Source organism: Bufo gargarizans, chromosome 5, assembly GCF_014858855.1.
Source record: "Bufo gargarizans isolate SCDJY-AF-19 chromosome 5, ASM1485885v1, whole genome shotgun sequence".
Taxonomy (NCBI): domain Eukaryota; kingdom Metazoa; phylum Chordata; class Amphibia; order Anura; family Bufonidae; genus Bufo; species Bufo gargarizans.
In genome coordinates, this window is record NC_058084.1 from 315547303 (window position 1) to 315691481 (window position 144179).

Below are 144179 nucleotides of genomic sequence, written 5' to 3' on the forward strand. Positions count from 1 at the left end.
CTAGCATCTATCCTATAATGGGAGATGAAGATTGACTCAGAGCTCCAGGAGGTCGCCTTACAGATCAACTCTAAGGGGAGGAGTCTTCTCTCCGCAACCGAGGTGGAGACCGCCCTAGTAGAATGGGCCCTCACAAACTCGGGAGGATCTAAGGATTGGGAGACGAAAGCTTCCATAATGGCCTCCTTGATCCAGCGACTAATGGTGGCTTTAGACGCTTTACGGCCTTTAGACTTACCGGCAAACAGGATAAGAAGATTCTCATCTATCCTGAACTCACTAGATCTATCCACATAGATCTGGAGGCATCTTGAAACATCCAGCGGGTCTCTAGCTGGAGTATCAGAGGAGGAGGCTGTAAACAAAACTGGTAAAGATATTACCTGATTGATGTTCTGGAAAGTAGGCACCTTAGGCCTGAAGTAAGGTAAAAACTTCAGGAGTACTCTATCCTGTAGAAAAATAATGTACGGGTGATTTGCGGAGAAAGCCTGCAATTCAGAAACTCTTTTGGCTGAAGCTATAGCCAGAAGAAAGACCATCTTTAAAGTCAAAAATTTAAAATTTACCTCCTCCAAGGGCTCGAAGGGGGGAGATGCTAGCCCCCTGAGCACTACTGAAAGATCCCACTGGGGGATAGGTTTCAGTATAGTAGGCTTTAGTCTTTCAGCTCCCTTCAGGAAGCGTTTGATGAGTGGGTCCCGAGAATGTGGCCTGTTGAGACAGGCCGAGATGGCATAAACCTGTACCTTCAAGGTAGCTGGAGATAGGCCTCTATCTAATCCATCCTGAAGAAATTGAAGTAAGAAATGGAAGGGGCGGATCTGCAGACGCCACCTGTCTGGAATCACACCATGCCTCGAAGATTCTCATGATCCTGGAGTAGGCCTTCTTTGTAGACTCTGCTCGGGAATGCGACAAAGTCCTCAGGACCGACTCGGAAAGCCCTTCTATATTGGGAAGGGACTGATCAACCTCCAGGCTGTCAGGTTGAACCTGTGCAGATCTGGGCAGAGGTGAGTGTCCCACGACACCAGGGTCTGCTCCGGGGGGAGTCTCCAGTATTGTCCCCGACTCATCTGAATGAGCTGGGTAAACCAGGATCTTCTGGGCCAAAACTGTATGATGGCTATTACCGAGGCCTGATCCTGACGGATTTTCATCAATACCCTTGGTATCATGGAAAAGGGAGGGAAGATGTAAGCCAGCCTGAACCTCCACGGTATTGACAGAGCATCTATCGCCAGGGGGTTGTCTTCCCTGTAGAGGGAACAGAACCTCATCACCTTGGCGTTGAACCTGGTTGCCATGAGATCCACTTCTGGCATACCCCATCTGTGAACTAGCTGCCTGAAGATCTCCGGATGCAAAGACCACTCCATTGTCGGTAATCCTCGACTTAAGCGGTCCGCTATCATATTGAGGGAGCCTCGAATATGAACGGCAGATAGATGGGAAAGGTTCAGCTCTGCCCACCGAAGAATTACCCCGATCTCTGACAGAAGGGGCAATGATCTTGTGCCTCCCTGTTTGTTTATATAGAGGACTGCAGTCATATTGTCTGACTGGACTTTCACTGCTTTGCCCCGGATCTGAGGCGCAAAGTGAAGGAAGGCTAGCCGGATAGCTCGCATCTCGCGAAGATTGGAGGAAAGATGCCGCTCCAGAGGATACCAAGATCCCTGAATTGGGGATCCGTCCAGGTGAGCGCCCCAGCCTACAAGGGACGCGTCTGTAGTCAATATGACCCAAGCTGGTTGGGTCATAGACTTCCCTGCTGGTAGCTGAAACCACCATCTGAGGGAATTTCGGGTTTGACCGGACAGGGAGCACAGGGAATCTAGCCCCGCAGGGCTGCCGTTCCATAGGTGTAAGACCTCCGACTGAAGAGGATGGAGGTGCCATAACGCCCAAGGGACCGTATCCGCAGCCGCTGACATGAGCCCCAGCATCTTCATGAGAGTCCGGATAGAGACTCGACGAGGGACATAAAGGACCTTTGCCAGGTCCTGAATCCGCGTTCTCCTTTCTGAAATCAACCGGAGGGACATCTCCACAGAGTCGACCACGAATCCTAAGTAATGGATTGAAGTCGATGGGCTCACATTCGACTTCTGCCAGTTGATAATCCAGCCTAGGTGGAAGAGAAAGGAGACTGCGACCTGAAGATGGTGGGTAAGGATCGGAACTGAAGAGGCTATGAAAAGCCAATCGTCCAGATAAGGAATAATAGTCAGACCTTGGAGTCTCAAAGCTGCCACCACCGAAACCACCACCTTGGTGAAGATGAGGGGGGCAGAAGAGATTCCGAAGGGAAGCACGGCGAACTGAAAGTGCCTGCAAACCCCTGAGATCTGGACCGCGATCCTGAGGAGTTTCCGGGAAGCGGAATGGATCGGAATGTGAAGGTACGCATCCTTGAGGTCCAGAGTAGCCATGACGTCCCCAAGATTGAGGATATGGCTGACTGACCTTATGGTTTCCATGCGAAACCTTGTTTTCCTTATAAATCGATTGAGGAATCTCAAATCGATGATCATCCGGAGATCTCCTGTCTTCTTGGGAACCAGGAACACTGGTGAATAAATCCCTAGGCCCCTCTCCCCTGCCGATACCTCCTCCAGGGCTCCCTTGGAAATATAGTCCTGAATGTAAGATTCTAGGACCACCTGTTTGGCAGACCCGAAGCTTCGTGTGGCGATGAATCTCTCTGGGGGGAGAGAGATAAGATCTACCCGGTACCCGGCGGAAACTATGTCCTGGACCCAGGGGTCTGCAATCAACCGGCTCCAAGAGTCTTTGAAGTGGGTAAGACGGCCCCCCACGGGAATCTGGGGGAGGGGTACGGGAAAATCTAGAGGAGACACTGCAGGGGCAGCAGGGCTTATCCAAGAGCCTCGAGGAGGCCCATAGTCAGGAGGGTTTTGCCTCCCTGGTGGGTTTGCGGGGGCGTCTCGGATATTTACGAGATTGCCCCCCCCCAATCTCTGCGCCTAGACTGCTGCCCAGAACGACCTCCGCCCTTCTTTTCCTGTCTGGGGCGTCCCCGAAAGGGCTGCTGGGGGAGGCTCTTCCCTTTTTTATCGGAGAGCCCCTCCATTATTTTGTCCAATTCGGACCCGAATAACCTATCTGGTTCGAAGGGGAGCCCACAAAGGTTAAACTTGGATGCGTTATCCGCGATCCACGGTTTCAGCCAGAGTGGTCTGCGGGCAGCTGAAACTAGGGCCATAGTTTTGGCGGCCAGCTTTAGCTGCATCTGGGAGGAATCAACTAAAAAGTCCATAGCCAGGTTGGCTGACTTGAAGGCTGCCAGGATGTCGTCTCTTGATATGCTCTGGTCCACATCCGTCCGGATTTGATTAAGCCTAGAGCGTAGATAGGTGGCTACCTCAGTGGCCGCAATGGAAGTAGATGCGGAGGCAGCGGCCGCCGCGTAACCCCTCCTAAGGGTGCACTCTGCCCTCCGGTCTAGAGGGTCCTGCAGGCTAGACCCATCGTCTGCAGGGACTAGAGTGCGCCGGGACAACTTGGCTATAGCCATGTCCACCTTGGGAACGGAACCCCACGATTCCACCAAGGGTTTAGCCATCGGGTACATGAGTCTGAATTTTCTGGTAAGCACTGGACCCTTCTCAGGCTTTTTCCACTCTGTGCGCATCACAGAGAGGAGGGTCTCATCCGCTCTAAAGACACGCTGTGTCCGACCGGCAGGATCGGAGGACTCCCCCATGTCAACATCCTGGTCCCCTGACCTGATGGACTTGAGTAACTTCTGCGTCTTTTCTGGAGGAAAAAAGCAAGAAGTAGATTCTTCTTCTTCAGAAGAAGAAGACCCCACTGAACAGGGGGTAGGTCTTTCGACCGGTGCGACCACCTCCATGGGAGTCTGAGAGGGACCTGGTAGCCTCTCATTAAGTAGCTGAACTACTCCCTTGATGGAATCATCCACGTATGTCTTGGTCCATTGGAACATCTCCTGCATCGTGGGTTCCGTGGATGCCGTGCGACAACTCTCACATCTGGAGTAAGGACAGCTGTCAACTAGGGGTGTGTTACATTCGTAACATGCCAAATGCTTCCTCTTGGCCCCAGCCTTCCGCTGATCCTCCTTAGGGTAAGCCATAGTCTGTAATGGAAGAAACAAAACAGGTCATAACTAGAGTTGAGCGAACACCTGGATGTTCGGGTTCGAGAAGTTCGGCCGAACATCCCGGAAATGTTCGGGTTCGGGATCCGAACCCGATCCGAACTTCGTCCCGAACCCGAACCCCATTGAAGTCAATGGGGACCCGAACTTTTCGGCACTAAAACGGCTGTAAAACAGCCCAGGAAAGGGCTAGAGGGCTGCAAAAGGCAGCAACATGTAGGTAAATCCCCTGCAAACAAATGTGGATAGGGAAATTAATTAAAATAAAAATTAAATAAATAAAAATTAACCAAAATCAATTGGAGAGAGGTTCCATAGCAGAGAATCTGGCTTCCCGTCACCCACCACTGGAACAGTCCATTCTCAGATATTTAGGCCCCGGCACCCAGGCAGAGGAGAGAGGTCCCGTAACAGACAATCTGGCTTCATGTCAGCAGAGAATCAGTCTTCATGTCATAGCAGAGAATCAGGCTTCACGTCACCCACCACTGTAATAGTCCATTTTCATAAATTTAGGCCCAGCACCCAGGCAGAGGAGAGAGGCCCCGTAACAGACAATCTGGCTTCATGTCAGCAGAGAATCAGTCTTCATATCATAGCAGAGAATCTGGCTTCCCGTTACCCACCACTGGAACAGTCCATTCTCAGATATTTAGGCCCCGGCACCCAGGCAGAGGAGAGAGGTCCCGTAACAGACAATCTGGCTTCATGTCAGCAGAGAATCAGTCTTCATATCATAGCAGAGAATCAGGCTTCACATCAGCCACCACTGCAACAGTCCATTGTCATAAATTCAGGCCCAGCACCCAGGCAGAGGAGAGAGGTCCCGTAACAGACAATCTGGCTTCATGTCAGCAGAGAATCAGTCTGCATGTCATAGCAGAGAATGAGGCTTCACGTCACCCACCACTGCAACAGTCCATTTTCATAAATTTAGGCCCAGCACCCAGGCAGAGGAGAGAGGTCCCGTAACAGAGGATCTGGCTTCATGTCACCAGAGAATCAGTCTGCATGTCATAGCAGAGAATCAGGCTTCACGTCACCCACCACTGCAACAGTCCATTTTCATAAATTTAGGCCCAGCACCCAAGCAGAGGAGAGAGGTCCCGTAACAGAGGATCTGGCTTCATGTCACCAGAGAATCAGTCTGCATGTCATAGCAGAGAATCAGGCTTCACGTCAGCCACCACTGCAACAATCCATTGGCATATATTTAGGCCTAGCACACAGGCAGAGGAGAGAGGTCCCGTAACAGACAATCTGGCTTCATGTCAGCAGAGAATCAGTCTTCATATCATAGCAGAGAATCAGGCTTCACGTCAGCCACCAATGCAACAGTCCATTGTCAGATATTTAGGCCCAGCACCCAGGCAGAGGAGAGAGGTCCCGTAACAGAGGATCTGGCTTCATGTCAGCAGAGAATCAGTCTTCATGTCATAGCAGAGAATCAGGCTTCACGTCACCCACCACTGTAAGAGTCCATTTTCATAAATTTAGGCCCAGCACCCAGGCAGAGGAGAGAGGTCCCGTAACAGACAATCTGGCTTCATGTCAGCAGAGAATCAGTCTTCATATCATAGCAGAGAATCAGGCTTCACGTCAGCCACCAATGCAACAGTCCATTGTCAGATATTTAGGCCCAGCACCCAGGCAGAGGAGAGAGGTCCCGTAACAGACAATCTGGCTTCATGTCAGCAGAGAATCAGTCTGCATGTCATAGCAGAGAATGAGGCTTCACGTCACCCACCACTGCAACAGTCCATTTTCATAAATTTAGGCCCAGCACCCAGGCAGAGGAGAGAGGTCCCGCAACAGAGGATCTGGCTTCATGTCAGCAGAGAATCAGTCTGCATGTCATAGCAGAGAATCAGGCTTCACGTCAGCCACCACTGCAACAGTCCATTGTCATAAATTCAGGCCCAGCACCCAGGCAGAGGAGAGAGGTCCCGTAACAGACAATCTGGCTTCATGTCACCAGAGAATCAGTCTGCATGTCATAGCAGAGAATGAGGCTTCACGTCAGCCACCACTGCAACAATCCATTGGCATATATTTAGGCCTAGCACACAGGCAGAGGAGAGGTTCATTCAACTTTGGGTAGCCTTGCAATATATTGGTAAAATGAAAATAAAAATAGGATTGAATGAGGAAGTGCCCTGGAGTCCAATAATATATGGTTATGGGGAGGTAGTTAATGTCTAATCTGGACAAGGGACGGACAGGTCCTGTGGGATCCATGCCTGGTTCATTTTTATGAACGTCAGCTTGTCCACATTGGCTGTAGACAGGCGGCTGCGTTTGTCTGTAATGACGCCCCCTGCCGTGCTGAATACACGTTCAGACAAAACGCTGGCTGCCGGGCAGGCCAGCACCTCCAAGGCATAAAAGGCTAGCTCTGGCCACGTGGACAATTTAGAGACCCAGAAGTTGAATGGGGCCGAACCATCAGTCAGTACGTGGAGGGGTGTGCACACGTACTGTTCCACCATGTTAGTGAAATGTTGCCTCCTGCTAACACGTTGCGTATCAGGTGGTGGTGCAGTTAGCTGTGGCGTGTTGACAAAAGTTTTCCACATCTCTGCCATGCTAACCCTGCCCTCAGAGGAGCTGGCCGTGACACAGCTGCCTTGGCGACCTCTTGCTCCTCCTCTGCCTTGGCCTTGGGCTTCCACTTGTTCCCCTGTGACATTTGGGAATGCTCTCAGTAGCGCGTCTACCAACGTGCGCTTGTACTCGCGCATCTTCCTATCACGCTCCAGTGCAGGAAGTAAGGTGGGCACATTGTCTTTGTAGCGTGGATCCAGCAGGGTGGCAACCCAGTAGTCCGCACAGGTTAAAATGTGGGCAACTCTGCTGTCGTTGCGCAGGCACTGCAGCATGTAGTCGCTCATGTGTGCCAGGCTGCCCAGGGGTAAGGACAAGCTGTCCTCTGTGGGAGGCGTATCGTCATCGTCCTGCCTTTCCCCCCAGCCACGCACCAGTGATGGACCCGAGCTGCGTTGGGTGCCACCCCGCTGTGACCATGCTTCATCCTCATCCTCCTCCACCTCCTCCTCATCCTCGTCCTCCTCGTCCTCCAGTAGTGGGCCCTGGCTGGCCACATTTGTACCTGGCCTCTGCTGTTGCCAAAAACCTCCCTCTGAGTCACTTCGAAGAGACTGGCCTGAAAGTGCTAAAAATGACCCCTCTTCCTCCTCCTCCTCCTCCTCCTCCTGGGCCACCTCCTCTTCCATCATCGCCCTAAGTGTTTTCTCAAGGAGACATAGAAGTGGTATTGTAACGCTGATAACGGTGTCATCGCCACTGGCCATGTTGGTGGAGTACTCGAAACAGCGCAACAGGGCACACAGGTCTCGCATGGAGGCCCAGTCATTGGTGGTGAAGTGGTGCTGTTCTGTAGTGCGACTGACCCGTGCGTGCTGCAGCTGAAACTCCACTATGGCCTGCTGCTGCTCGCACAGTCTGTCCAGCATGTGCAAGGTGGAGTTCCACCTGGTGGGCACGTCGCATATGAGGCGGTGAGCGGGAAGGCCGAAGTTACGCTGTAGCGCAGACAGGCGAGCAGCGGCAGGATGTGAACGCCGGAAGCGCGAACAGACGGCCCGCACTTTATGCAGCAGCTCTGACATGTCGGGGTAGTTGTGAATGAACTTCTGCACCACCAAATTCAGCACATGCGCCAAGCAAGGGATGTGCGTCAAATTGGCTAGTCCCAGAGCTGCAACGAGATTTCGCCCATTATCACACACCACCAGGCCGGGCTTGAGGCTCACCGGCAGCAACCACTCGTCGGTCTGTTGTTCAATACCCCGCCACAACTCCTGTGCGGTGTGGGGCCTGTCCCCCAAACATATGAGTTTCAGAATGGCCTGCTGACGTTTACCCCGGGCTGTGCTGAAGTTGGTGGTGAAGGTGTGTGGCTGACTGGATGAGCAGGTGGAAGAAGAGGAGGAGGAAGCCGAGAAGGAGGAGGTGGCAACAGGAGGCAAAGAATGTTGCCCTGCGATCCTTGGCGGCGGAAGGACGTGCGCCAAACAGCTCTCCGCCTGGGGCCCAGCTGCCACTACATTTACCCAGTGTGCAGTTAGGGAGATATAGCGTCCCTGGCCGTGCTTACTGGTCCACGTATCTGTGGTTAGGTGGACCTTGCTACAGATGGCGTTGCGCAGTGCACACTTGATTTTATCGGATACTTGGTTGTGCAGGGAAGGCACGGCTCTCTTGGAGAAGTAGTGCCGGCTGGGAACAACATACTGTGGGACAGCAAGCGACATGAGCTGTTTGAAGCTGTCTGTGTCCACCAGCCTAAATGACAGCATTTCATAGGCCAGTAGTTTAGAAATGCTGGCATTCAGGGCCAGGGATCGAGGGTGGCTAGGTGGGAATTTACGCTTTCTATCAAATGTTTGTGAGATGGAGAGCTGAACGCTGGCGTGTGACATGGTTGAGACGCTTGGTGACGGAGGTGGTGGTGGTGGTGTTGGTGGTACATCCCCTGTTTGCTGGGCGGCAGGTGCCAACGTTCCTCCAGAGGCGGAGGAAGAGGCCGCGGCGGCAGCAGCAGAATAGGCCGAGGCGGCAGCAGCAGAAGAGGTAGCAGGGGGAGCCTGAGTGACTTCCTTGGTTTTAAGGTGTTTACTCCACTGCAGTTCATGCTTTGCATGCAGGTGCCTGGTCATGCAGGTTGTGCTCAGGTTCAGAACGTTAATGCCTCGCTTCAGGCTCTGATGGCACAGCGTGCAAACCACTCGGGTCTTGTCGTCAGCACATTGTTTGAAGAAGTGCCATGCCAGGGAACTCCTTGAAGCTGCCTTTGGGGTGCTCGGTCCCAGATGGCGGCGGTCAGTAGCAGGCGGAGTCTCTTGGCGGCGGGTGTTCTGCTTTTGCCCACTGCTCCCTCTTTTGCTACGCTGTTGGCTCGGTCTCACCACTGCCTCTTCCTCCGAACTGTGAAAGTCAGTGGCACGACCTTCATTCCATGTGGGGTCTAGGACCTCATCGTCCCCTGCATCGTCTTCCACCCAGTCTTGATCCCTGACCTCCTGTTCAGTCTGCACACTGCAGAAAGACGCAGCAGTTGGCACCTGTGTTTCGTCATCATCAGAGACATGCTGAGGTGGTATTCCCATGTCCTCATCATCAGGAAACATAAGTGGTTGTGCGTCAGTGCATTCTATGTCTTTCACCGCTGGGGAAGGGCTAGGTGGATGCCCTTGGGAAACCCTGCCAGCGGAGTCTTCAAACAGCATAAGAGACTGCTGCATAACTTGAGGCTGAGACAGTTTCCCTGGTATGCATGGGGGTGATGTGACAGACTGATGGGGTTGGTTTTCAGGCGCCATCTGTGCGCTTTCTGCAGAAGACTGGGTGGGAGATAATGTGAACGTGCTGGATCCACTGTCGGCCACCCAATTGACTAATGCCTGTACCTGCTCAGGCCTTACCATCCTTAGAACGGCATTGGGCCCCACCATATATCGCTGTAAATTCTGGCGGCTACTGGGACCTGAGGTAGTTGGTACACTAGGACGTGTGGATGTGGCAGAACGGCCACGTCCTCTCCCAGCACCAGAGGGTCCACTAACACCACCACGACCATGTCCACGTCCGCGTCCCTTACTAGATGTTTTTCTCATTGTTATGGTTCACCACAACAACAAATATATTATTTGGCCCAATGTATTGTATTCAAATTCAGCGGGATATAAATTTGAGGCCTAGTATTTAGGCGCTGGGTGACCGGTATGGATTTAGTGACAGAATTAGACTTGGAAATGCACAGAAGCGTGTGTGTGAAGTTATTCTGAATGACCCTATGTGCACCTTGAATATTATATACCCTTTTTGGGATAGATTTCAAATAGCTCTGATATAGCAGGAACCACTAAATTATGAAATTGCTAAATTGGGAATTGTATTTCAACCCAGAACAAAAAATGTGCTTTGACGGACACTAAATATCTTGCCCAGCAACAACAGTACAGCGGTAACGAGAGATTTAGCAGGATATAAATTTGAGGCCTAGTATTTAGGCGCTGGGTGACAGGTATGGGTTTAGTGACAGAATTAGACTTGAAAATACACAGTAGCGGGTGTGTGTGAAGTTATTCTGAATGACCCAATGTGCACCTTGAATATTATATACCCTTTTAGGGATAGATTTCAAATAGCTCTGATATAGCAGAAACCACTAAATTATGAAATTGCTAAATTGGGAATTGTACTTCAACCCAGAACAAAAAATGTGCTTTGACGGACACTAAATAACTTTCCCAGCTACAACAGGACAGCGGTAACGAGAGATTTAGCAGGATATAAATTTGAGGCCTAGTATTTAGGCGCTGGGTGACAGGTATGGGTTTAGTGACAGAATTAGACTTGAAAATACACAGTAGCGGGTGTGTGTGAAGTTATTCTGAATGACCCAATGTGCACCTTGAATATTATATACCCTTTTAGGGATAGATTTCAAATAGCTCTGATATAGCAGAAACCACTAAATTATGAAATTGCTAAATTGGGAATTGTATTTCAACCCAGAACAAAAAATGTGCTTTGACGGACACTAAATAACTTTCCCAGCTACAACAGGACAGCGGTAACGAGAGATTTAGCGGGATATAAATTTGAGGCCTAGTATTTAGGCGCTGGGTGACAGGTATGGGTTTAGTGACAGAATTAGACTTGGAAATACACAGTAGCGGGTGTGTGTGAAGTTATTCTGAATGACCCAATGTGCACCTTGAATATTATATACCCTTTTAGGGATAGATTTCAAATAGCTCTGATATAGCAGAAACCACTAAATTATGAAATTGCTAAATTGGGAATTGTACTTCAACCCAGAACAAAAAATGTGCTTTGACGGACACTAAATAACTTTCCCAGCTACAACAGGACAGCGGTAACGAGAGATTTAGCAGGATATAAATTTGAGGCCTAGTATTTAGGCGCTGGGTGACCGGTATGGATTTAGTGACAGAATTAGACTGGGATATGGCCAAAAAATAACCACACTATTGCTGGTTAAATGCACTTGGTGTGACAGCTTGACCAACCACACTACTGAGGGTTAAATGCACTTGGTGACAGGCGCAGCTTGCCCCTAATGTAGTATATATATGGCCAAAAAATGAACAGACAATTGCTGGTTAAATGCACTTGGTGTGACAGCTTCACCCTGATGTAGGCTTTAGCCAAAAAACAACCACACCATTGAGGGTTAAATGCACTTGGTGACAGGCGCAGCTTGCCCCTGATGTAGTATATGGCCAAAAAATGAACAGACTATTGCTGGTTAAATGCATTTGGTGACGGGCGCAGCTTGCCCCTGATTTAGTATATGGCCAAAAAATGAACAGACTATTGCTGGTTAAATGCACTTGGTGTGACAGCTTCACCCTGATGTAGGCTTTAGCCAAAAAACAACCACACCATTGAGGGTTAAATGCACTTGGTGACAGGCGCAGCTTGTCCCTGATGTAGTATATGGCCAAAAAATGAACAGACTATTGCTGGTTAAATGCACTTGGTGTGACAGCTTGACCAACCACACTACTGAGGGTTAAATGCACTTGGTGACGGGTGCAGCTTGCCCCTGATGTAGTATATGGCCAAAAAATGAACAGACTATTGCTGGTTAAATGCACTTGGTGTCACAGCTTGACCAACCACACTACTGAGGGTTAAATGCACTTGGTGACGGGCGCAGCTTGCCCCTGATGTAGTATATGGCCAAAAAATGAACAGACTATTGCTGGTTAAATGCACTTGGTGACAGGCGCAGCTTGCCCTTGATTTAGTATATGGCCAAAAAATGAACAGACTATTGCTGGTTAAATGCACTTGGTGTGATAGCTTGACCAACCACACTACTGAGGGTTAAATGCACTTGGTGACGGGCGCAGCTTGCCCCTGATGTAGTATATGGCCAAAAGATAAACAGACTATTGCTGGTTAAATGCAATTGGTGTGACAGCTTCACCCTGATGTAGGCTTTAGCCAAAAAACAACCACACCATTGAGGGTTAAATGCACTTGGTGACAGGCGCAGCTTGCCCCTGATGTAGTATACGGCCAAAAAATAAACAGACTATTGCTGGTTAAATGCACTTGGTGTGACAGCTTCACCCTGATGTAGGCTTTAGCCAAAAAACAACCACACCATTGAGGGTTAAATGCACTTGGTCGCAGCTTGGATGCACTTGGTCGCAGCACCGCACAAGACACAAAATGGCCGCCGATCACCCCAGAAAAAAGTGACTGACAAACGGTCTGGGCAGCCTAAAAACAGTGAGCAATTGAGTATCAGCAGCTCAATGATGCACAGCTGCAGATCGATCGATTAATCAAGTACTTTGGAGGAGTTAATCAGCCTAATCTCGCCCTACTGTCGCAGCCGCAACCTCTCCCTACGCTAATCAGAGCAGAGTGACGGGCGGCGCTATGTGACTCCAGCTTAAATAGAGGCTGGGTCACATGGTGCTCTGGCCAATCACAGCCATGCCAATAGTAGGCATGGCTGTGACGGCCTCTTGGGGCAAGTAGTATGACGCTTGTTGATTGGCTGCTTTGCAGCCTTTCAAAAAGCGCCAAGAAAGTGTCACAAAAGCGCCAAGAAAGCGACGAACACCGAACCCGAACCCGGACTTTTACGAAAATGTCCGGGTTCCGGTCCGTGTCACGGACACCCCAAAATTCGGTACGAACCCGAACTATACAGTTCGAGTTCGCTCATCCCTACTCATGGAGCGTCCCCATCACCATGGGAACGTCTCCATATACTAGAATGTACTGTCGGATTTGAGAATTACGTTGAAATCGCAATTCAATTATTTCAAGTTATAATAATCGAATTTCGATTTTAACTTAAAGGCTACTCTCCTATTGAAATAGCAATGCGATTAATTCAAGTTATAAAAATTGAATTTCGATTTTAACTTAGCACTGCTATAGTCCATATTAGGCTAGAATTAACGAATATGGAATATAGCAGTGCTAAGTTAAAATCGAAATTCGATTTTTATAACTTGAATTAATCGCATTGCTATTTCAATAGGAGAGTAGCCTTTAAGTTAAAATCGAAATTCGATTATTATAACTTGAAATAATCGAATTGCGATTTCAACGTAATTCTCAAATCCGACAGTACATTCTAGTATATGGAGTCGTTCCCATGGTGATGGGGACGCTCCATGAGCATGGAATATAGCATTACTAAGTTAAAATCGCCATGCGATTACTTCGAGTTATATTAATCGCATGGCGATTTCAACTTGGACCTGGTTTACTATATGGTTGGCTTCATGGCTTCAATGGCTTGGTAGAATTAGCGAATATGACGAATATATTCGTTATATTCCACAAAACGAAGATAACGAAGTATTATGCATCTTCGTTTTAGCTACCTATTCGTCAACTTCGCTAATTCTAGCAATCAAATAGGAAAGTTGACTATAGAGACAGCTAAGTTTAATTCGCTATGCGATTATATTACTTTGCTTTTTTAAAAATAAATAGAATAATTATAATACCTGATAACTATTATAATTATACTATTTATTAAAAAAAAAAGCAGTCATATATTCGCATAGCGAATTAAACTTAGCTGTCTCTATAGTAAACTTTCCTATATGATTGCTAGAATTAGCGAAGTTGACGAATAGGTAGCTAAAACGAAGATGCAGAATACATTCGTTATCTTCGTTTTGTGGAATATGACGAATACATTCGTTATATTCGTTTTGTGGAATATAACGAATATATTCGTCATATTCGCTAATTCTACCAAGCCAAACATAGTAAACCAGGTCCAAGTTGAAATCGCAATTCGATTAATTCAAGTTATAATAATCGAATTTCGATTTTAACTTAGCACTGCTATATTCCATATTCGTTAATTCTAGCCTAATATAGAATATAGCAGTGCTAAGTTAAAATCGAAATTCGATTTTTATAACTTGAATTAATCGCATTGCTATTTCAATAGGAGAGTAGCCTTTAAGTTAAAATCGCAATACGCGATTATTTAAATCGCATATTAATCGCGATAACAAGAATAATGACGAATATTCGATTTCGACGAATATAAAATGAATATTCTATCGAATATTCGCGAATTTCGTCGAAATCGAATATGGCACCTGCCGCTCATCACTAGGGTGAAGGACATATTCATTTTTTTTTCTGCGCTGAATATCTGACAGGGAAAATCTATTCATTAAATCCATCTGTTAGATTCCAGGGGGACAAATTCAATTATTTTGGCGGTCAAGTACCACTGCGGCCTGCAGTGCATACCTGGCAGTGAAAATACAGGGTGGGCCATTTATATGGATACACCTTAATAAAATGGGAATGGTTGGTGATATTAACTTCCTGTTTGTGGCACATTAGTATATGTGAGGGGGGAACTTGTCAAGATGGGTGGTGACCATGGCGGCCATCTTGAAGTTGGCCATTTTGAATCCAACTTTTGTTTTTTCAATAGGAAGAGGGTCATGTGACACATCAAACTTATTGGGAATTTCACAAGAAAAACTGGCGTGCTTGGTTTTAACATAACGTTATTATTTCATGAGTTATTTACAAGTTTCTGACCACTTATAAAATGTGTTCAATGTGCTGCCCATTGTGTTGGATTGTCAATGCAACCCTCTTCTCCCACTCTTCAAACACTGATGCACTCCGGGCAGGAGTTACAGCAGCGTAGGCTGCCAGCACTTAGCCTTCAGTGAAGCCGCTAGCCTTTGCATACATAGCGGCTGGCAGCTTCACTAAATGCAAAATTATGCTGGCAGCCACGCTTCCATCTACCGTACGAGCACATCGCTGGGCGGGCTGGACGGCTTCTCTACCCTGTACTGCCGCCAGCCCGCACATTCTAACAATGAGGCAGCAGTAGGATGTCCTTCTCCTCTCTGCTGCCTGGAACTGGAGGTGCTGATTGGTGGTGAGCGCGTCCTGCTCCCTCCCTCGCCTCCACAAATCAGCACCCTGTCATCTCTCGCACCGGATCTCCCTGGCATAAATGTGTGATTGTAGTTCATGGAGCCAAAATAAGCCCTAACCCGATAATAAGTCCTACTCCTAACCCTTTTTTCTGAGAAAAAAATAATATGAGACCCTGTCTTATTTTTGGAGAAACATGGTAGTACATTTGCAGCCTGCGCTGCGTTTCTTGCAGTCCAATAAAACCAGTAAATACTGCTGTTACATTGTTGGTTGACAAATTCCCATTTTTCTGCTAAATAGTACATTTGTGGCCTGGGCTGCATTTCTGACAGTCCAATAAAACCAGTAAATACTGCTGCTACATTGTTGGTTGACAAATTCACATTTTTTCTGCTAAATAGTACATTTGCGGCCTGCACGTCATTTCTGACAGTCCAATAAAACCAGTAAATACTGCTGTTACATCGTTGGTTGACAAATTCCAATTTTTGTGCTAGTTAGTACATTTGAAGCCTGCGCTGCATTTCTTGCAGTCCAATGAAACCAATAAATACTGCTGTTACATTGTTGGTTGAAAAAAGCACACTTCTTGTGCTAGATGCCACATTTGCTGCCTGCACTGCATTTCTGTCAGTCCAATAAAACCATTAAATACTGCAGATACGTTGTTTGAAAAAAAGCACCCTTTTGTGCTAGGTAGTACATTTGCGGCCTGCGCTGCATATCTGACAGTCCAATAAAACCGTTAAATACTGCTGTTACATTGTTGGTTGAAAAAAATTCAAATTTTTTGTGACAGTGAAGTAATTGTATTAAATTTTTTCTCTTTTATGACACCGGCACAACCTTACTTTCAGTGAACTTAATTGTTGACTATTGGCAGTTACATTGTTGCCTGACATACTATTGCAGAGAGAGGATGTGGTCGATCTGTGCAAGCTACATGCACAAGTGAAACACCTTCCTCAGGTGCGACTAGGCGACAGAACCTTCAGCGTTACTTGGTAGGCCAGAATGCCGCTCTACGAATGCTGAGGCCAAAACAAGTACAGGCAATAGTAGATTGGGTGGCCGACAGTGCCTCCAGTTCCTTCACATTCTCTTCCACCTCACCTCACCCCCTGGCAAATCAGCCAAGCAGTATGAGCCCCAAGTCATGCAACAGTCTCTTATTCTTTTTGATGACTCTGCTGGCAGGGTTTCAGTGGGCAATCCATATAGCCCTGCCCCAGAAGTGGAAGAGGTTGAGTGCACCGATCCCCAACCACTTATGTTTCAGGATGAGGACATCAAAAGACCACTGCAGCATGTCTCTGATGATGACGAAACACAGGTGCCAACTGCTGCGGCTTTCTGAAGTGTGCAGACCGACAAGGAGAACAGGGATGAAGAGTGTGTGGAAGATGATGAAGATGATGTGGAGGATGATGAGGTCCTAGATCCCACATGGAATCAAGGTCATGCGAGTGACGTGTGCAGTTCGGAGGAAGAGGCGGTGGTCGCACAGAGGCACCAACACAGCAAAAGAGGGAGCAGGGTGCAAAAACGGAGCGGCCATCCCCTAGACAGTATGCCTTCTACTGCCCACCGCACCCAGGGACTGAGCACACCAAAGCCAGCTCCAAGGAGTTCCCTGGCGTGGCAGTTCTTCAGACAATGTGCTGATGACAAGACATGAGTGGTTTGCACGGTGTGCAATCAGAGCCTGAAGTGAGGCATAAAGGTTCTAAACCTGAGCACAATCTGCATGACCAGGCATCTACATGCAAAGCATGAGCTGCAGTGGAGTAAGCCCCTCAAAAACCAAGAAAGGTCTCAGGCTCCTCCTGCTTCCTCTTCTGCTGTTGTCTCAATCTCTTCCTTCACCTCTAGAGTGACAGTGGCACCTGCCAACCCACAAACAGAGGATGTTGCAGCAATGCCACCATGTCCGTCACTGTCCCCAAGCATCTCTACACTGTCCCATGGAAGATTTCAGCTGTCCATCTCCCAAACACTGGAGAGAAAAAGGGTCCCTGGCCCTGAATGCCAGCATTTCAAAATTCCTGGCCTTTGAAATGCTGTCATTCTGTCTGGTGGAGACAGTTTTAAAAACCTGATGGCGGTGGCTGTCCCATAGTACGTGGTTCCCAGCTGCCACTACTTTTCCAGGTGAGCCATCCCTTCCCTGCACAACCAAGAGGCGGACAAAATCAGGTGTGCACGCCATCTGTGGCATGGTCCACATAACCACTGATGCGTGGAACAGTAAGCACGGGCAGGGATGCTATATCCCCCTAACTGCACACTGGGCAAATGTAGTGGTGACTGGGCCTGAGGCAGATAGCAGTTTGGCGCATGTCCTTCCACCACCAAGGATTGCAGGGCATTTCTCTTTGCATCTTGTTTTTATCTCCTCCTACTCCACTTCCTCCTACTCTACCACCTCCATATCCGATCAGCATAACACCTTCACCGCCAACTTCAGCACAGCCAGGGGTAAAGGACAGCAGGCTGTTTTGAAACTCATGTGTTTGCGGGAAAAACCCACACCGCGCAGGAGCTGTGGACGGGCCTGGAACAATAGACCAGTGAGTGGTTGGTGCCACTGAGCCTCAAGCCCGGCCTGGTGGTGTGCGACAATAGGCAAAATCTCGTAGCAGCTCTGGGCCTAGCCTGTTTAATGTACATCCCTTGCCTGGCGCATGTGCTGAATTTGGTGGTGCAGAAATTCATTCACAACTACCCCGACATGTTAGAGCTGCTGAATAAAGTGCGGGTTGTCTGTGCGCTCTTTTGGCGTTCTCACCCTGCTGCTGCTCGCCTGTCTGTGCTGCAGCGTAACTTCGGCCTTCCCACTCACCGCCACATACAGTGGAGGAAATAATTATTTGACCCCTCACTGATTTTGTAAGTTTGTCCAATGACAAAGAAATGAAAAGTCTCAGAACAGTATCATTTCAATGGTAGGTTTATTGTAACAGTGGCAGATAGCACATCAAAAGGAAAATCGAAAAAATAACTTTAAATAAAAGATAGCAACTGATTTGCATTTCATTGAGTGAAATAAGTATTTGAACCCCTACCAACCATTAAGAGTTCTGGCTCCCACAGAGTGGTTAGACACTTCTACTCAATTAGTCACCCTCATTAAGGACACCTGTCTTAACTAGTCACCTGTATAAAAGACACCTGTCCACAGAATCAATCAATCAAGCAGACTCCAAACTCTCCAACATGGGAAAGACCAAAGAGCTGTCCAAGGATGTCAGAGACAAAATTGTAGACCTGCACAAGGCTGGAATGGGCTACAAAACCATTAGCAAGAAGCTGGGAGAGAAGGTGACAACTGTTGGTGCGATTGTTCGAAAATGGAAGGAGCACAAAATGACCATCAATCGACCTCGCTCTGGGGCTCCACGCAAGATCTCACCTCGTGGGGTGTCAATGGTTCTGAGAAAGGTGAAAAAGCATCCTAGAACTACACGGGAGGAGTTAGTTAATGACCTCAAATTAGCAGGGACCACAGTCACCAAGAAAACCATTGGAAACACATTACACCGCAATGGATTAAAATCCTGCAGGGCTCGCAAGGTCCCCCTGCTCAGGAAGGCACATGTGCAGGCCCGTCTGAAGTTTGCCAATGAACACCTGAATGATTCAGAGAGTGACTGGGAGAAGGTGCTGTGGTCTGATGAGACCAAAATAGAGCTCTTTGGCATTAACTCAACTCGCTGTGTTTGGAGGAAGAAAAATGCTGCCTATGACCCCCAAAACACCGTCCCCACCGTCAAGCATGGGGGTGGAAACATTTTGCTTTGGGGGTGTTTTTCTGCTAAGGGCACAGGACAACTTATTCGCATAAACGGGAAAATGGACGGAGCCATGTATCGTGAAATCCTGAGCGACAACCTCCTTCCCTCTGCCAGGAAACTGAAAATGGGTCGTGGATGGGTGTTCCAGCACGACAATGACCCAAAACATACAGCAAAGGCAACAAAGGAGTGGCTCAAGAAGAAGCACATTAAGGTCATGGAGTGGCCTAGTCAGTCTCCGGACCTTAATCCAATCGAAAACCTATGGAGGGAGCTCAAGCTCAGAGTTGCACAGAGACAGCCTCGAAACCTTAGGGATTTAGAGATGATCTGCAAAGAGGAGTGGACCAACATTCCTCCTAAAATGTGCGCAAACTTGGTCATCAATTACAAGAAACGTTTGACCTCTGTGCTTGCAAACAAGGGTTTTTCCACCAAGTATTAAGTCTTTTTTTGTTAGAGGGTTCAAATACTTATTTCACTCAATGAAATGCAAATCAGTTGCTATCTTTTATTTAAAGTTATTTATTCGATTTTCCTTTTGATGTGCTATCTGCCACTGTTACAATAAACCTACCATTGAAATGATACTGTTCTGAGACTTTTCATTTCTTTGTCATTGGACAAACTTACAAAATCAGTGAGGGGTCAAATAATTATTTCCTCCACTGTATGTAACGTGCCCACAAGGTGGAACTTCACCTTGCACATGCTGACCAGAGCAGCAGCAGGCGATAGTGGAGTTTCTGCTGCAGCACGCACGGGTCAGTCGCTCTGCGGAACAGCACCACTTCACCACCAATGAGTGGGCCTCCATGTGAGACCTGTGTGCCATGTTGCACTGTTTCGAGTACTCCACCATTTCCACAGTTATCAGGCTAGTCATTCACAAGTGGCTCGGAGGGTGGGTTCCTTCACCAGCATAGGCTAGGTACACAATTGTCCAGCCAGGAGGATGAGGAGGAGGAACCGTGTTCACAGCAGGGTGGCACCCAACACAGCTCGTGGGCATCACTGGAGCATGACTGGGGGGATAAGGAGGACACAGACGACACACATCTCACAGAGGACAACTTGTCCTAGCCTCTGGGCAGCCTGGCACACATGAGAGACTACATGCTGCAGTGCCTGCGCAACGACTGCTAAGTTGCCCACATTCTAACTTGTGCTGATTACTGAGTGGCCACGCTGCTGGATCCCCGTTACAAGAACAACGTGCCGTCCTTAATTCCCTCACTGGAGCGTAATCGGAAGATGGGCGACTACAAGCGCAAGCTGGTAGACGCGCTGCTGAGGGAATTCCCAACTGACACTGGGGGCTCGGTGGAAACACAAGGCAAAGGCAAAGGAGGAGGAAGAGGTCACCAACACAGCTGGGGCACCGCCAGCACCTCAGAAGGCAGGGTTAGCATGGCCGAAATGTGGAAAGGCTTTGTCACCATGCCACAACAACCAGCACCACCAGCTGATAGGGAACGTCTTAGCAGGAGGCAGCATTTCAGCAATATGTAAAGTGTAAAGTAATTTACACTGATGAGGACAGTATACTACTACAGAGGGATCTGGATAGATTGGAGGCTTGGGCAGATAAGTGGCAGATGAGGTTTAACACTGATAAATGTAAAGTTATGCACATGGGAAGGAAAAATGCAAGTCACCTGTACATACTAAATGGTAAAACACTCGGTAACACTGACATGGAAAAGGATCTAGGAATTTTAATAAACAGCAAACTAAGCTGCAAAAACCAGTGTCAGGCAGCTGCTGCCAAGGCCAACAAGATAATGGGTTGCATCAGAAGGGGCATAGATTCCCGTGATAAGAACATAGTCCTACCATTTTACAAATCGCTAGTCAGACCACACATGGAGTACTGTGTACAGTTCTGGGCTCCTGTAAACAAGGCAGACATAGCAGAGCTGGAGAAGGTCCAGAGGAGGGCATCTAAAGTAATAACTGGAATGGGGCAACTACAGTACCCTGAAAGATTATCAAAATTAGGGTTATTCACTTTAGAAAAAAGACGACTGAGAGGAGATCTAATTAATATGTATAAATATATCAGGGGTCAGTACAGAGATCTCTCCCGTCATCTATTTATCCCCAGGACTGTGACTGTGACGAGGGGACATCCTCTGCGTCTGGAGGAAAGAAGGTTTGTACACAAACATAGAAAAGGATTCTTTACAGTAAGAGCAGTGAGACTCTGGAACTCTCTGCCTGAGGAGGTGGTGATGGTGAGTACAATAAAGGAATTCAAGAGGGGCCTGGATGTATTTCTGGAGCTTAATAATATTACAGGCTATAGCTACTAGAGAGGGGTCATTGATCCAGGGAGTTATTCTGATTGCCTGATTGGAGTCGGGAAGGAATTTTTTATTCCCCTAAGTGGAGAAAATTGGCTTCTGCCTCACAGGGTTTTTTTTTTGCCTTCCTCTGGATCAACTTGCAGGATAACAGGCCGAACTGGATGGACAAATGTCTTTTTTCGGCCTTATGTACTATGTTACTATGGTGGAACAGTATGTGTGCACACGCCTACACGTACTGACTGATGGGTCTGCCCTATTCAACTTCTGGGTCTCCAAATTGGGCACATGGCCTAAGCTTTCCCTTTATGCCTTGGGGGTGCTGGCCTGCCCTGCAGCTAGTGTATTGTCTGAACGTGTATTTAGCATGGCAGGGGTGTTATCATAGACAAGCTCAGTCGCCTGTCTACAGCCAACGTAGACAAGCTCACGTTTATTAAAATGAACCAGGCATGGATCCCACAAGACTTGTCTGTACCTTGTGCAGAATATACATTTATACCGGCCTCACCCAGCCATTGTTATACTCAAGTGCACTTATTTTTTGTGTCCCAATATTTTGGGGGCTACCCCAATAAAATAAAAAAGCAAACAAAAAAAACTGTGTTGGCTACGTCCTCCACTGCCGCTTCTACCTACACTTTTTTTTTTAATGTATTTTATGTTATTTTAAGTTATTTCCCTATCCACATTTGTTTGCAGGGCACTTGTCCTACTCTTACCCCCATGTTGCTTCCTTTTGCAGCCCTCCAGGACTTTTTTAGAGCCATTTTAGTGCCCAAAAGTTCGGGTCCCCATTGACTTTAATGGGGTTCGGGTTCAGGGTCAAGTTCAGGCCCCGAATGCGAATTCTTTTGCGAACCCAAACATCCAGGTGTCTGTTCAACTCTAATCAGGACCTGTATAAATCAAAAATAAACTTTGAAAAAGAAGAACTACGTCAGTATCTGAATAGGGTGATTTTCAAAAATAAAGTGTCAACAGATCAAAGAAGTCAATTGGAGAGAGAGATACATTTGGAGGAATTAGAAAGGCTTTGAGATCCATTAAGGAAAGCCCCAGGAGGAAATGTTTTACCATTGGAGATATATAAGGAATTTGCACAAGTACTTTTACCAGAACTAAGAGATACCCTATGGGAGACCATGAAGGTAGGAAAATTGCCGGATTCAATGGATGAAGCTATTATTGTTTTGATTCCTAAAGAGGGTAAAGATTTGTTAAATACCGACATAAAATTTTTGTCGAAAGTCTTGGCAAATAGATTGGCTAAAGTAATCGGAACGATAGTAAGCAAAGATGAAACCGGTTTCATCCCGGGGAGATTGATCAACTCAAATATTAGATGGGTGTTTATTAATATAGAGGGTAATAGACAAAAAGATAGTAGAAAAGGTATATTATCCTTGGATTCAACAAAAGCATTTGATTGTATTGAAAGGGATTATTTGTGGGAGATGACTTTATAAATTGGATTAAACTAATATATTTGAATCCTAGAGCTAGAGTATCGGTGGATGGGACTATGTCCCTGCCTTTTTCGGGGCACTAGGCAGGGGTATCCTCTATCCCCGCTGCTCTTTGCAATTGCTATAGAAACTTTAGCTATTATAGTTCGGGAAAATGATGAGGAATCAGCTTTTATAGTGGAAAAGCCTTGAGGAGAACTGTGGCTGGGTGCTATTTATATTATGGAGACCTCTGGAGTATATGTGATGACTAGTGTAAGTTAAACAATGCTGCTCTTGTTTCTGGGAAAAATATATGCAAATGATTATGTCTAACATCAGTTAGCATTGGAAAGAATTACTTTATCTGTTTTGTGAGCTAATTTGCATAGCTCCTGGTTTTTGGGAAAATTTTAAGTTTGACAACTGGACCCCCACTGATTCCAATTTAAATGGAGTGGTTTCACACATGTACACTACTTCTCCGTTCAAAGTCTACAGGACTGAGCAAAGAAAAAAAAGTGCTGTACTTTATCAGTCTTTTAAAGATTGAATGGAGCGGCAGTGTGCATGTGCAAACAACGCTTCATTAGAATAGGGAATATAGAGTCCCTTTTCTAATAATCAGTGGAAACCCAGCAGTTGAATCCCAGTGATCACACACAGAATTGCTGATATATCTTTACATGGGTCGACCTCTTCAATAATTATGATGATGTGCTCTATTGCCTATCATATTACTGAGTTACTTTCCTCCAGAAGCGTTGATTCTATGTAAGAATATGGTGCCTAGAGATGGTCAAGGGGCAGATACCAAGTGACAGGGAGTTGATAGAAGATGGCATGAGCTGGGGTCATACAAAGACAAAGGGGTTTGTGGGGAAGTCACAGTGGGGCATGGACTCTAGGTAGGAGGCATAATGTGTCACACTGTAACAGGGTGTTTATTAAGTGAGTTAGGGGGAAAAGGGAAGATCACAGGGGGAATCAACTTGCTTGGGGTCTTTTGGAATGAGGTGGGAAACAATAGTGGAATAAGAGCTGTTTACACACAAAAGTAATAATTTCACTGAAGCTGTTGCTTGCACAAAACACTGTCACGGATGGTGTTGCAGAAAGCTGGAACTGGCTTGATCCCAAACTGGCTTGATCCCAAACTAAGGAGCATATGGGTGAGCCCTATAAAACTCCTAGAGCTCTCCCTGACTGCTATGCCCATGCAAAGATCTTTATGGTAGACGATTGCATGCCCTCGTACCTTATACTATGTGACAACTGAAAACCCTATAATAGTGAGGGGACACGACCACTGGCTCCCTGCACTTAATACAGATGGAGTCAGGGTCACCTACAATCAAGCCAGCAAGAAACACAAATAAAGAAAACAGACTTATCTGAGGAATCAGGAGAAGAAGCCTCCAGCAGTGAACACAATCCAGGAAGAAGTATAAACCGCAAAGTGAGGCAGTATGGGAGGGAATATAAAGGGAGACAATCAGTGCAAATAGGTGACAGCTGGAAGAAGGAAAGGAGATGAGAAAGTGAAACCAAAACAAAGAACATCATACAACAGGTAGAGAAGAACGTCTGCCAGATCTTCTCACAGAGCTGGCGGTGACAGTACCCTTCCCTCTATGGGTGGACTCCGGACACTCAGAGCCCACCTTCTCAGGATGAGACCTATGGAAAGCCCTGATGAGACGAGTGGCCTTAATAGGGACCTGTGAAAAACATTATGGATCTTCCAAGTCTGAGGAAGATCAAGAAAGAAGGCAACAGGATTGATGACGGACAAGATCTTGTAAGGCCCAATAAACTTAGGACCCAACTTCCACGAGGGAACCTTCAGCTTGATATTGTTTGTAGACAACCACACCAGATCCCCCACATCCAGGTCCGGACCAGGCACACGTCTCTTATCCGCCACACGCTTATATCTCTCACTCATCCTCTTCAGATTACCCTGAATCTTTTGCCAAATAAATGATAAAGATGAGGAAAATCTCTCCTCATCGGGTAAACCAGAAGACCCCTCTCCAGAGAATGTCCCAAACTGCGGATGAAACCCATATGCACCAAAAAATTGTAACTTATCAGAGGACTCCTGGCGATGGTTATTTATAACAAACTCAGCAAGGGACAAAAAAGAACACCAATACTCCTGATTCTCTGCCACAAAACAGCGCAGATATGTCTCCAGATTCTGATTGACGCGTTCGGTCTGACCATTCGACTGCGGGTGAAAAGCAGAAGAGAACGACAACCGAACCCTCAAGCAAGAACAGAAGGCCTTCCAGAATCTGGAAACAAATTGCATGCCCCTATCAGAAACGATGTATGAAGGAATGCCATGCAATTTAACAATGTGATCAACAAACGCTTGCGCCAGCGTCTTAGCATTGGGTAACCCAGGAAAGGGAATGAAATGCACCATTTTGCTAAAATCACCAGAATCACAGTCTTCCCCGAGGAACGAGGCAGGTCCGTAATGAAGTCCATGGACAGATTCGTCCAAGGACGGGAAGGAATGGGTAACGGGAGGAGAGAACCCAATGGCCGTGAATGAGGGACCTTGGCACGAGCACAGGTCTCGCAGACTGCCACAAAACCCTCCACCGTCTTACGAAGAGCCGGCCACCAGAATCTCCAAGCAATGAGATCCACTGTGGCTCTGCTCCCCGGGTGACCAGCAAGGACAGTATCGTGGTGCTCCTTAAAAACCTTTTGTCATAAAGTGAGAGGCACAAACAACCTTCCAGGGGGACAAAGATCAGGAGCATCTGCCTGGGCTGCCTAAACCTCTGCCTCCAAATCAGGATAAAGAGCAGAGACGACCACCCCTTCAGCCAAAATGGGACCCGGATCTTCAAAGTTCCCCCCTCCCGGAAAACAACGTGACAGGGCATCTGCCTTCACATTTTCCAGGGCGGAACGTAACAACAAAATTAAACCTAGAAAAGAACAAAGACCATCTGGCCTGTCTCGGGTTCAGACGCTTGGTCGATTCCAAGTAGGCCAGATTCTTATGGTCTGTAAACACGGTAATAGGGTGTCTGGCTTTCTCTAACCAATAGCGCCATTCCTCAAAAGCTAATTTGATGGCAAACAACTCCCTATCTCCCACATCGTAATATCTCTCTGCAGAGGAGAGTTTCCTTGAGAAAAAAACACACGGTCGCCATTTGGCAGGAGAGGGACCCTGAGATAAGACTGCACCCACACCCACCTCAGAAGCGTCCACCTCAACAATAAAAGGTAGAGAGACATCAGGTCGTACCAAAATGGGAGCGGAAGCAAAACTCTTTGATACTAGAAAAGGCTTTAAGCGCATCTACCGACCACAAAGAAAAATCTACCCCTTTTTAGTCATATCAGTGAGTGGCTTAACAACAGAGGAATAATTCAAAATGAACATTCTGTAATAATTGGCAAAACCCCAAAACTGCATCAGCGCCTTCTGATTCTCAGGAAGCTCCCAATCAAGCACAGCGCGGACCTTCTCAGGGTCCATGCGAAAACCAGAAGCAGAGAGAAGAAAACCAAGAAATTGAATCTCCGGAGCCGCAAACACACCATTTTTCCAGTTTAACGTACAATTTATTATCCTGCAGAATCAGCAAGACCTGATGTAGGTGGTCTTGATGAGTCTTGACTAGAGTTGAGCGAACACCTGGATGTTCGGGTTCGAGAAGTTCGGCCGAACATCCCGGAAATGTTCGGGTTCGGGATCCGAACCCGATCCGAACTTCGTCCCGAACCCGAACCCCATTGAAGTCAATGGGGACCCGAACTTTTCGGCACTAAAACGGCTGTAAAACAGCCCAGGAAAGGGCTAGAGGGCTGCAAAAGGCAGCAACATGTAGGTAAATCCCCTGCAAACAAATGTGGATAGGGAAATTAATTAAAATAAAAATTAAATAAATAAAAATTAACCAAAATCAATTGGAGAGAGGTTCCATAGCAGAGAATCTGGCTTCCCGTCACCCACCACTGGAACAGTCCATTCTCAGATATTTAGGCCCCGGCACCCAGGCAGAGGAGAGAGGTCCCGTAACAGACAATCTGGCTTCATGTCAGCAGAGAATCAGTCTTCATGTCATAGCAGAGAATCAGGCTTCACGTCACCCACCACTGTAAGAGTCCATTTTCATAAATTTAGGCCCAGCACCCAGGCAGAGGAGAGAGGTCCCGTAACAGACAATCTGGCTTCATGTCAGCAGAGAATCAGTCTTCATATCATAGCAGAGAATCTGGCTTCCCGTTACCCACCACTGGAACAGTCCATTCTCAGATATTTAGGCCCCGGCACCCAGGCAGAGGAGAGAGGTCCCGTAACAGACAATCTGGCTTCATGTCAGCAGAGAATCAGTCTTCATATCATAGCAGAGAATCAGGCTTCACGTCAGCCACCACTGCAACAGTCCATTGTCATAAATTCAGGCCCAGCACCCAGGCAGAGGAGAGAGGTCCCGTAACAGACAATCTGGCTTCATGTCAGCAGAGAATCAGTCTGCATGTCATAGCAGAGAATGAGGCTTCACGTCACCCACCACTGCAACAGTCCATTTTCATAAATTTAGGCCCAGCACCCAGGCAGAGGAGAGAGGTCCCGTAACAGAGGATCTGGCTTCATGTCACCAGAGAATCAGTCTGCATGTCATAGCAGAGAATCAGGCTTCACGTCACCCACCACTGCAACAGTCCATTTTCATAAATTTAGGCCCAGCACCCAGGCAGAGGAGAGAGGTCCCGTAACAGAGGATCTGGCTTCATGTCACCAGAGAATCAGTCTGCATGTCATAGCAGAGAATCAGGCTTCACGTCAGCCACCACTGCAACAATCCATTGGCATATATTTAGGCCTAGCACACAGGCAGAGGAGAGAGGTCCCGTAACAGACAATCTGGCTTCATGTCAGCAGAGAATCAGTCTTCATATCATAGCAGAGAATCAGGCTTCACGTCAGCCACCAATGCAACAGTCCATTGTCAGATATTTAGGCCCAGCACCCAGGCAGAGGAGAGAGGTCCCGTAACAGAGGATCTGGCTTCATGTCAGCAGAGAATCAGTCTTCATGTCATAGCAGAGAATCAGGCTTCACGTCACCCACCACTGTAAGAGTCCATTTTCATAAATTTAGGCCCAGCACCCAGGCAGAGGAGAGAGGTCCCGTAACAGACGATCTGGCTTCATGTCAGCAGAGAATCAGTCTGCATGTCATAGCAGAGAATGAGGCTTCACGTCACCCACCACTGCAACAGTCCATTTTCATAAATTTAGGCCCAGCACCCAGGCAGAGGAGAGAGGTCCCGTAACAGAGGATCTGGCTTCATGTCACCAGAGAATCAGTCTGCATGTCATAGCAGAGAATCAGGCTTCACGTCACCCACCACTGCAACAGTCCATTTTCATAAATTTAGGCCCAGCACCCAGGCAGAGGAGAGAGGTCCCGTAACAGAGGATCTGGCTTCATGTCACCAGAGAATCAGTCTGCATGTCATAGCAGAGAATCAGGCTTCACGTCAGCCACCACTGCAACAATCCATTGGCATATATTTAGGCCTAGCACACAGGCAGAGGAGAGAGGTCCCGTAACAGACAATCTGGCTTCATGTCAGCAGAGAATCAGTCTTCATATCATAGCAGAGAATCAGGCTTCACGTCAGCCACCAATGCAACAGTCCATTGTCAGATATTTAGGCCCAGCACCCAGGCAGAGGAGAGAGGTCCCGTAACAGACAATCTGGCTTCATGTCAGCAGAGAATCAGTCTGCATGTCATAGCAGAGAATGAGGCTTCACGTCACCCACCACTGCAACAGTCCATTTTCATAAATTTAGGCCCAGCACCCAGGCAGAGGAGAGAGGTCCCGTAACAGAGGATCTGGCTTCATGTCAGCAGAGAATCAGTCTGCATGTCATAGCAGAGAATCAGGCTTCACGTCAGCCACCACTGCAACAGTCCATTGTCATAAATTCAGGCCCAGCACCCAGGCAGAGGAGAGAGGTCCCGTAACAGACAATCTGGCTTCATGTCACCAGAGAATCAGTCTGCATGTCATAGCAGAGAATGAGGCTTCACGTCAGCCACCACTGCAACAATCCATTGGCATATATTTAGGCCTAGCACACAGGCAGAGGAGAGGTTCATTCAACTTTGGGTAGCCTTGCAATATAATGGTAAAATGAAAATAAAAATAGGATTGAATGAGGAAGTGCCCTGGAGTCCAATAATATATGGTTATGGGGAGGTAGTTAATGTCTAATCTGGACAAGGGACGGACAGGTCCTGTGGGATCCATGCCTGGTTCATTTTTATGAACGTCAGCTTGTCCACATTGGCTGTAGACAGGCGGCTGCGTTTGTCTGTAATGACGCCCCCTGCCGTGCTGAATACACGTTCAGACAAAACGCTGGCTGCCGGGCAGGCCAGCACCTCCAAGGCATAAAAGGCTAGCTCTGGCCACGTGGACAATTTAGAGACCCAGAAGTTGAATGGGGCCGAACCATCAGTCAGTACGTGGAGGGGTGTGCACACGTACTGTTCCACCATGTTAGTGAAATGTTGCCTCCTGCTAACACGTTGCGTATCAGGTGGTGGTGCAGTTAGCTGTGGCGTGTTGACAAAAGTTTTCCACATCTCTGCCATGCTAACCCTGCCCTCAGAGGAGCTGGCCGTGACACAGCTGCCTTGGCGACCTCTTGCTCCTCCTCTGCCTTGGCCTTGGGCTTCCACTTGTTCCCCTGTGACATTTGGGAATGCTCTCAGTAGCGCGTCTACCAACGTGCGCTTGTACTCGCGCATCTTCCTATCACGCTCCAGTGCAGGAAGTAAGGTGGGCACATTGTCTTTGTAGCGTGGATCCAGCAGGGTGGCAACCCAGTAGTCCGCACAGGTTAAAATGTGGGCAACTCTGCTGTCGTTGCGCAGGCACTGCAGCATGTAGTCGCTCATGTGTGCCAGGCTGCCCAGGGGTAAGGACAAGCTGTCCTCTGTGGGAGGCGTATCGTCATCGTCCTGCCTTTCCCCCCAGCCACGCACCAGTGATGGACCCGAGCTGCGTTGGGTGCCACCCCGCTGTGACCATGCTTCATCCTCATCCTCCTCCACCTCCTCCTCATCCTCGTCCTCCAGTAGTGGGCCCTGGCTGGCCACATTTGTACCTGGCCTCTGCTGTTGCCAAAAACCTCCCTCTGAGTCACTTCGAAGAGACTGGCCTGAAAGTGCTAAAAATGACCCCTCTTCCTCCTCCTCCTCCTCCTCCTCCTGGGCCACCTCCTCTTCCATCATCGCCCTAAGTGTTTTCTCAAGGAGACATAGAAGTGGTATTGTAACGCTGATAACGGTGTCATCGCCACTGGCCATGTTGGTGGAGTACTCGAAACAGCGCAACAGGGCACACAGGTCTCGCATGGAGGCCCAGTCATTGGTGGTGAAGTGGTGCTGTTCTGTAGTGCGACTGACCCGTGCGTGCTGCAGCTGAAACTCCACTATGGCCTGCTGCTGCTCGCACAGTCTGTCCAGCATGTGCAAGGTGGAGTTCCACCTGGTGGGCACGTCGCATATGAGGCGGTGAGCGGGAAGGCCGAAGTTACGCTGTAGCGCAGACAGGCGAGCAGCGGCAGGATGTGAACGCCGGAAGCGCGAACAGACGGCCCGCACTTTATGCAGCAGCTCTGACATGTCGGGGTAGTTGTGAATGAACTTCTGCACCACCAAATTCAGCACATGCGCCAAGCAAGGGATGTGCGTCAAATTGGCTAGTCCCAGAGCTGCAACGAGATTTCGCCCATTATCACACACCACCAGGCCGGGCTTGAGGCTCACCGGCAGCAACCACTCGTCGGTCTGTTGTTCAATACCCCGCCACAACTCCTGTGCGGTGTGGGGCCTGTCCCCCAAACATATGAGTTTCAGAATGGCCTGCTGACGTTTACCCCGGGCTGTGCTGAAGTTGGTGGTGAAGGTGTGTGGCTGACTGGATGAGCAGGTGGAAGAAGAGGAGGAGGAAGCCGAGAAGGAGGAGGTGGCAACAGGAGGCAAAGAATGTTGCCCTGCGATCCTTGGCGGCGGAAGGACGTGCGCCAAACAGCTCTCCGCCTGGGGCCCAGCTGCCACTACATTTACCCAGTGTGCAGTTAGGGAGATATAGCGTCCCTGGCCGTGCTTACTGGTCCACGTATCTGTGGTTAGGTGGACCTTGCTACAGATGGCGTTGCGCAGTGCACACTTGATTTTATCGGATACTTGGTTGTGCAGGGAAGGCACGGCTCTCTTGGAGAAGTAGTGCCGGCTGGGAACAACATACTGTGGGACAGCAAGCGACATGAGCTGTTTGAAGCTGTCTGTGTCCACCAGCCTAAATGACAGCATTTCATAGGCCAGTAGTTTAGAAATGCTGGCATTCAGGGCCAGGGATCGAGGGTGGCTAGGTGGGAATTTACGCTTTCTATCAAATGTTTGTGAGATGGAGAGCTGAACGCTGGCGTGTGACATGGTTGAGACGCTTGGTGACGGAGGTGGTGGTGGTGGTGTTGGTGGTACATCCCCTGTTTGCTGGGCGGCAGGTGCCAACGTTCCTCCAGAGGCGGAGGAAGAGGCCGAGGCGGCAGCAGCAGAATAGGCCGAGGCGGCAGCAGCAGAAGAGGTAGCAGGGGGAGCCTGAGTGACTTCCTTGGTTTTAAGGTGTTTACTCCACTGCAGTTCATGCTTTGCATGCAGGTGCCTGGTCATGCAGGTTGTGCTCAGGTTCAGAACGTTAATGCCTCGCTTCAGGCTCTGATGGCACAGCGTGCAAACCACTCGGGTCTTGTCGTCAGCACATTGTTTGAAGAAGTGCCATGCCAGGGAACTCCTTGAAGCTGCCTTTGGGGTGCTCGGTCCCAGATGGCGGCGGTCAGTAGCAGGCGGAGTCTCTTGGCGGCGGGTGTTCTGCTTTTGCCCACTGCTCCCTCTTTTGCTACGCTGTTGGCTCGGTCTCACCACTGCCTCTTCCTCCGAACTGTGAAAGTCAGTGGCACGACCTTCATTCCATGTGGGGTCTAGGACCTCATCGTCCCCTGCATCGTCTTCCACCCAGTCTTGATCCCTGACCTCCTGTTCAGTCTGCACACTGCAGAAAGACGCAGCAGTTGGCACCTGTGTTTCGTCATCATCAGAGACATGCTGAGGTGGTATTCCCATGTCCTCATCATCAGGAAACATAAGTGGTTGTGCGTCAGTGCATTCTATGTCTTTCACCGCTGGGGAAGGGCTAGGTGGATGCCCTTGGGAAACCCTGCCAGCGGAGTCTTCAAACAGCATAAGAGACTGCTGCATAACTTGAGGCTGAGACAGTTTCCCTGGTATGCATGGGGGTGATGTGACAGACTGATGGGGTTGGTTTTCAGGCGCCATCTGTGCGCTTTCTGCAGAAGACTGGGTGGGAGATAATGTGAACGTGCTGGATCCACTGTCGGCCACCCAATTGACTAATGCCTGTACCTGCTCAGGCCTTACCATCCTTAGAACGGCATTGGGCCCCACCATATATCGCTGTAAATTCTGGCGGCTACTGGGACCTGAGGTAGTTGGTACACTAGGACGTGTGGATGTGGCAGAACGGCCACGTCCTCTCCCAGCACCAGAGGGTCCACTAACACCACCACGACCATGTCCACGTCCGCGTCCCTTACTAGATGTTTTTCTCATTGTTATGGTTCACCACAACAACAAATATATTATTTGGCCCAATGTATTGTATTCAAATTCAGCGGGATATAAATTTGAGGCCTAGTATTTAGGCGCTGGGTGACCGGTATGGATTTAGTGACAGAATTAGACTTGGAAATGCACAGAAGCGTGTGTGTGAAGTTATTCTGAATGACCCTATGTGCACCTTGAATATTATATACCCTTTTTGGGATAGATTTCAAATAGCTCTGATATAGCAGGAACCACTAAATTATGAAATTGCTAAATTGGGAATTGTATTTCAACCCAGAACAAAAAATGTGCTTTGACGGACACTAAATATCTTGCCCAGCAACAACAGTACAGCGGTAACGAGAGATTTAGCAGGATATAAATTTGAGGCCTAGTATTTAGGCGCTGGGTGACAGGTATGGGTTTAGTGACAGAATTAGACTTGGAAATACACAGTAGAGGGTGTGTGTGAAGTTATTCTGAATGACCCTATGTGCACCTTGAATATTATATACCCTTTTTGGGATAGATTTCAAATAGCTCTGATATAGCAGGAACCACTAAATTATGAAATTGCTAAATTGGGAATTGTATTTCAACCCAGAACAAAAAATGTGCTTTGACGGACACTAAATATCTTTCCAAGCAACAACAGTACAGCGGTAACGAGAGATTTAGCAGGATATAAATTTGAGGCCTAGTATTTAGGCGCTGGGTGACAGGTATGGGTTTAGTGACAGAATTAGACTTGGAAATACACAGTAGCGGGTGTGTGTGAAGTTATTCTGAATGACCCAATGTGCACCTTGAATATTATATACCCTTTTAGGGATAGATTTCAAATAGCTCTGATATAGCAGAAACCACTAAATTATGAAATTGCTAAATTGGGAATTGTATTTCAACCCAGAACAAAAAATGTGCTTTGACGGACACTAAATAACTTTCCCAGCTACAACAGGACAGCGGTAACGAGAGATTTAGCAGGATATAAATTTGAGGCCTAGTATTTAGGCGCTGGGTGACAGGTATGGGTTTAGTGACAGAATTAGACTTGGAAATACACAGTAGCGGGTGTGTGTGAAGTTATTCTGAATGACCCAATGTGCACCTTGAATATTATATACCCTTTTAGGGATAGATTTCAAATAGCTCTGATATAGCAGAAACCACTAAATTATGAAATTGCTAAATTGGGAATTGTACTTCAACCCAGAACAAAAAATGTGCTTTGACGGACACTAAATAACTTTCCCAGCTACAACAGGACAGCGGTAACGAGAGATTTAGCAGGATATAAATTTGAGGCCTAGTATTTAGGCGCTGGGTGACAGGTATGGGTTTAGTGACAGAATTAGACTTGGAAATACACAGTAGAGGGTGTGTGTGAAGTTATTCTGAATGACCCTATGTGCACCTTGAATATTATATACCCTTTTTGGGATAGATTTCAAATAGCTCTGATATAGCAGGAACCACTAAATTATGAAATTGCTAAATTGGGAATTGTATTTCAACCCAGAACAAAAAATGTGCTTTGACGGACACTAAATATCTTTCCAAGCAACAACAGTACAGCGGTAACGAGAGATTTAGCAGGATATAAATTTGAGGCCTAGTATTTAGGCGCTGGGTGACAGGTATGGGTTTAGTGACAGAATTAGACTTGGAAATACACAGTAGCGGGTGTGTGTGAAGTTATTCTGAATGACCCAATGTGCACCTTGAATATTATATACCCTTTTAGGGATAGATTTCAAATAGCTCTGATATAGCAGAAACCACTAAATTATGAAATTGCTAAATTGGGAATTGTATTTCAACCCAGAACAAAAAATGTGCTTTGACGGACACTAAATAACTTTCCCAGCTACAACAGGACAGCGGTAACGAGAGATTTAGCAGGATATAAATTTGAGGCCTAGTATTTAGGCGCTGGGTGACAGGTATGGGTTTAGTGACAGAATTAGACTTGGAAATACACAGTAGCGGGTGTGTGTGAAGTTATTCTGAATGACCCAATGTGCACCTTGAATATTATATACCCTTTTAGGGATAGATTTCAAATAGCTCTGATATAGCAGAAACCACTAAATTATGAAATTGCTAAATTGGGAATTGTACTTCAACCCAGAACAAAAAATGTGCTTTGACGGACACTAAATAACTTTCCCAGCTACAACAGGACAGCGGTAACGAGAGATTTAGCAGGATATAAATTTGAGGCCTAGTATTTAGGCGCTGGGTGACAGGTATGGGTTTAGTGACAGAATTAGACTTGGAAATACACAGTAGCGGGTGTGTGTGAAGTTATTCTGAATGACCCAATGTGCACCTTGAATATTATATACCCTTTTAGGGATAGATTTCAAATAGCTCTGATATAGCAGAAACCACTAAATTATGAAATTGCTAAATTGGGAATTGTACTTCAACCCAGAACAAAAAATGTGCTTTGACGGACACTAAATAACTTTCCCAGCTACAACAGGACAGCGGTAACGAGAGATTTAGCGGGATATAAATTTGAGGCCTAGTATTTAGGCGCTGGGTGACAGGTATGGGTTTAGTGACAGAATTAGACTTGGAAATACACAGTAGCGGGTGTGTGTGAAGTTATTCTGAATGACCCTATGTGCACCTTCAATATGATCTACCCTTTTAGGGATAGATTTCAAATAGCTCTGATATAGCAGAAACCACTAAATTATGAAATTGCTAAATTGGGAATTGTACTTCAACCCAGAACAAAAAATGTGCTTTGACGGACACTAAATAACTTGCCCAGCCACAACAGTACAGCGGTAACGACAGATTTAGCGGGATATAAATTTGAGGCCTAGTATTTAGGCGCTGGGTGACAGGTATGGGTTTAGTGACAGAATTAGACTTGGAAATACACAGTAGCGGGTGTGTGTGAAGTTATTCTGAATGACCCAATGTGCACCTTGAATATTATATACCCTTTTAGGGATAGATTTCAAATAGCTCTGATATAGCAGAAACCACTAAATTATGAAATTGCTAAATTGGGAATTGTATTTCAACCCAGAACAAAAAATGTGCTTTGACGGACACTAAATAACTTTCCCAGCTACAACAGGACAGCGGTAACGAGAGATTTAGCAGGATATAAATTTGAGGCCTAGTATTTAGGCGCTGGGTGACAGGTATGGGTTTAGTGACAGAATTAGACTTGGAAATACACAGTAGCGGGTGTGTGTGAAGTTATTCTGAATGACCCAATGTGCACCTTGAATATTATATACCCTTTTAGGGATAGATTTCAAATAGCTCTGATATAGCAGAAACCACTAAATTATGAAATTGCTAAATTGGGAATTGTACTTCAACCCAGAACAAAAAATGTGCTTTGACGGACACTAAATAACTTTCCCAGCTACAACAGGACAGCGGTAACGAGAGATTTAGCAGGATATAAATTTGAGGCCTAGTATTTAGGCGCTGGGTGACAGGTATGGGTTTAGTGACAGAATTAGACTTGGAAATACACAGTAGCGGGTGTGTGTGAAGTTATTCTGAATGACCCAATGTGCACCTTGAATATTATATACCCTTTTAGGGATAGATTTCAAATAGCTCTGATATAGCAGAAACCACTAAATTATGAAATTGCTAAATTGGGAATTGTACTTCAACCCAGAACAAAAAATGTGCTTTGACGGACACTAAATAACTTTCCCAGCTACAACAGGACAGCGGTAACGAGAGATTTAGCAGGATATAAATTTGAGGCCTAGTATTTAGGCGCTGGGTGACAGGTATGGGTTTAGTGACAGAATTAGACTTGAAAATACACAGTAGCGGGTGTGTGTGAAGTTATTCTGAATGACCCAATGTGCACCTTGAATATTATATACCCTTTTAGGGATAGATTTCAAATAGCTCTGATATAGCAGAAACCACTAAATTATGAAATTGCTAAATTGGGAATTGTACTTCAACCCAGAACAAAAAATGTGCTTTGACGGACACTAAATAACTTTCCCAGCTACAACAGGACAGCGGTAACGAGAGATTTAGCGGGATATAAATTTGAGGCCTAGTATTTAGGCGCTGGGTGACCGGTATGGATTTAGTGACAGAATTAGACTGGGATATGGCCAAAAAATAACCACACTATTGCTGGTTAAATGCACTTGGTGACGGGCGCAGCTTGCCCCTGATGTAGTATATGGCCAAAAAATGAACAGACTATTGCTGGTTAAATGCACTTGGTGTCACAGCTTGACCAACCACACTACTGAGGGTTAAATGCACTTGGTGACGGGCGCAGCTTGCCCCTGATGTAGTATATGGCCAAAAAATAAACAGACTATTGCTGGTTAAATGCACTTGGTGTGACAGCTTCACCCTGATGTAGGCTTTAGCCAGAAAACAACCACACCATTGAGGGTTAAATGCACTTGGTGACAGGCGCAGCTTGCCCCTGATTTTGTATATGGCCAAAAAATGAACAGACTATTGCTGGTTAAATGCACTTGGTGTGACAGCTTCACCCTGATGTAGGCTTTAGCCAAAAAACAACCACACCATTGAGGGTTAAATGCACTTGGTGACAGGCGCAGCTTGCCCCTGATTTTGTATATGGCCAAAAAATGAACAGACTATTGCTGGTTAAATGCACTTGGTGTGACAGCTTCACCCTGATGTAGGCTTTAGCCAAAAAACAACCACACCATTGAGGGTTAAATGCACTTGGTGACAGGCGCAGCTTGCCCCTGATTTTGTATATGGCCAAAAAATGAACAGACTATTGCTGGTTAAATGCACTTGGTGTGACAGCTTCACCCTGATGTAGGCTTTAGCCAAAAAACAACCACACCATTGAGGGTTAAATGCACTTGGTCGCAGCTTGTGCTGGCGCACCACAAGACACAAAATGGCAGCCGATCACCCCAGAAAAATGTGACTGACAAACGGTCTGGGCAGCCTAAAAACAGTGAGCAATTGAGGATCAGCAGCTCAATGATCCACAGCTGCAGATCGATCAGTTAATCAAGTCCTTTGGAGGAGTTAATCTGCCTAATCTCGCCCTACTGTCGCAGCCGCAACCTCTCCCTACGCTAATCAGAGCAGAGTGACGGGCGGCGCTATGTGACTCCAGCTTAAATAGAGGCTGGGTCACATGGTGCTCTGGCCAATCACAGCCATGCCAATAGTAGGCATGGCTGTGATGGCCTCTTGGGGCAAGTAGTATGACGCTTGTTGATTGGCTGCTTTGCAGCCTTTCAAAAAGCGCCAAGAAAGCGTCACAAAAGCGCCAAGAAAGCGACGAACACCGAACCCGAACCCGGACTTTTACGAAAATGTCCGGGTTCGGGTCCGTGTCACGGACACCCCAAAATTCGGTACGAACCCGAACTATACAGTTCGAGTTCGCTCATCCCTAGTCTTGACTTGAAATCAGGAGAAAAAAAATCTAAATGTCATCCAGATACACCAGTACAAATTTCCCCATTAAATGATGAAAAATGCTGTTCACAAAATGTTGGAAGACGGCCGGAGCATTCATCAAACCAAAGGGCATAACCAAATTCTCGAAATGACCCTCAGGGGTATTGAAGGCCGTCTTCCATTCGTTACCTTCCCTGACCCTGACTAGGTTGTATGCCCCTCTTAAATCCAACTTGGAAAAAACCTTAGCCCCAACAAGCTGGTTAAACAGGTCTGGGATCAGAGGAAGCGGATATGGGTCACGAAACGTGATATGGTTCAGCTCCCTGAAATCCAGACAAGGTCTTAAAGAACCATCTTTTTTCTTAACAAAAAAAAAAAACAGCAGCAGCAGGTGACTTCGAGGGTCAGATGTGTCCCTTTCTCAGGCTCTCAGAGATATAAGTACGCATAGCGACTCTTTCAGGTTGGGAGAGATTGCATAAACGTGATTTTGGCAGTTTGGCGCCTGGGATGAGATTAATAGGGCAGTCGTACTCCCGGTGCAGGGGCAACTCCTGGACACCACTCTCGGAAAACACATCCGAAAATTCTAATAGAAAAGATGGCACAGTCTTGGTAGAAATCTCTGAAAGAGACGCCGTGAGCCAATTCTCTCTGCAAAAGTAACTCCAACCATTTATTTGCCTTGCTTGCCAATCAAACAAGATACCATCACCCCTAAGCTTGGAGCGGACCTGGTCCTATGGCGGCGCTATATAGATGACATTCTATTAGTCTGGAAGGTATCCCATTCATCATTATTGGAGTTCATAAATAACATTAATACCAATGAGCTAAACTTGAAATTTACAGCCAATATTGATCCACACACAGTAAACTTTTTAGATCTGCACATTGAAAAGAAAGAGGAAACATTTGCCTGTAGCACTTATCAAAAAGATGTGGCCAAAAACAGCTTCATCTTGAATATAAGTTGTCATCTCCCGAGATGGCTCTTGAATGTCCCCTATAGCCAATTTAGGCGCTTAAGAAGAAATTGTACGGCTGATGGACAGTTTGAGGCAGAGGCACTGAACATGAAAACACAGTTCCTACTAAAGGAGTACCCTGATAAATTATTGGAGAACTCAATACAAAGGGTAAGACAACTTGATAGAACCCTATTCTTCAAACCTAAAGAAGTATCTACTATTACACAAGAATCAGATACTACAGCCAAAATAATCCTACCATACAACAAGGATTATAAGATGGTGAGTAGTATTATTCACAATCACTGGCACTTGTTGAAGGATGATAAACTATTGGGTCCTATACTCCCGGTACATCCTCCAATAGTTTATACTCGGGCTCCGGATTTGGGATTACAAGTGGCTCCCACTATAAGAAAACACCAAACTAAAACATTGATAACCCCATGGGACAATCTAAAAGGTTTCTACAGGTGTGGGTGCTGTCAAAATTGTAGACAGACACACTTTGATAGAAACATTAGACAGGTAATATCAACGTCCAACAATTTTAAATGGGACATCAAAGAAATCCTGTCATGCAATAGTAGGGCAGTGATCTACATTGTCCAGTGCCCATGCCCAAAGCAGTACATCGGCCGCACAAAAAGGGTATTCAAGACCAGAATATCTGAACATATTAATAATATCAAGAAACAATCTGAAACGCATCCTTTATCCAAACATTTTAAATTGTACCATGCAGGTGATCCAAGTAATATGAGCTATATGGCTATCCAGTCGGTCAAACAAGACTGGAGAGGAGGCGATTTTGTGGCTAAAATGTCAAGACAGGAGTCCAAGAAAATATTCGAGTTTGGGTCCCTGATGCCTCAGGGTTTCAACTCGGAGATTGAAATTTTTGGGTTCCTATAGGTGAGAAGGGTTGGTTTACACGGGGAGTCAATGCCGGGCTGTTTTCCAGCGCATTGACCCCTCCTGCATCCCTCCCCTTCTCCCCCCAACGCCACATCCCAGCATGTAATTTTTATTGTATTTTATTTATAATTTCATCTATTTTTATTGTATTTATAATGTGAGCATTTATTCTAAATGTTTGTTTTTATAGTGTAATATTGCAAAACGTATGCAGCAATATACTGGAGTACACTGACTATATATGTATTACAGGGTAAAGGTTGAGACTGTGTGATTGGCCCAGTCTAAAATCCGACCCATATTTTCTATCAAACCTTTTTATGTTAAAATCCAGTCATTCCAGCATATGTTACATTTTAATAGTTTAATTGTTTTATTTTATTTGTAACATGTAATCCACATATGTATAAATATAATGTATTAAGTAAGACATACATTGTGATACGTTTGAAGTCAGCAATTGATTATATAATTAAAGGTGAAGAGTGCGACTGTGCAGGAAGCCCAGTCCGCAATCCGATCCATATTTTATAATAAACCCAAATAGGGTATATAAAGCAACAACTCGTGTCTGTATCTAGCATTATACAACTATCTACTGAGGAAGGAATTCATTTCCGAAACGCGTCTAGTGTGTATTGAGACCAGGCTATTGGTGCGGCTTTTCCAAAAACGCAAGAGAATTTTCTTCAACTATATACTGCTACAAAGATTTTGTTCATCAAGAATCTACTAAGTGGACTGAAACTGTGTTGCTACATCTGACACTGCCACAAACACAAGGTAAATCCTGCTGTGTTCACTCTCCCCGGCCTGACAGGTTCAGGCAACTACCGGCTCAGCTCAGCTATACCAGCTTCCGTCAGGCCTGACGGCCTAGGCATCTGTGTCATAAACCAGCGATCGACTACCTGGCTGGACACGAGGGACGCTGAGCGAGTGGGTCTGATGGTCTGCTCCGCAAGGAACAAGTAAGTGGAGCCCCGCAGATCGGAGAAAGTGTGGTCACTATTTGTCAGACGACATTTAAACACAGAGTCCCCCTTGTGGGAAACTACAACAAGGACAATCTTGAACCTTTGGTTCCAACTATTCGGCAAATTGGTAATTACAAACATGGACATTTGAGCGGTTCAATAGATTACCCCTTGCAGCCTAACTCCAGCCATTAGGTCTCATTCCTAGGAGTACTCCGGTTATTTAGGTTTGTGCGTGAGCTCCGCACTTATATACATATATACACATTTGTTTATGTATGTATGCTGATACTGACACCAAGTCAGTTTATATTGATTTAGTATATTAATAAATTAATGCAAAAATACTGTGAGCCAGCCTATATTATTACTATTGATTTATCCCTTTTTTCAGCTGGTAACTGAAAGGCTGAGCTCCAGTAGTTTGCTGATGGAGCCTTTTCTAATTATTTGATAATGGTGGGGTTATGTTTAGTGAGCCAGGGTAGCCCCAACACTAGAGGAGTAGGTAATCCACCTAAGACGAAACTTGACATATCCTCAACATAAGCGTCACCCACAGTCAAACGGATATTGTGAACTATGCCCTTTAACGATCTTTGAGAAAGTGGAGCGGAATCGATAGCAAAAACAGGTATATTTTCCAAAGTGCATACCTGGAAACCATACGTTATTGCAAATTGATTATCAATGAGTTTGGCAGCTACTCCACTATCTACAAAAATCTCACAAACAATTGTCTTGCTGTCTAGTGCCACCCTGGCAGGTAGGAGAAAATGGGAACTACAAGTAAATGGCAAACCTTCAATTTCCGCATCAACCTTGCCAATAGTAGCAAAATTTTTAGAGGGTTTTTTCTTTGTTTTTCTTTTATTTCCCTCAGAAAACTCCATGAATCTCCTAGAGGGGCAAACATTAGCCAAATGATTTATACCCCCACAACAGAAACAAACCCTCCTCTGAGAGCTGAATCCTCTACTATCAGAGGCAAGCAAACCCAGCTGCATGGCCTCCTCTTCAGAGGGGATTGAGAGAGACTGAGACCCCTGCGCACTGAATGAGACAGACCCACTGTCCTTGGACTAAATATGACAGGAAGGAGTAATCTCCTCTCTCTCTCTAAGACGTCTGTCAATGCGAACAGCTAGAGACATGGCTGACTCTAACGATGCTGGTCTCTCATGAAAAGCAAATGCATCTTTCAATCTTTCCGAAAGACCATGGCAAAATTGACTTTGGAGTGCAGCATCATTCCAACCAGTATCAGCTGCCCATCTCAGAAATTCTGAACAATATATCTCTGCGGACTGTTTACCCTGGCATAAAAGACGCAGTTTTACGCAATACGATCCGGGTCATCATATATCTGTCCCATGGCTACAAAAAATTAATCCACCGATCGGAGGGGCCGTGCCCCGACCGGCAGCGAAAAGGCCCAAGACTGAGCGTTATCCCTGAGCAGCAAGATAATGATCCCCACCCTCTGCTCCTCATCACCAGAGGAATGGGGAAGTAGGCGAAAATGGAGTTAGCAAGCCTCTCTAAAGCGAACAAAATTCTCATTACCCCCGGAGAAGGTATCCGGAAGTGAGATCTTAGGCTCGGAACAAACTCCATGAACACAAGCAGAACCGGTCACCTGAAACTGGGACACAGTTTTACGGAGATCTGCTACCTCCAGTGAAAGACCTTGCATGCGGTCAATCAAGGCTGAAACTGGATTCATGCTTAAGACGGTTATGGCGGTTTATAATGTCACGGATGGTGTTGCAGAAAGCTGAAACTTATAATTAAACATCCGAATAGCTTGATCCCAAACTAAGAAGCATATGGGTGAGCCCTATAAAACCCCTAGAGCTCTCTCTAACTGCTATGCCCATTCAAAGATTTTTATGGTAGATGATTGCATGCCCTCGTACCTTATACTATGTGACACCTAAAAACCCTATAATAGTGAGGGGACACGACCACCGGCCCCTTAATACAGACAAAGTCAGGGTCACCTACAATCAAGCCAGCAAGAAACACAAATAAAGGAAACAGACTTATCTGAGGAATCAGGAGAAGCAGCCTCCAGCAGTGAACACAATCCAGGAAGAAGTATAAACCGCAAAGTGAGGCAGTATGGGAGGGAATATAAAGGGAGACAATCAGTGCAAATAGGTGACAGCTGGGAGAAGGAAAGGAGATGAGAAAGTGAAACCAAAACAAAGAACATCATACAACAGGTAGAGAAGAACATCTGCCAGATCTTCTCACAGAGCTGGCGGTGACAAACACAGAACAGGCTACAACTCCAGGAGCTCTCCATGAAATCCTTCCCATTCTGTCCAGCTGTCACCACACTGAGTACTGGAGTAACAGGGGTAAGAAGACTGCCACCAGCTTGCCACTTGCCGTGAATGTAGGAAAGTGGGAGTAGGAAAACACTATTATTTGAGCAAAGAGTTGCTTAGAACATCCTTCATTAAGCCAGAATGGTGAGTCTGTAGCAAAGAGCAGCTCTTCTCTGGAGGACACATTTATGTCTTACATGATTCGTCATAAGAATGACTCACATGCTACACTATCCTTCTCTTGACAATAATATTTTGTTGACAGGGAGTTTTGAAGTGATCCGTTAAGGACTGGACTCACTTCAGTTTAAAAGAGGGGTTATTTTTTTGTATAAAACAATCTCTTTAATTTAATATTACGGTATTTGATAACTAAAAAATGACAATTATGTGTCAAGATATGTGACAAAGCATGTGTTTAGATGCTGCTGCGTACTTCTATGAAGGCTGGATACCTTTTTTCGTGATCTGCATTACAACCTTATTGTATCCCTAAAAGATATTGCAGAAATACCCTCTTTGTAAGTCAGAGAGATAGCAGAATGTATCAAAGGTAGAATTTAGAATTGTCACTTCTAACAATCTTCCCCCCATCATTCTGATATAGAAGCTCAAATGCATAATGACACATTAATAAGAAGTAATTATGCTAATCAATTCTGCTGTCTAAGTAATGATCATTTACATTTATTTGTGTTGTTTACACATTAATGAAAAGTAACAAAGGATTCAATGAGAAGCAGGATAAAAACAAGAGTTTTGAGCACACATACATGAATAGTATTCTGTAGTGAGCAAAGCAGGCACATGCACATTTTCCATCTCTGTAACCTGATGACATGGCTATTGTAGCTGCTGACTTTACTGGACTTCACTGGATAGCCCTATTTGTGGCTAATTTACATTTTGCTGTGTTTTCTACCCTTTGTCATTTATATGAGCAACTCAAAGGCTGGCAGGTGAAGCAAATTGTCTGTAGGCCATGCATGATTTTACAGTGGAGGTCCAGAATCAGGAGATTGCCAGGAGATACAAAGTACATTAACACAAAACCAAAGGCTTATTACCAGTCATTTACTGCCTGAAATATTGTAGGATTGGATTCATTGGAGTCTAAGGCTACTTTCACAGTAGCGTTGTTTAAATCCGGCGTTCAATTCCGACACCGGAACTGCCCGCCGGATCCGGAAAAACGTGTGAAAACGGATTACATTTGAATGCTGATCAGGATTTTGATCACAATGAAAAAATGCATTGGAAAAAACGGATCTGCCATTTATGGACTTTAACTTTTTTTTCCACATTTTTCTGGTTTAACATGCAAAAGCCGGATCCGGTTTGACTGAACACACGGCGCCGGATCCGGCGTTAATGCAAGTCAATGGGAAAAAAGCCTGATTCGACGTTCAGTCAAAGTTTTCAGGATTTTTGGCCGGAGGTAAAAATTCAACATGCTATGGTTTTCTGAAAAGCCTGATCAGTCAAAAAGACTGAACTGAAGACATCCTGATGCATCCTGAACGGATTGCTCTCCATTCAGAATGCATTAGGATAAAACTGATCAATTATTTTCCGGATTTGGGCCCCTAGGACGGAACTCGCCGCCGGAAAAGAAAAACGCTAGTGTGAAAGTACCCTAAGTCTTCAATCAACTTAAGTGAAATAAAGGAGATATCGCTACACTGTGTCACTTCATAAGATTTGGCTTGGGGCTACACCTAAGGGTGTTATCTAGAAGCCCCTTCCCCGGTTATCACCTTTAAACTCTGTACAGGGATCTGGACTTCGCTGCAGGGGAATCACCAGGAAGCTACCTCTTGGAATAGTCTGTGTTCTAGTGACAACTGACCCAGTGGGGTCAAGAGACATATGTATGGAGCACCAAGGGATCAGGAAATATCGGAGGCTTAGTTAGCGCAGGCCACAGGGTAAGGTGCCTTAAATACTCTACAGTAGCCAGTCATAGAAAAAAAAGCACAATGACCCAGACTGGAGAGCATGCTCACGCCCTACAGGCAGTGACAGACATTTCCGTTAGTCCTGTATGAAGTGGAGATGAACTCTACTCCAGCCCGCAGGCCGCCCGTCTTGGGAAAACAGAGGCCAGCGGTTCTGGACTGCAGAGGACCTGGACCGGATGAGCAAAGTGGCAGCCATGCCCAAAGAGAGGAGTGCAGTGGCATTTGGTATGGACCACCACAACATTAAGTAATAGAGCAGATACTGTATAGTGTATTAACAGTGCATTCAGAAAGTCTTCAGACCCTTTCACTTTTTTCACCTTTTGTCATGTTGGCTGAATAAAAAAAGAAAATTTTTACATTTTTCCCCATCATTCTGCACTCAGTAGCCCATAATGACAGTGAAAACAGAATGTTAGAAATCTTTGCTCGTTTATTGAAAAGGAAAGACTGAAACATTGCATTGACGTAAGTATTAAGACCCTTCACTCATTGCTTAGTTGAAACACATTTGGCAGCGATTACAGCCGCCAGTCTTTTTGGGTATGACGCCGCAAGGTTTAGATATCTGGATTTGGGGATTTTTTATATTATTTTCTTTGCAAATCTTTTCAAGCTCTGTTAGGTTGGATGGTGTTGTGGCAGACCAAGGGTCAGTCACATGATGATCGTTGCCACGTGTTCAGGTGAATTACGTCGACGGAGGAAAATGACATAGGTCAGCACATAGTTCAAAACTCTGCCAAGATCCCCAAAAAGGGAGTGTCCTAGCCCCTTTATTTATGCACAGTTCAAAGGGTGTAACCTCTCAAAGTAAAACATGATTGGTTTATAGATATTTCAATAATGGCTTCTGATTGGTAAACATATAGTACTTCTAATTGGTTAGAACTGAATCTATCTATTGATTGGTTAATATTCTGTGGGCTTTTTAATATTCCACTATCCGGTTAATAGCTAAGACTGTGTTTTTAGCAAGGAATGCATATTTGGTTATTAGCACGCACACACGCTTGTCTTATCTTAACGCACATAGATGCTAACATTGTCTTTCAGCTTAAAGGGGTTGTCCGGGTTCAGAGCTGAACCCGGACATCCCTCCATTTTCACCCCGGCAGCCCCCCTGACAGGAGCATCGGAGCAGTTCATGCTCCGATGCTCTCCTTTGCCCTGCGCTAAATCGCGCAGGGCAAAGGCATTTTTAGGAGTTCCGGTGACGTATCGGGGCCATCCATGGGGCTGACAGGAACCCCAGTGACGTCACCGGCACTGATGGGCGGGATTTAGCTCTGCCCTAGCCAGAGCTAGAGCCCGGCCCTCAGAGTCGGTGACGTCACCGAACACACTGCCGGGCGGAAGTTATCACCCGGCAGTGTGTTAATTGAAAACAAAAGAGCCCGTGCCCTGCGCGGTTTAGCGCAGGGCACGGGAGCGCATCGGAGCATCAGATGCTCCGATGCTAGGCTCAGGGGGGCTGCCTGGGTGAAAATAAGGGTATGTCCAGGTTCAGCTCTGAACCCGGACAACCCCTTTAATTCTTGTTTTTTAGCTGTAAGCTGTTGCCATTTTCTATTGCACACACAGAGAAATGGAAACAAAGTCCTTTATAATATCCAATTTCAGAAAAGCTGGATAATTTCTTTAACAATGGGAATGATCGGTGGACAGCCATTTTCAGGTCTCTCCAGAGATGCTGTATTGGGTTCAAGTCAGGGCTCTGGCTGGGCCACTCAAGGACATTTAAAGAGTTGTCCCTAAGTCACTCCTGTATTGTCTTGGCTGTGTGATTAGGGTCATTGTCTTGTTAGGAGGTGAACCTTTGGCCCAGTCTGAGGTCCAGAGCACACTGGATCAGGTTTTGTTAAAATATCTTTTTACTTTGCTCTATTAAGCTTTCCTTCAACCCTGATCAGTCTCCCTGTCCCAGCCACTGAAAAAAAAACCTCACAGCATGATTCTGTCACCACAGTGCTTCACTGTATGGATGGTATTGAGCAGTGACTTGTTTTTTCCAAACACGATGCTTAATGTTAAAGAAAAAATGTTCAATCTTGGTTTCATCAGATTAGAAATTCATGTTTCTCACAGTCTGAGAGTCCATTAGGTGCTCTTTGAAAAAATGTTTATGTATCTTTTACTGAGGAGAGGCTTATTTTTGGACACTCTGCCATAATGCCCAGAACAGTGAAGTGCTGCAGTAATTGTTGACCTTCTGGAAGTTTCTCCCATCTGCACACAGGATCTTTGGAGCTCAGCCAGAGAGACCATTGGGTTCTTGGTCACCTTTCTTACCAAAATCCTTTTCCTCTGATTACTTAGTTTGGTGGGGCGGCCAGAGAAGGCGGCCTAAGAAGAGTCCTGGTTGTTCAAAACTTCTTCCATTTAAGAATTATGGAGGCCACTTTACTCTTGGGAACTTTCAGTTCAGCATACATTTTTGTACCCTTCTCCAGACCTGTGCCTCCACACATTCTAGTCTATGAGCGCTCCAGGAAATTCTTTCCTCCCCATGGCTTTGTTTTTGCTTTGATATACATTGTTAACTGTGACAGCTTATATAGACAGGGGTGTGTCTTTCCAAATAATTTCCAATCAACTGAATTTACACAGGTGGACCATGGTCGCCAATGAACGTACAGAAACATCTTAATAATGATCAAGAGAAATGGGAGGCCTCCAGAGCTAAATTTCAAATGTCATAGCAAAGAGTCGAATACTTATGTCCACACACAATTTTAGTTTTCCTTTTTAATAAATGTGCAAACGTTTCTAAAATTATGTTTTTAGTTTCTCATTATGGGGTATTGTGTGCAGACTGATTGAGGGTAACATAACATTTGAAAAAAGTGAAAGGCTCTAAGACTCTTTGAATGCATTGCATTTTGTAAAATAAAATATAATATGGAAAGGGGAAAATATAGATATTAGGGACTAATATTTGTGGAAAATATATTTTTTGCTTGAGCAGGATCTACATTTACATCTATGCATATATATTATAGAGAACAGAAAAGTTACCATGTATAAACAAACAACGAGGCTATGTTAACTCTCACATCATGGCTTTCATTTAAAGTGAAACCATGAAGATGTGATGGTTGGTTGTATAACAGATCCAAAAGGTGATCTACTGACCCCGCTGACTCATAATCGGGTCCATCAGGGTCCTCTAGTCTTGATAGCAAGATATCAAACGTGACAGAAACCCTGGCAGAACCCCATAATGGTCTCTTAACAACACTATTAGCAGACCCTAAATGCAACATTGCATCAATAAGATTAGTCCATATTTCTCACATAGGGTTCTGTTTATTACTACACAAAAGAACTATATGTGAACTGATATATTGCTGGTTATATTTACAGGCCTTTTGCAGGGAATAATAAATATCATCCAATTTCATTTGAATAGGAAGAGGCAAGGAGCTTGGTGGCACTGGGCAGCCTCTTCATTCTAGTGATCGGTGGTTGTCGCAGGGCAAAAACCTATACTAATGATATCTGTTAGGAAATGTTTAGAGGTGAATCTACCATTTACATATAATATATGGCACAATTTGCTTTGTTAGGGAACTACAATGAAAGCTGGAGAATCCCACTGAAATTACTCAATAGAAAGCCAGATTATTTTTTGTCCTTGTTGTTTTGGCCACTACTTAGCATGCAACCCTCTATCAGTAGGCACAGAAAATTCCCTACCGTCTTGTGGACATCTGAATACAGTATGTCACTCATATTCAATATAGCAGTATGCATTAATATACCCCAATTGTATTTAGAGCTTATGATAAAGGAAAGGTATTGCAGGGAACTTCTTATTCCTGTCAGAGTCCATATTTAATGGTGTTCTCTGGACTATGACATTGATGGTTTTTCAGTGTTTGATCATTGGGTATCTGACCTCTGGGATATCTGCGGATCAGCACATTGCAGTGTGTTACCCCCTTCTTTGTTACCATAGACACAGAGGCTCATCTTTATGAGTAGGTATTGGTACTGCAGCTAATCCCATTCATATGCTGCTAAAGAAAGGTCCTCTAATTTGGACCCCCACATATTAAACACGGATGGTCTATTCTAAGTATAGGCTGTGAATATTATGGTCCCGGAGAACCTCATTTAAACAAAAACACAAAACAGTAAGAAATATTAATGAGCTATTTCCCACATATTACTTTAAATGCATATAATGATGTTCCTGTAGAATTTAAATATGCAGGATTTCAGTTAAATAAAGGAAATGACACAGCAGTTATTAAATGAATATTTTCCAAACTTGGCTATGTGTTAGGACGTTTTTCCATTACCTACTCAGTTTCAATATATACTTGCATGCCATCCTTCCAAACTTACAAGCAGAGCCTAATGTTTATCCTCAGAAATATGTCTTAAAAGGGTTGAATTTGTTGCTTATTTTAAAGTATAATTTCTATTTTACTTTCAAATGCAAGTCAGATATAGAAATACACATTCACAAGTAAATCAGATTTCACTTATACTGCATGTAAGAACCTTGTAAGTAGACATGTACTCAAACTCAAGCAATTCAAACCACTAGAGGAGATTTAACACCTTCAAGACCCTGCGATGTTCTGTTTTAGCATTTTAGTTTTGTGCTCCCTGCCTTCTCAAAGTCATAACTTTTTTATCTTTCTGTTCAGATAGCCCTATGAGGACTTGTTTTTTGCAAAAAAGTTGCACTTTCTAATGGCACCATTTAATACTGCATACCATGTAGTGGGAAGCAGAATTTTTTTTCCAAAAGATGTGGAATTGGAAAAGAAAACGCAATTCTGCCACAGTTTTATGAGTTTTATCTTTGTGGTGTTCCCTATGCAGTAAAACTTACCGTTTCCATCATTCTCAGAGTCAGTATGATTACATTGATACCACATTTATATAGCTTTTCTTGTGTTTTTATGCTTAAAGAATAAAAATGTTTGCAAATTATTTTTTCTTTGCATTGCCATATTCTTACTTCCATTACTTCCTATATTTACATTTATGGAGCAGTGTGAGAGCTAAATTTTGTGGGGAAAAGTGTGTATGACTTTGATCACATTTTATTTAGTTATTTTTGGAGGTGAAGTAACAAAAAAAAATATAATTGGCCATTTTAATCACTTGCCTCAGAGGCAAATCTTCCTAGCTATGGCACTATTTAAGAGTGAGGAGGGGTGTTTTTTAGTAGATTTAGTATTTTGCAGAATTTACAGACCCATATTGTAACTCAGCTTTGCCAAGAACATGAGAGGCCAATCGACCTAGTCATGGCACTATTTAGGAGTGAGAAGAGTGATTTTTCTTGGTAAAGTTAGTATTCTGCAGTCTATTACAGTTCCAGATAGTTATAATCCAGCTTTCCCATGAACCTTATAGGCAACTCTACCTAGCCATGGCACTGTTTCAAAGTGAGTAGTGGGATTTATCTTGGTAGATTTTTAGCATTCTGCAGTGTATTAAAGTTCCACATGGTGGTAACCAAGCTTTTCCAGGAGCCTGCAAATCTGCCTAGCTGTGGCACTATTTAGGAGTGAGTACAGGAACTTTTCTTAGTAGAGTTAGCATTCTGCAGTCTATTACAGTTCCACTTGGCAGTAACCCAACTTCCCCAGGAACCTGAAAGGTACATCTGCCTGCTATGGCACTATTTAGGAATGGGGAATGGGATTTATCTTGGTAGATTTAGTGCAATATAGTCCTGTAATTCAGTTACAGGATCGCGCTTGAGTCCAACCGATAGACGGGATCGCGCGGCGAATAAGGAGGACGGCGCATGCGCAGCCTGTACAAGCGCGGTCCCGGCGACTGAGCAGGGTGTCAATTACAGTGCATAGAGGCGGGGTTAGGGCAGGGAAGGTACAGCCTGAAGTGAGGGAAGGGCTACCCCCTTGACTTCTAGCGTGACTGTTAGAGCAGGAAATGATTACTTTATAAGACGATTTTTTCAGGCATATACAGCGCATGAAAGCGGCACAAGGATGTATAAGAACACACTGAACATGATCTATAAGGTACTGTTGCTAGTTTATTAAGTAAAATTGAGGTGAAAGGCCATGATAAAGGCCACTTACTGAAGTGAGACAACCTCTTTCAATGTAATCTCCCAAAAGATTAATGGAGAGGGAAGATATGTATTTTTATATTGTAACTGGTTGGGGTTTTTGTATATACTGGCATTTGTATATATGTCCTGACACAGATGATTAAGTTTATAGGTTCTAAGCACCCATGCCCGGTGTTGATGATGGGAGACTTCAACTGTGTCTTGGACGTTGAGAGGGATAGAGTTTGCACTGCTGGCCACGGTCTGGGGGCATCAGTTGGCTCCTCCCCCTTGCAAAGTTTTGCCAGGAGGTGGGACTCTATGACTCATGGTGTCACGCAGACAAGAGGTTTTCTCCTATTATAGTCGTTCATACAAAACTATGTCCAGAATAGATCTGGCACTTGCTGATATCTCTTTTATGAATCTTATCCAAAAAATGGTCACACCTCTGTGAGTCATAGTCATAGTGTTAGAGGATTTAGACTCAAGCCTCACTGGTTATATATTATCCAGACCCATGATAGGATAGTGGAAGAGATTACTTGTTTTTGGGATGCACTCAAGGCATGTTTGAGGGGTATATTATTTAAATAGATATGTGCCTTGAGAGCATCCTTCTGTAAGCAGGAAACATGTTTAAGAGAGACACTGGTGATACAGGGAAGGGAATTTTCACAATTCCTAATAGAAAGGAATTGTCTACAACTAATAGAGCAGTGATGGCGAACCTTTGAGAGGCCGAGTGCCCAAACTGCAACCCAAAACCCACATATTTATCTCAAAGTGCCAACGCGGCAATGTAACCTGAATACTACAGTCCAATATAGTGTATCTTCCATGTACTTTATTATTTAGCTATCATAGCCTGCCTACATTCAGTGCACTGCTTGTGCTGTTCATAGTGCGCCCTGCGCTGATGAAGGGCAGGAAGAGTCTAAGGTATATTGGTACACCATAGACTGTTTCCAGGGCGTGGGTGCCCACAGAGAGGGCTCCGAGTGCCGCCTCTGGTACCCGTGCCATAGGTTCGCCACTACTGTAATAGAGTTACAGGAGGAATATTGGCAATTCCAGGTCAGTAAGGCATTTCACTGAATCTGGAAAATCAGGTAAATTTCTTGCCTCTATGTCAAGAATTGCCATGGAAGAACCGGTATTTCCTCCATTAAAATGGGTAGAGGGATACCTGGACAGGATCAAAAAAGTATAGTACAGGAATTTTTATCTTGCTATAAAAACCTTTATGGAAAGGAAGATAATGTTTGGTGAGTTGGAAATAGAAGCATATTTAGCAGAAAGTAATCTCTTGGTGCTCAATAAAGATTGGCTGGGTCCTTTGAACTCCTGATCCCTATTGAACATCTCACAGATGCTTTAAAAACTGGTAATTTCTTCCCAGATACAGGTGGCTTACCTTATGAGATCTATAGAAGATATGGAATGGTGATTTTTCCATGTTTCTTGCAAATGTTGGGTAAATCTATGGAGAACGGCTCCCTGCCCCCATCCTTTTCTGAAGCTATAGTTACTCTCATCCTCAAGAAAGGTAAGGACTCATCAATGGTTGAATTGTATAGACCCATTTCTCCCCTGAATACCGACGCCAGGATGTTTTGGCTAATTGTCTCAGAAGAGTATTTGGGGATCTGATTGACCCAGATCAATCTGGGTTTATGCCCAAAAGGAATGTGAATACTAATATTTGAAAGGTTTTTGCAAACATTCAAATTGGAAGCTCCAGGGATAGATCTATTCTGTCCCTGGATGTTTACAATGCCTTCCATAGAGTAGTATTGAACTATTTTTGGAAAGTTATGGAGAGCATAGGGCTGGGAGCCAATTCATTTAAGTGGTTAGGTTATTATATACATGTCCAAAGACTAGATTAAGTATTAATAGGAACTGACTGAGAGTTTTGAGCTCTTCAGGGTGTAGGAGAGTCCCCGGGATAATAATGGACGGACGATACGTGCCACCAGAGGTCCTAGCCTCGGTGGAGTAAGAACCGCATCATTACGGTTACAGAGGCGAATGCATGCTGGCGCAGCGTGTCCGGGCCGATTCTTACTGGATACAGGTAAAGAGCAGGATGGGTGCCTGTTCCCCACGGCCAGCCCAGGTTTTTGGTGGAGCTGGGCATTTTAAAAACCCAGCCTGCTAAAGAGCAGGGTGGGGTGTGTCTTGCTGGGCTGGAGATTTTCACAGACAGAGTCAGTGCTGGGCAAGGAGAGTCTGGGCGCAGCACACACTGAAGTATAGCCCTGGGACTTGTGGTGCTACTAGCCGAAGGGGCTCTGGCCTGAGGGAGACAAAGGCAGGTAGCCTAGAAGCCTGCAGGACCAGTGTGGTCTGTCCAGAAACAAGGTGATTCAAACCTGCAGTTTATTTGCTATGAAAGGACTTTTGTTCTATGTACTATGTGGCTATGCACCTGTGTGGTCTGCACATTGCCTGTTATGCCTTTGGTGTGAATAAAGTCACAGTGTATCACAAGGACTGTCTGTGATTGCCTCAATACTGCCGCTGCTACCACAGCCTACCACGAGCACATCCCCACAAGGGGTACACAACAAGGGTGCCCCCTCTCTCCAATACTCTTTCCAATTTTCCTTGAGCCTCCTTCTTGTAAAATAGAGGGAGAAAGAGACAATGTTTGCTTATATGCCGAAAACATTCAGTTATTTCTGAGTGATACCTCTTCCACTCTTATTAAAGCGATCAAGGTTATTGGGGAGTTTGGTCTCCTTTCTGGCCTTGAAATAAATTGGGAAAATTCTGTATTTCTTTCTAGGCAGAGGGTGACTGGATATTCTGGTCTTCAGGTTTTGGATTATGGGGATCACTTCACTTACCTAGGAATTAGGATTTCTGCTAATATTAGGGAATTTGTTCCTTTAAATATTGCTCCATTGATAAAACAAAGCAGTAGTAGGGGGAAAAACTTCCTCTTTCAAGGGCAGACAGAATTCTGCATTAATTGCTAATATGGTATGGATTGATGATGCAACTTTTAAGTTAGGGTACTTTCACACTTGCGTTGCCTGAACTGCCTGCCTGATCAGGCAAACTGTATGCAAACGCATGTCATTTTTTCTGACTGAACAGGCATTTTTCAGACTGATCAGGATCCTGATCAGTCTGAAAAATGCCTGATCAGTCAGAAAAATGCATTGCAATACCGGATCTGTTTTTCCAGTGTCATCAGGCAAAACAGATCAGGTATTTATTTTTTTCTCATTTTTAAAGGTCTGCGCATGCGCAGACCGGAAGGTCGGGTCCGGAATTCCGGTATTTTGAATGCCGGATCTGGCACTAATGCATTCCTATGGGAAAAAAATGCAGAAAACGGCATTCAGTCAAGTCTTCTGTTTTTTTTTCGCCTGAGATAAAACAGTAGCATACTACAGTTTTCTCTTTTGCCTGATCAGTCAAAATGATTGAACTGAAGACATCCTGATGCATCCTGAACGAATTACTCTCCATTCAGAATGCATGGGGATATGCCTGATCAGTTCTTTTCCGGTATAGAGCCCCTGTGACGGAACTCTATGCCGGAAAAGAAAAACGCTAATGTGAAAGTACCCTTAATTGAAAATATTATGAATTCTCTGATATTGGGTAGAAAAAGGGTTCATATAAGACAAAAATATCTCTTCCTCCACGAGAAGGTTGGAGGTTTGGCTCTTGCCTCATTTCAAAACTATTATATAGCTGCAAAAATACAATGGATTATCAGTAATAGAGGAAAGGGGTTGCTATCCCAATTGCTTGATATGGCCGGAGTAAAATTCCAGAACATCTTTGAACTATTGGAGTCAGGTTGTATGAGCATAGCAGGGTTTAAAGCATGTCCTATTTCGAAAATGTTACATTTAGTTTGGCACAAGTTAAAAAATATATTGAGGCTGTTTTTTCTTGCTCTATCACTCCTATTTGGCATAATATATATATAAGAGAGTTTCTGACTCTTTCAGATTGCTCATTCTGGATCAATTTGGGTTTTACATACGTTTCACAGATATTGGAGGAGGGAGAGGTTGTTTCATGAAGTGAGACTGCGAAGAAATATGGCACTTCTACAATGATGATGTTTTGCTATAACCATGTTTATCATGCTTGTAAAGAAGTATCCAGCTTTCCTGTGACTTTCGATTCATAAAGAACTTTTGTGTTTAAAGTTCTGTGTGCCTATTAAAAGATGAAGATTAGTGATGGACGAACATTGGCTGCAACATTTCGCGAACGCTCGTTCACGGCGGGCCCCATTCACTTTAATGGCAGGCGTACCTGAAAAACCTTCAGGTCATATTTGCAGCCACAAAATACTTACTAGAAGTGCACAAATAGTCCCACAACATGGACAGTGACATACTAGAGGGGGATCAATGGCAAAAATTATATGTATTTTAATCAGGGGCCATATTTATGCATCTTAAAAGGAAACTCTCAAAAATGTGCCCTGCTCTAGCCTAGAAAATTTTTATTTTAGGCCACGGGAGTATAGGCCCCAAAAATTAGGCATTCATCTGACAGAAAAGAACAAGTGATTTTCTGGCTGGAGGTACATTAGGTGGTCACTGAATAACAATTTTACTGTAGGCCAGTACAGGCCCCAAAAGTTTGGCATTCACCTGACAGAAAAGAACAAGTAATTTTCTGGCTGGAGGTACATTAGGCGGTCACTGAATAACAATTTTACTGTAGGCCAGTGAAGTACAGACCCCAAAAATTAGGCATTCAACTGACAGAAAAGAACAAGTGATTCTGTGGCTGGAGGTACATTAGGCTGTCACTGCATAACAATTTTACTGTAGGCCAGTGGAGTACAGGCCCCCAAAATTAGGCATTCACCTGATCAAAAAGAACAAGGGATCATGTGGCTGGAGGTATATTAGATGGTCACGGGATAACAATTTCACTGTAGGCCAGTACAGGCCCCAAAAATTAGGCATTCACCTGACAGAAAAGAACAAGTGATTCTGTGGCTGGAGGTACATTAGGCGGTCACTGGATAACAAATTTACTGTACGCCACTGGAGTAGAGGCTCCAAACATTAGGCATTCACCTGACAGAAAAGAACAAGTAATTCTGTGGCTGGAGGTACATTAGGCGGTCACTGCATAACAATTTTACTGTAGGCCAGTGGAGTACAGGCCCCAAAAATTAGGAATTCATCTGACAGAAAAGAACAAGGGATTATGTGGCTGGAGCTATATTGGACGGTCACTGAATAACAATTTTACTGTAGGCTAGTGGAATACAGGCCCCAAAAATTAGGCATTCACCTGACAGAAAAGAACAAGTGATCATGTGGCTGGAGGTACATTAGGCGGTCACTGGATAACAATTTTACTGTAGTCCAGTACAGGCCCCAAAAATTTGGCATTCACCTGACAGAAAAGAACAAGTGATTCTGTGGCTGGAGGTACATTAGGCGGTCACTAGATAACAATTTTACTGTACGCCAGTGGATTACAGGCCCCAAGAATTTGGCATTCACCTGACAGAAAAGAACAAGTGATTATGTGGCTGGAGGTACATTAGGCGATCACTGAATAACAATTTTACTGTAGGCCACTGGAGTAGAGGCTCCAAAAATGAGGCATTCACCTTTTATGCTTTTATGCTGCTGTATATGCATAAAACAAGGACCATTCTTTGTTCTGGGTGGTGGCAGATATGTGAAGGCTGGCATGAGGAAATTCAATTACACATGGTCGTCACAGGTGTTGAATTCCTCTGAGATCCATGCCTCATTCATTTTTAGAACTGTGAGGTAGTCCACGCTGTCTTGAGCTAGGCGAGTGCGCTTATCGGTCACGATTCCCCCTGCTGCGCTGAATGTCCTTTCGAACAGGACACTCGATGAGGGGCAAGACAAGAGTTCCATGGCAAGCCTGCATACCCAGTAGTTCAGGGGTTCCTCGCTTCTCAGAGTGTCCACATCGGCCGTTAAACCGATGTAGTCGGACAAATGTCGGTCTAGGCATTCCCTGAGGCTGGATCCGGAGGGCGGCTGTTGATAGGTTGACTGCAAAAATGATCTCTTCTCTGAAGTGACCAACACATCTTCAAACCACCCTCTTCTTGCAACCACCCGCAACTGTTTTGCTGTGGGTGGAAATTCCTCTGCCAGCGCCCGCAACAGCAGAATGCAGCATCTCTCGCAGCAAGGCCTTAAAATGCTGCATTCTGACAGCCCTCTGTGATGCTGGTAACATGTCCGCCATTTTGTGTTTGTACCCGGGGTCTAAGTACGTTGCCACCCAGTACGTTGCCACCCAGTACTGATCCTTGCCCTTTATGCCTTTTATAAGGGGGTCCCTTTTCAAACACTAGAGCATGAAGGCCCCCATTTGCACTAAATTGGAAGTTGTGGAGCGCCCGTGCTCCTGCTCATCGCCCAAGAGAATGTTGTCCTCGGTCTCCTCCCCCCAGCCACGGACAACACAAGTGATCCCCGAAAAGTTTAAAGTCCCCCTCAAAGCCTGCTCTTCTTGCTCCTCCTCCTCCTCCCCACAGCCACCATCCTCCTCTGACTCCTCTTCAGACTCCTGTTGACTTGTCTCAGATGGAGTAGCCCCCCTGGGAATTCATTCAGCATTGCGACTTCCTCATCTTCCAGCTCCTGCTCCTCGACGGTTTGATCAATGACACGATGCAATGCACGCTCCAGAAAGAAGGTGTAAAGTACAATTTCACTGATGGTGCCCTGGCTGCGACTGACCAGTTTGGTGATCTCATCAAATGTCAGCAGAAGTCTGCATGCGTCCAGCATGAGCAGCCACTGGCACAGTGAAAAAAAAACCAAGCTCCCCAGAACCTGTCCTACTGCAGAGTTCGTACAGGCAGTCGTTAATGGCACGTTGCTGCTGGAGCAGCCTATTAAGCATATACAAGGTGGAGTTCCAGCACATCGGACTGTCACAAATCAGACGTCTGACGGGTAGATGGTGTCGCTGTTGAACGTCAGCAAGGTGAAGCCATGGCCATGTAAGATCTTCTAAAATGGGCAAAGATTTTCCTGGCCTGCCGCAAGATGTCCTGGCAATGAATCGCTGCACGACCAAGTTCAGGAAGTGTGCCATGCACAGCACATGTGTCATTTTGCCCTGTTTCAGCGCGCTCAGCAGATTGGCACCGTTGTCGCACACCACTTTACCAACTGTTAAATTGAGTGGAGTTAGACACTGATCGGCCTGTGACCGCAGAGCTGAAAGCAGCACAGGACCGGTGTGGCTCTTGGATTCCAGGCACAACAGCCGCAGCACAGCATGGCAACCTCTCACCTGGCACGTCGAATAGGTTCTGGGGAGCTTGGGGGGTGCAGCGGAATAGGCGGTAGCAGTGGAAAAGGAGGAGTCAGCCGAGGAGGACTGCCACAGGTTACATGCTTGACGGCCGTCAGAAGGTTCACCCAGTGGGCAGTAAAAGTTATGTACCTCCCCTGCCTGTGTTTGCTAGACCACATGTCTGTGGTCAGATGTATCTTGGCACTGACACTGTGTGCCAGAGATATATTTACTTGCCGCTGGGATGCCCTTCTGGGAGAAATATTTACTCTCGGGGACTTTCCATTGCAGTGTGCCAATGGCCACAAATTTTTTAAAGGCCTCCGAGTCCACCAATTTATATGGCAGTAGTTGGCATGCTAGCAGTTCCGACAAGCCAGCGGTTAGCCATTGGGCAAGAGGGTTATCCGGCATCATCAACTTTTTATGCTCGAACATTTGGGCCACAGAAGCCTACCCTCTGCCAGATGAACGCGACAACGGCACGGTGGAAGGTGGAGTAGAGGACAAATGGGAGCAGGGAGGAGAAGGGGCAGGACGTGGAGTGCCAGGACTGTGGCTTTGTGGGTTCTAACGGAGTTGCTCCCATTGGGCTCGGTAATGGGAGGCCAGGTGCCTTCTTAAGGCGGTCGTCACTAGGTTGGGCTTACCGTGACTTATGCGTTGACAGCACAGGCTGCAGATGGCAACACTATTGTCAGCAGCTGACACGTTAGAAAAAAAAGCCCACACTGCAGAGCCATGTGCCGGCATCCTGGGAGCGCAAGATGTGACCGCGCATGGTGGATGGCTCGCTCCAGATACATTTGCAATCTGCTTTTTTCCTCCTGTGCACTGTGAGTTCTGCCTGCTTCTCCTCCTTCTCCCTATCTGCTGCTCCATCTCTCCCTCAGAACTCCCCTCCTCTTCCTCTCTTGTGGGCACCTACGTGACATCCAACGACACGTCATCATCGTCACCTTCGCAACCACTGACATTAGAGATCTCGAAGTAGGCAGCAACAGCGGGGACCACCCTCCTTGGGCTGATCTGGGTACTGTCGTCAGACCACTGGGTGGCAGCCGTTGCTACCTCCTCTTCCTCATCCGATGCCAAGAATGGCTGTGCATCTGTAAGATTTATGGAAGACATCATGGATGTGGAACGAATCAGGTAACTTTAATCTAAACAACAATGGATTGATTACCTCCGTAATCTAGTATGGATCTATAATAAAAGGTGCAAACTTTTTGGAGGCCACCTTGAGAGGCACATTCTTAGAGGACAGCCACACCTGATCCCCAACCTGAAAATCCATCCCCCTAGAACTTCAACTGAACCAGGGCCCAAACTGTGCACAGTTCAGATGAGATCTTATCCACCTCAGGGTTAGACGAGGAGACAGATGACCCAGAATGAAAACAAGGATGGAAACCGTAGTTACAAAATAATGAGGAGACACCAGCGGAGGAATTAACATAGTTGTTAATCGCAAATTCTGCCAAAGGAAGGTATTTAACCCACAACTGTTGATCACCAGAGACATATGCCCTGAGAAATGGTTCCACAAACTGATTAAGTTGCTCCGTTTGCCTGTTACTTTCCGGATGATAGGCAGACGAGAAGGACAATGAGATTTGGCACCTCTGACAGAAGGCTCTCCAAAATCTTGACACAAACTGGACACCTTATCAGACACAATGTTCTCGGGTACACCGTGCAAATGTACAATTTGTTCCACAAATACAGAGGCCAGAGGCTTAGCATTCAGAAGTTTAGCAAGAGGAACAAAATGTAACATCTTACTGAATCTGTCGACCACTACCCAAACCACAGTTTTACCCTCAGCAGGTGGCAGATCCATGATGAAGTCCATAGAAATATGGGACCAGGGTCTATTGGGAATTGGAAGGGGTCGCAGTTCACCAGCAGGACGAGTCCTAGGGGTTTTGGACCTGGCACACACCTCGCAGGCCGGCACATAGGACTTGATATCCTTGAACAGGGTGGGCCACCAATAAGACCTGGATACCAGCTCTTTAGTATTCTTGATACCAGGATGTCCACAGAAAACAGAGTCATGACACTTACCCTGCAGCCGGAGACGGAACTGTTCAGGGACAAACAACTTATCCGTTGGTGTGAGTGCCGGGGGCCAGATGTTGTTCTGCCTTAATAAGAGCCATCAGATATTGGGACACGGCTGCTAAAAAGACACTAGCTGGCAATATGGTTTCAGGGGGTGCGTCCGTGGGCTGGAACGCACAAACTCCGGGATAGGGCATCTGCCTTCACGTTCTTACTTCTTGGCCTGAAAGTGATGGAGAAATTAAAGCGTGTGAAAAACAATGCCCATCTGGCTTGACGGGGATTCAACCTCTTAGCAGACTCAGGGAACATCAAATGCCCATTTAATGGCCAGCAATTCACGATTCCCCACATCTTAATTTCTCTCGGATGGAAAATATTTTTGGGGAAAAGAAGGCACCAGACCTTAAATTGGTAAGACTAGCGGGACCTTGAGAAAGGACCGCCCACACTCCGTCCTCAGAGGCATCCACCTCCACAATGAAAGGTCTCTCTTGATCCCGCTGAATCAAAACTGGGGTGCAGCTGAAAGCCTTTTTAAGTGTCTCAAATGCTTCAGTAGTCTAAACAGACCAGTTCTCCAGGTCTGCCCCTTTTTTGGTGAGGTCGGTCAAGGGCCTAGCAATTACCGAAAAATTATTTATAAATCTACAGTAATAATTAGCAAATCCTAAAAAACGTTGTAAGGCTTTTAAGGATGATGGCCTCACCCAGTCCAAAATTGCCAATACCTTGCTAGGATCCATTTTAAAAGCATGAGGAATGAGGACATATCCAAGATACAGATTCTCTTGTACCCCAAAAACACATTTCTCCTGTTTGGCCGCCAATTGATTCTTCCTCAATACCTTCAACACTTGTTTCACATAAGACACATGACTTTCAAAATCAGGGGGAAAAAATCAAAACATCATCAAGGTCAACAATTACAAATTTGCCCAAGAATTCTCTAAAAATATCATTCATAAAGTTTTGAAACACAGCTGGCGCATTGCTGAGTCTAAAAGGCATAACACGATATTCAAAGTGTCCAGCTGGTGTATTGAGAGCTGTCTTCCACTCGCCTCCCTCCTTAATTCGAATCAAGTTATATGCCCCATTCAGATCAACTTTAGAGAACCAGGAAGCCCCCATTACCTGATTAAACAAATCAAGAATCAATGGAAGGGAGTATTGATTCTTGATCGCAATCTTATTCAACTCTCGGTAGTCGATGCAACGTCTGAGGCCTCCATCTTTCTTTTTGACAAAGAAAAATCCTGCCCCCATAGGAGATACAGAAGGCCTAATGTGTCCCTTGCTGAGACTCTCTTCAACATAATCTTCCATGGCCTTGCGTTCAGGTCTGGAAAGATTATAGATACGTCCCTTGGGATATCTGGCCCCCTCTACCAATTCAATTGCGCAATCATAAGGTCTATGTGGCGGTAGCAACTCAGGGTTCGAGGAGGAGAACACATCCATATATTCCTTTAAGAGTAAAGGCAATGTATTAGATTCTTCTGGGACCCCCGCTTGAACTACAGACAAGCACGAGTTGCATTCAACCCCCCATTTCACCAATTCCCCCTTGGTCCAGTTGATAATTGGGTGATGTAACTGGAGCCAAGGCATTCCCAGTACCACTTCTACTGGTAAGTTTTCTGGAACCAAAAGAGAACATATTTAAGAGTGACACACCCCCACAGTCAAGGATATCTCAGGGGTAGAATACTTCACAGTACCACCCATTAGGGGGGTGGAATCGATAGCCATGATGTGGATGGGAGTGGGTAGTGTCAAAATCGGAATACCCAACTTTAATGCAAATCTCATATCAATAAAGTTGGCAGCAGAACCTGAGTCTGTAGTGTCCCACTAGGTAAATGTGGGCACTACACAAGGGTCAATTGGGCCACGTGGTACTCCTACTCCTGAGGGACAGTGGCAGTGCATTTAACCGTCCATTTTAATGTAGTTCCATATGTATTTTATGTGTATTCTCCCCTGTTAGCTGTGCAGCAGGCCTATTAGGGTGCAGTTATTCATCCTAGACACTAGAGGGAGATAGGGAGCGCCTAGTTTGCCCATTAACCGTGACCTCACATCGCAATACCCTGCAGGTCGGCGTACTGCAAGTCAATGAACGCATTACCAGAACATTTGTTAATACCCAAGGAGACAGTAATAGGTACTAATAACTTGTTCCTGACCACATTAGGAAATACCTGGTTCTTAAGCTCCCCCATCTTGGTAGATTTACCTGAAGAAGGTTTCTTGGAGTATTGGTTTATCCAATAGTCTGACTCGCCACAATAGAAACAAGCTCCTTGTCAGCGACGCTGAGGTCTACGAGTCATCCCGACCTGCATGGGTTCCTCAGAAGAGAAATCGGCTCTGCTCACAGGACAGACCTCTGACTGGAGCACCTCCTGGGAAAAAAGCAAACGTTCCTGCCGTCTCTCCCTAACACGTCTGTCAAGTCGAACAGCAAGTGTCATAGTCTCAGGAAGCTGGTAGTTCACTAACAGGTCTTTGAGATTTTCAGACAACCCTGACCTGAACTGGCTTTTTAGGGCTGGTTCATTCCAGCCAGAAGGAACATACCATCTCCTGAACTGGGTACAATACTCTTCGGCTGGTTGGTCTCCCTGTACCAAACCCTTTAAGAGCGGTCTCAGCTATCATGGCCCTGTCAGGTTCATCATACAAGGTACCTAGGGCCTGTAAGAACCCCTTGACAGAGCTGAGACAACCAGCGTCAGCAGGCAAGGAAAAAGCCCAATCCTGGGGATCTCCCTGGAGACGGGAGATTACAATGCCCACGCACTGGCTCTCAGAACCAGATGACAAGGGGCGTAATCTAAAATAAACTTTACAATTCTCTTTAAAAGACAGAAACTTTCTACGGTCACCTGAGAACAGTTCAGAAACCTTAATCTGATGCTCCATATGATGACTAGATACATGCGGAGTGGAGGCTCTGTCCTGACTTATGTAAATGGAGTTTCTCCCCTAATTCCTGAGTCAGATTAGAAATATGCTCCTTCAGGGTAACCAAAGGATTCATGATAACAGTGGTAATGTGGGCCTGTTATTCTGTCACACACAGGGGGTGGGGTAGTGACCACTGAACTCCACCCTCACCCCTGTCCCTGCCTACTTGCCTTGCAAGTACTAGTGACAAGGGACAACTGATCGACAAACCCTTAGCTAGGATAGTGCAGGGAAGACAAATAACACATAAACAGAAAGGTCAAACAAGCCGCGTCAAAACCAAGAGAGCAAAAAAGGTACCGGAGGAGCAAGCAGAGAATCGTCAGGACAAGAAGAAATCAAACCTAGAGAACACGCCAAGACCAGAGGATGAGATGGAGGGGAAATCAGAAGCCAAGCAGGAACAAACAAACCAGGTGAGTATCATGCAGGAAGGACCTCAATAACAGGCAATTTGTGGCCAGCAGATTGCCTGTTTAAATAGTGCACTAGTGGAGTCCTGAGTTCCAATGCTGCCCATACAGCCGAGCGCCGAGTGATCAGTAGTTATGTCCCGAACTATTCGCCGGCGAACAGTTCCCGGCGAACATAGCTTGTTCGCGTTCACTGCTGCGGGCGAACATATGCGATGTTCGGTCCGCCCCCTATACATCATCATTGAGTAAACTTTGACCCTGTACCTCACAGTCAGCAGACACATTCCAGCCAATCAGCAGCAGACCCTCCCTCCCAGTCCCTCCCACCTCCAGGACAGCATGCATTTTAGATTCATTCGGAAGCTGCATTCTCAGTGAGAGGAGGGATAGTGCTGCTGCTGATTCAATAGGGAAAGCGTTAGCTAGGGCAGTGTTCTGTGTCCACAGACTCATCTGCTGTAAGGACAGCGTCCTGACAGCACCCCAAAAAGCCCTTTTCAGGGCTGGTACATCAGTCTGCTTTTTATATAAATATATATATATACTACATATATATATATATATATATATATATATATATATTTGTGTGAGGCACTTACGGTAGTACAGTGAAGAACCTAGGAAATCAGGGAATAAACGTAGTCGGTTGTGGTGTGCCGAAACCGAGGATGAGGTAGGCCTGAGAAAGAAGAGGGCCCACCCAAGGAAAGAGATGTGGAAGAAATGAGTTATAAATGAGTGGAGTGGTGGGAGGGTCAAGTTCAGACCTCGGACGGTGCAGGAGCCAGGTAGAGGGGTGCCCTAAATAGGCTGGAGGCGGACCTCAGCCCCTCCCACAAATCCAGGCCAAAGCCATCACACTTGTGTGAGGCACTTACGGTAGTACAGTGAAGAACCTAGGAAATCAGGGAATAAACGTAGTCGGTTGTGGTGTGCCGAAACCGAGGATGAGGTAGGCCTGAGAAAGAAGAGGGCAAAAATGAAATAAACAGTTTATTGTATTCGATATACATGAAAGCTCAACCCGACATGTTTTGGGAAGCGTCTCTTAACTCCCGTGTTGGATTGGGGATGTAACGTGCGAAAGCGGATGACTTCCAGCGCCCAATTTCTTAATGACATGAGCCGGGATGTTGGCACTGGAGGCCGTGGACGCGGCCCCGATCCGAAAGGAGTGCCCTGAGTAGTTGGATGCGTTGAGGCCTAGTTGAGTGAGGGATGACCTGACATAGGTCATAAAGGTGGTGGTGGTGAGTACAGACCCATGCAGTTGAACTAGTGGCTGAGAGTGTAGGAACTTGTGATGCTGTTTGTAAGCGTCCAGAACCCCGACTGGGCACCATCTGTTCTGCGTAGGGTAATATGGAATGTTCACGGGTGAGAGCTGACTGCTTTTGGAGTGAGGTAAGGTTAGGATATAATGATCCACGTGTTTCGTCAAGTGGGAGGCTAGAAGACAATGTGTGGTTTGGGTCGCAGAGGTCGTGGTGAATTCCCCGGGCCTCAGGAATCCGTAGAAGGCCAGGTACATCGCTGTTTTGATGATGGAGTTGGTACCAGCTTCAAAAGGCCTGGTGTCTAATAAGTCGGATAAGGCCTTGAAAATGTGACTGTTAATGGGTAGTCTCTGTGTTGGCCGTGCGGGTTCTGTCTTCTGAATGCCTTTGAGTATGGTTTTGATCTGGTGCGAGGCCATGAAACTGATGTTGTTAGGGTGTATGATTAGCATATGATGTTGAATGCCGGTGAGATAGAGTTTGATGGTGTTGTATGACATTTTGAGCTTGAGGTGGCAAAAGGAAGCAAACCCCAGCAGGGAAGTCATGACAAATGGGTGCGTGATGTTGTGTTCCACCAGGAACTTGTTGAAAAGTGCGAACGCTCTGTTGTATGACCTGCGTGTGTTGTCTGATAGTGCAGAATGGGATAATAACTGGCTATGGCGCATGATGACATCTAATCCAGAATGAGCTGGTGAAATGACGGGGTGATGGAGGCCGTGGGTGACGCTGACGGGAGAGCCTGATGAAACGCCTGAAATTGGAAACGAGACAGATTGTCAGCTGCCGTATTGCACCTTCCCGGGACATGGAAGCAGTGTATGAAGAAATTGTTGCAAGCTGCCAACCAAGTAAGCCTTCGCAGGAACCTCATGATTGTGAGGGATTTGGACCGACCCTTGTTAATGATCTGGCAGGTTGCCTGGTTGTCTGAGTAGCATCGGACCGACATGTTTGCCCATGAATGGCCCCACGCCACGGCGGCTGCCACGATGGGGTAGATCTCAAACAGAGCCGAGGTAGTGGAAAATCCTTCCAAACCCTGGACCGCAGGAGGCCAGCTACCCCACAGCCAATCGTTCCCAAAAATGGCCGCGAAGCCTGTGGTAGACGCCGCGTCTGACCAGATAGATGGGGAAGAGTCCGATAGCTGAGGGAGGAACATGCTCCTGCCGTTCCAGGTGGACAGAAATCTTCTCCACATACCCAGATCTGCAGTGGCGTGGGCATCCAGGGGCAGCCTGTGAGAGTCGTGAAGAAAAAAGGGGAAAAGGTGCAGAAGCCGTGAAATGAACGAGCGACCCTGGGGGATGATGCACATGGCAAAGTTCAGGGAACCCAATAGGGACTGTAATTCTTTGTGATTGCAGTTGCCGAGTTGAAGGTAGTTGTCTATGTGGTCGAGAATAACCTGGATCTTCCCGGGTGGCAAACTGGCTTGCATAGAGGCAGAATCCAACCGAATGCCCAAGAAGGTGATGACTGTGTCCGGCCCCTCTGTTTTCTTAGTGGAGATGGGTACCCCAAGTTCCCCGAACAGCTTGATGGTGGCCCTGAGGCTGGCGGGAGGGGAGATGTTAGCTAGGGCAGTGTTCTGTGTCCACAGACTCATCTGCTGTAAGGACAGCGTCCTGACAGCACCCCAAAAAGCCCTTTTCAGGGCTGGTACATCAGTCTGCTTTTTATATATATATATATATATATATATATATATATATATATATATATAATAATATTGCAGTTTCCTGGCTGACTGTGTGTGAGAGGCTGCAGGCTCAGTCACAGACAGCACTGTGTGCACACCATTCTATGGTGTGACAGAAAATACCTTGCAGATAAAAAAAAATTCTATTTAATATTTTTCTGTGATATAATCACATTTGCAAGCCCGTGTGTGTCATGCCCACACAGACTGTATTGTGGCAACTGGCTAGTGGCTAGGCCTCCACTCATACCGTTACAAGGTGTCACTCACTCAAATACCTTGCAGATAAAAAAAATTATATTTAAAATTTTACGGTGATATAATCCCAGTTGCAAGACCGTGTGTGTAAGGCCCACACAGACTGTATTGTGGCCACTAGCTAGTGGCTAGGCCTCCACTCATACCATTACAGGGTGTCACTCAAATACCTTGCAGATAAAAAAAATCTATTTAAAATATTTCTGTGATATAATCACATTTGCAAGCCCGTGTGTCAGACCCACACAGACTGTATTGTGGCCACTGGCTAGTGGCTAGGCCTCCATTCATACCGTTACAGGGTGTCGCTCACTCAAATACCTTGCAGATAAAAAAAATTATATTTAAAATTTTTCTGGGATATAATCACATTTGCAAGCCCGTGTGTGTCAGGCCCACACAGACTGTATTGTGGCCACTGGCTAGTGGCTAGGCCTCCACTCATACCGTTACAGGGTGTCACTCACTCAAATACCTTGCAAATAAAAAAAATTACATTTAAAATTTTTCTGTGATATAATCCCAGTTGCAAGACCGTGTGTGTCAGGCCCACACAGACTGTATTGTGGCCACTGGCTAGTGGCTAGGCCTCCACTCATACCGTTACAGGGTGTCACTCACTCAAATACTTGCAGATAAAAAAATTATATTTAAAATTTTTCTGTGATATAATCATATTTGCAAGCCCATGTGTGTCAGGCCCACACAGACTGTATTTTGGCCACTTGCTAGTGGCTAGGCCTCCACTCATACCATTACAGGGTGTCACTCACTCAAATACCTTGCAGATAAAAAGATTCTATTTAATATTTTTCTGTGATATAATCACATTTGCAAGCACGTGTGTGTCAGGCCCACACAGACTGTATTGTGGCCACTGGCTAGTGGCTAGGCCTCCACTCATACCGTTACAAGGTGTCTGTCATGGTCTTACCTCCTTGCTGTCCTCCTTCGTTTGACATGTGCTGGCGGCCATCTTGGTTTCTGGGTTTCTTGTAGCCTCCCACCCTGCGGCTCCTCCTTCCCACTGGGAGGAGCTGGATGCCTAGCTCATATATATAGGAGGTCTGTGGCTTCAGTTCCTTGCTTGGTCCTCCTGTGCTCACATGCTTCTAAGACTGCTGCTGCTTCTGGTTCCTGATCCTGGCTTCGTCTGACTACCCTGCTGATTCCTGATCCTGGCTTCGTCTGACTACCCTGCTGATTCCTGATCCTGGCTTCGTCTGACTACCCTTCTGGTTCCTGATCCCTGGTTTCGCAAGACCCTGCTTCGGTTTAGCCATCCGTTTGGACTTTTGCCTTACAGCTTTATTTTCAATAAAGCCTTCTTATTTCCACTCATCTCTTGTTGTACGTCTGGTTCATGGTTCCTTGACATTAGGACCAAGCCATGTATTCTGACGGTACAGGGCCATCCTCGCTACCTACGCTGGTTGCCAGACTTGATCAGCAGGATCACCTGTTGGGTCGGTTCGCTGTGGCGTTGCAAACCCTGCTTGAACGCACGGCTCATTTAGCTTCCGTTGCCGATGGGTCGCTCCTGGGCCCGCTCCTACTACCGCTCCGGTTGTTGCGCCAGAGTCTACCCCGACACCTGTTGCTGCGCCTGCGGTGTTTCGGGGTATGACCGGTTCTGCCCCCCTTCCACAGCGCTTTGGGGGAGAGCCAACTCAGTGCCGAGGTTTCCTTAACCAGGTGGGCATTTACTTCGAGTTGCTGCCACATGCCTTTCCTACTGAGAGATCAAAGGTGGGCTTCTTGATCTCGCTGCTCTCGGACAAGGCCTTGGCCTGGGCCAGCCCTTTATGGGAGAACAACAATCCGGTGGTTGCCGAGTTTTCTGGTTTTGTTGCTCCTCTTCGGAAGGTATTCGATGTGCCGGCTCGTGCTGCCTCTGCTGCGAAGCTCCTTATGTCCATCAGACAGGGTTCACGATCCGTAGCTGAATACGCCATTGAGTTTCGTACCCTGGCAGCAGAGGTGGGCTGGAATAATGCTCTGGTCGCTGCTTTCTCTCATGGTCTCTCGGATGCCTTGAAGGATGAGGTTGCAGCTAAGGACCTACCAGTGGAGCTCGAGTCTCTTATTTCTTTCCTGATTTTGATTGACACCAGACTCAGGGAGAGACCTTCCTTTAAGGAGAGCCTGCGGAGGCCTTCGCGCCGATTGGCGCCTACGTTTGCTGTCCCACCCGTGCCTCCCTCTCCTCCCACGCCTCCTGGGGATGACTTGTCTGGGGGTGAACCCATGCAGCTGGGGTTTGCTCGCCTGTCCGAGGGGGAGAGGGTACTCCGGAGACGCGAGGGCCGATGCATGTACTGTGGTCTCGGTGGGCATTTTCGGTTGGCATGCCCGAACCGTCCGGGAAACGCTCGCACCTGAGATCCTGTCGGGGGCAGATCTTGGGTGGAGTCTCCTCGTCCCCGGTTTCCCGTGTTGACAAACCACTGATTACTGTTGTCCTCTCCTGGGTCGGGGGCTCGGTGACGACCCAGGCGTTGGTGGACTCTGGTGCTGGTGGTTTGTTCATTGATAGTGTGTTCGCTGCCGCCAATTCCATTCCTCTGCAGCCTCGAGGTTCCCCACTGGCTCTTGAGGCGATAGACGGCAGACCCCTTCTGCCGCCACACGTGACTCATGAGACCCTTCCAGTGGGGATGGCCATTGGTGCCGTTCACAGAGAGTCGGTCTGTCTCCAGGTTATTTCGTCCCCACACTACTCGGTAATCTTGGGGTACCCCTGGCTCCAGAAGCATAATCCGACTTTCGATTGGAAATCGGCCGAGATCCTCTCGTGGTCACCGCAGTGTGGGGCTAGTTGCATCCATGGGCCTGTCAAGTTGCTGTGTACTTCCTCGGACTCTCTGTTGCCTCCTGAATACGAGGAGTACCGGGATGTATTCGATAAGGTGCGTGCGGTTGCCCTACCTCCGCACCGCCCATACGATTGTGCCATAGAGTTACAATCTGGTGCCGTTCCGCCTCGTGGCAAAGTCTATCCACTGTCGGTAGCGGAGAATGAGGCCATGGAGGAGTACGTGAGGGAGGCGCTTTCACGCGGACACATTCGCAAATCCTCGTCCCCGGCAGGGGCTGGATTTTTCTTTGTGAAAAAGAAGGGCGGTGAGTTGAGGCCTTGCATCGATTACAGGGGTCTCAATCGCATCACGATCAAGAACGCTTACCCGATACCCTTGATTTCCGAGCTGTTCGATCGCCTCAAAGGGGCCACAGTCTTTACCAAACTCGACCTGAGGGCGGCATATAACCTGGTAAGGATCAAGGCGGGCGATGAGTGGAAGACCACGTTTAACACCAGGACCGGTCATTATGAATCCTTGGTTATGCCCTTTGGGTTGTGCAATGCGCCCGCAGTCTTCCAGGAATTCATCAACGATGTTTTCCGTAACCTGTTGCAGCAGTGTGTGGTGGTCTATTTGGATGACATCTTGGTATATTCTGAATCCATGGAGGCCCACATTCTGGATGTCAGACGAGTGTTGCAACGGTTACGAGAGAACAAGCTGTTCGGTAAGCTTGAGAAATGCGAATTTCACCGATCCCAGGTAACCTTCTTAGGTTACATCATTTCCGCTGAGGGGTTCTCCATGGATCCTGAGAAGGTTTCGGCTGTCTTACAGTGGCCCCAGCCCAGTGGTCTTCGTGCCCTGCAGCGCTTTTTGGGCTTCGCCAATTATTATCGGAAGTTCATCAGGGACTTTTCCATGCTAGCCAAGCCTCTCACGGATCTGACCAAGAAGGGCAGTAATCCCCAGGTCTGGCCGCCCGAGGCCATCCGAGCTTTTGAGGCTCTAAAGTCCGCCTTTGTGTCGGCTCCGATTCTGTCGCATCCCAACCCTGGGTTGCCGTTTGTCCTCGAGGTGGACGCGTCTGAGACGGGAGTAGGCGCCCTCCTGTCTCAGCGTAGAACACCAGAGGATCCTCTGCTTCCTTGTGGGTTTTACTCCCGGAAACTGTCTTCCGCGGAGTGCAACTACCAGATTGGTGACAGGGAGTTATTGGCCATCGTGCAGGCCCTTAAAGAATGGAGGCACTTGCTCGAGGGCTCGGTGGTTCCGGTTCTCATCCTGACGGACCACAAGAATCTGACCTACCTCTCTGAGGCCAAGAGATTATCACCACGTCAGGCCAGATGGGCTCTGTTCTTGTCACGTTTTAATTATGTGGTCTCCTTCCTACCCGGTGCCAAGAACATCAGAGCGGATGCCTTATCACGGCAGTACTCCGAGCTGTCCGGGGAGGAGTCGATTCCGACTTCGGTCATACCTCCGAATCAGATCCTGGCCGCCATTCGCACCAGCCTGACCTCTCCCCTGGGTGAGCAGATTTTGGCGGCTCAATCTGGTGCTCCCTCTGGGAGACCCAACGGCAGGTGTTTTGTGCCTGAGGAGTTGCGCACTCGGTTGTTGCGAACCTACCATAACTCCAAGGCCGCGGGGCATCCTGGAAAGAATCAGCTGTCCTGGGCTGTTTCACGTCTGTTCTGGTGGCCTTCTCTACGTTCCGACATCGCCGCATATGTAGCGGCATGCTCCGTTTGTGCCCAGAGTAAGTCCCCTCGGCACCTTCCGTTGGGCCTTTTGCAACCCATAGCCACCGGGGAGCGTCCATGGTCACACCTGGGGATGGATTTCATTGTGGACCTCCCTGCATCCCGAGGCCATACGGTCATTCTCATGATAGTGGATCGGTTTTCCAAAATGTGCAACTGTGTTCCTCTTAAGAAGTTACCCTCTGCACAAGAGTTGGCCTCGATTTTTGCCAGGGAGGTCTTCCGGTTGCACGGTTTGCCCAAGGAGATTGTGTCGGATCGGGGGAGTCAGTTTGTGTCCAGGTTCTGGCGCGCCTTTTGCTCCCAGTTGGGGATTCATCTCTCTTTCTCCTCGGCCTACCACCCTCAGTCCAATGGGGCCGCAGAACGATCCAATCAGGCCTTGGAGCAATTCCTTCGTTGCTATGTCTCCGATCACCAAGACAATTGGGTTGACCTCCTGCCTTGGGCTGAGTTTGCCAGGAACACGGCGGTGAACTCTTCCTCTGGGACGTCTCCCTTCATGGCCAATTATGGGTTCCAACCTGCCGTGTTACCGGAGGTATTCTCTCCCCAGGATATTCCGGCTGTGGAGGATCACCTTTCCGTCCTACGTGCTTCTTGGGTACAGATCCAGAGGTCCCTTGAGGTCTCTGCGCAGCGCCAGAGACTCCAGGCTGATCGCAGACGAGCGCCCGCTCCTTCCTACCAGGTCGGAGACCGCGTATGGTTGTCCACCCGCAACCTCAACCTTCGAGTGCCCACTCCCAAGCTGGCGCCTCGCTTTGTTGGTCCCTTCCGAGTGCTTCGCAGGGTAAACCCGGTAGCCTATGCCCTTGCGCTTCCTCCTGGCATGCGGATCTCCAACGTGTTTCATGTCTCCCTGTTGAAGCCACTGGTGTGTAATCGTTTCACTTCCTCGATTCCTCGGCCTCGTCCGGTCCAAGTGGGCAATCGTGAGGAGTATGAGGTGAGCAATATCCTGGACTCACGCCTGGTCCGCGGCCGGGTGCAGTTTTTGGTCCATTGGCGTGGTTATGGTCCAGAGGAGCGTTCCTGGGTTCCCTCCGCAGATGTCCATGCTCCTGCCTTGCTCCGAGCCTTCCACGCACGCTTCCCTCAGAAACCGTTCCTTACTCCGCGGAGGAGGGGCCCTTGAGGGGGAGGTACTGTCATGGTCTTACCTCCTTGCTGTCCTCCTTCGTTTGACATGTGCTGGCGGCCATCTTGGTTTCTGGGTTTCTTGTAGCCTCCCACCCTGCGGCTCCTCCTTCCCACTGGGAGGAGCTGAATGCCTAGCTCATATATATAGGAGGTCTGTGGCTTCAGTTCCTTGCTTGGTCCTCCTGTGCTCACATGCTTCTAAGACTGCTGCTGCTTCTGGTTCCTGATCCTGGCTTCGTCTGACTACCCTGCTGATTCCTGATCCTGGCTTCGTCTGACTACCCTGCTGATTCCTGATCCTGGCTTCGTCTGACTACCCTTCTGGTTCCTGATCCCTGGTTTCGCAAGACCCTGCTTCGGTTTAGCCATCCGTTTGGACTTTTGCCTTACAGCTTTATTTTCAATAAAGCCTTCTTATTTCCACTCATCTCTTGTTGTACGTCTGGTTCATGGTTCCTTGACAGTGTCACTCACTCAAATACCTTGCAGATAAAAAAAATTATATTTAAAACTTTTCTGTGATATAATCACATTTGCAAGCCAGTGTGTGTCAGGACCACACAGACTGTATTGTGGCCACTGGCTAGTGGCTAGGCCTCCACTCATACCATTACAGGGTGTCACTCACTCAAATACCTTGCAGATAAAAAGATTCTATTTAATATTTTTCTGTGATATAATCATATTTGCAAGCACGTGTGTGTCAGGCCCACACAGACTGTATTGTGGCCACTGGCTAGTGGCTAGACCTCCACTCATACCGTTACAGGGTGTCACTCACTCAAATACCTTGCAAATAAAAAAAATTATATTTAATATTTTTCTGTGATATAATCCCAGTTGCAAGACCGTGTGTGTAAGGCCCACACAGACTGTATTGTGGCCACTAGCTAGTGGCTAGGCCTCCACTCATACCATTACAGGGTGTCACTCAAATACCTTGCAGATAAAAAAAAATCTATTTAAAATATTTCTGTGATATAATCACATTTGCAAGCCCGTGTGTCAGACCCACACAGACTGTATTGTGGCCACTGGCTAGTGGCTAGGCCTCCACTCATACCGTTACAGGGTGTCACTCACTCAAATACCTTGCAGATAAAAAAAATAGATTTAATATTTTTCTGTGATATAATCACATTTGCAAGCCCATGTGTGTCAGGCCCACACAGACTGTATTGTGGCCACTGGCTAGTGGCTAGGCCTCCACTCATACCGTTACAGTGTCAATCACTCAAATACCTTGCAGATAAAAAAAATCTATTTAAAATTTTTCTGTGATATAATCACATTTGCAAGCCTGTGTGTGTCAGGCCCACACAGACTGTATTGTGGCCACTGGCTAGTGGCTAGGCCTCCATTCATACCATTTCAGGGTGTCACTCACTCAAATACCTTGCAGATAAATAAAATTATATTTACATTTTTTCTGTGATATAATCACATTTGCAAGCATGTGTGTGTCAGGCCCACACAGACTGTATTGTGGCCACTGGCTAGTGGCTAGGCCTCCATTCATACCGTTACAGGGTGTCACTCACTTAAATACCTTGCAGATAAAAAAAAATCTATTTATAATTTTTCTGTGATATAATCACATTTACAAGTCCGTGTGTGTCAGGCCCACACAGACTGTATTGTGGTCACTGGCTAGTGGCTAGGCCTCCACTCATACCGTTAGAGGGTGTCACTCACTCAAATACCTTGCAGATAAAAAAATATATATTTAATATTTTTCTGTGATATAATCACATTTGCAAGCCCATGTGAGTCAGGCCCACACAGACTGTATTGTGGCCACTGGCTAGTGGCTAGGCCTCCACTCATACCGTTACAGGGTGTCACTCACTCAAATACTTTGCAAATAAAAATTATATTTAAAATTTTACGGTAATATAATCACATTTGCAAGCCTATGTGTGTCAGGCCCACACAGACTGTATTGTGGCCACTGGCTAGTGGCTAGGCCTCCATTCATACCGTTACAGGGTGTCACTCACTTAAATACCTTGCAGATAAAAAAAAATCTATTTACAATTTTTCTGTGATATAATCACATTTACAAGCCCGTGTGTGTCAGGCCCACACAGACTGTATTGTGGCCACTGGCTAGTGGCTAGGCCTCCACTCATACCGTTACAGAGTGTCACTCACTCAAATACCTTGCAGATAAAAAAAATATATTTAATATTTTTCTGTGATATAATCACATTTGCAAGCCCATGTGAGTCAGGCCCACACAGACTGTATTGTGGCCACTGGCTAGTGGCTAGGCCTCCACTCATACCGTTACAGGGTGTCACTCACTCAAATACCTTGCAGCAAAAAAAATTATATTCAACATTTTTCTGTGATATAATCACATTTGCAAGCCCGTGTGTGTCAGGCCCACACAGACTGTATTGTGGCCACTGGCTAGGCCTCCATTCATACCGTTACAGGGTGTCACTCACTCAAATACCTTGCAGATAAAAAAAATTATATTTAAAATTTTTCTGTGATATAATCACATTTGCAAGCCCGTGTGTGTCAGGCCCACACAGACTGTATTTTGGCCACTGGCTAGTGGCTAGGCCTCCATTCATACCGTTACAGGGTGTCACTCACTCAAATACCTTGCAGATAAAAAAAATTATATTTACATTTTTTCTGTGATATAATCACATTTGCAAGCCTGTGTGTGTCAGGCCCACACAGACTGTATTGTGGCCACTGGCTAGTGGCTAGGCCTCCATTCATACCGTTACAGGGTGTCACTCACTTAAATACCTTGCAGATAAAAAAAAATCTATTTATAATTTTTCTGTGATATAATCACATTTACAAGTCCGTGTGTGTCAGGCCCACACAGACTGTATTGTGGTCACTGGCTAGTGGCTAGGCCTCCACTCATACCGTTAGAGGGTGTCACTCACTCAAATACCTTGCAGATAAAAAAATATATATTTAATATTTTTCTGTGATATAATCACATTTGCAAGCCCATGTGAGTCAGGCCCACACAGACTGTATTGTGGCCACTGGCTAGTGGCTAGGCCTCCACTCATACCGTTACAGGGTGTCACTCACTCAAATACTTTGCAAATAAAAATTATATTTAAAATTTTACGGTAATATAATCACATTTGCAAGCCTATGTGTGTCAGGCCCACACAGACTGTATTGTGGCCACTGGCTAGTGGCTAGGCCTCCATTCATACCGTTACAGGGTGTCACTCACTTAAATACCTTGCAGATAAAAAAAAATCTATTTACAATTTTTCTGTGATATAATCACATTTACAAGCCCGTGTGTGTCAGGCCCACACAGACTGTATTGTGGCCACTGGCTAGTGGCTAGGCCTCCACTCATACCGTTACAGAGTGTCACTCACTCAAATACCTTGCAGATAAAAAAAATATATTTAATATTTTTCTGTGATATAATCACATTTGCAAGCCCATGTGAGTCAGGCCCACACAGACTGTATTGTGGCCACTGGCTAGTGGCTAGGCCTCCACTCATACCATTACAGGGTGTCACTCACTCAAATACCTTGCAGCAAAAAAAATTATATTCAACATTTTTCTGTGATATAATCACATTTGCAAGCCCGTGTGTGTCAGGCCCACACAGACTGTATTGTGGCCACTGGCTAGTGGCTAGGCCTCCATTCATACCGTTACAGGGTGTCACTCACTCAAATACCTTGCAGATAAAAAAAATTATATTTAAAATTTTTCTGTGATATAATCACATTTGCAAGCCCGTGTGTGTCAGGCCCAGACAGACTGTATTGTGGCCACTGGCTAGTGGCTAGGCCTCCATTCATACCGTTACAGGGTGTCACTCACTCAAATACCTTGCAGCTAAAAAAATTATATTTAAAATTTTTCTGTGATATAATCACATTTGCAAGCCCATGTGTGTCAGACCCACACAGACTATTGTGGCCACTGGCTAGTGGCTAGGCCTCCACTCATACCGTTACAGGGTGTCACTCACTCAAATACCTTGTAGATAAAAAAAAAATCGATTTAATTTTTTTCGGTGATATAATCACATTTGCAAGCCTATGTGTGTCAGGCCCACACAGACTGTATTGTGGCCACTGACTAGTGGCTAGGCCTCCACTCATACCGTTTCAGGTCGTCACTCACTCAAATACCTTGCAGATAAAAAAAATCTATTTAACATTTTTCTGTGATATAATCACATTTGCAAGTCAGTGTGTGTCAGGCCCACACAGACTGTACTGTGCCCACTGCCCACCACTTATATAGGGTGGCACAGTACCTTGCACGCATAGTACCACTTATCTAAAAAAAATGACAGGCAGAGGCATGCCACCCCGCAGGGGCCGTCGTGGTCATGGTGCTGTGATTTCCACTGGCCCTGGAATAATGCCCAGTGTTCAGAGGCCACGTACCCTGAACCCAAAAAATTCGGAGAGAATAGTTGACTGGCTTACACAGGACACCCAATCTTCAACAGCTTCCGCTAAGAACCTCTACGCACAATCCTCCTCCTGCTCAGCTTTGGTCACCTGCTCTCAAGTTACCACTCTCCTGCCCGCCGCCACCACCACCACTACCACTACAGCCACCACAGCCGCTTCACTTGATCCCTCAGAGGAGTGATTTACACATTAGTTGGATGACATTTTTGATGCGCAACCATTATTGCCAGACGATGTAGATAACAGGGATATGTCTCAGTCAGGCAGCATTACACACATGGACGTACAGTGTGATGATGATGATGATGTTGTACCTGCTGCTGCTTCCTTTGCTGAGGTGTCAGATACAAGTGAAGTGGTTGATGATGACGATGTGTTCGTGGATGCCACGTGGGTGCCTGCTCGAAGAGAAGAAGAAGAGGGGGAAAGTTCAGAAGGGGGGACAGAGAGAAGGAGAAGACGAGTTGGAAGCAGGGGGAGGTCGTCGCAAGGAGCTAGTGGCACAGTCAGACAGCATGTATCGGCACCCGGGGTCAGCCAGACAGCACGCCAATCAACGCATGCTGTTGCCAACAGAAGAATGACGTCATTGCAAAGCTCAGCAGTGTGGCATTTTTTTGTGTGTGTCTGCCTATGATAACAGCGATGCCATTTGCAACTTGTGCCAAAAGAAACTGAGTCTTGTGAAGTCTAACACCAACCTCGGTAACACTACTTTGCGAAGGCACATGATCTCACATCACAAACGCCTATGGGATCAACACATGAGTACAAGCAGCACACAAGCTCAAAGCCACCATCCTCCAGCATCTTCAGCCACCACAACCACTGCTGTCCTCCTTGCCCCTTCTCAAACACCCGCCACTCCGCCTCTCACCTTCAGCAGTTCCATCTCATCTGCCCACAGTCAGGTGTCTGTAAAGGAAATGTTTGAGCGTAAGAAGCCAATGTCACAGAGTCACCCCCTTGCCCGGCGTCTGACAGCTGGCTTGACTGAACACTTAGCCCGCCAGCTTTTACCATACCAGCTGGTGGAGTCTGAGGCCTTCAAAAAGTTTTTGCTATTGGGACACCACAGTGGAAGGTACCCGGCGAATTTGGAGGAGGAGGAAGACCAACCACAGCAGGCATCCCAGGGTGCTCGTTGTTGTCACCTATCTGGGACCCGTGGTGTTGTACGTGGCTGGGGGGAAGAACAGACCGTCAATGACATCAGTGAGGACGAGGAATGGGAAATGAATAGCTCGGCATCCAAACTTGTGCAAATGGGGTCTTTCATGCTGTCATGTCTGTTGAGGGACCCTCGTATAAAAAGGATGAAGGAGAATGACCTGTACTGGGTGGCCACGCTACTAGACCCCCGGTATAAGCAGAAAGTCGTGGAAATGTTACCAAATTACCGAAAGTCAGAAAGGATGCAGCAGTTCAAAACCAAACTAAAAAACATGCTTTACACCGCTTATAAGGGGCATGTCACAGCACAATGGGAATCTAACAGGGGAAGAGGTGAAAGTAATCCTCCTCCTATGACAACCACGGCGGCAAGGACAGGGCGCTTTACAGATGTGTTGTTGATGGAGGACATGCAGAGCTTTTTCAGTACTACACATCGCCACAGCCCTTCGGGATCCAGCCTTAGAGACTGACTCGACCGACAGGTAGCAGACTACCTCGCCTTAACTGCAGATATCGACACTCTGAGGAGTGATGAACCCCTTGACTACTGGGTGTGCAGGCTTGACCTGTGGCCTGAACTATCCCAGTTTGCGATAGAACTTCTGGCCTGCCCCGCTTCAAGTGTCCTGTCAGAAAGGACCTTCAGTGCAGCAGGAGCCATTGTCACTTACAAAAGAAGTCGCCTCGGTCAAAAAAGTGTTGATTACCTCACCTTCATTAAGATGAATGAGGCATGGATCCCGAAGGGACTGACAGTGGGGGATACGTTTGACTAACAAAAGGCCTGATGACATGCCTTGGCCTCAAAATGGTCCCCACGCTGCTGTATTTAATGTGTGCATACCGGATGACTTTCGTGAATTCTCTGCCACCAACTAGGGTTCAAGCCACAATGATTGAACAACAATACCTACTTTTTCAGGCATGTGTACATGCCTAATTTTTCTGGCCTCTAGTGCTGCACTGTGGCTGCAAAAACAAAACAAAAAAAAAAAAGGCACATACATGTGTCAATTCCCCTTCGTGATCGTTACCTTGTTGTGGTGAAGGGGCTTGCGTATCACAATGAAGCGATCAAAATTCATCACCTCTATGAGTGTGTTGGCAATGTTGCCACACCCCAGATAAGGCCATTGCTTCATTATGATCAGACTAAAAGCGATCGGCTGGATAATTTTTCATAGAAAAAACATTTTTTTTTTTTTTTTTTTAAGTTGTATGGGATTTTAATACATAAAATAAAAAAATCATAATAAAGTCTCTTAATAGTTTATTAGAAATAATGCAGACAATTAAAAAAATCCCCATCAATTCCAATACAAAGCAAGTACAGAGCTCAGAACTAAATTATTTCAGGATGTCATTAATTCGACAATGATTAATCAATTCGACACACGTCCCCGGGTAGGGGACGTAACAGAGATTAAACTGATAGGAATAGTACTAGTTAAGACACCACTCTTATAGGGTGTCACAGCACATTGCCCCGTGCACGCGCAGTGCCCCAAGTTGGGAGTAAGAGGACAGACCAAGCTGCTTTTTCCATCTCCCGGTTCCTAAAATCAATTCAGTTTGGTGTATCAGAGTTTGGTCTGTCACTGTGAAGGCAGCCGAAGGCAGCCGAAGGTACCCGGCCTCCCTAAAAAAAATTTTCACAAAAGGCAATCCCTGATATGGGATGTACCAGGGATTAAACTGATGAGAATAGTACTACAGAAAATACCACTCATATCGGGTGTGACAGTAAATTGCACAGCGCAGACGCAGTGACCGTGGCGTGGATTCAAACAAAGGGGAGGGAGCCAGCGTTTTTTTAACCATCTCCCCGTTCGAAAAATCTATTTAATAAATGGATCCCAGATTTGGGACCATACAGGGATTAAACTGATGAGGGTATGCAGCTAGGAGCGTTGTTGTGATGACTACCAAAAATTGTCACGTGAGGATCGAGCCACATGTTCAAGGTGATTGACGTCGACGGAGGAAAATGACAGAAGTGAGCTCACAAGTTGAAATTCTGCCAGGATCCCAAATTGGGAGTGTCCTAGGCCCTTTATTTATGCCCATTCCAAGGGTGTGACCTCTTAAAGTATTGACATTATTGGTTTACAAATAATACAACAATGACTTCTGATTGGTATACAAATAATCTACTAAAGGGACTTATGCTTTTTAGCAAGAAATGCACACTGCTTGTTTAGCACGTCCACAGCTTATCTTATCTCAACACACACTTGCTAACTTCTTTAGTTTTAACTTATGTCATCGCCATTGTCACGATGCACTCTGTGCATGGTTCCAGGAGGCGGGGACGGCGGAGGCGCGCTCGCATCATCAGTGCGCCCGGCGTCGCCGGTTCCCATGGGAACCACACTGGGGCTGAGTGCCGAGCTGATCACTAGAGATGTCGCAAACATAAAATTTTCCGTTCGCGAACGGCGAACACGAATTTCTGCAAATGTTCAGCAAACGGGCGAACCGCCATTGACTTCAATAGGCAGGCGAATTTTAAAACCCACAGGGACTCTTTCTAGCCACAGTAGTGATGGAAAAGTTGTTTCAAGGGGACTAACACCTGGACTATGGCATGCCGGAGGGGGATCCATGGCAAAACTCCCATGGAAAATTACATAGTTGACACAGATTTGGATTTTAATCCATAAAGGGCATAAATCACCTAACAATCCTAAATTTTTTTGAACAACGTGGTTTAAAACATCCAGTGTGTGTATACGATTAGTTAAATTTATTAAGGATTACTGTTACCAGAGTAGTGATTACTAGAAATACTGCTGTGAGCGGCGGGGCTCGGTGTAAGAGTACAGTGACTGCAGCGGGCCCCGCCTCAAGTTCCCGAACTCCAGCCCCTCCTCCCTGATGCATCGCAGACTGCGATGTAAAATGGCAGCACTTTTGGGGCGAAAAATACGGTATATTTATCTTTTTCCACAGATAAAAGCCACTAAAGCCTTTTCAACATAGCACTTGCACCGCAATAACTAATTGTTGGAATGACAGAGCTGTATTATGAGACTATTTGGATTCCCAAGTAATGTTTCCCTGCACTTGTAAATCACTTTTTTTTCACAAGGAGGATTTTCCTATGACTCTCCCTAGCATCTGCACACATCTCTCTCTGCCTGTGAAATTATTCTTCTCACTATCCTTTCCCTGCAATAGTAAATCGCTTCTTTCCTTTTTTTTTAACAATTCGTTTTTCTTTCACTCTTCCTAGCACATGCATACACATCTGTCCCTGACCAATGTACGATGGTGAATGGCAGATTCTAAGATGGCCGCCATATTTATAGGGCTGTGACATCACCGGGCTGGCTGCTGATTGGTTGCATGCATAGCATTATGGATCATGCCGCCTTCCCAGAGTTCCTTGCCCCATGTCCTCACACATGTAGCCGCCATTTTAGCCACCATTGTGCTGGCTAGCCGCCATGTTAGGAAAATTGTGATTCGTTTCCATGAAGCGTGAGGAAATTTGAATTAGTTCAGAATCAAATTTTTCCTGAAATTCGGAATGAATTTGACTTCTTCTCGCTCATATCTAATTATAATGTTTATCGACCATTAGTGTTGAGTGCGAATATTCGAAAACCAAATTTTTATTGCGAATATTGGCACTTTGAGAATTCGTGAATATTTAGAATCTAGTGCTAGATATTTGTAACGACAATTTTTTTTTTTTTTTTAACACAGTACACATCAGGTTATCATCCCTCCATTCTTCTAGCTTGTGGGCCAAATGAGAAGGCTTTGCCACAGTTTAGCAACATCCCTAGCAACCAATAGAAAAGTTGCCTATCCCACGCCGGTATTTTGCGGGCATTACGCGAATAATACATTGCCAATTTTAGAAATCAAGAATATAATCTCGAATTCACAAATATATGACGAATATTCTACAAAATATTAGTGAAATATCGCAAATTTGAATATTGCCCCTGCCGCTAATCCCTATCGGCCATGGACCCCTAGTGAGTTGCTGGCCATGTGTAACACTTTGCCAGACCCCTGTACTGTCCCCAGCACTTTCCTTCGTAAATTGGAAAGTATCCAGACCACATATAAAGCCACTTGGGCGGATCTGGAGAGTCTCCTAGAGACAAAAGGAGGGGAGGTACTTAAGAATCAAATGCTGGCAAAGGCCACTGGTATTGTCCCCATATATAAAGTCACAGGTCAGTTGGGCCAGGAGTTTATCATGGCCCTCAAACCTTGTGTGAAAGAGAAACAGGACAATCAGACTGATACCTTTATGATGCAAACACAAGACTCTAAGCAGACTGTAGCTGACTACGCCACAGCTTTAGAACAGCTCTGGGGTGACTATGGGTAGGAGACAGGAAGGACATGAGACTACTAAAACATACATTCATGTCTGGATTAAAAAAGATGCTTTAAAAAAGGCTTGCCCTGATTGGCGGACCTGCCGTTTCCCTGACCTAGTGGCCATAGCAAAGAGAGCTGAGCTAGACTTACAAAATAAAAAGAAGCCAAAAATGGCTAACCAACCCTTAAAACCAAAGGGTGGGTTCCAGAAAAAGGTACGTAACTTGGACCAAATAACTTGTGGGAATTGTGGGAAAAGGGGTATTACTCAGTCAAATGTCCCCAGAGAGGTCGGGTTACTGCCCAGACCTATCAATGAAGTGACGGCAATCCTGTGAGTTCCCTCAACATTAACTACCCCTTTGACACATCCCCAGGTCCACAACTCTTCATCCCATCCACATGTGAGGACACGGGGAAATCAATTGACCTTTTTAGTAGAAACAGGAGCAGCCCATACCCTAATATGTGCCTGAGGAGCTTATCTCCTCAGATTAAATCTATTGTCAAGGAGTTGAAGGAACGTCTGCTAAACTCCCACTTACAAACCTGTTAAACTTAACATTCATGATGCTTTATCTATTGTCACGCGTGTGTTGGTAACCTCAGATAGTCTATACAATTTACTTGGGACTGACGTGCTTAGTGCCATGAAAGCATCTGTAGATTTCTCTTCAGGAAAACCCCAAATCACAGCCCCTGTGCCTGAAGAGACTTTGTGTGCACTTATATCCTTAATGACACTTAGTGCCTCCTCTGCCTCTAAATTTACACCCCCAGACAGGCTGTCTGAAATCCCATCACATTTGTGGGCAACTTCTAAAACAGACGTTGGTAGACTACCACTAGCTCCAGTAGTCATGCAGCTGAAACCTGGCACTAAGCCACCATGTGTATGTCAGTACCCACTAAATTCTTCAAAGGAAGATGCTATTGCAAATGATCTAAAAGATCTGTTAGGGAAAGGGTTAATAATCCCTATAAAAAGCCCCTTCAATACACCCCTATTTCCTGTGAAGAAGAGACAGACTGTGAAGGGTCAGCCTCCAGTCTATCATATGGTACATGATTTAAGGGCAGTAAATGCTGCAACTGTCATAAATCCGCCACAAGTGTCCAATCCACACATGCTGCTACACCAAGTACCTATGGATGCCACATCTTTTAGTGTCATTGATCTTGAAAATGCTTTCTTCTCAGCCCCTTTACATGAAGAATGCTGGCTCTATTTTGCTTTCACTTTCCGTCACAATCAATATGCATGGGTAGTTTTACCACAAGGGGCTGCCAATTCCCCTGATATTTTCTCTACTGCTCTACATTCTGTGTTGCAGTCCTGGCAGCCGGCCTATCCGGACTCTGTTCTGTTGCAATACATTGATGATTTGTTACTTTGTTGTCACAGTCCTGAACAGTGTACAGAGAAAACTTTATCTTTGCTTATTTTCCTTGCTGAAAATGATTGCAATGCCTCCAAAGAGAGGCTGCAACTTTGTAAATTTACTGTGACTTTCCTAGGTCACTGTCTTTCCAATGGTACTACGCACCTTACACCTGAAAGAGTTAGTGCTATTCAGCAACACCCCCTGCCGAGAACTCCAAGTGCTCTGCATGCCTTTTTTGGCCTTGTCAGTTACTGTCGCACCTTGATTAAGGATTGCTCTCAGATGATGCAACCACTATATGACTACCTCAAAGTAGAGACTTTTGAACTAACACCAGAAGCTTTGAGTACATTTCGTGCATTAACACTAACTGTCACTACAACACCAGCATTGGGCATCCCCAATTACAAACAAAATTTCACATTGTATTGTCATGAGCAAGGGGGATTTGCCTCAGGTGTACTGACACAAAAACACGTGGACCGTATGCGGCCCATAGCATACTATTCTACCAGTCGAGATAGTATTGCTAGAGTACTACCCACTTGTTTCAGAGCTGTTGCTTCAGCCTCTGAATTAGTGCTAAAAACAGAAGACTTGGTACTACAACACCCTCTTACATTAAAAGTACCACATTCAGTTGCTAAACTACTACACACCACCAAGCTGAAACATTTGTCTCAAGCCGGATTCACAAAATATGAGATGACACTACTCAGTCCACACATTACCTTACAGCGATGTACAGTTCTAAATCCAGCTGCTTTGTTGCCAGTGGATTTAGAAGAGGAGGGGGAAGTGGGAGTAGTAGAAATGTCTTATCCAATTGCAAATCATAACTATCATGAATTGATGATTGCAGAAACAAAAGGGTTACCAAATGTTACTGAAACACCATTAACTAACCCTGATGCTGAGAATTTTGTAGATGGCTCACTGATGCATATACATTGGGTAAGGGACTGAGAATAAATTGTTTCACAGATTCCAGGTATGCTTTCGGGGTAGCACATGACTTTGGTGTTATCTGGAAAACTAGTGGATTTCTGACTTCATTGGGCAAACCAATTAAGAATCCAGAAGCAGTACAGAGCTTATAGAGGTCCTAGAGCTGCCCACAGAGGTAGCCATTATAAAAGTACCCACGTGAAGAAAGATGATCCTCAAGCTGTGGGAAACGCTCAAGCAGACCAAGCAGTCAAACAAGCAGCCGGTCTGCCACTCCTGACAAAGTCTTTGCCAACTGCGCCAGACTTATCGCTTTTGCAAGAAATATAGGCTCAGATAATGTCTTAAGACAAAAAGGTATGGATGGAGGCGGGGGCCACAAAGGCAGGAGAGCTCTGGCAGGTAAATGGCAGAACATGTTTGCCTTGAAGTTTGTATCCGATTTGTATCGGTGTTCTTATCTCTATGAATTATTTGAATCTCACAGACTATGGTTATGATGTCCAAATAGATGTAGATCACACCTCACATGATGCCATTTATAATCAAGGGATATACTTGGAAATTGCCTGTTTAATCTCTCCACCCATTATATGTTTGGGGCCTATGTATATGAACCACATAGCTAAGATAAAAGGCCACTTTGTCAGTTTGCCACAGGTATACAGTGGGATGCGAAAGTTTGGGCAACCTTGTTAATCGTCATGATTTTCCTGTATAAATCGTTGGTTGTTACGATAAAAAATGTCAGTTAAATATATCATATAGGAGACACACAGTGATATTTGAGAAGTGAAATGACGTTTATTGGATTTACAGAAAGTGTGCTATAATTGTTTAAACAAAATAAGGCAGGTGCATAAATTTGGGCACTGTCGTCATTTTATTGATTCCAAAACCTTTAGAACTAATTATTGGAACTCAAATTGGCTTGGTAAGCTCAGTGACCCCTGACCTACATACACAGGTGAATCCAATTATGAGAAAGAGTATTTAAGGGGGTCAATTGTAAGTTTCCCTCCTCTTTTAATTTTCTCTGAAGAGTAGCAACATGGGGGTCTCAAAACAACTCTCAAATGACCTGAAGACAAAGATTGTTCACCATCATGGTTTAGGGGAAGGATACAGAAAGCTGTCTCAGCGATTTCAGCTGTCTGTTTCCACAGTTAGGAACATATTGAGGAAATGGAAGACCGCAGGCTCAGTTCAAGTTAAGGCTCGAAGTGGCAGACCAAGAAAAATCTCAGAGAGACAGAAGCGACGAATGGTGAGAACAGTCAGAATCAACCCACAGACCAGCACTAAAGACATACAACATCATCTTGCTGCAGATGGAGTCACTGTGCATCGTTCAACCATTCGGCGCACTTTACACAAGAAGATGCTGTATGCGAGAGTGATGCAGAGGAAGCCCTTTCTCCGCCCACAGCACAAAAAGTGCCACTTGAGGTGGGCTAAAGCACATTTGGACAAGCCAGCTTCATTTTGGAATAAGGTGCTGTGGACTGATCAAACTAAAATTGAGTTATTTGGCCATAACAAGGGGCGTTATACATGGAGGAAAAAGAACACAGCATTCCAAGAAAAACACCTGCTACCTACAGTAAAATATGGTGGTGGTTCCATCATGCTGTGGGGCTGTCTGGCCAGTGCAGGGACTGGCAATCTTGTCAAAGTTAAGGGACGCATGGATTCCACTCAGTATCAGCAGATTCTGGAGACCAATGTCCAGGAATCAGTGACAAAGCTGAAGCTGCGCCGGGGCTGGATCTTTCAACAAGACAACAACCCTAAACACTGCTCAAAATCCACTAAGGCATTTATGCAGAGGAACAAGTACAACGTTCTGGAATGGCCATCTCAGTCCCCAGACCTGAATATAATTGAAAATCTGTGGTGTGACTTAAAGAGAGCTGTCCATGCTCGGAAGCCATCAAACCTGAATGAACTAAAGATATTTTGTAAAGAGGAATGGTCCAAAATACCTTCAACCAGAATCCAGACTCTCATTGGAACCTACAGAAAGCGTTTAGAGGCTGTAATTTCTGCAAAAGGAGGATCTACTAAATATTGATTTCATTTCTTTTTTGTGGTGCCCAAATTTATGCACCTGCCTAATTTTGTTTAAACAATTATAGCACACTTTCTGTAAATCCAATAAACTTCATTTCACTTCTCAAATATCACTGTGTGTGTCTCCTATATGATATATTTAACTGACATTTTTTATCGTAACAACCAACGATTTATATTTATACAGGAAAATCATGACGATTAACAAGGTTGCCCAAACTTTCGCATCCCACTGTATGTGGGGAAAAAAGACTAGAAATGCTACTCTGTTATTCAATATGGAATTTAAGGGTGCTCCATGTGACATAGTGGATAATGACTGTAGTAATAACTTGTGCTTCTGTCCAACTGTGAAAGCTTCTTGTGCCCCCCCACGTGTGCCTGCCTAGAAGAAACAGACGAGGACCAATGGAGTTGTGAGACCAAATTGTATGGTAATATGAGATGGTTTCAGGGATAGCTGGAACGTCATGGTAGAATGATCCCCAAAGTCCTGAAACAAGGACTATACTACATTTGTGGTAAAATAGCTTACTCATGGCTCCCTATGGGGGCATGGGGCAACTGTACCATAGGAAGAGTTTTCCCAGCCATGAGACCCCACTCAAACATTTCATTTACCAGTGTGCCTGAAAGTCTTCATGAGATGACTAGAAATAAACGAGAGCTATTCACATCAGCAGATAAAGCCTGGATGTGGTTCCCTTCCTGGACCGGTGGGGAATTGAGTTAGCAAATAAATTAAATAAGTATGCCAGTATCATGGATGGAACTATTAATGAAACCACAAGTTCTATCCATGCCCTTAACCTGTTAGGGACATAGGGCGTACAGATATGCCTTGATGTCCTGGTACTTAAGGACACTACGTACCTGTACGTTCTGTGTAGTTCCGTTCACCGCCGCCCGGCGGGCGGTGATCGGAACAAGGTGCCTGCTCAAACCATTGAGCAGGGACCTTGGGTCAATGAGCGGGGGGGTCCCGTGACCCCTCCGTGTCGGCGATCGCCGCAAACCACAAGTCATTTCAGACCTGCGGTTTGTGGCTTTTACTGGGGGTTGCGGCGGCGATGGGAGGTGCCATCGGGTCCCCGTGCGGCTGTAAGGTAGCTGCCTTCCGGTGACGAGCCTGTGAGATCCAGACCCCTGGATCTCACAAGCCGGAAGCTGTATGAGTAATACACACTGTATTACTCATACAGCCAATGCATTTCAATACAGAAGTACTGGAATGCATTGTATAGGGTATCAGAACCCAAAGTGGAAGAAAAAAAAAGGTGAAAAAAGTTTTCCCCACAAAAAATTTAAAGTTTCAAGTAAAAAAACATATTAGGTATCGCTGTGTCCTTATCGACTGGCTCTATAAACATATCACATGACCTAACCCCTCAGATGAACACCGAAAAAAAAATAAAAAAAAGGCAAAATAAACAATTTTTTGTGGCGTATGCCCACCAAAATAGTACCAATCTAACCGTCACCTCATCCTGCTAAAAATGAGTCCCTACCTAGGACAAAAAATAAACAAAATATGGCTCAGAATATGGAGACACTAAAACATAATTTTTTTTTGTTTTAAAAAAAGCTGTTATTGTGTGAAACATGAGTAAATAAAAAAAGTATACATATTAGGTATCACCACGTCCGTAATAACCTGCTTTATAAAAATATCACATGAACCCCCGATGCAGATGTGAATGTAGCCTTAGATATTTTATTCATGCTAAAGATAGCATTGATGACATTAATGCTAACCTACTTAGGCCTCATGCACCCGACCGAGCAGGTTTTTGCCGTCCGCAAACCGCGGATCTGCAAAAAAAGGAAGCCGCCCATGTGACTTCCGCAATTTGTGGAACGGAATGGGTGGCCCAAAACGGACAAGAATAGGACATGCTATATTTTTTTTGCGGGGCCACGGAACGGAGCAAAGGATGCGGACAGCACACTGAGTGCCGTCCGCATCTTTTGCGGCCCCATTGAAGTGAATAGGTCCGCACCCGAGCCGCAAAAGCTGCGGCTCGGATGCGGACCTGAAAAATGGTCGTGTGCATGAGGCCTTAGAAGTATGTACATACATCTTTACTTCCGTTGCCCATGCCATCCTGACCTTGGACTCATTTATCCATGGATTTTATCACAGATTAACCGAATTCTTCAGGAAAAACTGTGATTTTGGTGGTTGTTGATCGCTTTAGCAAGGTAGCACAGTTTATAACATTGCCAGGTATACCTAATGCTAAAAGTCTTGCACAAGTGTTTGTCGATAACATCATAAAATTACATGGTATTCCTTCTGATGTGGTATCTGATAGGGGTACTCAGCTTGTTTCCAAATTCTGGAAGGTGTTCTGTGCTCATCTGGGGGTACAATTGTCCTTCTCTTCGGCCTTTCAGCCTCAGTCGAATGGACAGACTGAACACACTAATCAGAATGTGGAGACTTATCTGAGATGTTTTGTCTCAGAAAACAGGAGGAGTGGTCTTCATTATGTCTTTAGCCGGGTTTGTCATAAATAAACGTAGACAGGAGTCCACTGATAGGTCGTCGTTTTTTGGTGCATATGGGTTCCACCTGCAATTTGGCACATTTTCTGCTACGGAGACTTCTGGTATACCTGAAGAGGAACGATTTTCCTCATCATTGTCATCTATTTGGCAGAAAATGGGCAACATGTATAAAGGTATGGCTGACAAGAGACGTATGAATGGTCCGGACCTGAGAGTCGGTGATTCTGTGTGGCAGTCCACAAGAAACATTAAGTTGAAAGTGCCCTCTTCAACTCAATGAAAGAAAAAAAAAATCCAGAAATACTTGCCTGCTTCCCTGACCTGACAATGTGCTCCCACACAAATCATCGCTGCTGGCTGTGCAGGAGGCTGATGCCTGGGCTTTCAGCACTCCTGCCACACAGCCAGCAGTATGATGTGTGGCCTGAGGGGGGAGTGCTGAAGAGCAGCAGAACAATGAAGCAGGGAGCGGACGGCTCTCAGCATTTCTATGGAAACGAACTGCAGGGCGGTGAAAGGAACTCTGTGTCCTCTGCGTTCAGGGCACATGCCACTCTGCCCCCCCCGCTACGCCCCTGGAGTTGCCAGAAAGATGTCTTTCCTCAGTAAAAGACACAAGAAAGTTTGCTAAATACCGTTCCTATATTGAAGTATGGTGGTGTCAGAATCATGCTATGGAGGTGTTTTTCAGCAGCTGGGAGAGGGAGACTGGTTAGGGTTGAGGGAAAGCTTAATGGAGCAAAATACAGAGATATTCTTAATGATTAGAGGCCTTGAACATCAGATTAGTCCAAATGCTCCAACAAAGAGAATGACCCTAAGCACACAGCCAAAACAACACAGGAATGGCATCTCAGTGAATGTCCGAGAGTGGCCCAGAGTTGTTACTTGAATCCAATGAAACATCTCTGGAGAGACATCAAAATGGCTGTCCACCGAAGGTCCCAATCAAACGTAATTTTGAATTTGAACTTTTTTTTATTTTATTTTAGCACAAAGACTTTCAGAATGCATTGTATGTGTGAATATTGCAGGAAGAGAAATGGTGGCAATACAGATTCACATATCATCTGTGACCTTACATTTTATGCTCATTTCATGTTAGTTCTTCTTTTTGTAAGTTTTATAAGTGATGATTTTATATTATGTATGCTTTGAGGAAGATCGGATTTCTGTTTACAGCCTTCTTTACTGATGTCACTAGATCATATAGAGGTCTCTTCTAAGCTTAATACAGGAACTATCGAGCTATTCAAGCTATCTTCTGCATTACTATAAATTCCACATAGGACTCTGGATGATAATATACAGATCACTTTTGTAATGCCCCAGAGTGGCATTACCACTCCTACACTCTGCTTCTATCTGTGTATGCTAATATATGTCACCTTGTATATTTATTTCAGTTCCTGCACACTGTGCATTCCTATTTCTAATATAACTGTTATGTTTAAGTATAATGTGCCTGGTTCACCAGCGGGTGGCAGTAAACACGGCAGAGCTACAGTCAGGTCGAATGGAGCTTTCCATTCCATTCTAACCCCCCTCTGTGGAGTCCCACTTCCTGCAGGAAGGGTGGGGATGAGTTTTAGTTAGTCTAGATTATTTAGTCTAGATTACAGCTGCTAGGGTCTCTCCTGGACGTGCCTAGGCCAAGCCAAGCCAGCCAGAGCACCGTCAGCTCTGCTGGATGTGGAGGCCACAGCTTAAACAGGACTTTTCACCCCTCCTGACAAGCCTGTTTTAATAGCTTCGTGCTTCATGCATTCCCCAAGTAATAACAATTATGGAGCATCTATTCTTATGGCTATATGTTGTGCCATTCCTTTATTATTTATACTAGAAGTTATGAATGAATTGCTAGCAGTCTGCAGTAAGGGTACAGAGGAGAGGTAACCAGTTGGGGGGGTGTACCTGCACATACTCACTCTATCTAATCAGTGCTGCTATTTTTGGACTGTGCAGGGACACACCAACAACTTGCTACCTCCCCTCTTTACCCTTACTGCAGACTGCTAGCAATTATTCATAAATTCTAGTAGAAATAATAGAGGAATGGCACAACACAGAGCCATAAGAATAGATATTCCAGAATAGTTATTGCATGGGGAATTGATGAAGCTATTAAAACAGGCATGTCAGAAGTGATGAAAGGTCCTCTTTAAAGCCTCAGGAGCCAGACGGAGAGTCCCCTGGCATAATTAAGAGACAGACTACAAAGAGAGAAGTTGCAGCATAAAGAATAAGCTAAGTTATGCAGCAAACAACAGATGTAGCAGAATTGAGTTTGCCTGCCAAAGTTTTAATGCCAAAGCCTGCTGAGACCAAGACAAAGTTGGAAGATTGTGTCTGCTGAAAGTTTATCAAAGTAAAGCTGCTATTCAACTTCAACACAAGGACTGGAATTATTTCTTCAAATTCCTCAACTATTCACCCCTATTTGTCTGCTTCAGAGCCAATGCCTGGGGTCCAACCGTATCCAGCTAGGAGCACCAAGACACTCACTTACACTAGAAGGGACCCTATACCACTCGGCCATTCCTACACCTGGGTACCATCCCCCTAATAGGGCCCAGGGGGTGGCCTGCTGCACTTGTTCATCATCTGTATACTGTATTATGAAGTCAAATCTAGTAATAATTCTTGTTCTGATTATGGATGCTAATGGAAACCATGGGATAACAAAATCTATGCAAATAAAAAGCTTGTTTATTGTATAATTAAAGGAATTGTGAGTGATCTGTACAAAGATATTTAATAATGCTGCATAATAATGCTTAAAGGGGAGTCTGTCACTAGACCCAATCAAGGACTGATTTTATGGGTGGCAAATCGCTGTCCTCTCACCTTGTTCTGTCTTCATACACGTTCACACAGTGTGCAGTCTGACATTCAGCATAAACCATTCCTGTCTTCCAAATAAGAGGACTGTTCGTTGTAGCCTAACTTGTTTATTGGTAAAACAGGATTGTTTGATTGGTAAAACTACAAGAATACAAATAGCATGTATAAGTATAAAGTATAGATAGCATGTACTACCACATTTGCATTAATACTGAAGCACATGATAAAATGGCTGCCTGTACATAAGATTACATGTCTAGCTAAAGGTAATAACAACTCCTTGAGTAACAATTACGACTAGCTGAACAGCTCTGCATAACATAATGTCCCTGAAATAAAGGTAGATCTCTTACCAGATATGATTTTACAAAGATGCCCTCAATCGGGGCTAATTACGTTTGCTCTACTGCTTCAAATTATCTTAATCCTAGTGTTTTACATACATGGAAGAACCCACATTGACACCAAGCAAGGGTCAAAGCAGTTCTACTTTATTATAGGAAGTTAAGCGGTATGTATGTACATCACAGGGGGCATCCCCACTGAGGCTCGAGGCATTGTTCCATTGGCTAGAATACAAAAATAAGAAAAGAGATAATACTTGGCACCTGCGCATTGTGCATTGTTTTACTAACCCTGGTATACAAACTATGTAAACATCTAAGTGCAGACGCCTTATTGTAATGGATTCACCCTAACAGCAGTACAGCATACGTCATATATGACACATCAGGGAGGAGGGTCCTCTTGGAACTTAAGTGAATAAGGCGTTAGGTTAGCTGAAAGCTGGAGGATATGGGGCCATCTTACTTAATCAAGAATGATATCCACATCTCTATCAGCCCCCCTTTAAAGCCATTTCAATTGACCGGATGCTGTCTCTAATCTAAGTAGGTTCTACAATCTGTCCCATTGTACCTGTTGGTTGTTTCACCACTTTGGAGACAACCTATCCCTATTGGATAGACTTCCTCGCAATGGACTTATGCAATAGGAAATCTGATTCTCACCTATCCCTAATACAGACTATATGGGGGCGATTTTGAGTAGTGGATGCTTAGTTGAGTTTTAGTCTTTAACGTCTCGATTATTGTGAACATAAAAACTGTTAATACTGAGAATCTTTGGGCAATACTATCCATAGTCACTGGGCTGGAAGTACCGGGCTGTAACAGCTTTGTTTTTCCTTTTACACAACTTTTTCATGGCCCAGAAACCTATTTTTACTATCTCATTTGAAATCCATATTCTTTGAGTCAGAATCAGAAATCACACAAGGGGGAACAAGAAACACAAGACACTTTCAAGTCTCCAGACTTCTTGCAATGACTGGTGTAGATCCAATTGGGCTTTCCTTTGAGCTTCACTGATGTGCTTGTGGTCAACAACACTTAGAATGGACCATCAAAACAGGGTTTGAGGACTTTCTAACATGTCTTTTACCAGCATCCAATCTCCAGACACAAGTGGGTTCCTGGTACTGTGTCAGGATCTGGAAGTGAAGCAAAAACTCGAGAACATATATTAGTCAAAAATGCTTGTGCAAACTGATCACATTATCTGTCAGACAACCATGTTGCATCTGGTGCTGCTGTGGGAAATACAATACTATCCTAGGGGCTGACCCAGAAAGGACCTTATAGGAACTAAGGCCTGTCTTACGATTAGGGGTGTACCTTAAAGAGGGCTACCAGCAGGAATTCTGTCCATGGCTTACAAGTCTCTGCCATGGCTTTTTGAATCTTTAACTTTAGTGTCCCGTTCAGTTCCCTTTTTCCTACCCTACCACTGCTTTGTAGATGGTACGAAGCATGTAAGGACTGTTCTACACCCAAAACCATCATCATCTCCTGCATCACTTCACCTGTGAAGTGAACACCTCTGTCACTTTCAATGGTCTCAGTTACCCCATACCTGCATACAACGTCGTCCATAATCTTCTACCAAGTATGCTTGTGGCCATTCTGAAAACAAGTTACCACACACCAATACACACTCATACATGCCCACTTACGTAGTTGAATGCAGTCTGCAAGCATTGAAACAGATACAAAGGGCAAGACGTGTGTTCCTGGGGTACCCTAACCACCTTGCCCACGTTGTTCTGGGCACAAATCATACATCCTTGAGTATATCTGGCTGCTACAATGCTGAACCCTGGGGCATACCATGTGCTACAGTATGTAACACAAAGCAGTTTTCTGACTGGTGCATCACCCCATGGGTTTCCTGTACCATCGTGGTTTAGAGGGACCTGGGAAGGCACAGTTTCCCTTGGAACTGTATTTGGCCTTCCTCATTCCCATTCCCCACTTCTTATATCCACTAGTCCCTTTCCTCCTTCCCCGTCTGGTTCTGTAAGGTCTTAAGAACTTCCAGGGAGACAGGAGGAGTTATTTCAGGGACCTGAGCTGTCGCCACTAAGGCAGGGGTCTGCCTAGGCAATTGGGCAGCCATTGTTGCCGCCTGAACTGCCTTGGATTTTCCCTTTGCCTACTCTGAGTCTGTTTTACAGTATCCTTTGTTTTTCTTACCGCCACCGAAGTAGGCGACATGAGGGCTTCCATCAGAGACCTCACTGCTTCCCCATTTTGATGGGTTTACCTGAACGGTCAGGAAGTCCCTGGCTTCCAAATGGACCTATAGTCATGGGTTATACCTGGAATCAGCGTAAATGTTTTTTTCCTCTGCGTATCTGAAAGCCATCTCCAGAGCCCTTAGCTCCGCTTCTTGGACAGACATGTGTGGTGGTAAGGACTTTGCTTTTAGAGTGTCATGTTTAGTCACCACTGCCCAACCTGTGTAGTACCTGCCATCTTGGCCATACCTCGACCCATCCACAAAGAGCCAAGTATCTGGATTATCTAATGGCTAATTTACCACATGGTCAAATCCCGCTGTCCCTCGTGACATCATCTGCAAACATGAGCCTCTTCCTCTGGATCTGGAAGAATTTTTTTTTTAAAGGGAACCTGTCACCTCCAACAAACATCCCAAGCCGGCACCAGTACCTTAGAGTAGCCAGCAGCATGTTTGTAACAATAATTTTCTTCCTGCAGGCAGAATGTAAAAACATTCTTTAATTCCCTGCCGGCGCACTTCTCTAGTCAGGCTTGAAGTCACGGAGGCAACGGCCTCCTTGCTTCAAGTCACGGTAACCATGCCCCCTTCCCTGCCCCTTCACTGTGACTGACAGCCATTAGTTCGGCAAAGCCAAACTGTCAATCACAGCGAAGGGGCAGGGAAGGGGGAGTGGTTACCATGACTTGAAGCAAGGAGGCCGCTGCCTCCGTGACTTCAAGCCTGACTAGAGAAGTGCGCCAGCAGGGGATTAAAGAATGTTTTTACAGCTTTTGCTTCTTCTGCCTGCAGGAAGAAAATTATCGTTACAAACATGCTGCTGGCTACTCTAAGGTACTGCTGCCGACTTGGGATGTTTGTTGGAGCTGACAGGTTCTCTTTAAGTGTCGTAACTCTTCCCTCCCCCTTGCTCCAGAGGCAACAGGGTGGCTGGATTCAAAGTATTACACCTTTGGACAGTAACATTGTCAGGCAACAAAATGTAACACTGCATTCTCAAATGGCGGGCAACAAAAAACGATTTTTGTGTTGTACTTTCCTGAGGAACAAGTACGGTCACTTTGTGGTTCAGGACTATCTCAGAACTTTTATCTTGGCTTGTACAACAGCTATAGCTCTGACGCAGAAAAGGCACCTCTGGCCACGGGTAAAGTCTGTCTGCATAATATGCCAAAGGGCGTTGTTGCTGGCCATGCAGTTGGGTGAGGACAGCAGAGACATGGCCATTTACTTCTGTACAATACAATCTAAATGTAAAAATCTAATATGCCCAGTGTGGGGGAACACAAAATCGCCAGGTTTAGGGCATAAAAGTATCTACCACCTCATTTATAAAGTGGAAGGAACTAAAAGATAAATTGTGGTCGGGGCTACCCCTGAACTGGGACCCTAACCAGTAGTTAACTAAACGGTTTGATTTGTGCCGTAACCGCAACGTCGTAGGGATGACTGAAGGAGGCCATCCCCTGGTGAGATGATGAAAAGGAGGGTGGGAAGGGTGGGTGTGTTGAGCAGACGTAGGATGTAGGGGAGGGGGAACAGAGCCTAAATAGCGTGGCATAGCCCCTCCCACAAATACAGGCCAATAAATCGGCCTTAACACTTGTGGTCGGGGCTACCCCTGAACTGGGACCCTAACCAGTAGTTAACTAAACGGTTTGATTTGTGCCGTAACCGCAACGTCGTAGGGATGACTGAAGGAGGCCAAAAGAGCAAGCCACCAGAAACTTTATTTATGAACCGCATTTATAGTACGAGATTCTGACAGGCGTGAGACATTTCAATGTTCGGGTGAGGTATGTATCGTGAATAACAGGAGGAGTGCCAGCGCCCTAATTTCCTGATGACGTGAGCAGGAACTCTGTTCTTGGAAGCTGCAGAAGTGGCGCCAATCCGGAAGGAGTGGCCGGAGACAGATGCCGGGTCTAAGCCTAGGTTGGCCAGCAGGGAGCGAACATGTGAAACAAATTGGGAGCTTGTGAGGTGTGCGGCATTGAAAGGCAACAGTGGCCTCTGAGGTGACGAACTGTCAATACTACTTAACAACTGATGAAATACTTGAACGGGGCACCAGCGGTGAGTGGTTGGGTAGTACGTGACCTGGGTAGGAGGGCCTGTCTGTGAAGTTTTGGTGCACATGAGCGAGAGAATGAAATTATCTGTGTCAGTCTTCAGTTGTCCGACAGTCAGATACCTGCGGCTGCTACGGGCTGAGGTAAACTCTCCTGGTCTCAGGAAGCCGTAGAAAGCCAGGTATGTGGCTGCTTTTATCACTAGACTTTGCTGGGCTCCGAAAGGCTATGGTCTAACATGTCGGACAGCTGACAAAATATTTGCCCGGTGATGGCCTGGCGGCCCGGCCGCGTGTTAGGATTACATTTCTCAAGTCCCCTGAGTGTAGCCTTGACTACGTGAATGGAGAACACTGAGGGAGCTTGCGGTTGACTAGAGGCTCGGAAATGCTGTACACCGGCTAAGTAAGACTTGACTGTGGAGTACGACAAATTCAACTCAGAGTGACAATAACCAATGAAGGCCAGGATGTAGTTGGTAAAATCGAGAACGCCTTGGGGAAATTTGTCTTGAAATTTAAGAAATGCCCTCTATCCTGTTTGATAAGCCCTGGCCGTGTTGGGTGACAGGGACTTGGCCAGTAGAGAACGAGCTGTAGCTAAGTGAGAGTTTATGTCCAAACCAGTGAAGGGAACGGAGGGACTGTGGCTCTGCTGGCGTCTGCGTCGGGAAATACCTGCGAGAAAAGGCCAAAACTAGCTCTAGACAGCACCTCAGCTGCGACATTTTTCTGTCCTGATATATGTGAGCATGTGTAACGAAACTGGTATTGAAATGAAAGAAGCACTGGCCGTCTGAGGAATGGCAACAACTGCGGGGATTTAGATAATCTGTTATTTAGGATATCCACAACTGCTGCATTGTCGGAAATGAACAACACTGTGTGACCGGTCCACTCGCGACCCCACACATGAGCAGCTGCGACTAAGGGGTAAATCTCACAGGAAGCTGAAGACTAAAGAAACCCTGGCAGTATCTTGACTTCGTCAGGCCATACGTCCGCTAGCCAATGTGTGCCAAAAATGGCTGCGAATCCAGAACTGGGAGCTGCATAAGAAAAGACTATAGGGGAACTATTGGACACCACCGGGATAAGGAAAGAAATACCATTCCAGTTATAAGAAAACAATCCCACATGGCTAAGTCGGCAACTATTTGGTCGTCAAGGCATACGAGGCTGTCTTGGGAGGGAGCTGAAGGAAGGAGAGCTAGCAGTCGTGACACGAACGGCCTACCTTGGGGTATGACTCGCACGGCAAAATTTAACATGCCTAAAAGAGACTGTAATTACAATTTATTTTTATTTTTTTATTTATTTTTTCTTAACGGTCCTGGTCTGTGTGCAATTGTGGAGGGTGAACCTAACCCTGTCCAGTTTGTTTTCTGGTAATTTAGCGACCATGTTTACTGTGTCCAGAACGATACCTAAGAAAGTAATAACTGGGGACGGACCTTCCACCTTTTTAGGGGGCTGACAATAAATTCCTGCACTCATAAGACGATTCAGGCAAGACGACTAGGCCAGTTTGGAAACCTGATCTAAACCCTGAAATGAGGAACTGAACGAAGCTAGGGTCGTGGTGGTTGCGTAGGAAGTGCAGCAGACAATCAACGTTACGGACACTGAGGTACGACTTATCCGCTTTTAATGTACAGACTAACTTGGGATGGGCTCTAAAACAATTCACACACACATGTAACAGCCTACACTGGCTATAATTGCAGGAGGAAAAGTTGAAATTATTGCAGATCTGTGATCTGCCAAGATATTGAATGGGCCTTCCCAACTTGTCGACTAAACCAGGGGCATGCAGGGGATCAGGGTGCCTAGACGGCTGTGCGGGAGGGCTAATATCGGCACTAGAGGCGGCTTTGTGACACCATTCTGCTGTGTGGTAGATGGATTGACACAGAGAACAAGCAGGAGCCCTAAGACCAGCAAAGTTTCTGCAAAATATCTCAGTGTCGATATTAGCCCAGTTTGTGAGAAACTGAAATTGACTGAGGGCCGCCGCGGCTTTAGCTGAAAAGGAGCAGTGATAATCGTAAAATGAGCTACCACCATATTTGTACCCCAATTCGGTCACTCTAAACAAATAAAGATCTAGCTCTTCCCTGCGATCAGGCCGTACGGAACAAATTACGTCTCTATACAGGCTGAAAGCTAAAAGGAACTCCGGGATGGTAAGCTTCCTGTTTAGCCTGAGATCGCGGCCCCTGAGTACTACTGAGACATCGCCGCACGCAATGACTTTGCTGTCAGAGAAATCCCGAGTAGCAATCAACAGGGAAGCCAGGTTGACGTCCCTGCCTTCCAGAATATCTTTCCTGATGTTGGCTGGTATGAAATGAGCGGGGGTGATATTAGGAACAGAGACTGTCGTACCGGAACACCCCGCAGCGGATGTGGACGGGATGGCCAGCTCTGGACCCGGAGGAGTGAGAACGGCACCCCGGGACTCGACTGTGTCCAGTCTGGATTGGATGTCCGTGACAGATGACGTAAGATTATTTAGCATGAGGTGAATCTGAGCGAGCGAGGTCTGGACTGTGGCCATCGAGACTTCCTCCTGACGTTGAGGACTCGCAGAAGACATGAGTAGGCGGTATAATTCCGCTTTTCTGGCCGATGCTGTAAACGGGATACCCCTCTTGGACGGCTCTGCCATCAACCTTGGCACGGTCCAGCTCCGTAGTGACGGGATGCTACCTGCTTCGGACAACCTGGCGGTATTTTCGTTGACCGAGGCCTCCATGATGTCAGAGGCATGAGACATGATCCTGTAGATACAGTACGTGAGAATGAGGCACAGGCACGGGACCCGGGACTGGACACCAGTGACAACCCTACCACCGAACGATGTGGTGTGCGTGCGCATGCCATCGTGGACGACGTCACCTCGTGACCAATGATTACCGCCACCGACAACTGAGCTGACTTACCCACAGCACGGAAGAAGCAAATAGCGGGAATGAGGAGAGTATCTAAATAAAACCGTGAGATTTTTTAGATGACAAAATGAGAAGGTGAACTAGTACTGAAACGTTCCCTATACTACCTGTTGGATATGATACTGGGTCACTGAGAAACGATGGTAGACCTGAAAAGAAGTAACGTTCCTGGAGAGAAATGGAGAAAACATAAAACAGACAAGGAACGGCTATACACGACTTGAGATGTGGACGAGATTGACGAACAAATATGCGTATGATGCGTAAACTACGGAGGTTTGAAAATGTACTGACGTAGTGAATGCGTACTTGAGGCGACTGAACATGACCTGAAAAATGTGCAGGGCATTTCTTTCCCCTTTTTTTTTTTTTTTTTTTTTTACAACACACGCATATATATATATACATACCCCATCGTGTTAATACAACCTTCTTCCCCTTTTTTTTTTTTTTTTTTTTTTTCCTGCCTAAGTAAAACAATGGCATAGGTAAGTAAATGTGTTTTCTCTTTTTTTTTTTTTTTTCTCTCTCAACTGCAGTAGCAGGAGTGACCACCAGAGGGTGCTCATACTGAAAACCTGCTACACCCTGTGTAGTGAGCTCCCCATCCTGCATTCTCAGATGCGGCCACCGGGGGCGAGTGGAGCCAGACAGGAAGGAGCCTGGGACGCTGAGTGAAGCGAAGCAAGCAGCCGGCAGCAGCAGGAGAAGACACAGAGGTAAGTACAGCAAATATAACCAAATAACCTGCCTCACTAATGGCACGGCGGCCCGTGCCAGACATTTGCGAACGATTTCGGGACCACGCTGACCCCTGCACCCTGCCTATACTGCCGCGTGGGAGCCGATGCATCCAGGCAGTTCGCTCCGGTGCAGCGTGACTCCCCCTTACCTGGGGAGCCGGCGCTGCCGACCGGACTTTAAGCAACGGACCGCTGACTGAGGCGGCAACTTACCTGGGAAGGCGGGCGAATGAGTTTGGATGTAGAAACGGTGGGCACAGCGCACGGTGCAAATAATGAGCAGTAAGGCAACTGACCAGACACACACGGATATGGCCACGATCTGTGTTGAGCAGACGTAGGATGTAGGGGAGGGGGAACAGAGCCTAAATAGCGTGGCATAGCCCCTCCCACAAATACAGGCCAATAAATCGGCCTTAACACTAATCATAAAGAGGCATCAAACTTGCTTATCCAAGGTCTGCAATAAGGAACAAGGCCCAAAAGTGTCCTCAGTGCATTCATGTTTTTAGGCAAAGAGGTGAGATGTTTCACCCCAGGAAGGTAACAGTAATGCAGCAAAACTGAAGCTTATTTTTATTTATTTTCCTTTTTTACCTTGCAGCCATGATCAGCTAAAAAAGGACAGGAGTATCATGGCTGCAGTATACATACTGGGCGAGTTCTGGGCTCCCTGCAGCAGTACCACCCAGGTATCCTATTCCTTTTCATCTTCTGGGAGTACTGACACAAACATGGACCATGGAGTTTGATCACTAACACCCAACAAACAAAGTTCCTGGTCATTGAGGATACCTGTTAGTTTCACAGTGCCATCCTCCTGGCGTAATTATGGCAAGAGAAAATAGGGAAAGGCACTCATAGGGTAGTAAGCAACGGTGATTCAGCTTAGTGTAATGAATGGAGTATGCTCACCTTTTGGTGTTGTGCGTATATAAGCACAACGTCCGTAAGGGCAGATACACAAGGGAAGGGGGTCGGTGCTGCCGGTACCCGTTCAATCCTTTTGGGTGGAGTTGCCAAAACTCCTAAGGACTGTTGAGGAAGTGATGAATGGTTTGTGTGCTGGCACACTGTGTGGGTACTTCTTTGGCGCACAGAAACAACCTCGATTCGTGGACTTTTGGTATAAATGCTATTTATTGTTCGATGGACAATGCGTTTCGGAGTTTATAACTCCTTTCTCAAGTCTTGGGGACGCCAATAGTGATGAGCGGCAGGGGTCATATTCGAATTCGCGATATTTAGCGAATATTTTTTAGTAAATCGGCAAGGTAATGATTGTGTAATATGTGAATTTTCGGAATTCGGATCTTCGGATTCGAATTTTTATTGCGAATTTTTGAACATACAACTATTAGACAAATAAGATTATAGCACTATTAGCTAAATTGCTCTATATTCGATTTTTTTCGAATATTCGCTATATTGCTATAACTTAGTTTTTTCGAATATTGGTAATATTCTAAAACAAGAATATATAGCAATATAACGAATATTTCGAAAAAATACTAATATAGAGCAATTTAGCTAATATAGTGCTATAATCTTTTTTTTATAGTTGTAATTTTTTTCCAATCTGAACTTCAGATGAGAAAAAAATTACAATTATTAGACAAAGATGATTATAGCACTATATTAGCTAAATTGCGCTATATTCATTTTTTTTCGAATATTCGCTATATTGCTATAACTTCGTTTTTTTTGAATATTCGTAATATTATAAAACAAGAATATATAGCAATATAGCGAATATTCAAAAAAAACAAATGTAGAGCAATTTAGCTAATATAGTGCTATAATCTTCTTTGTCTAATAGTTGCAATTTTTTTCTCATATCTATGTGTATTTTCTCGTGTTTGTAGCCGTATCAGGAAAAATACCAGTAACTAAGATGGCCGCTGGGCAGGAAGTGAAGTTCCCTAAGTTAAGATGGCTGCTGGGCCAGTCGGAAATTGCAGGAGTTAAGATGGCAGCCAGGTCGCAAATTGGATTAGTTAAGATGGCCGCTGGTGAAGTTACTTTAGTTAAGATGGCTGCTGGGGACGAGCTTCTGGGGCAAGGTAGGGTCTCTCAGCGCCATCATAGAGGGTAGCATCAGTGGCATGTAAATATAATGACTTGCCTGTTCATCATATATTTCTGTCCAGCCTTTATGCTTAATTATTTTCATGTTGATGCTTGCATTGTTTTTTATAACTAGAATGTTTTAAATTCAAGGGCGAATGTCCTGTGTTCACTCCTGTGAGAAATTTTGTAATAATTTCACCCCTTTTTGGTCTAAAGCCAGAGCACACACACCTCCCTATGTCTCTCTGTAATCATTTATTTTTTCATTATCAATGTAACTCTTAATTTGGCCTCATCGTCACATCAATAGAGGTTGGCTGTGTGACACAATGTCAGATTTCTGGTCCACCCAGACATAACAAGTCACATAGATCGCTCATAGAAACAGACAGAGATAAAGAAACATTTCCCATACATTAACACACACAAGTCTTTGAACTTATTAACAAATAAAAATTTTCTGGAGTTCCATACACGCACACTCAGTACCTCACACACATTGCCTTGTTAGTATCTCTCAGTATTGCAGACATTGTATTCGCTATCACACATTCCAATATCATGACGTCACTCCCCTCGCAGCTACGGCCCCTGCTGTCTCCCTTCATACACCTCATCCACCAGCTGCAGGGCCATATGTTCACCGGGCAACAGAGACACGGCACCTTCCATGGTACACAGACAGACGAGACACAACACTCTCTGAGGACCAAAACAGAACTCAAATCTTGACAGCCCTTCCTCTCAGAGGAGACACACAATCAATGAGCTTAACCACTCAATCGCAAACAAGACAGGAACAACTGGCACCTTCCCCTTTTTACCACCAAGCAGAGCTCACCCCTGTGCAGAATATTTATATTTTCTCTGGCTCCCACATCTGGTCTGCCAGCCCAGGACTAATCCCTCTGCCGCCGCAGGCAAAAATTGCCACTGCAGGCAAAATATATTATAGTCCCCCGGAGCTCCCTGGGACTACTCCATCTGCCACCACAGGCAAGAATTGATTGTAGCCCTTGTCTTGAGCTCCCCCCCTGTCAGAGGAATTCTCTTGCTCTTCTTAATTATTAACCGCAAAGGTGCCTAACATGAAATACAAACAAAAATCCACAGCAGAGCAAACCTTTTTTCTGTCTGTGAAGGTTCTCATTTATCCAGGTCATGGTCTTTACAGATATAAACATTTTTTCTCTTTCAATCTATGGTTCTAGGAACTCGAAATTTCAACATCAGCTGAAGCTGCTACTCACAGGGTAATCTAACATCAACCAGCAGAACAGGTCACCACAGCACGGCGGGGTACAAGAGGCAGGTAAGATAATCAATTTTCTTACCTTGTCTCTGAGGCTGCAGTCCCTGTCCTCAAGTGTCATCGACTGTGCTCTGGGAACCCAGATCTTTGGCTACCAATGCTACCTTCTACCAAGGCCCCACATTGGGTGCCAAACTGTTAAAGATGCCCCCAATTGGGGCTAATTACATTTGCTCTAATGCTCCAAATTATCTTAATCCTAGGATTTTAAATGCATGGAAGAACCCACACTGACACCAAGCAAGGGTCAAAGCAGTTCTCCTTTATTTCAGGAAGTTAAGCAGTATATATGTACATCAGAGGGGCCATAACCACTGAGGCTCGAGGCATTGTTCCATTGGCTAGAATATAAAAATAAGAAAAAAAAAACACTGGGCATCTGCACATTGTGCATTGTTTTACTAACTTTGGTATGCAAACTATGTGAACATCTAAGTGCAAGTGCCATATTGTAATGGTTTCACTTTAACAGCAGTACAGTCATAAATGGCACATCAGGGAGTAGGTTCCTCTTGGAACTTAAGTGACTAAGGCGTTTGATGAGAGCTGGAGGATATGGGGGCCATCTCAGTAAAACAGAATTGTTGATTGGTAAAACTACAAGAATACAAATAGCATGTAAAAAAACAAAAACAACTAGAGGGCCGAGCGTACAAATAAAGGGGCTCAGCCAATTCCTCCCAAATACAAAAGTACTAATCCCCTAGGGGGACAAAGGGTTAATAGTGATAGTAATAAAAATGTCCACTCTGTATCACTGTAATTTTGCATTTTGGGCTGCAACTCGTAGTTGCCTAATCCGCCACTGCCCACTGGTGGGCTGGCATACGTTGCCTAAATTGTCACTACCTACTGGTATGCTGGAATATTGGTGACTAGTGGTTTTTGGGTGGCCTGGGTCCCACTGGTCTGGCTTTTCCTTAGGGATTTATAATTACCTGTATTTTTGGTGTAAGTCCCTACCACTGCCATTTCATCATATATGCTTACCCCAATTTTTTTCTAAGCAAGCTCTTTTCAGTGTTTGCCACTATTATTGCACATCTCCCCTGATGAGTTCATGTGGAACAAAACGTGACGCATCAAGGGTGTACTAGGGATACTGCCCAGGAACAGGGAAAGGTATCCGGACAGAGTTGCTCCTTGCGGGGCAAGTACTTCATATAGATAGGAAGGGTGTATTAGGGATATACTCTCCCGTGTCCTATCTATGCTGAAGTTCATCACTGGCATTTTTCCCTAGGCCACTTTTACAAGAACAGAGGGAAAAACTAAACACTTCAGGAAATATTAGAACAGAGAAGCCACCGCGCATCCCATTGGTGGTCAAATATCACCCATTGACTCAACAACTAAGGGGCATTGTCAATAAACATTGGCACACAGTTTCAAAATCATTTCCTCAAATTGAGGAATTTCAGAGACCCCCCATGCTATGCTTTAAAAGGGCTGAAAACATCAAAGACAAAATAGTCAGGGCCGACGGCAGCAATAAACGAGATTTAAGACAGAGTGTGTTGACCTCTCCCAGAGAGGGTACATTCCCCTGTCTGAATTGTGTAAATTGCTCAAGCGTGATCAAAGGGACTCATTTCTCACACCCGCATTCTGGGGAGAGAATTCCCATAAGAGGCGTATTCACGTGTGACAGCAGATTTGTTGTTTACATTTTGAAACGTCCATGTGGACTACTATACGTGGGAGAAACCTCTATGAGAATAAAGGACAGGTGGAGCAAACACAAATCCACCATTAGAAAGGGTAATTTATTGCTCCCCGTACCATATCATTTTCATGAAAAAAAGCATACCATAGCGCAGTTGCGTTACCAGGTGATTGAAGGTGTTCCACTACCTCGCCGTGGCGGCGATCGAAATAAATTACTTTTGCAAAAAGAAGTGTATTGGATCCATTGTTTACAAACGATGAAGCCAAGAGGCCTAAACCGTGAATACAACATAAGTAGTCTGATTTGATATCTAAAAATTCTTTTGTTTTTTTCCAGCGGAATTAATTATGGGACTTTTTTCATTGCAACAATTGGAGACACATGGAGCTTCCCTGTCTATGAATGTATCTGATCAGGGGGAGGAGTCAGTGGTATGACGTCAGTTCCTTTGTGTTTTTTTTTTTTCATTTCTTTGTTATTTAAGATATAGCTTGAGGATATGTGACGATAGTCTGATAAAAGCACGTGTGAGTGCTGAAACGCGTCACTATGAAATAATAAGTGACTTGAATTAAATCCTGCATCTAAAATCGCGAGTGCCGGTCCCTCCTTTACAGCAGTATTACTGGGATGCCTGTCCGTTGAAACGTGCACCGCCGAACAAGCTAAGTGAGCAGTGCCGACCATTTCATTCTAAACAGCTCTGCTGAGGTGTCCTGGAGACTGGAGGCTTCTCTTTCCCAGGATGCTTTGCATTCAAACAATTCAGTGCACCACCCACAATGCAGTAGTCTTTGTAACAGGAAAAACAAAGTGTAATGCAACTTAACACCGCTAGATGGTGCTATAACCACACTAAACACTTGAGAATTACCAAGGCTGTGGCTAAATGAGCTAGAATAATTTTCTAACCCTGCTGGGCAGGACAACTATACTTCCCATAGAGGCATACTTGTGCAGGTGCCATAGGGCAGGCCTGGTTACATCCATCTACTACTGGGTGGCCAGACCCGGAGCAAGACTCCTCTCTTCATCTGAAATGCATTGTAAGCTGCAAAATGGAGTGTGAAATTGACCAAAGGGTCATATTAACCACTTCAGCCCCGCTAGGTGAAACCCCCTTCATGACCAGAGCACTTTTTACACTTCGGCACTACACTACTTTCACCGTTTATCGCTCGGTCATGCAACTTACCACCCAAATGAATTTTACCTCCTTTTCTTCTCACTAATGGAGCTTTCATTTGGTGGTATTTTATTGCTGCTGACATTTTTACTTTTTTTGTTATTAATCGAAATGTAACGATATTTTTGCAAAAAAATGACATTTTTCACTTTCAGCTGTAAAATTTAGCAAAAAAAGCGACATCCATATATACATTTTTTGCTAAATTTATAGTTCTACATGTCTTTGATTAAAAAAAAATGTTTGGGCAAAAAAAAAATGGTTTGGGTAAAAGTTATAGCATTTACAAACTATGGTACAAAAATGTGAATTTCCGCTTTTTGAAGCAGCTCTGACTTTCTGAGCACCTGTCATGATTCCTGAGGTTCTACAATGCCCAAACAGTAGAAAAACCCCACAAATGACCCCATTTCGGAAAGTAGACACCCTAAGGTATTCGCTGATGGGCATAGTGAGTTCATAGAACTTTTTATTTTTTGTCACAAGTTAGCGGAAAATGATGATGATTTTATTTTTTTTATTTTTTCTTACAAAGTCTCATATTCCACTAACTTGCGACAAAAAATAAAAAATTCTAGGAACTCACCATGCCCCTCACAGAATACCTTGGGGTGTCTTCTTTCCAAAATGGGGTCACTTGTGGGGTAGTTATACTGCCCTGGCAATTTAGGGGCCCAAATGTGTGAGAAGAACTTTGCAATCAAAATGTGTAAAAAATGACCGGTGAAATCCAAAAGGTGCACTTTGGAATATGCGCCCCTTTGCCCACCTTGGCAGCAAAAAAGTGTGACACATCTGGTATCGCCGTACTCAGGAGAAGTTGGGGAATGTGTTTTTGGGTGTCATTTTACATATACCCATGCTGGGTGAGAAAAATATCTTGGTCAAATGCCAACTTTGTATAAAAAAATGGGAAAAGTTGTCTTTTGCCAAGATATTTCTCTCATCCAGCATGGTTATATGTAAAATGACACCCAAAAACACATTGCCCAACTTCTCCTGAGTACGGCGATACCAGATGTGTCACACTTTTTTGCTGCCAAGGTGGGCAAAGGGGCACATATTCCAAAGTGCACCTTTCAGATTTTGCAGGCCATTTTTTACACATTTTGATTGCAAAGTTCTTCTCACACATTTGGGCCCCTAAATTGCCAGGGCAGTATAACTACGCCACAAGTGACCCCATTTTGGAAAGAAGACACACCAAGGTATTCCGTGAGGGGCATGGCGAGTTCCTAGAATTTTTTATTTTTTGTCGCAAGTTAGTGGAATATGAGACTTTGTAAGGAAAAAAGAGAAAAAAAAAATCATCATTTTCCGCTAACTTGTGACAAAAAATAAAAAATTCTAGGAACTCGCCATGCCCCTCACGGAATACCTTGGGGTGTCTTCTTTCCAAAATGGGGTCACTTGTGGCGTAGTTATACTGCCCTGGCAATTTAGGGGCCCAAATGTGTGAGAAGTACTTTGCAATCAAAATCTGTAAAAAATGACCGGTGAAATCCGAAAGGTGCACTTTGGAATATGTGCCCCTTTGCCCACCTTGGCATCAAAAAAGTGTCACACATGTGGTATCGCCGTACTCAGGAGAAGTTGGGGAATGTGTTTTGGGGGGTCATTTTACATATACCCATGCTGGGTGAGAGAAATATCTTGGCAAAAGACAACTTTTCCCATTTTTTTATACAAAGTTGGCATTTGACCAAGATATTTATCTCATCCAGCATGGGTATATGTAAAATGACACCCCAAAACACATTCCCCAACTTCTCCTGAGTACGGCGATACCAGATGTGTGACACTTTTTTGCAGCCTAGATGCGCAAAGGGGCCCAAATTCCTTTTAGGAGGGCATTTTTAGACATTTGGATCCCAGACTTCTTCTCACACTTTCGGGCCCCTAAAAAGCCAGGGCAGTATAAATACCCCACATGTGACCCCACTTTGGAAAGAAGACACCCCAAGGTATTCAATGAGGGGCCTGGCGAGTTCCTAGAATTTTTTTTTTTTTTTGCATAAGTTAGCGGATATTGATTTTTTTTTGTTTTTTTCTCACAAAGTCTCACTTTCCGCTAACTTAGGACAAAAATTTCAATCTTTCATGGACTCAATATGCCCCTCACGGAATACCTTGGGGTGTCTTCTTTCCGAAATGGGGTCACATGTGGGGTATTTATTTTTTGACACAAGTTAGTGGAATATGAGACTTTGTAAGAAAAAACAAAAACAAAAACAAACAAAAAATTTCCGCTAACTTGTGCCAAAAAAAATGTCTGAATGGAGCCTTACCGGGGGGGGGGGGGGGTGATCAATGACAGGGGGGTGATCAATGACAGGGGGGTGATCACCCATATAGACTCCTTGATCACCCCCCTGTCATTGATCACCCCCCCTGTAAGGCTCCATTCAGACATCCGCAAGATTTTTTACGGATCAATGGATACATGGATCGGATCCACAGAACGCATGCGGACGTCTGAATGGAGCCTTACAGGGGGGGTTATCAATGACAGGGGGTGATCAGGGTAATCAGGGTGATCACCCCCCTGTCACTGATTACCCCCCCTGTAAGGCTCCATTCAGACATCCGCATGATTTTTTACGGATCCATGGATACATGGATCGGATCCACAGAACGCATGCGGACGTCTGAATGGAGCCTTACAGGGGGTTTATCAATGACAGGGGGTGATCAGGGTAATCAGGGTGATCACCCCCCTGTCACTGATCACCCCCCCTGTAAGGCTCCATTCAGACATCTGCATGATTTTTTACGGATCCATGGATACATGGATCGGATCCACAGAACGCATGCGGACGTCTGAATGGAGCCTGCGATCACAGGGGGGTGATCACCCCCCTGTCACTGATCACCCCCCCTGTAAGGCTCCATTCAGACATCCGCATGATTTTTTACGGATCCATGGATACATGGATCGGATCCACAAAATGCATGCGGACGTCTGAATGGAGCCATACAGGGGGGTTATCAATGACAGGGGATGATCAGGGTGATCACCCCCCTGTCACTGATCACCCCCCCTGTAAGGCTCCATTCAGACATCCGCATGATTTTTTACGGATACATGGATACATGGATCGGATCCACAGAACGCATGCGGACGTCTGAATGGAGCCTTACAGGGGGGTTATCAATGACAGGGGGTGATCAGGGTAATCAGGGTGATCACCCCCCTGTCACTGATCACCCCCCCTGTAAGGCTCCATTCAGACGTCCGCATGATTTTTACGGATCCATGGATACATGGATCGGATCCGTAAAAATCATGCGGACGTCTGAATGGAGCCTTACAGGGGGGTGATCAATGACAGGGGGGTGATCAATGACAGGGGGTGATCAGGGAGTGTATATGGGTGATCACCCGCCTGTCATTGATCACCCCCCTGTAAGGCTCCATTCAGACGTCCGTATGCTTTTTGCGGATCCGATCCATGTATCCGTGGATCCGTAAAAATCATACGGACGTCTGAACGGAGCCTGACAGGGGGGTGATCAATGACAGGGCGGTGATCAATGACAGGGGGGTGATCAGGGAGTTTATATGGGGTGATCATGGGTGATCAGGGGTTTATAAGGGGTTAATAAGTGACGGGGGGGGGGGGTGTAGTGTAGTGTAGTGTGGTGTTTGGTGGGACTGTACTGACCTACCTGAGTCCTCTGGTGGTCGATCCTAACAAAAGGGACCACCAGAGGACCAGGTAGGAGGTATATTAGACGCTGTTATGAAAACAGCGTCTAATATACCTGTTAGGGGTTAAAAAATTCGGATCTCCAGCCTGCCAGCGAACGATCGCCGCTGGCAGGCTGGAGATCCACTCGCTTACCTCCCGTTCCTGTGAGCGCGCGCGCGTTCACAGGAAATCTCGCGTCTCGCGAGAAGACGCGTATATGCGTCCAGGAGGAATAAAGCAACCACCTCCCGGACGCATATACGCGTACAGCGGTCGGGAGGTGGTTAAGGAGTGTTAGGGGGAAACAAACATCAGACTCTTCTGTCCTGGATTTCAAATGCTGGCAGCATAATGAATGGTCAGTCCATTTGGATTTCAATGAGGCCCTCTCTCTTCTCTGTACACCATTGCTCTGCGCTGGTGCTCTAGGTGCCAATGCATACTTTTCGCAGGGTCTAGAAAAGTGGCCTGATTAATCTTCATTTTCATGATGTCCCAGAGGAAGTAAGGTGTAATGTCAATTTCCCTTTTACCATACAGCACTGGTTAAAGGGAGTTTATCACCAGGAAATTCACTATTAAACCAGGCACAATACTTGATAGGACTAGCTCAGCTGAATGTAATAATACCCTTCACTTAGAAATCTGTTTCTTCATTCTGAAGAGAAAGTAATTTTAATCTATATGCAAATAAGCAGTTAAGGGCATAGAGGGCATGTCCAAACTCCTCCGGCCTCCTCTGCCAGCCATTGTCTCTCCTTCTTGATTGACAGGGCCTGGATCCTGCATAGTCATCTCACTTGGCCATGTCAATCAAGAAGGAGGGGGCACGGCTGGTCGAAGAAGCAAGAGTAGCAAGGGTGACCACCCTTGGAGCACTTAACATCTTGGATTAAAAGTTCTTTGTCTCTAGAAAGAAGCATCAGATCGCTAATGAAAGGTATCATTACATTCAACTGAGCTAGTTCTACAAGGCATTGTACCTGGTCTAACAGTTAATTTCCTGGTGACAGGCTCACTTTAGGGTAAAAATGTGTAATAGCAAAAAATGGTAAAGTATCATCTAACATCACTGCACTGCAGTCCCCACCTTTCCATGTGGTGGACTCTGCACCTATCAGAGAACTGATGGCTTGTGCCGAGCAGAGGTTGAGAGTCTCAAGCCGTCATTACTTCTCCAAAAAAGCAGTACCAGCTCTGCACACGTATGTTGAACAGTTGAGTGTGGGCCAGTCCTTGAGCCTGTGTGTGTCTGCTAAAGTTCACGGCAGCGCCAACATGTGGAGCTATAACTACGGTCAAGGACAATATATGTCCTTTACGGCACACTGGGTAAATGTGGTTCCTGCCCAGCCACACCAGCAACTTGGCCAGGTGATGGCACTGCTGCCACCACAGTCTATAGCTGTTGGTCCTGCTCCAATGTTTCCTCATCCTCCACCTTGTCCTCAGCCTCCACTGCAGGGAAAATTCGGAGTGCTCCTCCAGCATGCCACATGTGCAGGGCACAGCGGTATAATGCTGTACTTAGTGTGCCTGGGCGACCTGAGTCACACAGGGGAGGAACAGTTCCACGTCCTTCATCAAGCAATCAAATCCTGGCTGTCTCTTGGACAATTTAAAGGGAACCTGTCACCGGGATTTTGGGTATAGAGCTGAGGACATGGGCTGCTAGATCGCCGCTAGCACATCAGCAATACCCAGTCCCCATAGCTCTGTGTGCTTTAATTGTGTCAAAAAAACGATTTAATACATATGCAAATTAACCTGAGATGAGTCCTGTATGTGAGATGAGTCAGGGACAGGACTCATCTCAGGTTAATTTGCATATGTATCAAATCGTTTTTTTATATAATAAAAGCACACAGAGCTATGGGGACTGGATATTGCGGATGTCCACAGCTCTATACACAAAATCCAGGTGATAGGTTCCCTTTAAGATCGGAACCATGGTCACCGACAACAGGAAGAACATTGTGTTGGTGCTGCATCGTGCATGGCACACATGTTTAATCTGGTTGTAAAGCGGTTCCTGAAGTCTTACACCCATCTGCAAGACAACCTGAAAATGGCCAGGAAACTGTGCATGCACTTCAGCCACTCTTACACTGAGAAGTACACCCTTCTTGAGCTGCAAAGGCAGAATGGCATTCCTTAACATCATCTCATATGCGACGTTTCCACGCATTGGAACTCCACCCTCCACATGCTGGACCGACTATATGAGCAAAGGAAGGCCATAAACTATTTCTTGTTGATGCAGGCAGACAGGAGCACTCCCAGGTGTAACTTTGACATTAGCCAGTGGCAGCTCATGTGTGATACCTGCCATTTGCTCAGGCCCTTTGAGGATGCCACCTTATTTGTCAATCACCAGGACTACAGAATGAACAACATCATTCCACTGCTTTATATACTAAAACAGATGCTGCTAAATCTGTCTGGCCAGGGGACAGCCATGGTGCCTGCATCTCACGGTCACCTGAGCCCTATGGAGGCTAAATTAGAGGAGAAGGATGAGGAGAACATTCAGTCACAAGTAATGGATACAGAAATGGGTGGGTTTTATGCACAAGTGACAGGAAAGTAGGATCAGGAGGAGGTAGAGGGCAAGACCAGGCAGATGACCCCGAGACACAGTGGCAGTATGCAGTGGAGATAAAGACTGGGAGTCCCTTGCTTAAATGGCTTGATGCATGCTCAGTTGCTTGCGTAATGACAGCCGAATTGTCACAATTTGGCAAAGGAATGACTATTGGCTCTCCACCATGTTAGACCCTCGCTAAATGGGGGCATTTCCACTCGCTGAGAGGAAGAATAAACTGAACTACTATCATGACATCCTATGCAGTCAGTTGGCCACTGCCTATGTGCGCCATGGCCCATCCCTATGCACTCACGTTCCACTGCCATGGCTGCTGGAGGGGGTCAGGAGCAGTACTAGCTCCATCAGCAGCAACTTAAGTCTAGAGTGTCTCATGAGCACGTTTCTTCACCCACCTAGTGAAGAAACCAGCCACCAGCAGCAGCAAGACATGGAGCAGAACCTGAAGCAGCAGGTGGTGGCATACTTGGACTGCACCCCGCCATCCCACGCGAAAGATCCCCATGACTACTGGGCAGTCAAACTTGATTTGTGGCTGCAACTTGCTGAGTTTGCCCTGAACAAGCTTTCCTGCCCGGCCAGTAGTGTGGCATCAGAGCAAGTGTTTAGTGCAGCTGGGGGCAGAGTTACCCCAAGGAGAACTCACCTTTCCACCCAAAATGTGGAGATAGTGACCTGTGTGAAGATGAATCAGGCATGGATCAGCCAGGATTTCCACATGCCAGTGCTTGATGCATTAGACTAGATCATTTGCCACAACCAAACTTTGTGAAAAGAGACCCGTTTCTCTGGCCACCTGCTTCAGCCACTATTTGAATGTTGCCACCCGTCTGATGCTACATACCAGCTTCCATGTGCTTCTACTGCCACCCACCATCTTGTGCTGTTACTGCCACTGCTTTTGCCCCCACCTCACCACTCTGTGATTGGGCCACTGTGTTGACTCCTCATGCTGTTGCCACCTCTTCACTCTGTCACTGGGCTACTTTGTTGACTCCTCATACTTTTGACATCTCACCACACTGTCACAGGGCCACTGTGTTGACTCCTCATGCAGTTGCCACCTCACCACTCTGTCACTGGGCCACTGTGTTGACTCCTCATGCTGTTGCCACCTCACCAGTCTGTCACTGGGCCACTGTGTTGACTCCTCATGCTGTTGCCACTTCACCACTCTGTCACTGGGCCACTGTGTTGAGGCCTCATGTTGTTGCCACCCCACCAGTCTGTCACTGGACCACTGTGTTGACTCCTCATGCTGTTGCTACACTGCTGCTGTTGATCTGTCAGAAGGATGAAAAAATGAGAAACACAACGGATCCCATCTTTGGATCAGCCGTAAGGCCTGTATCACACGGTCCCTATTTTGCATCAGGATTGGATCATGATTTGGAAGCCAAAAGCAGGAGTGGGTATAAAACACAAATATTCTATTCACTTGTCATCTCTGTTTTGGATCCAGTTTTTTTTGGCAATAATGATGGATTACTGAGCAAATGCTGACCGTGTGAAGGGGGATTCTCAAAAGACAGGATAGTTTTTTTGGGGTTGTTCTTTTGACGGATGAGAAGAAGGGCAAAATCAAAAGTGACGTCAACACAAACTTACTCCTGACACCTTCTCCACGCTGTCAGGAGGACACTACTTGTCTCAGCATGTAACAGAACAGGTTCTGTAGAAATCTATATGGAATCAGCTGAAGCCGATGTAGTAGAATCTTGGGCCACTGCATGGTTCTTTATACCTGATGCTAACATTGACCTGTAAAGCACAGAAGTTATTTGGTCAGTTTTGGCCCCGTAACTGACCAAATGAGTGAAATATGAAGTGATTCTAAGAGTGACACCTATCATCTGCGTGTCATACTGACTCACAGTACTGTTTCACTAGCACAGGGTCCCTATGCATATTTCTGCAATGCACAGTGTTCTACACTACTATGCAGGCTCTCAGCAGCCAGAAAAAAGATGTTTTTTAACGTGATTCATCACAAATAAATTTGGTGAACCGTCTGAATAATAAAAAATAAAAAAATCGCTAGTTAGGAGGGAAGGGGTTAGGTTAAGAATTTGGCATGGGGATTGGGGAAGGGGGGGCACTGTTTCAATTTGTCGTCTTAGGCAGCAGAAAGACTAGGTGCACCCCTGTGCATTTAACACTGCCAGCACAGTGCAGGGATCACTATGTGGCAGCCGGGCAGTGGGCACAGTCTATGCAGGAGAGGAGATACTCTGGCTCCTCTCCCTGCCATTTGAAGACGGAGGATTCAGAGTGCAGCAGATGGGGCAGGGAGGCTTTGGCCTGGTGAGGACGGCCAAATGGAGGCAGCAGGCCATGGGCAGGTGGCAGGGGGTGGGGGAACAACAGGCTGCAAGCAGGATCTGGAGGGGGAGAAGAGGATGGGAGCTTCCTGGCTGTAGCCTGCTGTGGTGTATTGTATAATGTAAAGCAGGCAGTGCAGTCAGGGCAGGCCCTCCTCTCTATGTATGATTTGTAGAGCCAGGCTCCTCCCAACCTGACCTACACGCCTTAAATATTTTGAAACTCCTCTTCCAGTCCTTATTTGGTGCCTTCAACAGTAGGAGGGAGGAAGCAAAGCTGGAAGTGGCCTATTATATGTGGAACGGGCTTATAATAATGGATGGAGCTTACTATTTTGCTCTACTATACCATGTGCCACTTTTTGGTGACTAGGGTCTCCCCTGGCTCAGGGGCCCTGTTCTGTCTTCATACACGTTCACACAGTGTGCAGTCTGACATTCACCATAAACCATTCCTGTCTTCCAAATAAGAGGACTGTTCTTTGTAGTCTAACATGTTTATTGGTAGGATTGATTGATTGGTAAAACTATAAGAATACAAATAGCAAGTAAAGTATAAAGTATAGATAACATGTACTATAACATTTGCATTAACACTGAAGCACATGGTAAAATGGCTGTCTGTACATAAGATTACATGTCTAGCTAACAGTAGCAACAACTCCCTGAGTAACAATTATGTTGTTATACAGCTCTGTATAATATCATGTCCCTGAAACAAAGGTAGATATGCTCATACAAGGATTGTGGAGTTTAAGAAGGAGATATGCAAAAGGACAGCTCTGCTAATGTGTCCTGGAGACTTGAGACTTCTCTTTCCCAGGATGCTTTGCCCTCCCACAATGCAGTGCACCACCCACAATGCAGTAGTCTTTGTAACAGGAAAAACAAATTGTAATACAACTTAACACCGCTAGATGGTGGTATAACCACACTAACCACTTTCGAAATACCATGACTCTGGCAGAATGAACTAGAATCATTTTCTAACCCTGCTGGGCAGAACACTCCGGTTGGATGTCAACATACGCCACTACTAAATCCTTCTTTAATTTTGGTCAATGATGGGATCAAGCTTCTTCAAAGCGCTATCCCTGGAGACGGTTTGACCTTTGATGAGGTAGTCTATTTCCTTAGCATAACGTTCATGTTGTAAAGTGCAAATTATTATGTTCATGGACCTTTCCAGATTAGGAGAGGTAAAGGAGTCTTTGCAGTGATGCCAAGCTTTGCAGGGCTTCTGGCTCATGGGTAATGTCAACTTGTAAGACTGAGCTATGAACTACACAGGCTATAGCACAAATGAGCAACATCCAGGTGGAGAACCTGTTGAAACGATGGGATTTGAGTTGGTGGTCCAAAGTCGCTATACATAGAACAGATACTTCAGGTCAGACTTCTTCATCAGCATCTGGGTCTACCAATTTAAATGTGTCGGCTCTAGTACTGCAAGATGTTGAACGATACAGGAATGCAGGACCCATAAACCACGTTGTGTCCTTAAGGTGGCTTGGTGCGATGGATTCGCAGGATTATTCTGTGTAGGCACGTAGTGCCACTGTTTAGGACAACTGGATCTTCTGATCCTTAGAACTCGATTATCACGCTGGACAGGATACAAGATACACAGAATACGACCAAACAAGTGTCTAGGCAAGAAGCTGGGGATGAAGGTCACCTCCTGACAAATCCCTACCAGCTCTCCCTAGTCTTCTATGCCCACGTTCAGACCCTGAAGGTGGGAATGAACATGTCCCCATGCCTAGGCTGAGGAATCCCTAAAATCCCTAAGAAGGTGAAAGGGGGAAAGAGGCAGCCTGTTCCCTCAGGACCTGGAGGGGGCAGGCATCTGTCTAACAGCCTAGACAGACAATCACAAGAAAAACAAAAACAACTTATCTTGTACTGATCAGGATCCGCAAATCCTTCCTTCCTTCCTCTGAACAAGACAGAAGCTATAACCCGCACAGGACACTGGGAGTGGGCGTAATTTAAACTCATACCAACGACCCCACCCAGTGCACCTGAAGGGAGGCGGATATAGCTCAACTCCAAAACAATAACAAAAGGCTACACACGTGCTGCTAACCTAGCAGACCTCCGCACATGACCTCAGAAGGGCATGACACCGATTGCGGATGTAGACGTAAAAGAGTCTGGTTTTGTTGCAAATATATCCTAGGACTACCTTGCTGTCTGTATAAAACTCAACTGCTTCGATTTCCAGGTTCATTCCTGATGTTATAAGTTCAGCCACCTCCACTGCAAGCACAGCAGCGCAGAGCTCCAGTCTGGGAATCATGTGTTCGCGAAGTGGCACTAGTTTGGTCTGGCTCATGACAAATCCTATATGGCATTGTTCTTCAACATTAATGGTCTTTAGGTATGCCACGGCAGCAATTGCCTTGACTGAAGCATCGCAAAAGATATATAGTCTTTGCATCTTGACTTTAGTAGATGGCACGGAAGCATATGGTCGTGCCACGTAAAGGCTGGTCAAAGCTCCAAGAGACTTCTTCCAACCTGTCCACAGGTTATTTTTCTCCGTGGGAAGAGGATCATCCCAATCAGACATCTCTGTGGTGAAGTCTTTTAACATCATTTTGCCTTGGATAGTAACAGGCGCTATGAATCCCAGAGGATCCTACACTGACCAAAAATATTAACGCAACACTTTCGGTTTTCTCCCATTTTGCATGAGCTGAACTCAAATATCTGAAACATTTTCTACATACACAAAAGACCCATTACTCTCAAATATTGTTCACAAATCTGTCTAAATCTGTATTAGTGAGCACTTCTCATTTGCCGAGATAATCCATCCAACCTCACAGGTGTGGCATATCAAGGTGCTGATTAGACAGCATGAATATTGCACAGGTGTGCCTCAGACTGCCCACAATAAAAGTCCACTCTGAAATGTGCAGTTTGATCACACAGCACAATGCCACAGATGTCACAATGTTTGAGGGAGTGTGCAATTTGCATGCTAGCTGCAGGAATGTCTACCAGAGCTGTTGCCAGTGCAATGAATGTTCATTTCTCTACCATAAGCCGTCTCCAAAGGCGTTTCAGAGAATTTGACAGTACATCCAACCGGTCTCACAACCGCAGACCACGTGTAACCACACCAGCCCAGGACCTCCACATCCAGCATGTTCACCTCCATGATCATCTAAGACCAGCCACCCAGACAGCTGCAGCAACAATCGGTTTGCATAACCAAAGAATTTCTGTACAAACTGTCAGAAATCATTTCAGGGAAGCTCATCTGCATGCTCGTCGTCCTCATCGGGGTCTGGACCTGACTGCAGTTTGTCATTGTAACCAACTTGAGTGGGCAAATGCTTACATTCAATGGCATCTGGCACGTTGGAGAGGTGTTCTGTTCACGGATGAGTCCCGGTTTTCACTGTTCAGGTCAGATGGCAGACAGCGTGTGTGACGTCTTGTGGGTGACCGGTTTGCTGACGTCAACGTTATGGATTTTATTGATGGCATTTTGAATGCACAGAGATACCGTGACGAGATCCTGAGGCCCATTGTTGTGCCATTCATCCACGACCATCACCTCATGTTGCAGCATGATAATGCACGGCCCCATATTGCAAGGATCTGTACACAATTCCTGGAAGCTAAAAATATCCCAGTTCTTGCATGGCCAGCATACTCACCGGATATGTCACCCATTTAGCATGTTTGGGATGCTCTGGATCAGTGTATACGACAGCTTGTTCCAGTTCCTGACAATATTCTGCAAGTTCACACAGCTATTGAAGAGGAGTGGACTAACATTCCACAGGCCACAATCAACAACCTGATCAACTCTATGATCAGGTTATAGTATGTCTCTTCCAAGGAGTTAGACTATCAGGGCTTCTCGGGTCCAGTTCCGGTATCAGGTGAGATATACTCCTCAGGTGGGAGTGGTATGCTGCCTTCTCTGGTGTAGGTATCTCTGACCGGTTGTCAGGAATGTGGCTGCACTCCAGTATGGTTGGAACGGCAGGTCTGACCATCTATAGACTCTACCTTGTACTTAGTTTCTTCCTTCAGGTCGTGTCAACGGTACCAGCACATGTCCTTAAGGAGTAGGGAGAACCGAGCCCTACGATGTTGAAGGTGTCGAAGAAGGTGGATTTAGCTAAAGACTGGTTGCTTTGATTATCTAAGGTTGCATATATCTTGATCGCCTTATCTTGGTGATTGCCCCAATAAACTTTGACAGCAGATTTTTGAGGATTTTTGAACAGGACTTCCCTCCTGCATGTCCTTTACAGATCTCTGTACAGTGAGAAGTGACTACTTGGTTATCTATGTCAGTGTCTATCTGCTTTCTGTCATGCTCCTCTGCTTGGGTTGATACCTGAGAGGGTGGTCCAGGGTGTAAATTCATGTTGTGTTCTGTGCTACCGCATTCTGTGCTTGTCACACTGGCCTTACAGTTCCTGGCGAAGTGCAATGTTGCAGCGCAGCACCTGAAGCAGATGTTGCTTTCTTTGAGGAATTATTTGTGGGCCTCTAAAGACTTCTCTCTGAAGGCTCTGCATTTTAGTAGAGGATGTGGTTTCTTGTGCAGGGGGCATTCTTTGGTAAGATCTTTAGGTTCGTTCTCTTCTTGAGAAGACTTAAACTGACTGTAAGAATAACCTGTGGAGGCAACATTAGTTTTGTGGACTGCCACTGGTGTTTTATAAAGAGAAGTACGCTAAACCTTAAGTGGAGCGTGTGGACTGCTGAGGGCGCACGAAACAACCAATCAAGGACCGTGTTTTAATTTCGGCAATGTTCCATTTATTCGTAAGACAACGCGTCTCACACGCGCCTCTTCAGATGACCCGTGATACTCTTCTAACCTTCCCGGCTCAGACTTGATAAAGGGGATTTTCGTACCCTGAAACGCGTTGTCTTACGAATAAATGGAACCTTGCCGAAATTAAAACACGGTCCTTGATTGGTTGTTTTGTGCGCCCTCAGCAGTCCACACGCTCCACTTAAGGTTTAGCGTACTTCTCTTCATTTATATTACCCTAGTGGCAGGGTGGCTCCTGCCCAAGGTGTTAAGACGGATCTTGGCTGCACCAACCATCCCTTATCTACACTCGATCACCATTGCAGTTGCATCCAATTGATGCAACTGCAATAGGTGAGCAAACCATTTATTTTATTAGAAATTTGTTTGGTTGAATTTACTTACCCTATGAGCGCCTTCTCTATTCCATTGGCCATCATTTACTGGTGTTTAATGAGGTTTGACCCCAGGGGTAGTGTAACATGACAATATAAAGTCAAAACAGGGGTAGTTTCTGACCCTTGCCTGTTGAGTAACAAAGTCTACAAACACCACAAAGGGCGGGAATAGTACATTATAAAATTGTTTATAATGGGAACCATGCGTGATCCACTTCTCTTGTAGATTATAGGGGAGTTTTTGGACAATCAGATTGATACCTTTGGGGTGTCCAGGAATGCTAGCCCCGGCAAATCTCCTTCTGCCTGAGCAACCTGTACCTCTATTAACCAGTCACTAAGTTCCCTGAGCTTCTGGTAACCCCTACCCACTATTCTGGGAAAATTATAAATTCTCTTATATAAAGCATTTTCTATAGCTTCTATTGACCCATAACACTCATCAAGTCTTTCCGACACCCTCTTTAGGCCTTTGCCCGAATAGTTTATGTTAATGTCTCTGATTCTTTTGGAGTGTTCAGCAGACTCACTTCCAAGCCACTTTACCAAGAGATCTAACTCCTCACTACAGGAAAGATCTAAGTCCTTTATGGCATTCTGGAAGGAGGCTCGCCATGCCCTGTAGTTCTGCCAGTAGTACAGATATTCTAAATTCCATACTGGGATTATCTCTACAGCAAGTAGTTGAGGTGCCAACCCGGAAGGAGGTCATTTTAGATTTAGTATTCACAAATGGGAATTTGGTATCTGACATTACTGTAGGGGAAAGCTTGGGATCTAGTGAACACCAGTCAGTGTGATTTACTATAAGTACAGTGACTGAGCCACACCACACAAAAACAAAAGTTTTAGATTTTAGAAAAACTGACTTTTCTAAAATTAGATTAGTGGCATACGAGTCCCTGTCAGATTGGAACAGTTTCAATGGATTCCAGGAGAAATGGGATTACTTACTTAAAAGTGACACTATTGAAGGCAACAGAAAATTGCATTAGGCTTGTCAGTAAAAGCAAAAAAAGGAAGAAACCACTGTGGTACTCAGCAGAAGTGGCCTAAAAACAAAAAGATAGCATTTAGTAATTATAAAAATAAAAAAAACTAGGATGACAGGAAAATTTATAAGATTAGGCAGAGAGAAGCCAAACAAGTTATAAGAGCTTCTAAAGCACAGGCAGAAGAGAAATTAGCTCAGTCAGTGAAAAAAGGCGATAAGACAGTCTTCAGATACATAAATAAAAAAAGAAAACTAAAACAAGGAATTACCGAATTAAAAACAAAAGAAGGAAGGTATATGGAAGAAGATAAAGAACTAGCTGACTGCCTCGATGAATACTTCTGTTCAGTTTTTACAAAGGAAAATGAAGGAAAAGGACCTCAGTTAGGAAAGAAGACTAATTAATCTTTTGATGCATGTGTCTTTACAGAGGAAGAGGTTCTAAGTCAGCTGTCCAAAATTAATACAATCAAGTCACAGGGGCCTGATGGGATAGACACAAAGCTATTAATAGAGCTCAGCGGCGAACTAGCAAAACCATTAACAGATTTATTTAACCAGTCCCTGGCAACAGGAGTCATCCCAGAAGATTGGAAATTGGCAAATGTTGTGCCCATTCACAAGAAAAGTAGTAGGGAGGAATCGGGCAACTATAGGCCAGTAAGCCTGACATCAATAGTGGGGAAATTAATGGAAACCATACTTAAGGAGAGGATTGTGGAACATCTAAAATCCCATGGATCATGTCAAACTAATCTTATTGATTTTTTTGATTGGGTGACTAAAATAATAGATGGAGGAGGTGCAGTAGACATCGCTTATCTGGACCTTAGTAAGGCTTTTGATACTGTCCCACATAGAAGGCTTATCAATAAATTGCAGTCTTTGTGCGTGGACTCCGATATTGTTGAATGGATAAGGCAGTGGCTGAGGGACAGACAACAGAGGGTTGTAGTCAATGGAGTATATTCAGACCATGGTCTAGTTACCAGTGGGGTACCGCATGGATCTGTTCTGGGACCCATATTGTTTAATATCTTTATTCAGTGAAATTGCAGAAGGCCTCGATGGTAAGGTGTGTCTTTTTGCTGATGACACAAAGATTTGTAACAGGGTTGATGTTCCTGGAGGGATACACCAAATGGAAAAAGATTTAGGAAAACTAGAGGAATGGTCCAAAATCTGGCAACTAAAATTTAATGTTTATAAGTGCAAGATAATGCACCTGGGGCGTAAAAACCCAAGAGCAGAATATAAAATCTGTGATACAGTCCTAACCTCAGTATCTGAGGAAAGGGATTTAGGGGTCATTATTTCAGAAGACTTAAAGGTAGGCAGACAATGTCATAGAGCACCAGGAAATGCTAGCAGAATGCTTGGGTGTATAGGGAGATGCATTACCAGTAGAAAGAGGGAGGTGCTCATGCTGCTCTACAGAGCACTAGTGAGACCTCATTTGGAGTATTGTGCGCAGTACTGGAGACCATATCTCCAGAAGGATATTGATACTTTGGAGAGAGTTCAGAGAAGAGCTACTAAACTAGTACATGAATTGCAGGATAAAACTTACCAGGAAAGATTAAAGGACCTTAACATGTATAGCTTGGAAGAAAGACGAGACAGAGGGGATATGATAGCAACTTTTAAATACAGGGAATCAACAAGGTAAAAGAGGAGAGAATATTTAAAAGAAGAAAAACTGCTACAAGAGGACATTGTTTTAAATTTGAGGGGCAAAGGTTTAAAAGTAATATCAGGACGTATTACTTTACTGAGAGAGTAGTGGATGCATGAAATAGCCTTCCCGCAGAAGTAGTAGCTGCAAATACAGTGAAGGAGTTTAAGCATGCATGGGATAGGCATAAGGCCATCCTTCATATAAGATAGGACCAAGGGCTATTCATAGTATTCAGTATATTGGGCAGACTAGATGGCCAAATGGTTCTTATCTGCCGACACATTCTATGTTTCTATGTTTCTCAGGGCAATCAGTGAACTTTATAAGTTCTTTGGTAACCAACTCCCGTTTAGCAAAGAACTTAGTGAAGTCCATGGCAGCCTGGTTAGTGCCAATACTATCCGGTGTGCTGTTTTTATGCTGCATATGTGGTGTATCACCATATCTTTTGGGGGTTTCTGGCTTAGGGAAGTCTGCATAATACCATTCTGACGCAAAGGTTCTCCCTTTAAGTCAAAGCGAAGGTTGTAGCTTCTCTTCTGTAGGGTGGTAGTTGTGACTGGCATTGATTTGTCGCATACCGTTCTGCTCGAGGTACTATGGTTCAAAGTAGGATCTTTGACACTCTGCATAGGCTGGCTGATATGCTGTATACTAGTTGTTATCTGTCTTGGGATGCTGATGGACATATTCTGAGATGCGCTGTCCTGCATCTTGTTAATCTAGGTCTGGCCCAAGTACTCCAAGGCTTCTAGGAACTCTGCTTTGGCCTCTGTGGCTGCTCCTGCTTCTTTCTCTGTGGTGAGTTTTTCCAGTGCCACCTGCAGGCATGCCATCTCTTCTTCCAGTAACGCCTTCTCTTTTACCTTTGAAACTTGCAGACATGCTCTCTCTTTTCTTCCAGTAACGCTCTCTTTTTCCTTTGACGCTCTCTCTTTCTTTAGTTGCATTTAGTTGCTTTCTTTAGGAAGACCTTACTTTTTCAGCCTCAGCTGGTGCAAGAGCAGCCTTTTCTTTTATTGAGTACTTGCTAGAGCAACTTGCTCATAACCTGGTCCTGTATGATGATGCCTGACTAGCGGACATTGTGTGTCTTTTGCTGGCTGCTTGATGTCTCAGTGCAGACTCAGTCTAGGTACAGATGTAGCATGGTTAGCACTCCCGCTGTTAACTCAAATTTCTTAACTCATTTCATTATCTTGAGACAAAAGCCATTGAAAAGCAATTGAAGGTGTTTGCTTAGATTAGATAACCAAACTCAGAAATCTCAAAAAAAAGGAGTGCTAACCATGCTACATCCGTAGGAACGGACTTCAGCGTGGTCTGGTCATGCTGCACTTGCTGGGGGCTGCGCCCTCACTTCTTGTGACTGTATGGCAGCCGCTGCAACCTTGTAAGCAGGACCGCATGTATGATGGCGGCTCCGTATAGACGGATCCACTATCGCTGGTGACTAGCATCTGTTTTGCTGTTCTGTCTTCATACACATTCACACAGTGTGCAGTCTGACATTCAGCATAAACCATTCCTGTCTTCCAAATAAGAGCTTTTCTTTGTAGTCTAACTTTTTTATTGGTAATACAGGATTCTTTGATTGGTAAAACTATAAGAATACATATAGCAAGTATAAGTATAAAGTATAGATATCATGTACTATCATATTTGCATTAACACTGAAGCACATGGTAAAATGGCTGTAACAGTAGTAACAACTCCCTGAGTAACAATTACAACTAGCTGAACAGCTCTGCATAACATCCTGTCACTGAAACAAAGGTAGATCTCTGACCAGATATGCTTGTATGCTTGCTAGGATGGTGTAGTTCAAGGAGATAAGCAAAAGGACAGCTCTGCTAATGTGTCCTTGAGACTGGAGACTTCTCTTTCTCAGGATGCTTTGCACTTCCACAATCAAGAGAATGCCAAGAGTGTGCAAAGCAGTAATCAAAGCAAAAGGTGGCTACTTTGAAGAACCTAGAATATGACATATTTCCAGTTGTTTCACACTTTTTTGTTATGTATATAATTCCACATGTGTTAATTCATAGTTTTGATGCCTTCAGTGTGAATCTACAATTTTCATAGTCATGAAAATAAAGAAAACTCTTTGAATGAGAAGGTGTGTCCAAACTTTTGGTCTGTACTGTATATGTACAGTGCTGGTACAGCTTTTTTGGAGAAGTTGGGACTCTCCATCTTAGCTCAGCACAAGCCATCAGTTCTCTGAAAGTTGTAGAGTCAACCACATGGAAAGGGAGGGACTGTAGTACCAGCAACTTGGTCAGAAACACATTCAGCTTCTGCGCTGTTGAATGAATGCATGCATACTGTTGTCTTTTTGTAATCGGCCTCGGTGATCGATGAAAATGAATGACGAGGATTCGGAATAGGAGGAGTATATGATGGGAAGGAAACACAGCTCTCTTCTTCTGACATGGTGCAGCCTTGACAGCTTGAAAAGGGTTTGGAAGGCCTGCTAGGAGATGCCTCAGGCTGTACCACAACATTAGTGCCATGGTTTTCCCAGGTCACTTAATGGTGATTTTGCATGTTTTGATGCAGGGCCGTGGTGCCATCATTGGCACCCTGGATTTGCTTTACCTTCTGCCCACAGATTCTACACACGGCCATGCTGATGTCCTCCGGTGACTTCCCACACCGGCGAGTATGGCATTTTACCCCCACCACTCCATGCTGACTGCCTGCGGCTGCCTCTATGAACCCGTGCCCCTCTAGTTATTTATGGACAGGTAGGCTCCTGAGTAGCAGACGGTCTACCCAGGGCATGTTTTGCTCTACACCTCACACTGCTTCCACCCTGCTAGCTCATACCCATGCTTACACCCTGCTGGCTGAGACACACACAGCCACCCTGCCTCTGTCTCATGGGCAAGCTACCAACCTCACCCCCTGATAATGACAATGAAGCCCCCTCTTCACCCGGCTCCCACGTGCGATTGGCTATGTTATCATATAAAACAAGGTGGAAAACAAAATAACTGGGAAAAAAAAGCTCTCTTTCGCCTCAATTACAGAATAAATGCCTACTAGGATTAATCTATAAAACAAGGCGTAAAACAAAATAACTGAAAAAATACAGCACTTTTTAATCCTAATTAGAGAATCAAGGCATTATAGAATTACATATGTATAAAACAATGTGGATACCAAAATGCAGTACTATTAGACAGCTTTTTCACCCCAATTACTGAATCAAGGTGTAATAGCACTGCTTATCTATCAACCAAGGGGGACACTGTTTAATTAGTCCCTGCACTCTCCCTATGCTCTCCCTATACTGTGTAAAAAGTCTCCCTATGATCTCCCTACAATATCCCTGCACCCTGAACTCTCCCTATCCAATATTTCACAATAAAGGCTTTCTTAATCACTCTCCCTATCACCTGTCACTTTTCTCCCTATACTCAGTTCACAGTAAAATGGCGTAGAACGGGCAGGATGAGGGCTTTATAGGGCTATGACATCACATGGGGCTGGATATCTGCTGATTGGCTGGATACACTGCATTATGAGTGATCTCTTACTTTCACTTTGTAACACATGTCGCTACCATTTTAGGAAAAAATCGGATTTGTTGTGAATCAGATTTTTCCTAAACTTTGGATCAAATTCCACTTCATCAGCTTCGATTTGCTTAACACTAGTGGTAATATTACATCCCTGTCCCATGAGTCCATGCCTTGTTTAATACATGACAATATCCTGCTAGCCTTAGAAACAGCTGATTGACATTATATGCTGTTATTTAATCAATGATCTACAAGTGCACCCAAATTTTTCTCTAAAAGTGACTCTCCTAGTGTTACATCCCCTAGGACATATGATGCACATAATTGCTACCCGATTTCAAGACTTTGCAGTTATCAAGATTTAATCTCATTTGCCAAGTGGATACCCAAACACTCAGCGTCCAAGTTAGCTTGTAGTTTATGGACATCTTCCTGTATAGAAAAAAGGAAGTTGGTGGTGGCTGCTCTCCTTTATAGCCTATGATAAGGTGCTACAAATCCAGGGAGAGGACACCCTACCTCTCGAAAATAAATGGATTTGATAGGAATATAAGGATGAGCACTCTAACAATTGGCATATATTTATAAATTATTTATTAATTAATGCAATTTGATAACGGTGTACTCAAGTTACAATAAAACAATGATCAATACGATAAAATGGAATGGAATAAAATAATATGGAATAAAATAAAGTAAAGTAAAATACAATTGCACTGGTATCAAGTGATTCTAAGGTATCCTAATGGAAATGATCGGGTCCTGATAGTCTAATGTCCGACAGACCAAAAAAGGATCCCAAGAGGTGGAATCGATACGAACGTAAGTCCACACTTTCCAAAGTCTATTGGAGTGAATAATGTAGTTGGTAGTCTCGTCGCATCTGTTAGTATTGCCCAGTGGGACTGTATATCACAACGGTATAATAACTGACAGCTTTCAGCTTTGCAGCTGCTTACCTCTCCTTCATATACCTCCTTAGTCCTGCCGGATGCTTCAGACTGGGTCGGAAGGGTTCGTCGGGTGCAGCTTTTTTTTCGGCGATTTGATGACCGAATTGCCGAACGCTTACCTCTAAACACTTTTGATCTTGCGGTGCAGAGGCAGCGTGTAAAGTCCTTGTTTGGTGTAAAGGGCTGGCGTCGCACGTTGCTTTGCCTAGTATCCGCGTTGGATGTTAGCGGGATACTGCCGACGTCACTTCCTGCAGTGACGTATTACTTCTTGTTAAGTCCAATGATTCCGGACTGTGGTTTTCCGTTCGTAGAGAATTTTGATTCCCAGCTTTGTTAAAAACCTGTTTGCATGGCCATGCAATTTAAAGAGATACTGACAGGTGTATGGCGCAGAAACCCAGACGTGTTTCGGGAGTTGTCGCTCTCCCTTCCTCAGTGGTTATGCCATACCTGTCGTAATGCACCTTATATACTCTCTCAAGTTCTCTTCAAACTCTGGGTCGGACTTTGGATCGGACTTCTGGATATGGTGTTTCCGTTTCTATGGTGTGTGGACTTCTAATATTCACCATTTGTTTAACGTATCTGTTTCTTTTTTAAGGAATCCCTGATTCAGTATTCATGGATTTCTTTTTAGTTGGTTTTTGTTGCGTCTTTTTAGTCTTTTATCTTTTGATCAATTTCCCATTATCAGGTAGATACCACATCACTATAGACACTCTGTTTAAAACCATGAATGATTATATGCCATTCTGATTATGGGTTACATACAATTCAGACATAAAGGTATATACGGATGATACGATGATCATATATAATATAATTAATAATGTATATATGATTATAAAAAGTGATAGTCATAATGTTAAAATATCAAAACTAAAGCAACAAATGATAGATGCTGGCACAATATCCATAATTGAAAATGGATATCCAAACGCAATGGTGTCAACATTGAGGTTTGTATTTGCACCATTAGTGAAGGACCTCCATTTCCAATTAGTCCATAACTGGTTGGTCCATAGTTTTCGACACAAAAAATATATAAAAATTATATAAAAATATGTGAATAAAACATACCCTTACAAGAAACCAAAAAGTTCCAATTCTGAATTGAGTCCCGATGGTAATAAGCTACCGAATTCATATATCTTTCTCGACTCTCTCCTGGACATTTGTTTGATATAGTTGCCTCCTCTCCAGTGCTGGTCCACCTTCTCCAGTGCCGTAAAGACGAGACTGGCTGGATCACTATTGTGGACCTCCCTGTAATGTTTAGAGAGGGAATGTTTGTCGTAGCCTTTCTTGATATTGGCTATGTGTTCAGCCAGTCTCGTCTTAAATAACCGTTTGGTTCTGCCAATATATTGTCTATTGCATGGGCACTGGATCAGGTAGACCACACCGGTAGAGTTGCATGTGAGGCAATCCTTAATGTCCCAAACAAATGTGTTTTGTGTAGACGGGACTGTAATGGTCTTACGGGGTTTATTGTTGATTCTACACGCAATACATTTGCCGCATTTAAAAAATCCTTTTAAGTCCATCCAGGTTCCCATCATTGTTCTTTTTTTCTCTCTAGATTTCACCGAGGGAGCTATTGTGATACCCAAATTGGGTGCCCTGGTGAATATGACTTTTGGGGATGTAGGCAAGAGATGGCCTATTGTCCTGTCATTTAATATATGGTGCCAGTTTGACTTCACTATTTTCTGTATTTTCCTATGGTCGTCATTAAAAGGAAGAATGATTCTATTACTAATCAGATCACTTGTCTCGGAAGTTTGCGATATTTTACTGCTGGTTTCCATTTTATTTTCAAAGAAAGTCTGTCTGTCTAGTCTCCTAACTTTTTCCAATGCCTTTTGTACCACTTCCTCCGGATAGTCTTTCTCCCGAAATAGTTGACACATTCCAGCTGCCTCCTCCTCAAAACGTGAGTCTTCTGTACAATTCCTCCTGACCCTACGGAATTGGCCAGTCGGGATGTTATCAAGCCATCTTGGGAGGTGGCAGCTGGAATATTGGATGAAACTATTTCTGTTTGTAGGTTTAAAGAAAGTGTGGCAGACAAATCGATTAAGTTGTTTTCTGATCACAAGATCAAGGAATTCAGTCTCCTCCTTGATCATAGCATTGAAGACCAAGTTGAGTTGATTCTCGTTGATCTCCTTCAAAAAGAGATCAAGACCATCCTTTCCACTTTTCCAAATAAACACCACATCATCGATGTAGCGACGCCATAGGGCCAGGTCCGCCCCCAGCCTGGGTGTGATGTGATGATATTCCCATTCTGCCAAGAACAGATTGGCGTAGCTGGGGGCGAACCTGGTCCCCATGGCCGTCCCACACTTCTGCAGATAATATACACCCTCAAAACAGAAGTAATTGTGATTGAGGATGTATCTGATACCATCGATGATGAACTGGATATGGGTTTCCTCTAGCTCTCCCTCTCTTTCTATTTGTTTTCGTACTGCGATCATTCCCTGTTGATGGTCAATAGAGGTATAGAGGGATTGTATATCTAGGGTCCCCATGATCCACTCTGGTTGAACGTCCAGATGTTCTAATGTCTGGATGATGTTAGTAGTGTCTCTAATGTAGGATCTTGTTTTTTTCACTATAGGCTGTAATTGTGTGTCTATGTATCTGGACAAGTTTGAGGTAATGGACTCAATGCCCGAAACTATAGGCCGGCCAGGAGGGTTTTCAAGATCTTTGTGTATCTTGGGCAGACAGTAGAAGACCGGAAGTCTTCCCTGTGTGCCCAAGATAAACTCAAACTCCTGCTGTGATATCAATTTCTGCTCAAGACCCTGTATGCAGTAATCCTTTAATTCACTGTCAAATTTTTTGAAGGGGTCATTTTTAAGTCTCTTATATGTTTTTTCATCTCCAAGTTGTCTAAGACACTCACTATTGTATTTCATGGTATCCAGTATAACTACAGCTCCCCCCTTATCCGCTGGGCGTATAGTGATTGATTCCTTCTTCTGGAGAGATTTCAGTGCTGCGACTTCTTGTTTTGTTAAATTATCTCGATAAGTGGGTCTGATTTTGAGTTTTCTTATTTCGTCTTCCACATTCTTTTGGAAAACTGCCATTTCTCGGCTTATTTCGTTCCTTGGGAACATGGTGGATCTCTTTTTGAGGCCTGAATCCGCCCTCCCAAGATTTTTTTGTTTGGGATTTGTTTGGTCCTTATTTTGAATATCATTTCTTATTATCGGGTTCTTCAGAAAATGTTTTTTAAGGCAGATGTTTCTAATGTATTTTTGTATGCCTATATAAGTTGAGAACTTGTCGATTTTCTGGGTATCACAGATACACAGACGAACCCGAAAGACGAGAAGGAGTAAGAGGAAAAGAGTCACCACACACGAGACACAGATAGATAGTTCAACATCAATTATCAATTTGAGCTCGGTCACACTCACTACAGCACAAACTAAGTTATTAGAAAAGGGTTTGAAATTTGCCCCTACCCAGAAAATCGACAAGTTCTCAACTTATATAGGCATACAAAAATACATTAGAAACATCTGCCTTAAAAAACATTTTCTGAAGAACCCGATAATAAGAAATGATATTCAAAATAAGGACCAAACAAATCCCAAACAAAAAAATCTTGGGAGGGCGGATTCAGGCCTCAAAAAGAGATCCACCATGTTCCCAAGGAACGAAATAAGCCGAGAAATGGCAGTTTTCCAAAAGAATGTGGAAGACGAAATAAGAAAACTCAAAATCAGACCCACTTATCGAGATAATTTAACAAAACAAGAAGTCGCAGCACTGAAATCTCTCCAGAAGAAGGAATCAATCACTATACGCCCAGCGGATAAGGGGGGAGCTGTAGTTATACTGGATACCATGAAATACAATAGTGAGTGTCTTAGACAACTTGGAGATGAAAAAACATATAAGAGACTTAAAAATGACCCCTTCAAAAAATTTGACAGTGAATTAAAGGATTACTGCATACAGGGTCTTGAGCAGAAATTGATATCACAGCAGGAGTTTGAGTTTATCTTGGGCACACAGGGAAGACTTCCGGTCTTCTACTGTCTGCCCAAGATACACAAAGATCTTGAAAACCCTCCTGGCCGGCCTATAGTTTCGGGCATTGAGTCCATTACCTCATACTTGTCCAGATACATAGACACACAATTACAGCCTATAGTGAAAAAAACAAGATCCTACATTAGAGACACTACTAACATCATCCAGACATTAGAACATCTGGACGTTCAACCAGAGTGGATCATGGGGACCCTAGATATACAATCCCTCTATACCTCTATTGACCATCAACAGGGAATGATCGCAGTACGAAAACAAATAGAAAGAGAGGGAGAGCTAGAGGAAACCCATATCCAGTTCATCATCGATGGTATCAGATACATCCTCAATCACAATTACTTCTGTTTTGAGGGTGTATATTATCTGCAGAAGTGTGGGACGGCCATGGGGACCAGGTTCGCCCCCAGCTACGCCAATCTGTTCTTGGCAGAATGGGAATATCATCACATCACACCCAGGCTGGGGGCGGACCTGGCCCTATGGCGTCGCTACATCGATGATGTGGTGTTTATTTGGAAAAGTGGAAAGGATGGTCTTGATCTCTTTTTGAAGGAGATCAACGAGAATCAACTCAACTTGGTCTTCAATGCTATGATCAAGGAGGAGACTGAATTCCTTGATCTTGTGATCAGAAAACAACTTAATCGATTTGTCTGCCACACTTTCTTTAAACCTACAAACAGAAATAGTTTCATCCAATATTCCAGCTGCCACCTCCCAAGATGGCTTGATAACATCCCGACTGGCCAATTCCGTAGGGTCAGGAGGAATTGTACAGAAGACTCACGTTTTGAGGAGGAGGCAGCTGGAATGTGTCAACTATTTCGGGAGAAAGACTATCCGGAGGAAGTGGTACAAAAGGCATTGGAAAAAGTTAGGAGACTAGACAGACAGACTTTCTTTGAAAATAAAATGGAAACCAGCAGTAAAATATCGCAAACTTCCGAGACAAGTGATCTGATTAGTAATAGAATCATTCTTCCTTTTAATGACGACCATAGGAAAATACAGAAAATAGTGAAGTCAAACTGGCACCATATATTAAATGACAGGACAATAGGCCATCTCTTGCCTACATCCCCAAAAGTCATATTCACCAGGGCACCCAATTTGGGTATCACAATAGCTCCCTCGGTGAAATCTAGAGAGAAAAAAAGAACAATGATGGGAACCTGGATGGACTTAAAAGGATTTTTTAAATGCGGCAAATGTATTGCGTGTAGAATCAACAATAAACCCCGTAAGACCATTACAGTCCCGTCTACACAAAACACATTTGTTTGGGACATTAAGGATTGCCTCACATGCAACTCTACCGGTGTGGTCTACCTGATCCAGTGCCCATGCAATAGACAATATATTGGCAGAACCAAACGGTTATTAAAGACGAGACTGGCTGAACACATAGCCAATATCAAGAAAGGCTACGACAAACATTCCCTCTCTAAACATTACAGGGAGGTCCACAATAGTGATCCAGCCAGTCTCGTCTTTACGGCACTGGAGAAGGTGGACCAGCACTGGAGAGGAGGCAACTATATCAAACAAATGTCCAGGAGAGAGTCGAGAAAGATATATGAATTCGGTAGCTTATTACCATCGGGACTCAATTCAGAATTGGAACTTTTTGGTTTCTTGTAAGGGTATGTTTTATTCACATATTTTTATATAATTTTTATATATTTTTTGTGTCGAAAACTATGGACCAACCAGTTATGGACTAATTGGAAATGGAGGTCCTTCACTAATGGTGCAAATACAAACCTCAATGTTGACACCATTGCGTTTGGATATCCATTTTCAATTATGGATATTGTGCCAGCATCTATCATTTGTTGCTTTAGTTTTGATATTTTAACATTATGACTATCACTTTTTATAATCATATATACATTATTAATTATATTATATATGATCATCGTATCATCCGTATATACCTTTATGTCTGAATTGTATGTAACCCATAATCAGAATGGCATATAATCATTCATGGTTTTAAACAGAGTGTCTATAGTGATGTGGTATCTACCTGATAATGGGAAATTGATCAAAAGATAAAAGACTAAAAAGACGCAACAAAAACCAACTAAAAAGAAATTCATGAATACTGAATCAGGGATTCCTTAAAAAAGAAACAGATACGTTAAACAAATGGTGAATATTAGAAGTCCACACACCATAGAAACGGAAACACCATATCCAGAAGTCCGATCCAAAGTCCGACCCAGAGTTTGAAGAGAACTTGAGAGAGTATATAAGGTGCATTACGACAGGTATGGCATAACCACTGAGGAAGGGAGAGCGACAACTCCCGAAACAGCGTCTGGGTTTCTGCGCCATACACCTGTCAGTATCTCTTTAAATTGCATGGCCATGCAAACAGGTTTTTAACAAAGCTGGGAATCAAAATTCTCTACGAACGGAAAACCACAGTCCGGAATCATTGGACTTAACAAGAAGTAATACGTCACTGCAGGAAGTGACGTCGGCAGTATCCCGCTAACATCCAACGCGGATACTAGGCAAAGCAACGTGCGACGCCAGCCCTTTACACCAAACAAGGACTTTACACGCTGCCTCTGCACCGCAAGATCAAAAGTGTTTAGAGGTAAGCGTTCGGCAATTCGGTCATCAAATCGCCGAAAAAAAAGCTGCACCCGACGAACCCTTCCGACCCAGTCTGAAGCATCCGGCAGGACTAAGGAGGTATATGAAGGAGAGGTAAGCAGCTGCAAAGCTGAAAGCTGTCAGTTATTATACCGTTGTGATATACAGTCCCACTGGGCAATACTAACAGATGCGACGAGACTACCAACTACATTATTCACTCCAATAGACTTTGGAAAGTGTGGACTTACGTTCGTATCGATTCCACCTCTTGGGATCCTTTTTTGGTCTGTCGGACATTAGACTATCAGGACCCGATCATTTCCATTAGGATACCTTAGAATCACTTGATACCAGTGCAATTGTATTTTACTTTACTTTATTTTATTCCATATTATTTTATTCCATTCCATTTTATCGTATTGATCATTGTTTTATTGTAACTTGAGTACACCGTTATCAAATTGCATTAATTAATAAATAATTTATAAATATATGCCAATTGTTAGAGTGCTCATCCTTATATTCCTATCTTCCTGTATAGCTTGGTGTCATCTATAAAAAGAGAAACAGTGCTATTAATCCCATCCAAGTTAAATAATGGGGACCCAGCACTGAACCCTGGGGTACATCACTTATAAACCTTATTATTTTACCTATTAAATATCTATGAGGGACAGTATCAAACATCTTTGCAAAGTCCAAGAACACTGTAACCACAGCTGTTCCTCTGTCCAGGCTTCTACTCACTTCCTCATAAAAACAAATCGGGTTAGTCTGACAACTTCTGTTGGATTACTTATGATGTTATTTATGGACATGTACTCCTATATATAATCCCTTAAAGAGGACCTGTTGCCACAAAATGAAATGCAATCTGAAAGCACTGAGTTATAGAAGAGGAGAAGGCGATCAGATTGATATATATTTTTGTGGGAACAGATTCAGAAAACCTTACATTTTTAGATTTATATCTTAGCTTTTTCCACTTCCTATGAAGAGCTATTTGTACAGGGAGAAGGTGTTATCAGTGACTGACAGCTCTTTCTGTATGCACACGTATACACACAATGACATCAATCACTGATAACCCTTCACTACTGTACCAATAGCTGTTCATAGGAGGTGGATGGAGAAAAGACATAAATCGATCAATTGCAGGTTTTACTGAATCTTTTCCCACAAAAATCTACTGTATATTCACCCACTCAGCTTCTCCTGCTCTACAGCATGGTGCTTTCAGATTGTACTGCATTTTTGGGTGACAGGTCCTCTTCAAGAGTCCTTCAAACATTTTCCCACAATGTAAGTTAAGCTTACGGAGTCTTTAATTACCTGAGGAAGACAATGATCCTTTTTTGAATATGGACACCACACTGCCTTATATGAATTTGTTCAGATTTATTTTGCTCTTTTTGGCCACCCGTCATTCATTTTGCATTTTAACAGATTTTATTAAGCCCTTTGTACATTTAAACGGCTACGACCTAGCCTTCAGACTTGTATTTTTTTTAATGACATTTTTTGTTGTTTATTGCCTTTTTAATATTAGTTGTAAGCCATGTGGGGTTTAATTTAGGCTGTTTATACTTGTTAGTGTAGACGGATTTTAAAGGGATTGGCCCACGGAAAATATTTTGCCGTTTTCAAACCACCACCTGTATTTGAACACTTTTGCAATTGCATATAATAGAAATTTAGTATAGGCACTGAGTTATTACATTAAATGTGTCTGTAGTGCCACCTGTTTTGTTTTTTATTTCTCTGACCACCTTGCTAAAGTGGACACACGTGCTCAGTTCTATCCTTCAAGTTAGGGAGAGAACTGCAGCAGAGAGAACAAGCTCCCTGAGCTGCAGTAGAAAGGTCCCCTCAGCTGCCAGCTTGATATAAATCTAGCAGCGCACACGGCAGATTACAGTTTCTTTTTATCAATGTTGAATTTTATCCTTTAATCCTAAAGTTCTGCTGACAAGCTTAAATTTATTTAGTCTTGCCTAAGTCTATTACCAGCTTGCAACCTATTTTTATTTATTTTCTAACATCATTGTGACATGTTGATCAAAGTAACGCCTTCTCATAAGAACAAAGTAATCCTCAACTACACCCATTTTATGGAAATCAGACATTTTATGTTTGACAGAGTCCAGGACATATAGCATGTGTAAGCGTGTGTCTTGTTCCTCAGGAGGTGTCCTTGTTGCCTTTCTAAAACTATCTTGTAAATATGGCAATTTTCTGTCAATATAAACCTTCATCTGAATCTAATGATTATTAATATGAATTAAGATGGTTTGCACAATTGCATAGGTATTGAGAACATTTTCCAGGTCATCACTCACTTATTCAATTTATCAACCTGGCAGTTTTTTTTTACTCAGTTCTTATTTTTATTTTCAGTAACTAGTTAAGCCTTTTTTTATCTTATCTTTTAGTAATGAAAGTATAGTTGATGATAAGATCAGCCATAACATTAAATACAGGTAAGAGTACATTACCAGATGTGTTTTAAACTCTGGCAATCTCTTCTGGTAGAGAAACAGCCTTTCAGAGTTCACTAGATCTGGCATAGCCAGCCACTGCCATACACCGCCAGATCCCCAGTAACTATAATGGGATCCAGCAACTTTCCAACCTAAATTGCATGCAGTATTTTTTGTTCAACCGAAAACCGGAATTTATGCCAGAAATTGACCAGATCCCCATTGAATCCTATTGTAGCCAATGGGGATCCAAAGGTGCTTGGCAATGTCCAGCTTTGCCGAATACTGTGAACTCCGGCAGTCTATTCCTGCGTGTAAACAGACTCCCGGAGTGAACCTAGCTTAAAGTGAACAACGTTGATTATCTTGTGACAATGTCATCAGTCAAGAGGTAGATATTTTGAGCAGCATGTTAATGGTCAGTTTTTGAAAATGTTGAAATGTTGAAAATGGGATCTGCATTGCTTAGTACCTATTAAAAGGGATTCAAGGAACAATGATCCATGGACTGGTGATTGATGTGCCTGCACAAATGACAGAGTCAGTCGATGAACAAACGTTTTACTCGTTCATCGGGTGATCAGTGGCACATTTAGATGGGCAGATTGTCTGGAATGAGTGTTCGCAGGAACTGTCATTCCCGTTAATCTGCCCGAAAATCAGGCACTCTAAATGCGCCTTTAGCTTACCTGGTACAATCCCAAAATAGAGCTACTGTAGAACAAACTGCTGAAAAGGTTAAAGAAGTTATCTGAGACTATGATAATAATGGCCTATCCTTAGGACTCCTGCAACCCCCCTTCAGTTGATTGACAGAGCTGCAGCACCTGTTTGGTAGGTAGTTTTAAAATGATGGCTAATCGAGTTATATACATAATACAGTATTTGCTTACTATAGATAGACAGAGACATCATGCAAATTAACTACAGATAATGGTTGTGTAAATGAACATTCCTGGTGCACGTTTCCATTGTGTAATAGTTACAGTCATGTGAAAAAAATTAGGACACCCTTTGAAAGCATGTGGTTTTTTGTAACATTTTTAATAAAAGGTTATTTCATCTCCGTTTCAACAATACAGAGAGATTAAAGTAATCCAACTAAACAAAGAAAACTGAAGAAAAGTCTTTTCAAGATCTTCTGTAAATGTCATTCTACAAAAATGCCTATTCTAACTGAGGAAAAAGATAGGACACCCTTGCCCCTAATAGCGAGTGTTACCTCCTTTGGCTGAAATAACTGCAGTGAGACGGTTCTTGTAGCCATCTACCAGTCTTCGACATCGGTCTGAGGAAATTTTACCCCACTCCTCAATGCAGAACTTTTTCAGCTGTGAGATGTTTGAGGGGTTTCTTGCACGTACAGCCCTTTTCAAGTCACCCCACAGCATCTCAATGGGATTCAAATCTGGACTTTGACTTGGCCATTCCAGGACTCTCCATTTCTTCTTTTTCAGCCAATCTTTGGTTGATTTACTAGTATGTTTTGGGTCATTGTCATGTTGCATGGTCCAGTTCCGCTTCAGCTTTAATTTTCTAACTGATGGTCTCACATGTTCTTCAAGCACCTTCTGATACACAGTAGAATTCATCGTGGATTCTATGATGGTGAGCTGACCAGGTCCTGCTGCAGCAAAGCAGCCCTAAACCATGACACTTCCACCTCCATGCTTCACAGTTGGTATGAGGTTCTTTTCTTGGAATGCTGTGTTTGGTTTACGCCAAACATGTCCTCTGCTGTTGTGTCCAAATAATTCAATTTTGGACTCATCTGTCCAAAGAACATTATTCCAGAAGTCCTGGTCTTTGTCAACTTTATCTCTGGCAAATGTCAGTCTGGCCTCGATGTTTCTCTTGGAAAGCAAAGGTTTCCTCCTTGCACACCTCCCATGCAAGTTAAACTTGTACAGTCTCTTTCTGATTGTAGAGGCATGTACTTCTACATCAACAGTAGCCAGAGCCTGCTGTAGTTCTCGAGATGACACTTTAGGGTTTTTGGAGACCTCTTTTAGCATCTTGCGGTCTGCTCTTGGGGTGAACTTGCTGGGGCGACCAGTCCTGGGCATGTTGGCAGTTGTTTTGAAAGCCCTCCACTTGTAGACTATCTTCCGGACAGTGGAATGGCTGATTTCAAAATCTTTTGAGATCTTTTTAAATCCCTTCCCAGACTCATAGGCTGCTACAATCTTTTTTCTGAAGTCCTCTGACAGCTCTTTTGCTCTCACCATGGTGCTCACTCTCACTTCAACAGTCAGGAGCACACCAAACTAAATGTCTGAGGTTTAAATAGGGCAAGCCTCATTCAACATGCAGAGTAACGATCTACTAATTATGTGCACCTGGTGTGATATACCTGTGTGAGATCTGAGCCAATTTAAGAGGGAATACATGTGAGGGTGTCCTATCTTTTTCCTCAGTTAGAATAGGCATTTTTGTAGAATGACATTTACAGAAGATCTTGAAAAGACTTTTCTTCAGTTTTCTTTGTTTAGTTGGATTACTTTAATCTCTCTGTATTGTTGAAACGGAGATGAAATAACCTTTTATTAAAAATGTTACAAAAAACCACATGCTTTCAAAGGGTGTCCTAATTTTTTCACATGACTGTATATGTTTTGTAGGAATCAACGAAGCTTAAAAAAAGGCATTATTGATAGTTTTTTTCACTCATGCTGGCAGTAATAATTAAAAATACATTCAGAGGTTACAGAGTCATATATTGTTGGATACATATAAAAATGTTTAAAGCTTGATCTATAAGATAAAGTTTTGTATGTATCCAAATGAAAACTTTGTACAATTGCGTGGAATTTGCATTTCGTTGTCACTTAGTTATACCAGTCTTCTGATAAAGTAATAGTATAGCCATAGTTTCAAAATGGAAATTACAGTCAATTACATTTCCATTTCAATTGATAACTTAGAAATAATAGTCATGTCACGAGGAGCCGGCGGTGCACTCTCCATTCGCAGCGCCTCCGGCATTCTGTGTGCAGAGCGGAGCGAGGACACGGGTGGCGTCTTCGTCTCCATGGAGACCAGGGTGGGGAGGATCCGGCCGCGCATGCCTCCTCTGTGTGTCCGCCGTCCTCTGTCCCCTAGACAAAAAGCAGCAGGAGAGCTGAGCGGCGATAATGATGATCAGCGCTCGGCTATGTTCGGCTGTGTTATGCAAGGCGTGTGATGCTGGCCATGACATGTGGCTCACCAATCTGGGCTATTTAAACAGGCAGCCTGCTGGACACAGGTTGCCTGTGATTGGTCTTTCTACCTTCACCACCACAATAGCTATTGTTACCTAGCTATTGTGTTTGGACCTCGGCTTTGTTTCTGACCTCGACCTTGCTACCTCCTTGGAATTGACATGACCTCTCGGCTTCTGACTCTAGTTTGTGTTGACCTTGCTATTATTTTTTACCTTGTGTACCTGCATGACCTCCTGATTTTGATCTTTGCTTCCCTGACTCTGTTACGTGTTACTCTAGCACTCTTTAGGCCCCTGCACGTATCTAAGCTAGGGACCGCCGCCAAGTTGTACGTTGTCAGTTAGGATGGGTCGTGCAAGTAGGTAGGGGCAGAGGTGTGGGTGGAGATCAGGGCTGCCCTCTTCCCACCCCTACGTGACAGAATCACAGACCTTACCTAATACCATGGACCTTATGTGAGTCCTTATGGATTAGGTAGATAGTCTTGCTCAAATGGTGCAGGATTTGGCAGAGAGGCTACAGCAACAAGAATTGCATCAAACCCCACCTGTAGCAGCCTCTTCCACTCAAAATCTTAAACCTCATGTAAAACTGCCTGACCATTTTTCAGGGGATAAGAATAATTTCCTGACATTTAAAGAAAGCTGCAAGCGTCCACATTCTTTGGGCTCTGAACAACAAAGGGTAGGAATTGTTATCTATTTGTTGCAGGGAGACCCGCAAGAAGAATTGAAAGATATGTTAGTCAGTTACCCCCTCCCTGACACTTTAGAACAGACAATGAGCTGTTAGACTGGACTGACAAATTAGGGAAAGACAAAGAGAAAAACTGACATCTTCACTATTGGTGCTTACATCCGATCCCTTACCCTCAAGAGTCCAATTGGATAATCCTCCAAAAGAGCCCATGCAACTCGGAATGACCAGGAGGGATCTGAGACGTCAAAAGGGTTTCTGCTTCTACTGCAGAGAATTGGATCACTGGGTACGGCAATGTCCTAAAGTTTCTCCTTCCAGGAGATCTCCACATCCTGACACCCCGTAGGATAAGGTACTTCCCAAGATGGTTAACTTTGCTCTTTCCCTTGGTGTGCACATGTTGTCCCTTGCTAACCCTATTCATAACATTGCTATTGATTCCACGCCATTGGTGGGCGGGACAGTAGAATATTATACTCTGGAAGCAACCTTGACTGTGGGGGTCTGTCATATGGAGTGTATTTTTTTTATTTATTCTAAAAATGTACTCATGGAGGTAGTTCTGGGCATACCTTGGCTCCAGGTTCATAATCCATGATGACTCAACTGGTGCACGGGTGAATTCGAGAAACGAGGGGTGAAATGTGATTCATGTTGTCTACCTGTTATTTAGGCTGGAGTCTCTGTCAAACTCTCTTCCCACATACGGTACATTAGTGACTTTGCTGATGTTTTTTCTATGTCCGGGGCTGATTTCCTTATGACTGTGTCCGAGACCTTATGACTGTGCCATAGACCTTGTTCCGGGATCTAAGTACCCTAGGGGTCGTATTTATAATTTGTCAGGGCTGGAACGGAAATCTATGAGGGACTACTTGAAGGATAGTCTACCAAAAGGACATATTAGACCCTCAGTGTCTCCTATGGAGGCAGGGTTTTTCTTTGTTGCTAAGAAGGATGGTGGTTTGAGACTGTGTATTGATTATAGAGAGTTGAATAAGATTACTGTTAAGAATCAGTACCCGTTGCCGTTGATTCCAGATCTGTTTAATCAAATTCTTGGAGCTCACTGGTTCACTAACCTTGATCTCAGGGGGGCCTATAATCTTATCCAAATTAAGGAGGGGGTGAGTGGAATGCTCCGGCGGTTTTTCCAAATTTTGTCAATGACATCTTTAGACAATTTATTGGAAAATTCTTAATTGTTTATTTAGATGACATCCTGATTTATTCGCCTGACTGGGATTCTCCCGTTATTCACACTAGACAGGTACTGGAGGTTCTTCAGGAGAACCGACTGTTCGTGAAGGGAGAGAAGTGTATTTTTGGAGTACAGGAAACATCGTTTTTAGGATATATTCTCACACCCCAATCCTTCAAGATGGAGCCAGGGAAGGCACAGGCCATTTTGGAGTGGGTGAGACCTTCCTCTCTTAAAGCGTTACAACGCTTCTTGGGTTTTGCAAATCATTTTTGAAAATGTATTAAGAACTTCAATTATTGCCAAGCCTCTCATGGATCTAACTAAGAAGGGAGCTGATCTAGTGAGTTGATTACCAGAGGCCATAAAATCTTTTGAAACACTCAAGAGGTGTTTCATTAACGCACCTGACCAAGAGCGGCCTTTTGTGGTAGAGGCTGATGCTTCCGAGGATGGAGTTGGGGCAGTACTCTCCCAGGGGTCATCAACTCTCACTAACCTGAGACGTTGTGCTTTCTTTTCTTGGAAATTCACTTCTACCGAGAGAAATTGCGACATTGGTAATCGAGAGTTACTTGCTATTAAATGGGCTTTTGAGGACTGTTATGGGGATCTCTGGATGGCACTGTTATGGGGACATCTGTGGATGACACTTTTATTGGGACATCTGTGGATGACACTCCTCTCTGCTATGGAACTTAATGTTGTAAGTAATACAGATGGATTACACATGATTATTATATCTTAACAATGCCTACAGGTTACATAAGATTATACAACAATGAGTGGGGCCAGTGCAATAGCACCGGTCCCCGCTGTCATTCCTAATCCAGATGCCGGCCCCTGCATTCACACTGCAGGGACACTGTTATGGGGGGATCTGTGGATGGCACATAGCATAAGATGCTATATATGTGTCATCCACAGATCCCCCTGTCATGGTTTGAATGTCTCTGTGACAATGGCCACACCCATCTGCCTCCCAGCCAAGCTCTTGAACTAATCCCTGCTTACCTCATTTGCATAGCAAATCAGAGGGGGTTTTACAATTTACCAATTGAAAGAGGTGTTCCAACTGTCAATATAAATATATATGATGCATTCAATAAAGAATTTTGTCAGTTTGAACTCACATACATGCCTGACTGGTGTTAGTTCTGTGAGAATTAAAATTACACGAGCGGTCGTTTGAGGCCGGATCATCAACGGCGGAACCAGCAGATATTGTGGTCACCTCAGGGAGTGCTTGAGAGCAAAATAGAGCGAGCAGGGGCTTGTTACATTGGTGGCAGTGGAGGTATTGGCTCTCCAGTTACTGGGACACTCCAAATCACAACTAAGAATGACCAGGTACACAGCCTGCAGGAGAGACACGCTGAAAGATTTACTTGAGAGCCGAGGAGGGATCGCTGGGAGAAAGTACAAGGCCACCTTGATCAGTGAGTTAGCTGAGATGGATCAGAGGGATGGTGATGCTGGACCTTGGTCCGTGGAAGACTTGTTTCAGCAACGAGTTAGAGAGCAGTTGGCATTATATTGTGCCAACCCATCCAAGACCGCCATACAGAATGCCATCAGAGACATCCAGCTGCAGGATGAGCGGCAAGAGAAAGAACTAGAGCGACAAGAGAGAGAATTGGAGCGACAATATGAGTGGAGAATGGCGCAAATATGGCGATCAGAGACAGCACCTAGAGATACAGCACCTGTCCGTAAGTTGCCTTTTCGCACATTTAAATTATTTAAGGAAGGAGAGGAGGAAGTAGAAGAGTTCCTCCAGGACTTTGAGAGACTGTGCCAGATACATGCCAGACGTCCCAAGATCGGGTCACCTTACTGGCGAGTAACCTAACTGGCAAAGCTGCGGATGCGTATTGGGCCATGGAGGATGAGGACGCCATGGAATATGACCAAGTAAAAGAAGCTCTGCTAGCCCGATTTTCCATT